This window comes from Melampsora larici-populina (assembly GCF_000204055.1).
Source record: "Melampsora larici-populina 98AG31 unplaced genomic scaffold MELLAscaffold_73, whole genome shotgun sequence".
Taxonomy (NCBI): domain Eukaryota; kingdom Fungi; phylum Basidiomycota; class Pucciniomycetes; order Pucciniales; family Melampsoraceae; genus Melampsora; species Melampsora laricis-populina.
The window spans coordinates 1,874-143,228 of record NW_006768837.1 but is presented as its reverse complement, the minus strand read 5'-3'; the positions used below and the strand labels follow the sequence as shown (position 1 = coordinate 143,228).

The window sequence follows — 141,355 nt, the reverse complement described above, 5'->3', positions numbered from 1 at the left end:
AGATCCAAACAGTCGCGCCATAGTTTTTTTTTGCATGACTTGTTACATAAATTTTTTACCCCCATTTTGATTTGATTCTCAGCTTCACTCAGCAACAATCACTTCAGCTCATCAACTTTCATTGACTTCAAGAAGTTGATTCATTTTTGATTTCACTTCACTCTTATTGATCTTCAACTAGATTTCAACAGTTCAGTTTTATATCCTTCAAGTATAACCTTTCTTGTCTGTCTTCATTTCTCGAACCACGTATCCTCAAATCACATTTCTTCAAAATGCCACCACGCGGTCAGTCTTTCATTTTAACCTTCATCGAGAATTGCTTGGGAGTGATCTCATCTAACCTTTTTGATTGTTTTGTTTTGTTTTCTCACAGCTCGTGCCAATGCTGCGGCAAACTCATCAGCCGACCCTAAACCCAACTCAAAGTCTACCACTAAATCAACTGCTAAAACTACCACCACAGGCGGTGCCAAACGTGGTCGGAAACCTGCCAACGCGTCTACAAAGCAAGCTTCTCCACCTGAAGAACCTGTTCAAACAGCTACTAGTCCGATCATCAATGAAACAGAAAAGCCTAAAGGACGAGGGAAACGAGCAAGATCAGCTGATCCTTCTGGATCTACTAGAGCACCTAAACGAGCTCTTAGTGTGAAACCTAAAGAACCTCGTCCACTTTTTTCAGCTAAAGCTACTCGTGCTTCATTTAATCCATTACCTCAACCTGATCCACTTTTATCTGAAGATCATCGAAAGAGCGAACGATGTGGGAATCCGATCAATTCTTTTACATTTGATCCTCATCCGTGGCTCAACTCTTCACTTAGTACAACAGAATCTAAATGTATGTTAATGTTTGGATCAGGTGATATGGGACAGATGGGACTAGGTGCAGAGAAGTTGGATGATATCAAAAAACCCGTACTACATGCCTTAGTTGAAGAACTCAAAAATGAAACCAAGATGGGAAAGAATGGAGGACCAGAGACAGTAGCATGTGGTGGGATGCATAGTTTATTAATAGACGGATTAGGTCAGATTTGGAGTTGGGGTATTAATGATAATGCAGCTTTAGGACGAAAGACAGAAGGGATTGAAGGAGTTGATCAAGAAGAACTTGAATCTCGTCCGATGCTTGTCGAAGGTCTTGTACAGGGTAGTGAACATCAAGTCTTTAGAGCTGTTCGAGTTAGCGCTGGTGATTCGGTTAGTGTAGCAGTTAGTGAAAAAGGAGAGACTAGAGCCTGGGGAAGCTTTCGGGTGAGTTTTTTCTATAATAGGTTCCATTGATCAAACTTGGCATCATGAACTGACTTCTTCTTTTCATATTTTTGATTGTGTCTCTTTCCAAGTCTAATGATGGGCTATTGGGCTTCGATGGGAACATTGGAACAGAAGTTAAACAGCTAGTCCCAACCCGAGTACCGAATCTCTCGCAATATCCTGTCTCTCAAGTTGTCTGTGGATATGATCACGTACTTGCTCTCACTACCGATGGCCACGTTTACAGTTGGGGTAACGGTCAACAACATCAACTTGGTCGAAAGATCATCGAACGACGTAAACGGAATGGTCTTACACCTGAACGACTTAACCTAAAACACATTGTTCTCATCGGTACTGGTGGTAGTCATTCTTTTGCTGTGAATCAAACTGGACTTGTCTATGGCTGGGGTCTCAATACGAGAGGTCAATTAGGAATTGGTAGTACTGAAAACTCAGATGCAGATGAAATCATTCCTGTACCTACCTTGATCGAAAGTATGAGTCCAGATCAACACAATGGAGCAAGAGTCGTAGCCATCGAAGGAGGTGATTTTCATTCACTGTTTTTACTTAGTAATGGAGAAGTTTGGGGAGTAGGAAATTATGAAAATAGTGAGATTGGAATTCCAAAGAGTCATCAAGCGATTCTAGCCGTTGAAAAATTACGTCAAGAAGGTACAGAGAAGAAACAAGAGTTTGTTAGCAAAGGATTAGAACGTAGGAAGATTGAAGTAGAAGGTATGATTAAAGCATATGAATCCAAGGCTAAAGCTTCAGATGATCCAGATGATAAACCTAGATGGGATGATATGGCCGAATTGATCGAAATCGAACAAGTGGCTGCCAATCAACGATTCATACCTGGTCAATGTATTCATACACCACTCAAGTTAGATTTCCCATCACCTATTGTGGATATCTCATGTGGTACTCGTCATAATCTTGCAGTAGATGATCAAGGAAACGCTTATAGTTGGGGATTAGGTCAATCAAATGAACTGGGTCAAGGTAAAGATGAAGATGGAGATGATATTGAATTAGTTGAAACACCTAAGAAATTAACTAGTAAAGCACTTAGTGTGGATGGAGTGAATGGATTAGGTCAAATTAAAATTTTGAAATGTGAAGCAGGTGGAACTCATTCGATTTTAATCGGAGTAAATAGATCAGTACAAGAAAAATCGGAAAAGATCAGTAAAGTGAATGGAATCAAGTGATTGAAAATCAGTTTAGATTGAATTGAAACTTGAAGTTTGAAGTGGTTTAAGATAAAGTGACAGTAGGAAAAAAAAATCTTGATTTTATTTTGTTTTTTTCCGTTCTTCATATCTTGATTTATATATATAATTTACTTGACAGTTTAATTGTTTTCTATAAGTTGAAGTAATCGGTTTGCAGTATTTTTTTTCTATTTTTTTTGTTTGTAGTTTCTCTTTTGAGGGTACATATTACCTACTTAGCCATAAGTATATACATATTTGTTTGAGTTTATTTACATTTGGTTTCATTTGGGGGGGTTTTTTAGTTGAAAAAGGTTGGACAAAAAATGAGTTTTGAGAAAGAGGGGATGAATTTTTTTTAAAATAAAATAAAACAATAGTACTGACACCAAAATGATTTGATGTTTAATTTATTTTGAAAGGATCTCTGGTTGGAAGGATTTGATCTTATGGACATACTAAACAAAATGATTGCTTTGATCAGTTTGTTTTTCTTTAGATTTCAATCAACTTTACGTAAGTCCCTCTCACCGGCGTTCCTCGGAGCCTGCGGGAGACATGCGCGGTCGGTGGGGCTTTCGTTTATCTGAGTTGCATGATCTCGGGATGTGTTGGCTTTCGTTAAGCTAGGATTTAATCAGACTTGACTTGTGAAACGATTGGTTTGATAAGGAATAATCTTGGCCGGGTGAATCACACGGTCGCCTTGTTATTCTCGCTTGTTTACCATCATTAATGATCTTTAATACATCCTGTTTGGGGAGATTTTTGATAACAGTCTTCTGTTACATGCGAGCGACTCTCGACTTTTTTGCTGTTTCACAAACGAGCTTGGTGATTTCAGCCCAAACCTTCAACAGGCTTCAATCTGGTATGTATCTTTCACTGCCATGCAAATCAAAGCACCATCGCTAACAAGAACCGTTCAAATCTTTCTGTCAGTGTCAGTCTTGCTGATTACTTTGATATGTTTCAACAGGCCAGACAAGATAAATAGCCTCATGCTTTTAATAAGTAAACATTGATGAACACCTCTGTCTTCAAAACGATCAACGACTCAAGATTTTTGAGCGCCATCTGAAAGCAGACTCTTGCTAAGATTCACACATGCATCAATGATGTCGATTGGAGCTATCCAAATCCTTTGCTGTGGTTTGGCTGCTCAAAAAAACCATCAGTGCGAGGGCGCTTGACGATAAACTTGGTATGACACCGTAACACTTCCTCGATTCCGAAGCCAAGAGATATAATTGATGTCTGCGGATTGGAGAAAGCTACGTACGCTCACCTTTCTAGAGACATCGCCTCGGCGCATGTCCTGACGAGACAGGCTGAAGCGGCAGTCGAAATTCACATCATGGAACAAGATTTTCAGCGCAGACCCGTCTGAGCGAGATTCAAAATCGAGTTCTCGAAATACTCATACTTTATTTCAAGCTCAAACATGGTGAATTTTGCTGACGAATATTGGGAGACACGGAAATGCTCAGTCAATTGAAACCATAACTCGAGCATTCAGAATATGAAGCGCTGCAGTCGAGTATGGCACGCGTTCGATGAACAGACATTTGCAGTAGCGGTTCATGCCCTTTAAAAATTCCAGCTTTTATCTCAATCTCCCCGTCATCAGCAGAACAGCCCTTGTATCTTAAACCTGGGTAAACATCTTACTTGAAGCACATATTCATCGGTCTCTAAATTTCATCTATCATTGAAAAAGAAAAAGCTCATTCGGAATAATTCATCAAATCCATCTGATTTTTTCTACAGAAGATTAATAATAATTCAGATTCGATGAGTTCTTCACATAAATCCAAGACTAGAAATCATAATAACTTCAATAAGATTTTTGTAAGTGTCTTTCTGGCCGCTTGTTATGTCTCGGAAGTCTACCCTTCTCCGACAGTAAACTTCAAGAATCAATTATTGAAAAGACAACTTCCATGTAAGTTACATCTCACTTCTGTCTGAAAACAATCCATCCTTGATAAAAAAGCTTATCGAATTCTACAAATCCAATGTTCTTAATATGATGTGCTACGTTTGGATCAGCATCCGATGCGAGTGGTTCCAACAGCACTGCTCTGCCTATAGCTGGGAGTGCGCCTTCGACAGCTCCGGCAACCAACCCTCCCGTAAGCCCCACTGGGACACCGCCACCTGTGGTACCAGTAGGAGCTCCACCGGCTTCGCCTGCACCTGTGTTCACTCCACCGGCAAATCCAGTGGGCTCTACTGCATCGTCACCTCCGCCAGGACCCTCGCCGCCCCCACCTTCCCCTGCGGGTGTTGGATCTAACCCATCCAGCACCTCAAATACTCCAAGCCCTCCGCCAGAGAAACCACAAGGAGCTACCCAAGTTTTACCACCCCCGTCAGGTCCTCCTCCTGCAGCTGGGGTTCCCTCACCTGTTGTGGCAAATGCTGCACCACCTACACCACCTGCTGCCTCCAACTCTGCACCTGCACCACCACCAGAGCTTTCTCAGACTACACCTCCCGCAGTCATCCAAGCAACTCCTTCTGCTACACCCCCTGCAGTAGCACCACTCATTGAGTCAACACCGCCTCCAACAGGACAGAAACCTGAGCCTACAGTAGCAGCACCGGCTCCTTCTGTAGCAGCGCCTGCTCCGCCATCAGCACCAGCACCAGCACCAGCACCAGCACCAGCACCAGCACCAGCACCAGCCGCAAGCAGTCCTACTGCTCAAACTGATGATACTCAAGCCCCAGTAGTTTCTTCACCAGTCCCAGTCATCCCTCCACCAGCGAGCACTGATGCTGTACTATCACCACAGCCAAACACCAATGGAACAATTGTACCACTGACTGCTATCTCCACGAGTCCAACCAACAGTTCTTCAGACGTAGCTCCTAGCCAACAAGTGTCTACAGATTCAGGACTACCTACCAATGGTACTACTATTACAAGCCAAGATTCGGGGGCTTCAGTCCTGCCACCGGCTTCTGGCCAGAACTCATCGGATACAACTTTTGTACTCCCACCTGCTCCTGAACAAAAAGAAAATGATGATGGGTTCACACATTTACCACCAGCCCCGGGACAAAACGATCAAGATTCGACTAGTCAAAGCAATATATCTGGTGGTTTCAGTTTACCTCCTGCACCTGGACAAACCGAAGATTTGGCTACAAATAATAATCTTAACTCTTTCAATAGTAGTACACCACTTCCGATTTCAAAGCAAACTTGGGCACAACTCAATATTGATGATATTCTTATTGTAGAAAGCTCGACTATAGATGTAAGCTGATTGTTAATGATTTGATTCACAAATCAAAAAATCTCCATTGCTCATATATTTCATGTCATTTTTTCCATTACAGGAATATGCTAGAAAGAATAAAGGTGGAAATTTCATTTGCGGAATTGGTGAAACTTGTAATGCTGGACAAGTGAGCTGTTTCTCTCAAAGATTTATTTCAATAAATCTTTCTGATCAATCCAACCTTTTTTTGTTAGTTAAATCATCCGATTCAAAGTCCTGCATGGCAACTTTTGTATGCAGCTCAAGAGTACAATCGGTTCATGAACGCTATGGTTGATTCTGTGAAGTATACATTATCAATGCTTCAATGTAAGTCAATCCACACTCATGGAAGGAAAAGTAAAAAGAAACACTAATGTGATCATTTATATCTCCTAACATCGAATTTATCACTTTAGCCACATCTGCTGCAATGACCAACGATCTGTGAGTAATATCTAAATCAGATGTGCAATTCTCAATTTTCTAAAGTTTTGCCTTTACACAAAACAGATTCGAAAACATTACAGATTCTAGATTGGTACTAGATTTAAAATGGGTGTTTACCGATTTATATCGAGGGATCACATATGGTGCAGTAGCTGCACTTATCATGGCTTGGGTCGGAATCAGTGCTGCAATCCCATTTGTGATCTTTGGAACAGCTTTTGGAGCTGGTTTAGCAGCTTGGATTCAAGGAAAACCTAAAACGGTCACTTATCAATCAGTAAGACCTTTAACACTTTCTATATTTCATTAACAGTTTGTTTACTGATTTTTTTTTGGTGGGATCTAAAGTGGACTCAATTATCATTTTACATTGCTGAATCTGAAGATAGAATTATCTCTTCTATTACCAATAGTTTTGCTCAATCATTAGCTTCTCCTATTAACTCTGATCTCGGTTTAGGTCATGTTTTAAAAGGTGGAATGTTCTTTCAGCCTACTACTTTCAATGGGATTATGGAAACTATGGAAAAGAATACGATGAAAATGTTTCAAGCTAGATTACTTTCTAGGATGTTGAGACAGAATGTAAGTTTGTATTTATGAAAATCAAGGACATTTATCTAAGTATATGAGTAGTCTGAATAACGATTTTTTTTGCTTTATTCAGAATGCATTTGTGACCATTGGCGAGGTGAGTGTTTCATGTTCAAACAATTATTAATGTAATCCCAATATTTACCATCATATGATTTGCTACAGAATGATTGTAAAGGTCCTGGTCCAGCAGGTGCTTGGGGAGGAAACGATGTGATCTCCTACTGTGATCCTAAAGCTAAACTGTGAGTAACCAGCACATGATCTTAAAAGCGATAAGATATTGGAATAATTGACGTTTTATTTTGATTATAGTATGTATAATGTGATAAGAGCTCATAAAAAGAAGAGTAAAAATTCAATCTATGGAGCATCAGCTATCATTAACAAATACGGTTTCTCTGCTGAATATATCACTAAAACTTCTTGGGCTTGTCAACAAAAGTATGGTAGATTTGAACATGATGTTTATTCTCCGAATGACACAGAGTAAGTTTTCAAACCTTTTTAAAGCTTAAGATCTAGAAAAATAAATATCATTGAATGAAATTCTGATCGGTTGATTTGGTTTAGAAACTTTCCTACTGATCTGAATGAAGATTGTGCTATCAATCTTCCGGTTTGTGATACACGACTTCCTGGTAAGTTGAGATTTATTTATCAAAATCTATTAATATTATAACCTTTCTGATTCTTTTCAAATTTGTTCTTTATAGATGTAAGGGAATTATTAAAAGGAAAGCATAAGTCTACAGTCGTTGCTTGCCGCAAGGGTGCAGGTTTACCAATCTAAATATTCTTTTAGTTTATCTTGACAATTGGATTAAGAGTTTGAGCTTTTTTATCTTATTCCCGTTTTCATACCCACATAAAAAAGTAAATAGAATCAAAATTATTAAGCGTTTGATCAAAATCTCAATTACTTGTCAAAGTTTTATTTGTTATATATATTTGATTTCTTTGGGGAAAAATCTTCTTATAAACTGTCATTTATACCACGCATAAATTGAAAAAGATTGCTTTCCACTTCACACTTATGCAATCATGAAGCTCCTTACTACCATCTTCCTTGAATCTCAGCCTATGCGGTTCAAGCTCTTTTACTCCACACTGCTCTTCCAAACCCACAGGCACGTAAATCAACATAGCACGGATGCGGACGGCTTGATGAGCTTCATCCATTATCTTTTCAAAAAGGAATTGGATTGCAAGTGTTCGATTCTAACCTAATTACCCAGTCCATCTGGACGAGCGAGCTTCCAATCCCAGAGAGGTACTGCTCTGTTTTCTTTATGTTTCCTTATTTGGTATTTTTCCTTGTCTCGATGCGAGTGAGCAGGATTTACGAATTGTCTTCCGGAAATTCTTCCTTGGATCCTGTTCATGAAGTGTTTTATCAATTCAGATTTTACTTATGCGGTCTCGGTCTTCTCAATTGATGCAGATACAATCCAATATATGTCTCTGTGTAACTTATAAGACCAGAAATTTGGTCTGAATGAACTAAAAACCGATCACGAATTGGGTTGATTTCTTTGTTTTGAAACCGTGATGATCTTAGCTCATTTTCAATGATTTCTTCAGTTCCATGACTTTCTGTGAATAAGAGTTTTTTGCTATATTGATCATGAAATCGAACTTTAGAGGAGGTTGATCAACTTTTTCAAGTCTTTTGTTTCGGAATATTTTAATAAAATGAAAGTGTTTTTTAAAGCTTTCATTTCCAATTCTTACTCGAAAGAGAACTCAAAAAGGGACCTGTATATCTCATTGCTTCTCTCAGGTAGTCTCAGAGAAAGACTGATACCGCATCTCTCCCAGTTTGGGTGTCCAATCTTTTTGATCCCTAACATCTGATTTTTTGATCGGATGGTTTAACTTTCAGTGAAGCTGTCCGGGGCCTGAGCAAGAAGCATCTAAAAATGAGACAAAGCTGAATCTCTAGGTTGTCCAAAAATTAACTGGAATCACAGAGGAGAAAAGTAAACAAGGAAGTTGGTAAACCGATCAGATGACGTCACTTTTAAACCAAAAACGAAGAAAGGTTGTATTCGAACGATCACAAATCAAGAAGATCAACAAAAGAAGTCCCATCCCACAAAGATTATATCATCATTTCGATTTCGTTTCAAGTCGCAAGCTGATGAGTTTCGGTTAAATCCTCATCAGGTCTCAAGCTGTCTCTGCCATATCCAGTTGATGATGATTCAGGTTTGTTTAGAGTGTCGAATCATGAATCATCATCACGGTTCAATTTCGAATCTCGCATTCCTAAGTTATGAGCGTGATTTGATTGCTCGAATGATTGTTTGGCTTTTACGTATCTGAGATCAAATTGCACTTCAAGCTTCAAGTCCACAAACCAATATCGGTTCTCAAAAACGCATTCATCATCGAAGTTCATAGATTGACATGTAAGTTTTCATCTCTTACAAAGAATTGGTACAGTCAATTTCACAAAGCTTGGAAAGAATTCCACGCCAATTTGCCCAAGTTTGGCGGGCAAAAGTTTCCAAGCTTTCTGCAATCGACTGTACATCAAGGAGCATGTTACGATGATGAAATGATGACGTGCTGAATCTGTTTCACTGAAAACTGCCGGCAAGACCGGCAACACCGGCGAGTCGGCGAAGGCAAGATGATGTTGTGGTCACAAGTCATGTAATTTCTCAGAATTTCGATTGACCCACCTCCCAGTCCGATTTACCAGATTTACCCCACAACTTGTATCCACGGCACAGGTGACAGACGGCACATGACGGAGATACAGAGAAAGATGCAAAGGTCAGAAGACCATTGGAATTCCAAATTCTCAAATAGGATGGAATTTTCTAAATTAGGAATTTGAGATTTAAATCTCGGTGAGTCAAAGTGAAAGATCAGATCAGCTGTGAGGCGCTGTGAGGTGCATTTTAAACGCCGGTAGATTGGACCCTCGGCCTTTAAGCTTTCTTTGGGTTGAGGAGACTCCTGGTGAGCAGGTGACTCTGTGAGTGGGTGCCAGGAGGTGCCAGGTGGTGGTATTGGGATGGACTCGGGGATGAACAGATTAACCGACGAATAGAGTGATGATACAGTTTTGATGAAGATGAAAGTGATGAAGATGATCGCTTTGAATTGATTATTCTCTTTGTAACTTTCTTTTTTTGAAGTATTTTAGCAGTTCAGTTCGAAAACAAGCCATGAGAGACAACAAAAGTGTAAAACCAATCAACTCTCTACATATCTATCTCTTTTAAAACTGACCACTCATCACCATCCCCGCCTTCACACCACCAAATCTCTCAATACATAAAGCATTCTGTTCTGCTTAGTAAGTCTATCATCATCACTTGAATCAAATAAAATCACGCCTTGTTTCCTTGATTTTCTTTAATTTACTTCCCCAGCTCTTACTCGCATTGATTCTTGAACAGCAAACCCAATTTTATCTCATTACCAATATCAACAAATACATCTCACGCGCCGCCGAATTCATTCAACTTGATCATCTATCTAACTTATCATAAATCACATAAATACTTGCCTTCTCTCTCTGACTTACATCCCACAATCGAGTCACTCCAATAACTCTTAGACTTCAATCACCGCATTCATCAGCTATAAAACCATCACTCGAAGGATTAAATAAATATACACAAAAATGGTTGGAATGGATATGGGAAAGCCAGGTGGTTTACCTGCTTTACCACCAGCTTCTACAAAAGCTAAACTTGTTGGAATCTCAATGGCACTCTTTGCTGCTTTTGGAGGGTCAGTCTATATGTCAGATTTTATGGTTTTCTTCTTCATGATCTAACGTGCAATCTTGTGGCTCGATTTTGTTCATACAGCTACCTTTATGGATATGACACGGTGTGTTGAGAGCCTCGTCTTTTTCTTTCAATTTGATTCAAGTCTCTCTTGACTTACTGTTCCTAGTATTTTTGATGATGTAGGGTTATATTTCGGGTACCAAAGAAATGCCATTCTGGTAAGTCTTCAATGACCATATCATCCACACCCTTCAGAAGTGTAATATATAATCAATAAAGTCAAGCGGAACTGAACTTCTCTTTGATTTGGGAATTACTTCAAGGCTTCGAACTTTTGGAGAACAAGACGCGACTGGGACATATGTAGTCAGTATCTTTTTAATTCACTTTTATCAAATTATATGCGCTCGAGGATTTTAATCCCCATTCTATCCAAATTTTTACAAAATATAGCTTAGCACTGCCAATGATTCCCTAGTCACCTCAATTCTCTCGATAGGAACTTTCGTAGGGGCATTACTTGCCTATCCCTTTGGTGATATACGTAAGTATCCCTCCTGAGTCTAATTTTAAATCTTCATCCGAAACTAGATATCATGTTGATAGATTGTTTTCATACAGTCGGCAGACGATGGGGTGTGATTGCTTCATGTGGGATATTTTGTATAGGTGTTGCATTACAAACTGCTTCCACGACTATTCCAGTCTTTGCAGTTGGTCGAGTTTTCGCTGGATTGGGAGTCGGTTTAACTTCTTGTTTGGTACCTATGTATCAATCTGAATGCGCACCGTAAGCCTTTCTGTTTACCTTCTGGTTATCTTTTTTCCTTTGATTAACTTTATTTCGACTTTGATGATTTTAATGGGGGATTGATAGTAAATGGATTCGAGGAGCGGTAGTGGCTGCTTATGTGAGTCTTATATTCGTTCTTTATCTCATCATCGTCAAATCATACTGATTTCATTTTTCAATAGCAATGGGCGATTACCATCGGATTATTAATCGCAGCTGTAGTTGTTAAAGCAACTAAAAATCGTCCAGATGCAAGTTGTTATCGAATTCCCATTGCTCTACAAGTTGAGTCTAAATTACATCTCCCATTAATTCTATACATCAGTCTGACTTTTTCACCATCTGGATCCACCACTAGTTTGTTTGGGCCTTTATCCTTTCCCTTGGGCTCTATTGTCTACCAGAATCTCCCAAGTTTTTGATCCTCAAAGGCAGAGAAGTAGAAGCCAAAGCTTCTTTAAGCCGATTGCTCTCTTTGCCAGCAGATTCTGAACAAGTCACAAGAGAATATGATGAAGTCGTCGATTCATTGGAAATCGAACGTACACTTGGATCTGGATCTTATGCCGATTGTTTTAAATCTGGTCAAGGTAGGTATCTTCTTAGAACCTTGTCTGGGATGGGAATCCAAGCTCTTCAACAACTTACTGGGTTTGTTCATTCATTTGGAGATCGGATTAAAATATTCACTGATATCTTCTTGCGATGTTCTTCTTTCATTAATTTGATAGTATCAACTTTATCATTTATTACGGAACCTCGTTGAGTTCACTCCTTTTATTGATTGATTTTATGCGTGAAAAGAGTCAACAAACATTGACAGAAAGTGGATTTGAAAATTATTTTCATTATATAGATTCTTCAAGAACAGTGGAGTAGATGACCCATTTACCACCACAGTCATCATTGATGTTGTCAGTCTTTCGATTCTCCAAACGTGCCGAAAACAGACCCGTTCAATCAATTGAAACCCGTTTGATCTACTTCTAGGTAAATGTAGTCATGACTATTCCAGGAATATGGGCTGTTGATAAGTTTGGTAGAAGGTCCACCCTCATGTTCGGAGCTGTTGAGTTTCTTTCCTCGTTTCTCCACCTATCTTTGTTATCCTCATTTCATCCATTACTGACCCTCTTTTTCCATACGATTTTTAGGCTTTGATGGCTATATGTCAATTCATCATACCTATCCTTGGGCTCACTATACCTGCAAGTAACCTCGCTGGTCAACGTGCTTTGATTGCCCTTGTCTGCATTTATATTGGAGGTTTTGCATCCACTTGGGTTAGTTGGATATTTTCTTTAGCTAGTCTTGATTCGTGAACTCATCTTTCGCCCCCCGATCTTTTCATTCTGTTGAACTTTCAGGGCCCAATCGCTTGGTGAGTCCTTGGTACATTTTCAATACTGGATGAACGTGCTAATGACATTTTCGTGGTTTTGACAGGGTTGTAACCTCTGAGATCTATCCTTTAGCTATCAGGGCTAAAGCAATGTCTCTCTCAACAGCATCAAATTGGGCATTGTAGGTTCATCTTCACTTCTCTCGAAGAGACCATCGAGAACTAACTTCTCTCATACTATAGGAACTTTGCAATTGGATATATGACACCTTATCTTGTAGACGTTGGACCTGGAAAGGCAGGATTAGGATCTAATGTATTTTGGATTTGGGGAGGGTTTTGTGCGATCTGTTTTGTCTTCACATTCTTCTTGTAAGTTTTTTCTCAAACAAAAATCTTTAACCTGATTTCTCTAACAGATTTTATTTTATTTCATTTTATTTAGTATTCCTGAAACTAAAGGATTATCATTAGAACAAGTTGATGAACTTTATCAACACAGTTCAATAATCGGATCAAATAAATATAGACAGAAAATCTTAACTGATGAAGCTAATCGAACTGAAGGAGTAGTAGATGAGATTAGGAATGATAGTTTTAAAGATAAAGAAAATCATACAATTCATCATTAGTGTAATCTTATTTTTATCATCGAATCATATGAATTGTTTATGTTTTTTTTCTTTGTGGATGAGTTTCTTATTAGTCAGCATTGTTTTACTTTGATCTTTTTTTTGTTATTGTGTTTGTATTACATGCATTATTTTAAGGACCCTGGTATAGACAGCCTCCCATGTCGGTCCACGCAGGCCCTTACAGGCCTAAGTGGTTCTAAGACAGACTTCGGCCCAGTGTTTTTATAAAAGCGCCATGTGTGGGACACATCCATTTTAGTAATGCTCAGAAGATTCAAATTTTATTATTGTTCATCTTTTTTGTAAAAAATCTTGAACTTGAATCATCGGGATGTAAGCTGCATGTAGCAAGAAAATTTGTAATGAGAAAATTATGTTTTTGTAACTAGCCATTGTCTTTTCTGAGGAAGCAATGAATTGCATCCAAACCAACTCTAAGGCCTTATATGAAACTAGGATTTCTACTTACTTAGTCAAAGATCCAATCAAGTTTGAACTTTTAAATCTTTTTGAGTTGAATAAAAATAAATTATGAACATCTGACTGATCCTTTGTCAATCAGTTTTCTTGTTTTTGTGGGTCTGATGACCTTCAATATCAGAGGCTTGATGTGATTTCAAAGCTTGTATTTTACAAAAGTTCCTATATACCTTTTGATATTTCTTCATGTTGCTGTCCTCTATGTTGATTGTCTTTCCTGCTCAGGATTCTTCCTGAGTGTCTGATGGATGTTCACTGTGACTGTAGAAATGTATTGCACACATTGTGACAGTAAAAGGAAGCCAGATAAGTGTGTCAAAGGACCTCCTGGCTCCATACGGCTATGAGTAGCAAAGCCGAGCGCCTATATCATGCACACAGTTTGGATGGGATTGTCTATTTGTCGGAGCTAGACAATTGGTTGATTACAGCTGGTGCATATAGCAGCGGAGTTGTGTCGTTGTTCGGGGATAATTTTGCTGGTAGATCACCCCGAAGCCAGCGAGAAGAACGAAGGACTTCAGTGTCCCAGCTACTTGATGGATTACAGCTGGCAAACATGATTCCTGTCAAGAAGTGGATTGAAAACCTTGGTTATAGTGGGTCATTAGTAGCAGGGACCAATTGAACTGTCTGTCTAAAAGCTCTTAGACAACATGATGGTTCAGTTGTAGGTGCCCAAGGAGGTGATATCAAGTTTGTGAACACTTCTGATTTGGAGAAGGTAGTAAAGGGTATACTGGCACGTGGAATTCTGTGCAATAAAGTTTGTCTTATGTTTCTTCTTTAAGATATAATCCTACCTCAATCTGATTTTCTTGATTGATATTCATATCTAGATACACTGTTATACGGTTCAGGCGCCATTACCAAATAGGAATGTGTCTCTTGGTTTTAGATACTTGGTATCTGGGATGTACGCTTAGCGGCCACAGAGGCTTGTTTTATTAGGGACTGGGCAACATTTTGAGAGTACCAGAGCATCGCCGGAAATTGGATATGGATATCCACTGTCAAGCTGAGCTCCGACGAGTATCCGGCTGATTCTGGTCCGTTCAACCACCAAACCGCCGGTAAATTTCAACATCCGGAGCTCTCGGAGAGTATCCGGCCGGTTTTTTTTTTAAAAAATGATGGCACCGGTACTTGAACCGGCTAACCGCCAGATATCCGCTTGTATGGCGGAAAAAAAAAACTGCATAATAATTTTTTTCCCTCCCAATCCAATCTCATCGCCCTCATACCTCCTCATACCGTATACGAAGGCATTCAAATTTCAAACTTAAATATATCTTCCAATATCAACTTGATCAACAACCCGCATAATCACCCTTTAATCAAACTTTAAGCAACATGCCCAAAGCCTCATCTGTGGGTTTGAGGGCTTCAACTGATGCATCATCTACAGACCCAGCCTCTCAAACCAAATCTGATACGAACCTTTCAACTCCTACTCAACCAACAAGCTATGTCTGGGAATATTGCAAGAGAGGTGAAGAACACAATAAGTGTCAATTTGTGATGGCTGATGGAAATCAATGTGGCAAAAGCTTAGCACGTGATAAGATGGGCAGTACGACATCCATGAAGAATCACCTTGAACCAAAGCACGGTGTCCGTGATGCGAAGGGACCCAATCAATCCAACATACTTGCATCCTTCAAGAAAGTGAAAACTGGTCATGTGGTAAGTCTTTTCATTCCTCCTGAATTCTTACATGAAACTTTACTTACCTTACCTGTTTCTGATATTCAACAGAATAAGTTGAATATCACCAACCTCAAGACTTACTTGTGTTACTTCATAGCCGATTCCGATCTACCCTTTTCTATTGTCGATAAGCCTTTGTTTCGAGATCTATTGATGCTTTGCCAACCTCACGTTGACGGGATGATTGTCAAGCGACACGCAATCGCCAAGCATATGCAAAAGGTTTACTATCATTACAAAGAATACATCAAGAAGGTCTATCTTGGCCCTTGCAACTTCATCGCAATCACCCAAGACGCCTGGACTTCTCCGAACAATGCCCCGTACATGGCTCTTACCGGTCACTTTATCAACAACAATTGGGAACTAATGGATGTGGCTCTTGGTATGGCAGAGATCAAAGGTGAGTTTTTATATCAAATCCAAACAACTAGACTTCACTGATACAATGATTGATTTGACATCTTTCAGGTGCACATGACGCCGCCAACTTTGCGAGTATCATCATCTCTTATTCAGACAAGTACACATTAACAAAGAAACTAAACACAATGACTGTGGATAATATAAGTACCAATGCTGCCATTGGTCGAGTCATCAGAATGTCTGAAGGTATCAACTTTGATCACTCAACTCAGGTTCACGGATGTGTAGCCTACATGATTAATCTTGCTGCAAAAGTTGGGCTCAAGGTCTTTGGTGAATTACTTGAAGATGACGATGACAAGATGGAACAAACTTCGAACATCCACAACCTCATTGATCCTCCCGACGTCACTCAGGTCAATCTCAAGACAATATACAACCGCTGCCATGGTCTGGTCTCCTGTACCCAAGCTAGCCCTCAATGGGCTCAAGCACTTGCAGATATCCTCAAGATGCGACGTCAACTCAACAATATCTCTGACAATAATCAATCAACCAATGCCAACACGAGACATCAAGCTGAGGATGCCACTGTGGATTACATGTTGGAAGATCTGACTGTTGACCATGTTCAGCCACCTCAAAAAACACCTGAAGTGTCAGCCCCCGAGCTCTGACCAACCAGAAGCCAAAGAGGCTACAATCTAAAAATAAAATAAAAAACATAAAACATATTTTCTCTCTACCATAATAAAAAAACAACAACATCGTGTACCTAGTATCAAAGGTAACCCAATATAAACACATCGTACTCCCGATATCAAAGGAAGCCTAATCATCAGGAAGCATCCATAAGTATGAGGCCAGGAAGGATACACACTAATCCATCCTGGCAACAAGACTAGGCGTTACATTCTAAAAAAATCCGGTAGCAAGAACCCGAGTGTTAAGAAACTAGCAGGACGAACCACGAGGAGACCAACCTCTGATTCAATAACTTCCCAATCTGGCCAAACCACGAGTCAGCCTACTGAAGCGTCCAGATTGGGAACTACAGACAACAATGCGACTAGAACCACAAGTAAGCCGGAGTTCTAGATCAAGCATATAAAGAAAGGACTTGCCCTGAAATAGAAGAGGGCAGCACATTGTCTTCCGAGTAAACTTCAAGACCCATCTTTTCGCAGTCCAGCTACCATCAAATCACGATAAAGTAGTTCCTCTTGCCAAAAAACCCTTGTCCAAAGTTCCAGGAAGTGTTCATTAGATTAGCTCTTAACACTAGAGTAAGTCTTACCCACAATCTCCTTTTCCATCCTTTACTGCCCCTGTTTCGAGACAGTAAAACTCTACCTGGTCTAGTACCATTGTTCTTGCAACGCATAGTTGACAAGATCCCTGAGGTCCTAGTAACCCAGGCTACTCTTTGATAAACGTCCTTTATCTCGGAGAAAAACTTCGGTCTAGAACCTGACCAGTTCAACTCTGTGAACCGCAGTAGGCCGTTGCTCTTTTTCTAATCCCTTCACTTCAAATCGGATTACTATCAATTGTTCGAAACTTATTAGTACTTCTGTTATTCCTTTAGGAATTACGACAGATACTATCAACCCTACGTAACCAATAGAGTTGTTTGTCAGGATTGCTAGCTACGGTCCTTACCCTTAGCTGATTAAGTAAGTGCCACCCTGACAATTGGGGGCCTCATCGAGTGTTAGTAGACCCGAGAACTAACAAAACAAAACAAAAACAAAACGTTTAGTTTTCAAATAAAATTATTCCAATTTTTCTTCTTTCCCCTCGCTTAAAGGAAAAACTTCAAAATTGATCAATCAAAGGAACTGTTAACCTTGAAACACGACCTATTAGAACTTTCTCTACGAGTCGAGAAACTTATAGAAAAGGTTATACAACTAGAGATTGTCGAAAGAGAAAGAAAGTAAGCATACTTCCAACTATTCACTTACCCCGAAAGCGAATACAGTATTTTGTTAAAAGAAGAAATACACATTACCTTTTAAAAGTGAACCCACCGGAGCAGGCAAATCAAACTCCGGAAGCACAGACCAACCAGCTCCCGAACCACGTATTAGGAAAGGTTCGCGAGCCAATCCTACCTGTCTTACCAAGGATCCAACTAAAATCACCGCTTGATCAGTCTATACCTCATACGACCACCACCTCAATTACCGAGACAACGACTACTGGGTCGAAGAAGATTGGTACCACAGATCACCCTGGTACATTAGTTTTTTTTCCTTTTGTTAACTCTGTTCAAAGAAAAATTAACAAACACGCCTAAAAATGCCTCCTAGAAAATCTGACCGAGTCCGAGCTATTGAAGAGAAACTCGGCCGACCATCGTACTCAGACACCTCCAGGAGATGTAGCTTGGTCGGTCTTACCTCAGCTCGACCTAATGCAAGAAGATCAAGCATCCGATCAGCTACCACCGACCATCACCTCGGAGGAAGAGAGACTTCTGATGTCCCTACACGAGAAGAACTTCATCAACTGGAGAAAAGCCCAGGAAAAGAACCCCAACAATACCTGAGCCATCATGACCTATCTCAGCTTGTGGAAGAACAGTCACGACAGCTTGACGATGCTCTTGGGCGAGGAGGAAGTCCTGAAGAGGTCTTTGGGGTGGAACCCGTACTCAGAGGAACTCAAATTCAAAGCGAGGACCAACCACGGTTTCATCGGCAAGAACCCGAACCCTCAACCAGCGTCACAGCAAGTCCCAGAACCGACGCAGTCCACCTCGGCAGCCGGCCCAATCCGCAAGAACCACCAAAAGGCTCAGAAAGAGCCCTATCAGAAACCAGCTCACGTGGAGGAAGAATCAGCCAACATGCAATCGATGCTATCTTTCAGCCAAGCCTATTATCGGGCAATCAAGGGGATCAACAAGTCCCAGAAGAACAAAGGAAAGGCTCCGTTTGCTCCAACCCAAAATCAACCGGGACCGTCCAACTAGTGGAGAAAACGTTCACTTCAACTCCCAGTCCTTTTCTTGTTTCTCGCCGCACGGTACACGAGAATATTCATGATGTATTACGTTCCCTTCCTGTCATGATACCCACGCCTGCGAGCGAAACAAGTATTACAGTTCAAACAGTTGTACCCCAAACAGCCTCACATCTAGCTCAGAATCTTGTGACTTCCACTCTTTTAAGTAATAAAATATCTGCTAGTAAGAATCATGTTTTCAAGAGAGTGTTTAACCCCGCCCCCATGATTGAGAGCCACACGACTGATTTACCAGTTGAAAGCGAAAACTTGGAGAGCAATTCACAAAGCAATCCTAAAATCGAGAGAGAGACTGCACCAGCTCCCATGAATCAGAGCGATGAAACCGGTAGAACCCCGGAGCAACTAGCTCCCCGACAAAGTGTCAAGCCTCCACCTCCCACCCAGAGCAATAGAATCGAGAAACCTGCGAAGAACCAGGCTAACCATAATATCTTTAGCTCCACTACTGCAAAGAAGAAAGAGGAACCAAGACACCTTCAAATAAATGACAATCCTCCTGACAACGAGAACTCTGTTATGAAAACCAAAAGTATTGAAGAAATACTTCGTGAGACGGAGAACGAAGTCTCACCATTTCTTTTAGCTGGACCAGTAGAAACTATACCGCTAAAAATGAGACCTTTGTCCCCAGACAAAGAATTCAGTTTGAACCACAAATTTGCAGCGCTGAAAATACACAGCGAGACAACTTCACCAAAATCACACGTCTCAGTTCCAGATAAAGAACTTTGGTTACATGAGACGCTGCGAACCTTACAGAGTCACATAGAGACCAAATTAGAAGAAACAATGTTAAAACTGAATTCCAAATGGGACAATAGCGTGGAGCACATAAATGAAGAGATAAGTGACAACTTTGAAGACATCCGTCACAGTATCCTTCATACGAATAACAGTATAGACATTAGCGCAATAGCCATTGTACTAGATGATCACCAAACAAGCATGGAGAACAACCTGCAACTTCTGTTACACGCGCACAAAGAGCACAGCGAAGTATACTTCAAAAATCTGAGCGAACTGATGTGCGTCGTAGGTGAGAAACTAGACTCAGCAGTCCAGAGAACAGAACACGTGCACCGTAACGTAAACCGTTTAATATCCCTGACTGAACAAACGCTTAATCAGAAGTGTGAAAACGCTAGCGCACACAGAGGACATGTAGCATCAAACGAACCAGTAATACTGAGCAATAATCCTTTCGCGCAAGAGTTCTCCAACATACATCAGCAGCAACAGCAGACATTTATGGGACTCGGCACCGAAGCTTTAGCAAACCAGGCGTCGGAGAGATCAAAAACGTACGATAAGGGGACTGATGAGTCAGTTGGACAAGCTCTCGTCAAACAATTACAGAAAGACTACCCACCAGTAAGAGACTGGCCTAGATTCACCGGAGAAGGCGAGTATAATCACCTAGAGTGGATAGAGTGGATAGATAATACCCAACAGGATACTGGAATGCCAGACTCGACGATCACTTAGTTTACAAACTGGCCATAATCATGACTCATTCAGCAAGAGCATGGTATACGAGCAAAAGAACAACCGAAGGACCAAGCAGCTGGGCTAAGTGGAAACAGTTGATAAAAGAAACATACGGTACCACAGTATGGAAACGTAAGATGTCCACAGCCTTTGACAGGGATACCTTTAAGTGGGAACATCGTGAAAAACCACTAGCTTGGCTTTTACTGCAGCGACGACGAATGGTTGCAGCATGGCCTTCTCTGACAACCTCGGAGCAAATCGATAAGATATTGAGCCTTTGCCATGGAGACATTGAACATGCAGTCCAATCCAGGCTTACCAATCATAATAACTACGAAATGTTCATGGCAATCTTCGAGGAAGTGGTGACCCACACCTCCATCGGTAAGCAGAAGACCATTTACTCTAAACGATTGACAAACGAATCAACGTCAACTTCTGAATATAAACAGAGGGATGATCGCAGGGAGCATAGTTCCAAAGAGAAGGCACAAGGCCCAAGTTATAAAACTAAGGACAAACCCTTCTTTAGGCGAGATAACGACCGAAAAGCCAGGTTCAAGAAGAAAACAGTAAACGCTGTGGAACTAGACAAACAAGAGACAGATACCGGATCCAGGAGAGAATTGGAGGAACAGTCCGTCTCTGAATCGGAAACCACAGAAGACGACCAAGACATCTGTATAGGTAACATCAAAATGTCCCACCAATCGCAGGGTGGTAATCAAGCTGAGTATGATTACAATACAGACTCTACAGTGAGTGTAGTAGAGGGGGAAAACCTGTCACTAGAAGAACTCGCACATAACCTACATATAGCAGAGAGAGCTCACGTAGAAAACAACTACCCACCCTTCATCGAAAAATTCGATATAGGAACAACAGACCCAAGCTTAATCCTCCCAATATCTATAAACGGGATCATGGACTCTTTGGTCTTAGATACGAATTCCATCCCATCGATGATACCAATATCACATTTGCGCATATACTGCCCGCGATGGGAAACAGATATGACATCAGCAAACAACACAGAAACGCTCGAAGGAATCTTGGGAAAGATAGTTCTACCAATCAAGCTAGAGCACAATACAAAGCCATGCTTTTTGACGATAGAATTCCTCATCATGAAGAACGAGGAATTGAGATACCCCGTTCTGGGATGTCAAGACATGAACGCTTTTAAATTTATGATATACCTGGGGACAGAAAGGTTCTGCGAACTCAGAACACAGCTCAGAACTTTCAAATTCCCATTTGAGAATCGACGAATTAGGGCGGAAGACACCACCCCGCACGAACATGATATTTCCACTATAACAATGGAAACAAACGAACAATTCGATATTGCCGAACTACAGTCGAGAGCATCAGTTCCCCAAGTCTGGGAAGAGAATAACGATGCGTCGAATCAAGTATGTGATGCTAGGCTGATGATGAGCCAACCGGAGAAAGGGAGAGCGCATACGATTGGGCAACATTGCATCACGTCAGCGCTCATCAGAAATAAAGACAAGGTGGATATTCTTCTGGACAGCGGAGCAGCATGTTCAGTAGTAGGAACCAAATACCTTGATAAATGTTACCCCAATTGGAGAGAAGAGATGCTTCCCCCAAGTAGGATGACCTTCCGCGGATGCAGCAGCGCCTTGAAGGCTATAGGTGTTGTAGAAATACCAATAGTTTTGCCGCACAGGCTGGGATCTATAAGGATCAAGCCAGAGTTTGTCATCATGGATAATGCAACGTCGAACTACTTCATATTAGGAGGAGAGTACCTACGACTGTACGGAATAGATATTGTACATAGCAAGGAAAAGTATTTCACTATAGGCAATGAAAACAAGAAAAAGAAGTTTTTGTTAGAAACAAACCTACCTCAAGCGGTGGAAAATATAGCCAAAACAGAGGAGAACTCCTTTGATAAAGCATTTGGGGAATGTAATATCTCTCCCAGGCTAAGATCCTCAGAGGCTCATTCGCTCAAGGCTGTGATTTCCAAATATTGCAATGCATTTGCCTTTGGAGACAGACCAATAGGCACAGCTATCGGTCATCAGCTAAAAATAAAACTGACGGTAGACAAACCGTATCCACCAATTCTTAAGAAACAGGCGTACCCAGCCAGTCCACGTAGCAGAGATGAGATAGAAAAACATATCGAGGAACTAACCAGGTACGGGATCCTACGCAAAGTAGGACCGGACGAGGAGGTAGATGTCACAACACCCGTCATTATTGCCTGGCACAACGGAAAGTCTCGCATGTGCGGAGATTTTAGGGCGCTCAATACGTTCACCACTCCGGATAGATATCCTATGCCAAGAATAACTCACTGTCTCACTAATTTGGGCGCGGCGCTGTACATTATGACCATGGACATGATGAAAGGTTTCCACCAAAACGAAGTGGAAGAATTTAGTAGAAGATTTCTACGTATCATTACACACAAAGGCATACACGAGTATCTCAAGATGCCCTTTGGGATTAAAGGCGCACCAGCTCATTTCCAACGAATGATGGACTCAGTCTTTGCGAAAGAACTAAGTGAAGGTTGGATGATAATATACATCGACAATATAATAGTCTTCTCAAAGACATGGGAGGAGCACGTTCAGAGGCTCACTATAGTATTTGAAAAAATTATTAAGTTAGGTATGACCATTTCACTTCAAAAGTCAAACTTCGCCTTCCAAGAACTAAAAGCTCTGGGGCATGTAGTGTCAGGACTATGGATAGCCATAGACCAGAACAAAGTAGCGGCAGTCTTGCAAAAACCGATCCCACAATCAGTAAAAGAGGTTCAATCCTTCCTAGGATTCGCTAATTACTACAGATCTCACTTAGAAGGGTTCGCCAAAGTAAGTGGACCACTATATAAACTGCTACAAAAGGGAGTAACCTTTGAAATGACGAAAGATAGAGTAGATTCATGGAATGCCTTGAAAAAGAAACTCACCGAAGCTCCGTTCCTGATACATCCAGATTTTAAGCTACCTTTCAAAGTTTACGTTGATGCCAGCTTCGACAGACTGGGAGCCACCCTGCAACAAGTACAAATCGTCGACGGCAAGCCTTCAGAAGGATTGATCAGTTGCATATCTAGGCAATTGAAGCAATCAGAGATGAACTACGGAGCAACGCAGCTAGAAAACCTATGCCTAGTATGGGCCTTAGAAAAGTTCCATTACTACCTGGACGGGTCCTTCTTTGAATTAATCACCGACTGCACAGCTCTGAAATCCCTTCTTAACATGAAGACGCCAAATCGACACATGTTACAATGGCAAATCGCCATTCAAGAATACCGATCCTGTATGACGATCACTCATCGCGAAGGTAGGAAACACAAAAATGCGGACGCACTAAGCCGAATGGCATTGGCTAATAATAGCAACAACCCAGCATGGGACCCAGAAGACTGCAGCAGGGATTTACCAATCATGGGTATCAGCATTTCGGACATGTCAGAAGAGTTCTTTGAACAGATCAAAGAGGACTACGCCGCGGACCCCAACACAGTGAAACTGTTGGAAATACTTAAACAGGACAGTAAAACACTAAACCTGTCGTCCACTCTAGAAGGTAAGTGGAAAAAATCTTCCGATGAAGGACGCTTCACTCTTCTTAGTGGAATCCTGTACCACAGGGAAAAACACTCGTGCGTGATGGTTATCACATCACCCAAAATGAAGACTAACATCCTGAAAATTTGCCACGACGATCCAATGTCAGGACACTTATCATTGGACAGAACAATCGATCGAGTCAAGCAGACAGCCTGGTGGCCACAATGGCGTACAACGACAGAGGATTACACCAGCACGTGCGACAGGTGCCAGAAGGCAAATAAAGCAACGGGCAAGAGGTTCGGCCTCATGCAAAGAATAGAGGAACCCGAGGTGCCGTGGGATACTATAAACATGGACTTTGTTACAGGTTTGCCACCAGGTGGACATGACAATGTGGATTGCGTCCTCGTTATCGTAGACAGATTCTCTAAAAGGTGTAGATTTCTACCATGCCATAAGGATGCCACGGCCATGGACATTGCGCTCCTCTTCTGGGAAAGAATAGTGACGGACTCGGGTCTCCCTCGAGTGATTATTAGCGACAGGGACCCCAAGTTCACATCAGACTTCTGGCGAAGCCTACATAAGCTCTGTGGAACTTCTTTGGCCATGTCCACAGCGTACCATCCGCAAACGGACGGCTTAGCAGAAAGAGCGATTGGAAACTTATCGGAACTCATCAGAAGGTACTGCGCGTACGGTCTCGAGTTCAAGGATAAGGACGGCTATACCCACAATTGGAAGAGCCTGCTACCGGCACTAGAAATTGCGTATAACTCAAGCACCCATAGTACCACGGGTAAAACACCCTTCGAAGTCGAGAGAGGGTACAACGTTAGAACTCCGAGAAACCTGATCCAGAGAGGAGATTCAACATTTCACCCAACAGCTGTGAGCTTCAACAACATGCTTAACAAAGCAAGAAAACATGCCATGGAATGCATTAAAGCCGCCGCGGAATATAATAAGCAGAGATGGGATAAAACCCACTGAGAACCCGAATTTCAAATAGGAGACTTGGTTCTTATATCAACCATTAACTTCACAAACTTGAAAGGTCCCAGGAAAATGGTTGATGCCTTTGTAGGTCCGTACGTAGTTAAAGCCCTCCACGGTAACAATGCAGTGGAAGTCATCCTAACGGGAAGCATAGCGAGGAAACACCCGGTTTTCCCTGTATCGTTACTAAAGAAGTACGAGAAATCTGACGCCAAGGAATTTCCAAATAGACCAGCACCGCCAGAAGAGGATCTTCCAGTGCAAGACGAACCCATTGGCGCTATTAAGAAGATTATCAACGAAAAAATGGTGCGAATTCAAGGAAAAGAGACGCGTCTATACCTAGCAAGAATCAAAGGAGGAAGCGCAGACGAGGACAAATGGTTGGAAGTCAAAGACATCCCAAATTCAACAGCACTTCTACGAAAATTCAGAGTAGAAAAAAGATCCCTAGGAAACGCATGATCACGTTTCGGAGGGAACATTTTCCTGTGGTTGGGGAATGTCAGCCCCCGAGCTCTGACCAACCAGAAGCCAAAGAGGCTACAATCTAAAAATAAAATAAAAAACATAAAACATATTTTCTCTCTACCATAATAAAAAAACAACAACATCGTGTACCTAGTATCAAAGGTAACCCAATATAAACACATTGTACTCCCGATATCAAAGGAAGCCTAATCATCAGGAAGCATCCATAAGTATGAGGCCAGGAAGGATACACACTAATCCATCCTGGCAACAAGACTAGGCGTTACATTCTAAAAAAATCCGGTAGCAAGAACCCGAGTGTTAAGAAACTAGCAGGACGAACCACGAGGAGACCAACCTCTGATTCAATAACTTCCCAATCTGGCCAAACCACGAGTCAGCCTACTGAAGCGTCCAGATTGGGAACTACAGACAACAATGCGGCTAGAACCACAAGTAAGCCGGAGTTCTAGATCAAGCATATAAAGAAAGGACTTGCCCTGAAATAGAAGAGGGCAGCACATTGTCTTCCAAGTAAACTTCGAGACCCATCTTTTCGCAGTCCAGCTACCATCAAATCACGATAAAGTAGTTCCTCTTGCCAAAAAACCCTTGTCCAAAGTTCCAGGAAGTGTTCATTAGATTAGCTCTTAACACTAGAGTAAGTCTTACCCACAATCTCCTTTTCCATCCTTTACTGCCCCTGTTTCGAGACAGTAAAACTCTACCTGGTCTAGTACCATTGTTCTTGCAACGCATAGTTGACAAGATCCCTGAGGTCCTAGTAACCCAGGCTACTCTTTGATAAACGTCCTTTATCTCGGAGAAAAACTTTGGTCTAGAACCTGACCAGTTCAACTCTGCGAACCGCAGTAGGCCATTGCTCTTTTTCTGATCCCTTCACTTCGAATCGGATTACTATCAATTGTTCAAAACTTATTAGTACTTCTGTTATTCCTTTAGGAATTACGACAGATACTATCAACCCTACGTAACCAATAGAGTTGTTTGTCAGGATTGCTAGCTACGGTCCTTACCCTTAGCTGATTAAGTAAGTGCCACCCTGACATGAAGGCACCACGGCCACGACTAAGCTCATTGTTGATGTTCCCATGAGGTGGAATTCTTCTTACCTCATGTTCCGGAGACTGCTACTTCTACAAGAGTCATGTGACAAATTCTGCAAGGGTCGCGACTTCCAGAAGTTCGCTCTGACAAACCTTGAATGGAAGTATGTCAAGCAGATGGGTGACTTTTTGGATCCACTCAGCGAAGCGACTGAAATCCTTTGTAAACTGAAGTTCCCAACTTTTCATCAAGTAGTTCCAATTTATATAGTTGTGTTGAAAGGATTAAAATCTGTAAGTAACAATCCTGCTGAATCTTATTTTTCATGGCTGATTTCTTTGACATGGTCTATGTATAGACTGTTCAACAATACAATCACAATCAACTAGCCCCTGCTTCCAAAAAGATGATTGATAAACTCGAAAATTACTTCAAGAAGGTGCTTGCCAAGCCCGCACCGATATGTGCTACCATCCTTGATCCGTGTCACAAGTTACATTACTTTCAAGTGAGTCTGTTTAAATCAATGTCTTCTAAATATTTATTGATCAATGTTTGTGGGCACAAAAAGGAACGAGCTGAGACCTTCCCCGAGTACAATATCTACATATCCGACATCAGGTCAATGTTTGAACAAGAGGCCCAAAAATACAAAACCGATGAACCCATCATAATTTCAGAATCCATTAAAAGAAAGACGCCTGGGACAGCAACTTCTGCATATTTCAAAGAAGCAATATTCGGCGCTAGAGACCTCCCACAGACACACTCCATTGCCAACGAAATTGCTCAATATCTTGGCAATAAGCCAGAGCCCCGCAACAAGGATGTTTTAGACTTTTGGAAACAGCGAGTTAACATTTATCCCGGTTTATCCAACATGGCAAAGGTGTTTTTGGCGATCCCAGCAACTAGCTGTCCGTCAGAGGGTCAATTTAACAAAACTAAAAGGATATTGAGTCCTCAGCGGACTAGCCTCTTGAGTCTCCATGTGGAGACTCTTTTATGTGTGAAGGATTGGTGCCAGTTGTTTGGGCCTTTAAAAATTACTACTATCACTGACAGTGATGAAGATTAGTCTTCTCATCACTTGTCTTGTATTTCTCTTTTTCTTTCTCTTGGTTTTTTCTTCTACAAATTTTCAAATACACGGTTTTGTAGTTTTTTTCTTCTACAAATTTTTGAATACACGGTTTTGTAATGTTTTTTTCTTCTATTTTAATTTTCAATACACGGCAATACACGCTTGCAAATATGTCAAATATCCGCCGGATATCCGGCGGATATCGACTTTTTTGACCTCAACGTTCGACTACCGAACCGGCCGGAGTATCCGGCGCCGGATGGCTCCAAGGCCTCATCCGAAAACAGGACTCGACGGATGCTCCGTCGGATACTCGACGGAGCTCCGGGGCCGGAGCTCAGCCTGAGTAAGGTTCTGCAAAACTTCGCAGGCTTATACAATGTATAGTTGGCGAGCTGGTGCGTCCATCAACGAAGTGTCATCGTCAAGGGAATCTAGAGGGGGCAGCTCCTGAAGGCTGTCGCACATCGGGATCTTGTGGCTCCGCATCCAAGTTCAGAATCTTCGTTCAACCCGTTGTCCTTCCCTTCATCGGACTCCTGCCACTGGTAAGGCATAGAGGATGAAAACTTAAAAGTATGTTCCACGGTGGATTCTTGGAGCCATCGGTCATGACGCGGCGACCCCTTGAGTTTGGGCGATGCCGCGCCCGCCCTACATAGATCCTACTCACGGCCCTACTGGGATTTATTTATGAGGATTTATGCTCGTGACCAAGGGTGGACTTGTACATATGTACAAACCTGGTCATGGAACGTATGTGAACCCAATGATGGGATTCCACTGTACATACAAGCCGCCACATTCCCAGCGTTCGCCTCTCTCGTTTCACCTCGCTGCCATGGAAAACGGCGGGGACGGTCAGCTGATGATTCGTCTTCTCGAATATATGAGTGGGCGACCGGGAGAGAACAATTTGAGAGTGTGTGTATGTATGTAGAACAAGCCCAGGGAGGGAAGGAGAAGATTGTCATCGGTTCCGGTCGATGCGCCTTACGATTATTACTATATTGGGAACGAAGACCATTCATATCTTTTTCTCTATCACGGAAGTGGTACATCCCACCACTCACGCGCTCATTCTACAACTTTTCATTTCTAAAAGTTGTTGATCCATCTAACTTATCGCACACAGCCAATAGATAAATACTGCCTTGTCCTCCAGCAATATCACCTCCTCTCATCCCACATCCACATCACTTGTTGATCAAGTCCTTAATTCAACCCTCACATATCATCACTACATAGAAACTCGGACAAATCCTCTTTCACAACATAACAAGCACAACATGGTAGGAATGGACATTGGAAAAAGTCCAGGTGGTTTACCTGTTCTACCACCAGCTTCTACGAAAGCTAAACTTGTTGGGATCTCAATGGCACTTTTCGCAGCCTTCGGAGGGTTCGTCTATATATATATATTGAAAATCTGTTTTCTTGCTCTGAGTTTTTATCTATTCTTATTCGATTTCATTCTATACATAGTTATCTCTACGGATATGATACGGTGCGTTAAAGCCTTTTCGTCATCGGACCAATGATTATCAAGTTCCAACTAAACTCATTTTGGGGATGCGTGTCTACTGTGGAACGATGTAGGGTTATATCTCAGGCACCAAAGAAATGCCATACTGGTAAGTCTCCAATACTGAAAGCGCTCTATTCATTTGTACACACCGGCACCCAATCGCATGGAAGGGACTAAAGCTTCCTTTTCGACCTGCCAATCACCACAAGGCTTGAAACGTTCGGAGAAAAGAATGCAAAAGGAGAATATATAGTCAGTCTTTCATCATGACCCGACTGCCACATTCTGTCAAAATATGCTCACTAGTACAATCTATCCTATGAATATTCTAGCTTAGTACCGCGAACGATTCCCTAGTCACCTCTATCCTCTCGGCAGGTACTTTTGTGGGAGCATTACTTGCCTATCCCTTTGGTGATATACGTTGAGTACCTCTCTTGATCTATGTTCTCTCAAGGCAACATCAAAATATTAACCTGGCTAATCACCTTTGTTGAATAGTTGGTAGACGTTGGGGCGTAATCGCTTCATGCGCTATATTCTGTATAGGTGTTGCGCTCCAAACTGCTTCTACTACCATTCCGATTTTTGCGGTTGGTAGAGTTTTCGCTGGATTGGGAGTTGGTTTAACTTCTTGCTTAGTGCCCATGTATCAATCTGAATGTGCCCCGTAAGTCTCCTCCCTTTAGCTTTGTTCCTATCTTGAGCCTCGTGATACTGACTGATTGGAACGGTTTCGATGGATTCTTTACAGTAAATGGATTCGGGGGGCGGTGGTAGCTGCTTACGTGAGTGTGCCCTTCATCGCTCTACTGTGCAAATTATTCTGAGTGTTACTTTTGTGTTTCAACAGCAATGGGCCATCACCATAGGATTATTAATCGCGGCTATAGTGGTCAACGTAACTAAAGATCGACCAAATGCAAGCTGTTATCAAATTCCAATTGCTCTTCAAGTTGAGTGATGCTTTGATTCCCCGACCCACCTCATGAATACATGGCATGCTGACCCCTTGAATACCTTCCTTCTGAACAGTTCATCTGGGCATTTATCCTTGCCCTTGGACTCTATTGTCTACCAGAGTCTCCAAAGTTCTTGATTCTGAAAGGCAGAGAAGTAGAAGCCAAGGCTTCCTTGAGTCGATTACTCTCCTTACCAGCCGACTCTCAACAAGTTATAAGAGAATATGACGAAGTAGTAGATTCATTAGAAATCGAACGTACACGAGGATCTGGCTCTTATGCCGATTGTTTCAGATCTGGTAAGGGTAGATATCGTCTTAGAACGCTATCTGGGATGGCAGTTCAAGCTCTTCAACAGCTTACTGGGTCCGTCTTCTTTATCTTTGCGGATCTCATGAAGATTCTCTCCATATTGATACAATCGTTTTATTTATTGTAACCAACTTCACAGTATCAACTTCATTATTTATTACGGAACCTCGTTGAGTGGACTTTCTCTCTGCCTCCTGTCTTTTCCACAGCTATATATATATATATATATATGTATAGATGAGTTGGAAAAATGACGAGCGGAAACTCACAGAAAATTATTTGGAATCGATTCATCATATAGATTCTTCAAGAACAGCAACATCAAGAACCCGTTCACAATTACGGTCATTATCAACGTCGTCAGTGCTTTTGCTCACCTCAAAGTGTATAAATAACCCCTTCTGATCAGATTTCCTGCCGTTTTTAGGTCAATGTAGTTATGACTGTTCCCGGGATTTGGGCTGTTGATAGGGTTGGCAGGAGGTCTTGCCTCTTATTCGGAGCCGTTTGAGTTCTTTCATCACTCATTGCCTCATTAACCCCCAGCGCGTACTCATAGGCTCTATGTTTATCTTTCAGGCTTTGATGGCTATTTGCCAGTTCATTGTACCCATCCTTGGGATCACCTTACCTACAAGTAATCTTGATGCCCAACGTGCTTTGATTGCTCTTGTGTGTATATATATCGGAGGCTTCGCATCTACTTGGGTTAGTGCCTATCTCTCATCCTCCATCAATCTGTTTTTGAACTCCGATCTGATGGCTTCTACCTCTTATATTCGGCATTTTTCAGGGCCCAATCGCATGGTAATCCCTTTATACCTCTTTACTCCGAGAAAAGTATATCAATAACTCTGGTCCGATCTTTTTGACAGGGTTGTCACATCTGAGATCTATCCTTTGGCTATCAGGGCCAAAGCCATGTCTCTCTCCACAGCGTCTAATTGGGCATTGTGAGCTCAGTCCTGACTCCATTCTCTACAATCGAACGGAAACTGATGTTCGCTCGCACCACAGGAACTTTGCGATTGGTTATATGACACCCTATCTTGTAGACGTCGGACCCGGCAAGGCAGGACTAAAGTCAAATGTCTTTTGGATATGGGGAGCTTTCTGTGGCATCTGTTTTGTCTTCACCTTTTTCTTGTACGTCTCAGAATCTCTCGAGAAGAATCTTTTCTAAATACTGATATCAGTCCTGTGTTTAACCCAACCTTGCCCCTGATAGCATTCCGGAAACGAAAGGATTGTCACTTGAACAAGTTGATGATCTTTACCAAAACTCTTCGATCCTCGGATCCAATCGCTACCGTCAACAACTCCTATCGGGAGAAGGACAGAGATCAGAAGGAACTGACGCCGATGAAGTTAGGAATGATAATTTCAAAGATGTTGATCCGGTCAATCAAGTCATATGATGACCGCAGAATACTCGAGCATACTTTTAATAATTGGGCAAAGTTTTGTTTCGTCAATACCTTTAATTTGTATCATCAGCATAATTTTCGTTGTTATTGAAATCCAGTATCAAAGTTGATCGTTCACTGAGAGCGTAAATCTCAAGGATAGGTTCTTGGGATTGTGATGGTTTTCACATCATGAGAGTTTTAATAGGAAAACCTTCTGAGCTTGGAATTTCTTGAGTTTTTTGGTCAGTGATCATTCATGTATATGGATACGCGGAAGGATGGATCTTGATTTGAATCCTGGAAAGCTCTGTCCCTGGAGTCTCCGATGGGGGAACTTTCTTTCGGCACTGACAAATATGCAGCAGTTTTTATATGACCCTACAAGAAAGCACAGGGCACGATATAATTATTTCGTAGCATTGCCTACAACTATCGGCAGCCCCGTTTGTGCCCCGTTTGTGTGTACAATGTTAGTCTTGTGATCCCCTGAATCCTCTGAGTCTGCCCAGCGTGATTAGATTTGATTCTTTCCACAGCCCGGGTACCTCTGTCTTAAGTCACTTTATTGGTCAACTTCTTCTGCTTTTCTTGAGAGGTTCGTTCTGAATGCGATCTATGATCGGAAATGCCGATCACATTTGAGAAATGTACAAGACTCACAGCATCAGGACTCATCTCTACAAGTCTCGTAATATTGGATGAATTTGTTGAGTTTAATGACTTACTCTTTTCAAAAAGTGATGTCATCACCGCTATTATTTTCGCATCTTATTGCACTCCAAGAATTTTCGATGTATCATCCATGATAGATACATCATACAAAGTGCACATCATCCTACACACAAGGAAATAATTAGACGTGATTATATTTTATTCGAGACCATACATTGGCGCAATTTCCTTGTTGTTTGGATAAAAATATTCTTTAACAAAATTCACAGTGAAAAGAAAAGTAAAAAATATCGTCAAGATATCTGGTTAAATTAAATGCAAGAAAAAGTGGAACATTTTTTTGAAAAGAAAGATTCACATGAGCTCTTATGACATTTTTAACTTGACAATTACCCGGTACAGAGTAGCAAAAAAGCCGTACTAAAAAGAATAATTACAATCCTGTAGCCTCAGAATGATAAGACATGAAAATCATGAACAATTTTTTTCGATCAAAGCTTGTTGAAAGTTCAAGTGGATTGAAGGAGAAGAGAATAGACGTGGTAAGGTTACTTTTACTTTGGCAAATTGCTTTTGTCCGATTGTTTCATGTTAGAATCAGGCGCTACCACTGTGTCCTGACTGTTCATGACTGCACTTCCAGCAGCCAATAACCGTCGACGGTAGCGATCAGAACCAATGATGGAACTGTTTTGATAAACATCATCAACCTGCTCGAGTGACAAGCCTTTCGTTTCCGGAATACTTTTGTCAGAAAAGAAGGAGCGAGCATCTTCATCAGTTTGACAGAATTGATGGTTGAATTGAAAAGTTTCGTTACTCACCAGAAAAAGGTGAAGACCACACCAAGAAGGCAGCAGCTTGACCAGATAAAGAATACTCGGGAACCTAAGCCTGCCTTCCCTGGCCCATCGTCGACCATGAATGGTGTTGCATATCCAATGGCAAAGTTTCTGAAGAAGTCAACACAAAGTCGCAATAAAAACGTCAGTTTATGTAGCGCACGGAAGAAACACTATAGCAAAAACTGGCTAACATTGCCCAACTGGCTGCTGTCGAAAGAGACATAGCTTTTGCTCTGATTGCCAATGGGAATATCTCACTAGTCACAACCCTAAAAGACAAACAGAGTTATGAGAAATCACCCATCAGTCATCAAAATCATCATCAAATGACTTAAGTAGCAGAAGAGCTTACCACACAAGAGGGCCCTATATCGAGAGTTCACGTAACAAAAGAACTGTATTAAGAACTAGAGTTACAGTGATCTAGGCAAATAATCTTGGGACTGACCCAAGTAGCTGCAAATCCTCCAATGAAGATACACACAAGTGCGATGAGGGCATATTGTCCAGATAAGTCTGTTGATGGTAGGATTATTCCTAGGATGGCGATCAACAATTCACACACAAACATCACCACCTATTCAATTCTGTCAGTATGTATCGCATTCTATCGAAGATGAACTCGTGACTCAACTGCACCCAACAAGAGTAGACCTCTACGACCGATCCGATCTACGGCCCAAATTCCTGGAAATGTCATGGCCACATTCACCTAAATGGCGCAAGGAACCTTCAGAGAGTTTAGTAAAAATTTCGATTTCTTCATCAATTCCAACGTGAGAAAATTAAAAATGAACATACGCTAGTGATGATGATGGTGATAATGAATGGATTCTTGAGGTTACTGTTCTTGAAGAACCTATAAGTTGACAATGTTTGTGATTAGTTAAAGGCTAAAAGAATGATCACATTGGAATCGGACTTAACGAAGTTCCATAATAGATGATAAAGTTGATCCTAATCAGAAAAAATACAGAATGAGTCTTTCAATTCCGTTTTCCTGACAAGATACCAACAGGTGAGGAGATGTACATACCCGGAGGCTTGCTGAAGCATTTGAATGGCCATTCCTGACAATGTTCTCAGTCGATACCTTCCTTTTCCCGATTTGAAACAATCTGCATAAGTTCCAGTTGCCATTGTTCGTTCAATCACCAATGAATCTGCCACTTCGTTATACTCTCTCGAAACTTGTGGTGAGTCTATAGGGAGGGATAACAATCGAGCTAGAGATGCTCTAGCTTGCTCTTCTTTTCCTTTCAGAATCAAGAATTTGGGGGATTCTGGAAGACAGAAGAGTCCAACAGCGAGAATGGTAGTCCAACCAGACTGTTGTTAAATTGAGATGATTAATTAGGTATCTCCTCATACACAACCACAACTTTATTTGATTCGGTCGCAGGCAAAGTCACTTGGAGAGAAAATGGTGACTCAACTTGAAGAACAATTGGGATCCGGAACGAGCTCATGTCCGGTCGGTCTTTTGTAGCATTGACCATCAAGGCACCAATCAACAATCCGATTGTGATGGCCAATTGCTGTACAACGTAATCAGACCAAGCAGATATGAGTGGGGTATGACAGTAAGTCTCGAGATGGTGAAGTCTATGGTTGTCTTGGGATAACATACATAGCAAGCCACGATGGCACCTCGGATCCATTTTCTGGAATCATAATGACCAATAACCACGTCAGAATAGCGATTGAAGATCAGATATAAGAGAGGATGGATGACGACATACGGGGCACATTCGGATTGGTACATCGGTACTAAACAAGATGTCAATCCGACGCCCATCCCAGAAAAGACCCTTCCAACAGCAAAAATGGTGATAGTGCTAGCAGTAGCTTGTAGCGTGACACCCACACCGATAATTGCGCATGATAAGATGACTCCCCATCGTCGACCAACTGAAAAATGAAGAAGGGGAAACTTGTCAGAATTCCAAGATGATGATCAGATTCAGAAGAGTAGGTCGTACGGATGTCTCCCAAGGGAGAAGCTAATAATGCTCCGGCAAAGGTTCCAACCGACAGGATGGAGGTAACAAGTGAATTACTCGCCGTTGAGAGCTGTTTCAAAACGATCCAAGGGGTCAATCTTCAACGTTCATTGATCAGGGGGGCAAAACCTTGTAGATCCACTGACCACATAGGTTCCAGATTCATCTTGTTCTCCAAATGTCCGGAGCCTAGAAGGAGCACAAGGCATCAGTTGATGTTTTACTCGTGTGCGGCAATTTCTCTTTCGTGCTCGGTGACATAAATGATATTTTTTGAATATAACTCGATCAACACATACCAATATTCCATTTCTTTTATTCCTGAGATATAACCCTAGAATAAACCGCGCCATAAGCTGAAAATGAGTACCTAGACAGCTGTCATTGGATTATTTGAGGACATACGGTATCATATCCATATAAGATACTGTGAAGATGCACAAAGAATGCGTTGTCAGCAAGTTGTCTTGATTAATAACCATGAATCAAAACTTACCCTCCAAACGCTGCAAAGACTGCCATGCAAATACCGACGAGCTTTGCTCGAGTCGAAGCTGGGGCAAACGCTGGGTCCGTCTGGGCCATGTTTGTTTTCCCTTGAATCAAGTTGTCAAAGTTGAAATCTGTTTGTATGATGTTTGAGAGTCCTATGAGTGATGAGAAAAAGTTATATGGGTGTGATTACAAACCTTCATCATACGAAGGCGCCGTCTTTATACATCCGAAAAATTTGGAGCTGCTTGCGATCCATGCCAACAGTCGTATGATTGCGTGAAGGATGCGGACCTAACGAACCCAAGTATAGAGTTGAAATTGGAGGATCGGGATCCCAGAATCGAAGAGAGCGGCTATCGGAGTTTTTCTATACATTACGAACGATCCAGTTGCTCCTTATGTTGAGAGCACCGCTAATAACTTGCCCAATTCTGATCTACATCCTCGATTCATTCATGACCATGTGTGGCTAAAAGGATCAGCAAGCTAAAAGACCAAGTTGAAGATCAGCTCCGCGGTTGTTAACTCAGGCCGGTTTGGTTAGCTTAACACCGGTTTGGTGAGCCGGATGGATCACAAGATGCGATGTGCCAGGATGTGCCCCAAATTTGACGTTTAAGCTCTATTATGTACAGAAAAAGAGAAATCAGTGTGAGGACAATTATGTATCATCTGACACCATAAAAGTCATGACTCTAGCTTGACGTCACGCGAAGTTCTCATGTAGGGATGATCCCCCCATGAACCAACTACTGGCTATCACTGGACCGTATGCGTTATGACCTCCGATCCAGCCGCTCAGGGTATGCCGGGTGATTACCGGACCCTATCAGCTCGGTGCCACTGTAGCTATCGCGAGAAGAGCCTGATGACCGTATGTTGGTTTTATCTAATGGCAACCTGTCGGACCGGCTTGGCTCTGAAGCTCCACCTGCCGACAAGAGTGAACCCAATGGCTCATGGGGGTACAAGGGTGGGCATTTACTTCAGATTTCTGGGATTAGCATTGGCTTGGTGCGCAATATGTATTGCACCTCAGATATACTGAATAAATATCCCATTATCTCGTGAATTATATGGGCATCGTCGTCATCTCATGTGTTTGCAGTATCCATTTCTGCAACGCCACCTGGGAATTTGCAAACCGCTGGGTCTGGGCTAAAGCCACAGACCATCCTTTCCCACCCAACAGACGTGAACCAATTGAATGACCCTTCTACCCCATACTTCACCGCCCTTAATTCAGAATAAAATTTTAGAAACATGTAATGAGTATCCATATTTATTCTAGTATATGAACAACTCACTGTTTATGAGTTTTATCCTTGCTACTCCCTCGACAGACCTAAAATATGCCCAGGAGCCTACTGCTCCAAATCGGTTGGGCATGTTGCATGTGAAGACATGATCTACCATTTGGACAATGTGGTGAGTAGGATCTCTACTTAAGCAAGAAAATTAAAAATTATTTAGAAATTTGTATTTTTGGTCAAAGTCAAAGTTATTATTGAGCTTGTTAGTCATCAAGGGTCTCATATTTGATTTATAATCATCAACTCATTATCTTTTTAATTATATATTTATTACATCATTTGATAAGAACATTTAAGAGAAAAGAAAAATTTGAAAAGATCTATAAAAATAGTATAAGAGTGAAAATTAAATCAAGAGAATTAGTAAGGAAGGATTGGATGAAGAAGAAAATTTAGTTTGGGTCTTAAAGAATGGAAACTTTTTTGAAAAGGATGAAAACTGTTATGAAAAGAATGAAAGAAGAAGGACAACATCAGCAAAGTTGAAGGAAAACTTGAAAATATGGGTATGAGGAATTGGAAAATGGTTTTCAAGTTATTATTATGAAGGTTATTGGTTCAGGAAGGTTTTATTATGAAAGAGAAGTATAACATTAGTCATCAGCAACTTTGATCACAGAGATTGATAAGGGAGGCGTGAAATTATTCAAGAAAGAGGGTATTTCAAAAAAGGGTACTATGGTATTAATTCCTGTGTAGTGATGTCATTGAAGGATTGATTGCGCCAAGAGTTTTTCAGAATGATTTTAGAGTTATATGGATGATTGGAATGATGTAGGGTGATCTTTTGATAGAAGAGAAATCATTATTAGACGTGAAAATGGTCAAATTTCATCAAAATTGGAGGTTTTCAGTTGATTACATATGTCAAAACTTATCAGAATTGGGTGTGTGATAGGTCATTCGACGCAGAATCATCTGTTTCAAAATGTGCACCCTTAAACCACTAGTAAAGGAGGAGTAGTGAAGAAGTTATAAGGAAACAAAGAAAATGGAGTGAATTTCGAATTTGGCGTATACATACACCTGTAATGCAACATTTACATGACAAAAGCTTATTTTCTCAATCTCTACAACTAAATAACTTATTCATCACACATCAGAAATAGGTCATATGGGGTTGATAAATGGTCAGTATCACGAGGGCTATAAAATGAGCCATAGTAATCCAGAATTGAACAACTTGACAAAAAATTTGTAATTCCAAAAATGGATTTCAGCTATGAATATTGAGAAAAAATCACCTGTATTCATCATAAGAAGATCTGTTCATCATTTTTTAACACCAATTGATCAAATTCACACCTCAGATCATTACAAACAATAATAATAATGACATCATATGGTTACATTGAGGATTTTTGTTGGTTTTTTGGCCGTTTTGGAGGGTTTTGGAGGCTGTTGACCATTGTTGGGAATTGTTGGAGTGTTATATACTATTGTGAGGGATTTTATGTGTCTTTGTTCCCCTTTTTACTCATCTTATACTTTTGTTAAAGTGTCTTTAATCATTATTAAATTACTTTAGCAGTACTAAGTTCACTAAATAGCCCCTTTATATCAATGGAGAAATTTCTTTACACGTGATAAGACTACAAGTCTTCTTTGGAATAACAATCTAATTGATTGTTGCTTGCTAGTAATCAAAAAGTTTGTTTTGTTGTGCTCAGATTGGAATAACACTATAGCAGTGTTGAGATTTCTTTTATTCTAAAAATACACGGGAATAATACTTGAACTAAGTATTGATAAACAATCTCTCTGGTGCCTTATCCTAAATAATTCAACAAATCCCCATGTTGGTTCTTTCAAAGAGGCAGTCTTAGAGCGCGTTCACTTAAGCTCTTTTTTGTGTGAAATCGCTTTCTTGAATGTCAAGAAATGTGATTTCTCAGAATGTGTTTGATTTTTTAAATACAAGCATTTTAAAATTCAGAAAATGCTCATAAAAAGCGATTTTCTGGAACATTCCAAGAATTCGCTATTAGCGCATTTTTCCCCTTGAAAATCGCATTTATGTGATTTCCTCTTTAACTTACCATTTGTCCAAATTTGGACAAGTCCCCGTCTAACGTACGGATTGTCAATTCTACCCTTCTCTAATCTTCGCTTGGCTTCCCTATTCTTCCCTATTCTTCCCTATTCTTCCCAAATCTTCGCTCACTCGACTCAACCACTTGACTCAACCACTCAATATGCCACAATCAGATGGCAGCGGCGACAAAGTCGAAGTAGTCCCATTGAACTTGAACTCGAAATCAAAGCCAAAATCAATGAGTTTGAGAATGAGATGTAGAATCAGAGAAAGTTGAGAACAATCGAGATGACCCAAGTCGAAAATCGATTTTCGATGGCCAACAAGTCGAAAATCGATTTTCGATGGTCAACAAACCAAACGCTTTTCAATCTCTCTTTTCTCTCGTTTCCCTCTTTTTTCACAAAACATGATTTTCAACGCTTTTTTAAAAAAGGACTTTTCTACATGTAGAAAAGCCCTGTCCCTGAAAGCAATTTCAAGAAATCACGCTTAAGTGAACGGGCTCTTAGGCAACTTCTATTGGTTAGTTATACTAGTAGATTATCCCTCTTTAAGCTCTTTAAGCTCTTGTTGAGCTTTAAGTTCTACAACAAGCACATCCCCTCAGGATGGGGCATCATTTGGCATTCTGGAGATCATAGGACTCACCTCAATTTCCTCACCATTCCAGGTTGGTCAAGCCCCTGCCGGAACGCACAAAATCATACCATTGTCCAGGATTTGTCTGGCGTTGGGAAACCTGCACTGTACTGTGTACTACCGGCGCAAGCTGCTGGGGTGATCCCAGAGAAGAAGATACCAGGCGTCGTAGACAGTTTCCTTTTGGAGATGATCCATTGGGAAAAGTGAGTGAAGATCTGCCTGGTTCTCTCTCACTGTTTTGAAAATGCTCAAATATTTTGAATTCCAGGCTGGGACTGAGGATGATAAAGCCATCTTATATGATAACGGATATCCACATGACAATCCAAACTTAATGGATGGTGGACCAGCTTTTGATGTGTGAGATTGACCGTGGGGTTTACAGTGGTGGCCTCTTATCCAATGTGACTTACAATTTTTTGGCCAATGGGTATCTCATGACGACTTCAATGTACCACTCAATGTTGCATAGATGGAAATCCATGGGCTATCCAAAGAGCATTACTTTTCCCACTCCAAGACTTTGATGAAGCAAATCAAAAAGGCTCAACTTCTACCAGCGGAACACAACACACTTGTTAGGCAACTTGTAGATTTTTCTGCTGCCCAGAAAAACAGATTCATCAGAGCGTATATGAAAGTTTTTGATTGTACCAATTGTAAGGAAGTTCTGGGGAAGTTAACAGGCTGCCAGGAGCACTTCTGCCAGCAGGTAACCAGGCTGCAAAAGAATCATAAGATTGTTCCACTGCACCAGCAAGTAAGTGATTCATATCTTGCCATTGTGATTGCCATTGCTGATTGCGCTGGCCAATTAACATCTGCAGGATGATTGGGTCCGGCTCACCAAATTCTTGTTGCATAAAGACATTCCAGGCAAGGATACCTACAGGCAGAATTTACAAACTTTAAGGTGGATGTTACCAGTGGCAAGAAGACAACAGCTTATGTGAATATCTCCCTGACACTACAAACGCCCAAGAATCCATGCACCAGGTTTATTACATGATTGTGTGGGTCTGATCTTTCTTTACCCATTATGTTTTTAAATGACAATGCTAATCCAATCGTTTTTCAGGGAAAGCAACTGTACCATCCAGATAGGATTGGTACAGCTGTATGCTTTTGTCAAGAGCCTCAAAAGGAATCATGAAGACCTGCTTTGTGGGGTAAGTATTGAGTATGGCTCAACCCGGAATGATGAGAAGGTTGCAACCACCCTTGGATGGACAAAGAAGAACCGCAATTGTAAGGACAAGCACAATGATGGCCGTCCTCCCAATACAACACAAGCCCTTCTGGGTTGCAAAAAAAATTGAGAAAAACAGTAGGATCTGTCAACATTGACCACAACCCAATCACCACTTTTCAAGGGTTCTATGCCTCATCGGAAGCCAGTCACAGGAAACAATGTTGGCTTGACTCAATTGCTGAGTGCCTACATGCCATCCAGTTGCCACTGTGGTTTCAAGGGACCAACAGTAAAGCAACTCATATCTATACAAAGGTAATGAAGGTTTTGTTGTTGCGCGCAACTTGCAATATGGCAGAGAAAGGAAGCATACACCACGGGGTGACTTTGTACTGGCCCCACCTGAAACAAGGTATATTGGCATTGTGTGGTGGGGCTGTGAAATTATGAGATGTTTTTAGGTGACAGGCGCGTGAGGGACACCACGTGGCCCTCACCCAGGCCGTCACCCAGCCACAACATGAAAAAAGTGAGCATATTGGCGTAGTGTGGTTTACCAGCTGATCAGTAGGCAGATCAGGTTTGTCTGAGACCAACCTGTCATCCAGGTCCTCAGCATCCAAAAGATCTTGGATGACCGGCATCCAAGTTAATCAGTTCTCTCTTTTACACACTCAAAACCCCTTCAGTCTACACAATCAATTAAGTTCCACTGTTCTACCAGGAAGTCGATTGAAAGATTATTTTTCAAGACTTGAGTTTCTACCACCCATCAACCACCACCACCATTAAACCTAAGACATCATTAAAATCAATCAATTGAACCACCTCTGTTGATTACCACTTTCTCTTTTTCTTTACCCAACAACCCTCAAGCAATTAAACATACTTCAAGAATTTTCTTTTTCAATTGATTCACCAACTCATTAACACCATTCTTTATCCATCATTCAACTTATCAAGTTCAAAACAATCAACTGTTTCTTTCATTCTTCCAGCTACCTCTCTTCTTTCACTGCCAAATACTCCTTTCAACAGTTGATCACATCCTTATCATCACATCCACTAAATGCTTACCAAACTCCCTTGCTTTTTGAGTGAGTAGATCCAAACTTTCTAAATCACTTTCAACTTTCCTCTTAATCATGGTTGGATTGAAGTAAAGCTTGGATTCATCAAGGACAAAATCAAAAAAGAGCAAACTCAGATCAATCATTTATCTCAAGGGATTGATTGTTCATTTGTAAGTTTGTTTTTGTCTCCTTTCTTTTGAGCCATCCATTTCAACACTATCACTAATATAACATATGTGTTTGTGTTAGTATCTGCTTATCTCAAAATTTGATAGGCTCATTGTTACTCTCGGAACAGGATCAATTGTTCATATCAGAATCAAACCGGGTACAATGTTCATCTTGAAATATGATCAATTGTTTATCTCAAAGGACGGATTGTGTATCTCAGTTGAATCACTTGTTCATTTATAAGTTTTTTAATGTCTCCATTCTGTCAAATCACCTCCAATTTGATTTTTTTTTGCTCAATCTGCACATTGTCTCAATCAAGCCTTTTGTTTCTCTTGACTCTTTGGTCTTTCTCAATTCTTTTGTTTCTCTTGTTTCTTTTGTTTCTCTCGTTTTTATGTTTTTCTCAATTCTTTTGTTTCTCTCGATTCTTTTGTTTTTCTCAATTCCCTTGTTTTGCTCAGGTTTTTTTAGTGTGATCAATTGTTTTCAATTCTCCTGTTGTTACAATATATGTATCAAACACCAATCCAAATGTAATGTGATATGCCTGAGCCACATCAAGAAATTGAGTGCAATTAGTATCAACGGAACCCTCATGGGGCTGAGAGAGGGCCCAAATAGGGTGAAACTGATCAGATCTATACCTCTTGCCTACCCTATGAGTGTGTGTAATGCCTCACCTATTCATCAGGAAAGCCTTCTTACTGATATGATCTAGATGGTCTATACGTACAGAGACTAGCTCTATTGGGCGTAAGGGATTGGGGTTGTCTCTTGGGGGTTGTGTCGATGATGATGATGAGGTCTAATGAATAGATTGTACCATGAAGAGAAAGGTACAACAGTAGTGACGTAGAACAACGTATATAAGAACAGGCTTTACAGGTATAAGCATAGCCTTATAGAATGATCCAAAATGAGATCATAACATTACTCCCCCTTTAATGCCCAAGCTCCTCTTGAGGCTCTGCATTCTCTCCACGGATCAGCAATAAAAAACCCTCACTTTCAGGGAAAAAGCACGATCCTCTCAACTCTTTCTCCTCGTCCTTTTATAACCCTTTTCAGCATTAGGATAATTTAATTTAAATTCCTTCAACATTTCTTGCGCATTGATGAGTGATTCTTCTTTTTCCCATGAATCTTCTTCTGGTCCATAACCTTTCCAACTCAACAAAAACTCCAATTGGCCTCTTCTTCTTCTGCAATCTAAAATTCCTTCAACTTCGAATTCCTCAACTCCTTCTAAAACAATTTGTTCTGGTGTTGCTTCTTTTCTTTCTTCAATCGTATCTGTTTCATACCTCCTCAACAAAGAAACGTGAAAAACAGGATGTAAGTTTTTCATCGACAAAGGCAACGACAATTTGTAAGCAACACTCGAGATCCTTTCTTTGATAACAAAAGGTCCAAGCCACCGGTGCGAAAATTTTGCCGTTGGTCTTGTCGTTGAAATATTCTTGCTGTTGAGCCACACTTTAGTTCCTGGCTCCCAAACTTCTTCTTCCCGAACATTTTGATCATAATTTCGCTTCATAATTTCCTGACTTCTTTTCATATAAGCTTTCACCTCGTCTTGCACTTCTTCCAATTGTTTCAATCTTTCTTCCACCACAGGCACACACCTCTCACTGCCAATCGTCCTTGACAAATTCAAATTGTAACCATAGTTACTCTTGAATGGAGACATGCCTATTGAAGTATGATCCAAATTGTTGTAAGCAAACTCAAACGTAGAAAGATTCTTTACCCAGTTATCTTGCGCGTAGTTCGCAAAATGCCTGATGTAACCTTCCGCACTGCGATTTGACACCTCTGATTGACCATCTGTTTGCAGATGGTACGCCGTCGACGGTTTAGTTGCAATGCCTAATTGGGAATTCAATTCTCTCGTAATCCTTCCTACGAAAATGGATCCTCTGTCAGACACTATACTCTTTGGTGTTCCATGCAACTTCCAAACATTATCAATCAATAGTCTTGCTAATTCACTCGAGTCCATGTCTTTCCTGCATGCAATGAAATGACCCATTTTAGTTAGTCTATCCACGACCGTTAAAATAGAATCTTTGCCTTCTGATATTGGCAAGTCTGTGATCAAATCCATACAAATATCCGTCCACGGTCCCGCAGGAACTGGCAAAGGTTGTAAAGCACCGAAGAGTTTTGAGTTTCTTGACTTTACCCTTTGGCACGATGCACATCCATCGACATATCTATTGATGTACTTTTTCATTGACGGCCAATAGAATTCTCGTTCAACCAGTGATAGTGTCCTTGCTTGACCTGGGTGACCAGCTAATTTGCTGTCGTGACGAGAACGCACTATTTCGAACTTCAATTTGTCATCCTGTGGAACAACCACTCGTTTCCGGAAGTACAAAAGACCGTCATTAGTGTCATAATCATGTGGTGATTCAGTTTCCTTTACACTTCTCAATTCAATTGATTTCATCATATCTTGAAGTTTTCCATCGTCCTTAAGGCACTTCCTTAACGCATCCAAAATTGACTCGTCACTCCAAACCGCATTCTTTTCCGTGTTTGATTCCAAAGCATTTATTTCCATGATGTTTTCGTCCTCGAAGTAGTCCTCAAAATCTCTGCCTCCTACTTCGTCTTCAAAAAGCAATTCAAATGAATCAATCTCGATTTCATCAACAAAAGTATCTTCCCTCAAATTTGAAGGTTTCAACAATTGTCCAAACGTCAATTTCTCCTCCACTGTGGGTTTCAAATCCGGCCGTCGGGATAATGCGTCTGGTTTTTCTGACTGTTTTCCGGGTCTGAACCTAATTTCAAAGTCGAAACATCCTAATGTTTCAGCCCATCGAGCTTGACGTCGTGTCAGTTGCTTTGTAGTCATGAAAGACTCAAGATTCTTGTGATCAGAATACACAATGACGTCCAATCGATTAGGATTACCCTCCAAATAATGGCGCCATTCCTTAAAAGATGCCAAAATTGCTAGCATTTCCTTATCAAATATCTCATAATTTCGTTCCGCCGGAATAAGAGTTCTTGATAGGAAGGCGACCGGATGAAGCTCCCCATCAACATCTGAAACCTGCGACAGAACTGCTCCCAAAGCAAAATCTGAGCAGTCACACTCCAGAACAAATGCTTTATAAGGGTCAGCGATCTTTAAAATTGGTGCAGTCGTGAATTTCATCTTGAGCGTATCAAATGCTTCCTGGCGTTCCTTCGTCCAGGCAAACTTAACGTCACGCTTTGTTACCTCGTGCAAAGGCCTCGCAACCTTGGAAAAATTATCAATAAACCTTTGATAAAAATTTGCAAATCCAATGAAACTGAGGACTTCTTGTACATTCTTTGGCGCTGGCCAATCCGTCACCGCCGCTACCTTCTTTGGGTCCATTTTCACTTGATTTTTTGAAATAACCAAACCCAGGTACTCGATTTCTGATTGAGAAAATTTACACTTCTCTGGTTTCAAGCAGACTGATTGTTCACGGCAGACTCCTAGAACATGCCTAACTGCATCTTTACACTGCAGACATTATTCGGGTTCCCCAAGTGGGCAGGGAAAAATGATTGGGAGTATGATTTGTCATAAAATGGTCTATCACTCCACACCTGAGCCATAACACCCACACTACATATGTGTAGCAGGCTCAGTGAATATGTGGTTATCATGTACATACAGTTCTGCTCAGTTATCTGCTCATCAGGACAAGTTATTCATATGTAATACATGCTGTAACTTCTTTCAGATTGAAAAAAGCTTCCAAAAGATTGACTACATACACTGACTCAATGTTTTGGTGTGATCTCATCAACTCAACTGCATGTAACACACTTTCTGTTACTAAGACATAGCTTCAACAATATTGCCTGAGCAGCTACAGAATTATATGTAGTGAATTTTTGGGAAAAAAATTTCAAAGTCGAAAAAGTTACATGTGGTATAACATGTGATTTATTTATTCTGATGGGCAAAAAACTGAGCAGACCTGTATGTACATGATAGACAACTATTGACTTAGCTTGCTGCACATATGTAGTGTGGGTGAAATGGCCCAGGTGTGCAGTATTAGATTCTTTTATGAAAAACTGTACTATTAATCATTTTCCTCTGCCAAATTGGGGAAGTTGAATGATGTTTACAGTGTTTATGCGCCATACCTTTCTTAGTATACACCATCATGTCATCCAGGAATGCAGCCACGTCTTTACCAATTCGATCCTTGAGAATATCTTGAATAAAAAATTGAAAATATCCTGGCGCTCCCGTTGGTCCGAATGGCATAACCAATGGTTCAAATTGTCCAGCACGACAGATGAAAGCTAACTTAGCTTCATCTTCCTCCCGTATACGCAAGTTGCTATAACCGTTTCGCATATCCAAAGATGTAAACTCTTCAGCATCGAGCAAACTATCCACTAACTCCATAGTCAAAGGTAATGGATACTTTACTTTAACCGTCATCACATTCAATTTTCAATAATCAAAGCATGGTCACAACTTCCCATCCTTTTTTCCGGTGAAGAGCACTGGCGCTCCCCAAGGAGACGTTGAGCGACGAATTGTGCCAGCAGCTAGACCTTCCTCAACCATCTTGTCAAGTGCCTCGTTTTCAGCTGGCGATAAAGGAATGATCCTTCCTGCGAAGGGCGAAGCTCCATCAATTAAATCCACGCAGAAATCATATTTTCGGCGTGGGGGAAGTCGTTGAGAGTAAGAATTCATGATATTCTTCAGGCACGAGATCGGCAGCGGAAACCTCTTCCTGTAGCTTTGGGTCTGCAGCTGCTAATTGTGCCGACTTGCTCCATGATGATTTCAAAGCGTCAATACACACTGGTGACGCGTTGTCAACCTTAACCGGCTGTTCGTCGTTGGTGCTGATACGTGCTGCAGAGAGAAAGTGTCTGCTAGCTAGGACATCCTCGAAATCATCTAGTATATATAAGAATTCTGACTCACTCGGCGGGGGCTCTAAATCAGATGGGCATAAAGCCGCTACCCCCGGGTCACAATTGCTAGTTTGGCCTCCATTCTCCTTGAATTGGCCGGCCGTGGGCGCATAGGGTGACACTGAATCTTGAACTTTTGATTGATCCGAGGCTTTGTCCTGTTCAAAACTGGAATACTTGCCAGTGATAGTTCGTATTATAGCAGGAACAGTGCAGTCAGACTCACATCGCGGGGGCGTAACAACCATAAAATGATTAGCCCCCGGGTCACAATTACTAGCTTGGCCTCCATTCTCCGCGAATTGGCTGGCCATAGGCGTATAGGGTGACACTTGATTATCTTGAACTTCCGATTGATCCGAGACTTCGTCCTGTTCAAAACTGGAATACTTGCCAGTGATAGTTCTTATGATAGCAGGAACAGTGCAGTCAGACTCACATCGCGGGGGCGTAACAACCATAAAATGATTAGCCCCCGGGTCACAGTTACTAGCTTGGCCTCCATTCTCCACGAAGTGGCCGGCCATATGCGTATTAGGTGACACTTTTGTTGTTTCTTCTTCATTGTCCATATCTTCTTTGACTTCAAGTTCTTCGACATCGTTGATCTGTTCCAACTGGGGATACTTGCCAGTTAAAGTTCTTTGAATAGTGGGTTTAATGCAGTCAGACTCACATCGCAGGGACGTAACAACCCTTATAGGATTAGTCCCCTCCTCAATTTTCCTAGTTTTGTCCACGATACCTTCCTGGGCAGGGACAATGGGCGGATTAGAGGTGATGGATGCTACAGCATTACTGTTCCATTGAATTGACTCCCCATGACGCTTAAACCACGGCATTCCCAAAATGATATCGTAATGACCTTTCAATTCGGCAACTTGAAATTCTTCTTCTTGATGTTCATTCTCCATAATAAGTTCCACCTTGAATTTGATAAAACTTTTCCTTCCATCAAATGCTGTCACTTCTCTCCATTGAGGCAGCTTTCTCAACTCAATTCCTTCCTTCTCTACGTACCTATGACTTATGACGTTGTGGGTCGAGCCACAGTCAAGGAGGCACAAAGCTTTATGGGTTACGACGTTAGTGGGTTCTCGAACAAAGATGCACTTAAAAATTCTCGGATCTGAATTGCTTAACACATAATTTGCACCAATGTTCAAAATACAACCACTATTGTCGCTCAAGTGTGGCGTAACCTTCACTCTTGAGCAGAGCCATTTTTCGACTCTCCATCCCCTCCTTTAGTACTTCCAGCACTACTTCCAACCATTGAGTCCGAGATTTGGCTCTTCCATCCAGCTTTCTTGTCCTTATCAGCTTTCATTTGAGTGCAACGAGAAGCAGAGTGACCAGGTTTTCCGCAATAGTAACATAAGTTGGCAAGTTTGCGACGTTGAAACTCCTTGCCAGAAATGTTAAATCGAACAGTTGACAAATCCATGGCATCTTCAGCTCTCAACATCTGTTGACTCCCACTACCACCACCAACTTGAACCACAGCCTTCTTATCATCTCCACCGTCATGAAATAAAGCAACACCTTCACGATCGGGATGCAATAAGTGATCGATCTCAATCGCAGCACAAATAAGTTGTTCGAGAGTAGTTGAAGTATCCCTGATCAAATGAACAGTGATCTCCGGTTTGAGATGACCTTTGAAGTTGTTCATCAATGTAGCATCCTCCCAACTGATAATGCTAGCAAGTTGGTTGAATCGGGTAGCATAGTCCAATACTGACTTGGTCTGCCACAAAGCTCGGATAGCATTCTCCGCTTTGCTGACTCGGTGAGGATCAAAGTAAGTCGCTTTGAACGTGTCAACGAAGGCTTTAAACGTGAGTCCGTCATTATTGTCTCCTAGAATGCGTCCAACAAATGGCGTCGCCCATACACTAGCATCTCCCGTCAAGTAAGACACCGCAAAAGCTACCTTGTTGGCTTCAGCGGGAAAGGATCGTTCGTTGGTCAAGACATAAAGCGAAACTTGTTGAATAAACATCTCCGCTTTGGCTCCACGTTGACCACTAAATTTGTCGGGAGTGGCCATCTTGGCCATGTGAGCAACTGGTGCAGAAGGGGTTACTGCCACAGGATGCACCCTAGGATTAGCGATAGCTTCCTCTAATCGTCTTTCAGCTGCTTCACGTCGAGCAGTCTCCTCTAAACGCAATGCCGTTTCAGAAGTTAAACGCGCATTGAGATCGGCGATCTGCGCCGTGATCAATTCCAAATCAGCCATCTTATTCACCGTTTGAGCTGTTTGCCAAGATGAGGTAGAATCTTCGGCTTTGGACGAGACTAGATTGTCGTCAATAGGAATCCCGTACTTCGTCGTGATCGAAGAAGCTTGTCTCTTGAATGAGAAGCGAATACAGCGAAGACGTGAGAAGTTAGATTAGGTGATTTGTTAGGACCCTGGAATACACCCATGGAGGGTACTTACGAAAAAACCGACCTTTTGTTGACGTAGTTTTTCGATACTAAACTGCACTTTATCAATACCTACAGGAGCACAAAAGATGCACCAGAATGAAGGCTTTCAAATGCACTAGCTCGCAGCCTGGTAGCACCAATATTACCTAAGATATATCAATGTAACGCCCCAAAAAGGGCCAAAAATCGAGGGTCGGTTTTTGGCCTTGGAGGTCGAAAAAAAAATTGCGCCATCGCGATTTACGCCGCCGTGAGACACGATGCCGGGCTCTGTCTGGTCTCATCTGATAGCCCTACTCCATGCGCATCTTTTGAAGTGCTCCGCAGCTTCATAGAGGCACTGATGCGTAGTGTAGAGGCAAAAAACTGAAAATCATGCTCCGTCAGTACCCTCCATGGGTGTATTCCAGGGTCCTGATTTGTTGTATCGATTGTTTCAGAAGGTTGTCTCTGTATTGTGCCGAAGTTTGTTTCAAATATATAAGGTTTGTGTCGGAGGTTTGTATCGATAAGGTTTGTATCAGATGATTAGAATTTCAGAATAACGTTAATTCTCAATCACGATTTCTAGCGTCTGTACTTGCGGATGGTACAATGTGATATGATCTAGATGGTCTATACGTACAGAGACTAGCTCTATTGGGCGTAAGGGATTGGGGTTGTCTCTTGGGGGTTGTGTCGATGATGATGATGAGGTCTAATGAATAGATTGTACCATGAAGAGAAAGGTACAACAGTAGTGACGTAGAACAACGTATATAAGAACAGGCTTTACAGGTATAAGCATAGCCTTATAGAATGATCCAAAATGAGATCATAACACTTACCTGGTTATAGGAGTCACATCACCTGTTTATCAAGTGAGCAGGCACCTAATGAACTGGTGAGCCATCACCTTGTGGCCACAAGGTCATGTCAGGTGATGGTCACGCTGGCTTCCATGTGTAGCCAGTAGATGTGGCATCGTGTGAACAGCCCGGGATTCGTTGGCAGAGTCAGATTTCACCTGATCATCATGTGCCAGCTGCCTGTGGTGTATACTCATACCAGTATAGTATAGTGGCACCCTTGTCAAACCCCTGAATTTCTGGCCACTTGGATGTTGGAAACTGGAATTTGAGGACAGTCTAACCAACACTGCCAGCGCTGCACAAAGGACAATACTGGCCTACCACCATTCTTTGAAAGGAACCATCTTGCATGGGAACAGCTGCCACCTCCTCAGTTATACATCCATTTGTACATTTTGACTTTCTTGGTTTCTGAAGCCAAGAAGCTGGACATGGATGCTATGATGGCTGAGTGTGATCTACCTTACCAGTTTGAGGTTTATGGGGTTAGGTACTGGATGCGCATGCGTGGGTATTGGGACAGTGCTCATTTCTGGTGTAAGGTCATACACACAGTCCAAGGCCTGACTGCTGAGCCTGTGTGGTATCATAACCAGATGTTGAATGGTGGTAACACAAGCTTGATAAGTACTGATTTACAAGATATTGGTGGTCCTTTGCCAAAGACAAGCTTGGCAATGTATTCACGGGAATCTACAGATGAAGAAAGTGTCATTATTGAGGAGGCCAATTATAAAATCACAAGATCTCATCCAGAGATCCAAGGCAACATGCCTTTTTCTCAGACACTGACAAGGGATAAGGACACCATCAAACAGATGGCTAAAGCTCTGGTCTTGGATGAAAACCGCAAAGGTGAGTGATACTTCTAATTGACTTTCTTTAGAATTCTAATCATATTGTTAATCACATTGTTTATGACAGTGTCAAGTCACTTCTGACCTCACTCACACCAAAGAAATTGAGAATATGTTTGCCTCCAATGGAAACACCAAAGAAGAAAATACTTCCAAAGCGGAAAAAAAGGAGGCAAATCCCAGGAAGAAAGGTTTGATCCCATGTCTTCTTTCTTTGCAAATGTGATCTGACGGTGGTGCCATTCTTTGTTTGGGTTGTAGTTTACAAGAAGAAAAGTAGAGCCTTTCAGGTCTTGACAGCTGAGGAGCTTGCGCGGGACGCTGTCTCAGATGAAATCTAACATTTTGGTGTGTATTTGTTTCATCACCAAAGAAGATTGGCCTCTAATGATGTTGGTTATCCGTACCAAATTTGTGGTTGCCCCTGATTCAGAACAAGGACAGCAAGAAGATGAGACGGAACATGAAATTGAAGTATTGTCATCCAAACCCAAAGGAAGGATGGAATGTGACTAGGGTCGTACTATTGACCTTGTGATATTTTTATCCTCAATAAATATACACTTCCCCTGCACAACAGCCATGACCAAGAGACAAGCCCACCCACGTCCAGTGGCCGTGACACAGACAAAGGATCCAGTTTCAAAGTCAAAAACAAACGGACCAAAATGTGAGATAAATATTTCTATTCATTGTGACGCCTAACCATTGCGGCTAATCTGTTATACTTTACGTTATGTGTGTGCTACAGCAGTAAAAAGGAGACTCAAGGGCTGGAAGGGCTATGCAATGGTCGCAGAGGGGGCCGTAGAAATTAATTCCGATGCATCGGGATGCATCTCTACAAGGTTCGTAATATTGGATGAATTCGTTGATTTCAAAAAATAATGTCATCACCGCTATTTTTCCCATTTTATTGAACACGAATAACTTTCGATGTATCTTCCATGATAGATACAAATTGCACTTATCCTCACACAGAAGGATACAATTACACGTGATTATCTTTTATTCGAGGCGATCTATTGGTGCAATTTCCTATATTGCTTTGATCAAAATATTTTTCGACAAAATCCGCAGTGAGAAGGAAAATAAAAAACATCTTCAAATGTAAGAGAAACTGAGACATTTTTTGGAAAGAAAGATTCACATGAGCTCTTATAGCATTTGCTAACTGGACAATCAACCGGTACAGAGTAACACAAAAACTCTACTACAAAGAATAATTACAAGCTTGTAGCCTCAGAAAGATAGAACATGGGACCATGAATTTTTTTTTCGATCAAAGCGTGTTGACAGACCAAGGGTATCAAGGGAGAAAAGAAGAGACCTGGTAAGATTCCTTTTACTTTGGCGAATAGCTTTTGTGAGATTGTTTCATGTCACAATCAGGCGCTACCACTGTGTCCTGACTGTTCATGACTGCACTTCCAGCAGCCAATAACCGTCGACGGTAGCGATCAGAACCAACGATGGAACTGTTTTGATAGACATCATCAACCTGCTCGAGTGACAAGCCTTTTGTTTCCGGAATACTTTTGTCAGAAATGAAGTAGCGAGCGAGTATCTTATCAGTGTGACGGCATCGATGGTTGAATTGAAAAGTTTCGTTACTCACCAGAAAAAGGTGAAGACCACACCGAGAAGGCAGCAGCTTGACCAGATAAAAAATACTCGGGAACCTAAGCCTGCCTTCCCTGGCCCGTCGTCAACCATGAATGGTGTTGCAAATCCAATGGCAAAGTTGCTGCAGAAGTCATCACAAAGTCACGAAAATCAACATCAGCTTATGTAGCGCAAGCCAGAAACACTACAGTAAAAGTTCGCTAACGTTCCCCAACTGGCTGCCGTCGACAGAGACATAGCTTTTGCTCTTATTGCCAACGGGAATATCTCACTAGTTACAACCCTGAAAGGGAGACAGAGTGTTCAGAAATCGCCAATCAGTTATTAGACTCCTCATGGATCCAGTGACTGAAGTAACACAAGAGCTTACCACACAAGAGGGCCCTATATCGAGAGTTCACGTAACAAAAGAAGTGTATTGAGAACTAGAGCTATGATGATGTAGGCAATCGATCTTGGGACTGACCCAAGTAGCTGCAAATCCTCCAACGAAGATACACACAAGTGCAATGAGGGCATATTGCCCAGATAAGTCTGTTGATGGTGGGATTACTCCTAGGATCGCGATCAGCAATGCACACACAAACATCACCACCTGTTCAATTCTGTCAGTATGTATCGCATTCTATCGAAGATGAACTCGTGACTCAACTGCACCCAACAAGAGTAGACCTCTACGACCGATCCGATCTACGGCCCAAATTCCTGGAAATGTCATGGCCACATTCACCTAAATGGCCCAAGGAACTTATCAGACAGTTGAGTAAAAATTCCGACTTCTTCATCAATTCCAAGCTAAGAAAATCAAGAATCAACATACGCTAGTGATGATGATGGTGATAATGAATGGATTCTTGAGGTTACTGTTCTTGAAGAATCTGTAAGTTGGCAATGTTTGTGATGAGTCAAAATCTAAAAGAATTGTTACATTGGAATTGAAATTGGACTTAACGAAGTTCCATAATAGGTGATAAAGTTGATCCTAATCAGAAATAGATACAGAATCAGTATTTCGATTCCGTTTTCCTGACAAGATACCAACAGATGAGGATATGTACATACCCAGAGGCTTGCTGAAGCATTTGGATGGCCATTCCTGATAATGTTCTCAGTCGATACCTTCCTTTTCCCGATTTGAAACAATCTGCATAAGTTCCAGTTGCCGTTGTTCGTTCAATCCCCAATGAATCTGCCACTTCGTTACATTCTCTTAAAACTTGTAGTGAGTCTATAGGCAGAGATGACAATCGAGCCAGAGATGCTCTAGCTTGTTGTTTTTTTCCTTTCAGAATCAAGAATTTGGGGGATTCTGGAAGACAGAAGAGTCCAATAGCGAGAATAGCGGCCCAGCCAGACTGTTGTTAAGATGAGATGATTAATTAGGTATTTCCTCATACAGAACACAACTTTATTTGATTCGGTCGCAGGCAAAGTCACTTGTGGAGAAAATGGTGACTCAACTTGAAGAACAATTGGGATTCGGAACGAGCCCATGTCCGGTCGGTCTTTTGTAGCGTTAATCATCAAGGCACCGATTAACAAACCGATTGTGATGGCCAATTGCTGTACAAAGTAATCAGACCAAGCAGATATGAGTGAGGTATCCCAATAAGTCTCAAGATGTTGAAGTCTATGGTTATCTTGGGATAACATACATAACAAGCCACGATGGCACCTCGGATCCACTTTCTGGAATCAGAATGACCAATAACCACGTCAGAATAGCAATTGAAAATCAGATATAAGAGAGGATGGATGACGACATACGGGGCACATTCGGATTGGTACATCGGTACTAAACAAGATGCCAATCCAATGCCCATCCCAGAAAAGATCCTTCCAACAGCAAAAATGGTGATAGTGCTAGAAGTAGCTTGTAGCGTGACACCAACAATGATAATTGCGCATGATAAGATGACTCCCCATCGTCGACCAACTGAAAAATGAAAAAGAGGGGAAACTTGTCAAAATTCCAAGATGTTGATCAGATTCAGAAGAGTAGGTCGCACGGATGTCTCCCAAGGGAGAAGCTAGTATCGCTCCGACAAAGGCTCCAACCGACATGACGGAGGTAACAAGCGAATTGCTCGCCGTTGAGAGCTGTTTGGAAACGATCCAAGGGGTTAATTTCAAACATTTATTGATTACGAAGGCAAAATTTTGTAGATCCACTGACCACATAGGTTCCAGATTCATCTTGTTCTCCAAATGTCTGGAGCCTACAAAGATCAAGATAAGTCATCAGTTAATGTTTTACTCGTGCGTGCCATTTTATATTTCGTGCTCGGTGACATGAATGATATTTTTTGAAAGTAGCTCGAGCAACACATACCAATATTCCATTTCTTTTATTCCTGAGATATAACCCTAGAATAAACCGCGCCAAGGGCTGAAAATGAGTACCTAGACAAATGTCATCTATTTACTTGAGGACATACGGTGTCATATCCAGATAAGATACTGTGAAGATGCACAAAGAATGCGTTCTCAGTAAGCTGTCCTGATTGATAAGCATGAATCAAAACCCACCCTCCAAATGCGGCAAAGCCTGCCATGAAAATACCCACAAGCTTCGCTCGAGTCGAAGCTGGAGCGAACGCTAGGTCCATCTGGGCCATACTTGTTTTTCCTTGAATCAAGTTGTCGAAGTTGAAATCCTTTTGTACGATTGTTGAGTATTATGAGTAATGAGAAACAGTTAGATGGGGGTGAGTACAAACCTTTATCATGCAATGGCGCCGTATTTATACATTTGAAAATTTAGAGCTGCTTGCGATCGATGCCAACAGCCACGGGTTTGATTGCGTGAAGGATCTGGACCCAACGAACCCAAGTATGAAGTTGAAATTGGAGGATCTGGATCCCAGAATAGAAGAGAGCGGCTATCTGAGTTTTCCTGTACATTACGAACGATCCAGTTGCTCCTTGTGTTGAGAGCACCGCTAAAACTTGATCTAACGCCTCGAGTCAATTGTCAACATGCATGGCCAAAAGGATCAGCAAGCTAAAAGACCAAGTTCAAGAGCAGCTCCGCGGTTGCTAACTCAGACCGGTTTGATGAGCCGGATGGATCACAAGGTGCGATGTGCGGCGTGCCAGGGTGTGCACTCAATTTTAAGCTCTATTTATAGAAAAGGAGAAATCAGTGGATGAGGAAAATTATCATCTGACACCATGAAAGTCTTGAAGCAGATACTCTACCTTGAAGTCATGGATTCATTAAGCAATTACTGGACTACTACCTACATGCGTTATGACCTCCGATCCATCATCCAGCTGCTCAGGGTATGCCGGGTGATTGCCGGACCCTATCAGCTCGGTGCCACTGTAGCTATCGCGAGAAGAGCCTGATGACCGTATGTTGGTTTTATCTAATGGCAACCTGTCGGACCGACCTGGCTCTCACGCTCACACCCGGCACCTTTTTCGTGGCCAGGGCTGTGGCCAGGGCCGTGGCCCAGCCCTGCCCAGCCCTGTGTGGCCTGCCCTTGAAACAACTTTTGATCATAGCCCAACTCATCTTCAGGTGCTACTCCCTGCTTAAGGCACTCTTTGAAGGGGAATTAAGCTGAACTTCATGCACTATGAAGGTCATGAAGGGCTTGTGGTGAGGGCCACGCGTGGCCTAAGCCCTGGCCACGGCCATGTGCCCCTCCGGGGCGCCTCGTGGCTTCGGGGCCCCGGGTGTGAGCGTGACCTGGCTCATGAGCTGTACCTGCCGATAATAGTGAACCCAGTAGCTCATGGGGGTACAAGGGTGGTCGATAACCTCAGATTTCTGGGATTACTTAGCATTTGCTTGGTGCGGAATATGTATTGCACCTCAGACATACTCCGTATGTCGTGAATTATAAAGGCATCGTCATCATCTCATGTGTTCGCAGTATGTTTCTGATCAGATGCACGGGGGGAAGCAATGACACCCCATTTACATCCTATGTAGCTTAACAACTGGTGAGTGTGCCTAAATGATTTCGCTTGGCATTAACCGAGTAGCAATGCACTTCTGTCTGAGGACTATTTCAGCCATTTGATGTTCATCTCATTTTTCTCCATCCCGTTTCCCTTTCTCTTGCCGGCCTGTGAATCTCACAACACAGCTGCAATGTGGAATTCAGAGCCGTACATAGCAGCTGTGCCGCCGTGTCCGCCCGATCAATTTTCCTTGTGACATTCAGTGAGCCTTCTCTTCATTAGGAAGATAAGATTTGAGGACACAAGTTTCTATTAGATACAATGGTGATCACTTGATAGTGCACCGGGAAGGCAAGTGTCCTCAACAATGTGATAGTGCGCGAGAAGAAAGGGCCCTCAAACCATGGCAAAACCAAGCTCTAGTCTCTTTGACCATTACCTCGGCTCCTCCATAGGATCCCAGCCTCCTGTCTGTTGCCCTGCCTGATCATCGGCCGCTGTGCGCCAAATACGCCAAACTTGAGGATATAGGATCTTCGACGGATTTGCATTATCTTGATTGGGATTCGCCAGAGTGGGGTTGATGGGTTGGAATAGGTCAAGATATGATGCAAGAAATGTCTAGAGAAAGAGAACAGACCAAAAGAAAGTAATCGTCAGGATGAAGCTTTTTGGTGACGCCCTTCCCTTCTTTCTCGGGTTCAAATTACGAGGTAAAAGAAAGATACACATCTGACTACGTACACAGACCAAATACACATTATCCGATCCTCGTTTTGGGTGCTCGTCGATGGTTGTGTTCAAACATCGGCTGATCGACTGAAATATTCCATAATCCGATTGCTCATAGACGTGTTTCTACATGCCATGATCGTGACAGTAGCGCATTAGTATACACACATTCTCTGCTACGAGAAGGGAGACTGACTCTAGGTTCATGAACGCCAAAGCAGACACCTCTCTCGATGCGAGTGATTGACCGTGAGCCATTGTTCGGGTCAGGATATTCTCGCACTGTAACCAAAGCTCGTAAGACGCCTCTAACTTTGACCTCTACCCAACTTGTCCGTCCAGGTCGCGTGATATGCTCTTGCCATGAGATCGCTTGCAAGCCGTATGACTCATTTATCAACTTTATTGCGGCCTCGAACCCGGGTTGAAGGGTTTGAAGTGCAAAAGGGACGCTTATGCGTCCAGATGAGCCATCTGAATGTTTTTGGAAAAGAGATCGAGGCGCCAATTTCTTCATGTGCGCCACAGCTGCTGCAGTCTCATCAGGCATCTGATCATCGATTTTGAAGTCGGTTTCATCCAGCCGAGAGCTAGATCTAACGAAAAGAAAGGCATCTAACGACGACGGAGGCAGGGGATTAAGTTCAAAAACAGTCTCTTACTCCGGAAAGCACCAAGTCTGCACATTTGGGCAGGAAAGTATGTGCAATGAACCTTAGGATGAGATTACGTAAGTCAGGCGCACCCTGCGAGTTCATGATCGCCTCCTTGAGGTCCTGTACATTTTTCAGATTTTCTTGTTTCAAGCAGTTCCAACTTTCGATAGCTCCAGATTTTGGTAGATTGTTAGCTTCCTGTACCAGTGCTGGAAGCGCATGACGAGTCCGGCGTACGAGGCGGAGGAGATCTTCAAGATGGCTGAAATGAGATAATAGGCGACCAGCGTTGTGGACGGGATCAAAGACCAAGGAAGGGCTAGCCATTGGAAGCTCAGAAGTAGAAGGCATTGAGTTTGATAAGTTTGAATTTGATGCGGGTTCATTCATTCTTGGATTGGTGGTTCGGTTGAACTTTCGGAACATCAGTGACATGCATAAAACACCTCGAATTGGGTGGACCCCGGCATCCTACCCGATGTCTTTGCATTATCCGTCTCTAGAGGCCTCATCACCCAGATCCGGGCACAGACTTAACTAAGTCCCTTGCCAATTGCCCTTACTTATGGGAGAAATCCCCTTTTTGGGGTGATAGGGGTCCATCGCTTTCCTGCGGGTGGGCTAAAAGCCTAAACATGGATTTTTTTAAAAAAAAGAGGAAATCTAATAAACGTCAATATGATAAAGCTATAAGCTTGGATCCAAAGATGTCATTCACTCTTATTGTCAATTATTTTTCTGAATTTCAATTAGATGGCCGCTCTTATAAGGTGTACTAATCCTGTCTTAATATAGTTGCGGTACTCAAAGCTACATATGTACGCGTACATAGTTTGCGTACATAGTTTTTTTTGGCGGGGAAAAAAACAAAAGAAGTATATTCGAAGTATTTCGCCCGCCAAAAAAAAACTATGTACGGCAACTATGTACGCGTACATAGTTGCTTTGAGTACCGTAAGTTTAGATAGTGTTATATGCAATAAAGCCAAAAAGCACTTTAAAAAAAGGGGGAGAAAAGCTCTGGAAATAGCAAGGGTGCCACTATACTATACTGGTAGTAGTACAGTAGCTAAAGGCTGCTCTGTACTACAATCTCACATGCCAAACCATATTTTGTTTTTGAGCTCAAGAATAGAAACTTCAATACCAATGTTTCAAGGAGATAACTACATGAGTAGAATCAGATGAGTGAACTTAATCTTTCTATATCTTCTCAAGGTCATCTGAGGCATTTTTTGATTTTTTTTCTCTCTTGATGGTCAACATTTGGGACCAGGCATAGGCTAGGTACCTAAAATCCCTGCTTAGGCACCTTAGTAGCTTCCATTTTGAGTGACCATGACCCTACACCACCAGAGGGTCTGGACCGCCTTTGGTCCGGCAGGAGCAGCCATTGTAAGGCCGCCCATCCCTGCAGAGGGATGTGCAGCCTCTGGGTAGACCTAGGCAATTCTGTATGCCGACCGCCTGTTGCAACAGCCGTTGGACAGCCACAAAGCGGCAATGAGGTTGTATAAAGGCCACTGACAGGCGGCCCATCAGTGAATTTGCAGGCGCGCAAAAAAGCCGCCGCTGGTAGTGTTGGAATACTCACATAGATTCCATGATATCATCGTTGTATTCCATAGATATTGTTAGTGTGCTTACCATCCTAGCTCACACCTATCATTTGGTTGTTGTTCTTGGTTTCTCATTGGATTATCAGATCCTTGATCTCCTAGTTGTTTATCCTTTTTCTCATGATCATCTATTACATAAACGTTACATAACGAACCTTGTATATAACTTGCCTAGAGCTGCACCAGGAAAGGGAATTTTCCTTACCCTTTCCATATTATCATTTGTGCGCTCTAGGTAGGTCTCTCTTTCTTGCTTTCTCTGTTCTTACGTCTCTCTTATGTTTGCAATGATTGTATCATGAAATACTAAATGTCACCCTTTATGTATTATCATTTGTGCGCTCTAGTTGATTGCAACAGGTAGCCGCACACAATTCAATGTGCGGCTACCAGGGGCAAGGCTGGCTTGCAGCGCTACCCAGCGCTGAAACCGCTGAAATGGGCAGCGTAGTGGACAAAAGTCACGGTTGGCTGTGGTAGCGTTAACAGTAGCTCAGATTATTTGGGGCACAAAAATAGTAGCTGAAAGCGTACTCTATTTCCGCAGCGCCTCGCAGCGTTGCCAGCAAAAAAAGCTTTTTTTTCAAAGTAAATAAAAAAAATTGTAATTGAACGAGTGTGAATGAGTTAAAAACTTGAATGTGAAATGAGAACTAGCGGACTGAATGTCAACGCAGAGAGCGTAGGTACCTGGACAGAACAGGTAGATTATGAGCTCTAAGGGAACTCTTGGTAGATGAAAGATGGCGGAGAAGTCAACGCCTTACCTGGACAGAACAGGTAGATTATGAGCTCTAAGGGAACTCTTGGTAGATGAAAGATGGCGGAGAAGTCGACGCCTTACCTGCAACAAGCAGGGAACAGTAGTGGTAGGAAGTTATAAACTTCAGTTTCCACTCGGTGATAATTTCAAGTAATCTAAAGCATAAAATCTTAGAAAGATAAAGAGAAAAAGATAAGAAAGAAAGGACTATTCACCTGGACAGAACAGGTAGATTATGAGCTCTAAGGGAACTCTTGGTAGATGAAAGATGGCGGAGAAGTCGACGCCTTACCTGCAACAAGCAGGGAACAGTAGTGGTAGGAAGTCTACCGTAAAGTGTAAGTGAGGTCCAGGATGAAAGACACATAGAGTGAAAGTATGAGAAAACAAAGAAAAAAAATGTGCTCACTATAAACTTCAGTTTCCACTCGGTGAGGGAGGGAACTGAAGTTTGAGAGAGAGGCAGGTATAAGAGACAAATCACGCTGCAGAGATTTTTAACAACTTGTCCCAAAGCAGAATACAAAACGCACACACAAGTATTGTTAGGGAAACATGAAAGAAATCAATAGAATGGAAGTACGGATTCGGTTAGTTCAAAAGACCTGATTCTATGAAGAGCACACTCCAATTGGGATTCTGCTACACTACTCCTTCTCCTTCTTCTAAACACCCAAAACCCTTCTAACATTTCTCCCAATTTGTCTTCACCAGTGAATCCCTTGAATTAATACTCCTAAATCCAACTTAGCTACCTGTACCTACCCGGTTTGTAAAACTACGTGATGTACTTGACCTAAATGTACCTTTTTACCACAACAGAATGAGTGTATAGAAAACATAAATAAGTTGATTTGAAAGAGGGTAAAGAGCATTAAAATCAACTTGTTTAATATTCCTCCCACCCAAAAGATCATTACAGTTTTTTTTCTGACAAGTCTGTTGGGCTGTAAGTAGTCCAACTACTTCATCATCATTAGGTTTCCTATTCTTTTTAGGTGTTTGAAATGGATCGATTATAGCTTCTGTTGAATTGGTTTCAGATTTAATTTATGATGGAATATCATCATTTGGAACAAGTAGTTTAGGGGTCGAGAGTGTAAAAGGTGAATCCCCAGTATTATGTAAATCTTCTCCTGGATGATATTGAATTTTCTTACCACGACTAAAGAATCAAAAAAATAAAGAGAATCAAGAAACGTCACTAAAGAATAGTTTTTATAAGATTTAAGAAAGGTTTATTAATGAATTTACAAAACGTAAGCTAATTTACGAGATTTCTCATTATGAAATGGACTAGCTTGACAAACTGATTCATCTTCTTTCACTGAAAAAGGATTATTAGGACCATCTCTAGATTTAGGTGATAATGATTTTGATTCTTTGTTTTGAGTCGATTTCGATTTTGTGAGGTTTTCAAGTTTACTATGTTTATGTTGATGAAGAACAAGCAGGTCTGATTGAAAGATCATTGTTATTATTATCTTGACGGATTCTCTTATGACCAAGTTTTGAAATCCAAGATATAAATTTGATTTAACATGTCTTTAGTTGATGATTGATGTGAGCTTGTTTTAGTAATTTCTAAATTATTTTAGGATAAGACCAAGGTCAGTCAAAAAATGACAAGATAGATAACTGATAGGGATAAAAAACACAGGAAAGGTGCAAACCTGTGTACCCCGGAGTCGACCCTCTGTCCACCACAACCACAGGTCAGGAATGATTGTATATATTCAGCACCATAGAACTGGATGGTTGGTGGTGGAAAGGTGTCTGATTGTTGATCAATGGTTTGGTGGCTTGAGGGCTTGTGGTCAGATTGGAGGCTGCTCAAATCCAAAGTTTGAAAGTAGCGTGACCATACCGCCGGGTGCTACAGTAGCAAAAAGCGCGGCGGGAAAAATCCTGACTCAAAAATGGCAGCGCAGGGCGTAGCTACCCGGATCCGGTGAGTCCCAGGTAAGGAGGCAATAGCTCAGGACGCTGCACCCCGCCGCGCTGCGCGTTTTTTTCTGCACTGCGAGCCAGACTTGCCAGGGGCGGCGTGTGATATGAGAGACCAGTGGGCCCTCATATTGGCAGTATGGGTTAGGGGTTTAGGGGTTATGCACAGAATGGGATTTTGTTTCATTTTCATGGCGGGCTTAGCACACGGTTGGTTTGACTTGATCTAGGGACAAACATAATTGGAGCTAGGAAACATGAGATAAAAATATTGGAGCGGGCCGTTCCAAAGAAAGTGCTTGGATGTTTTGAAATGACTTTGTTGAATATTGCATGTTGTAGTCTACAGATATGTATAGTTGTAGTCACATCATGATACAGTCACTGCCAGCATTAAATAGGTTCCCTGGTCGGAACGTGACCTAGGCTGGGAATATCATTGAGAGAAGAATGGAGAATCAAATCATCTTGCACTGCACATCTGAGCCATAAAGCATACACTACATGTGTGCAAACATCTGAGTAAATCCTTAGCTATCAGCTACATACAGGTCGGCTCAGTTATCTGCTCATCTAGATAAGAAAATCATGTGTAATACATGCTGTAACTTTGTTCAGATTGAGACACACATTTCAAAATATTGACTACATATATCACAACGGCTACTCAGGAAATATTCATGGAACTGTGTAACAGTAGCAGAATGGGAATCTGATCACTAGGACCCGTATTCCCATCTGGGAACCTCTTTAATGCTGGCAGTGAGTCAACTCCCTCTAATTACATACAGCTTGGCGGGTGGTTTTTTCATGCACTTGAAGGAATATGCACTTATACAGTCCACTCCCTCTAAGTTGATATCCCTGTAAGTGCATAATTCTCTATGTGCATAGGATTCTTTGCCGCCAAAAAGGGGTTCTCCAGCCAAAATGAGGTCTATAAGTGCATATTCCTTCAAGTGCATGAAAAAACCACCCGCCAAGTTGTATGTAATTAGAGGGAGTTGACTGTAGACCCCATTTTGGGTGGAGAACACCTTTTTGGCGGCAAAAAATCCTATGCACATAGAGAATTATGCACATACAGGGATATCAACTTAGAGGGAGTGGACTGTATTCCAATATGATAACTAAGAGAATAAAGCAATATATCTTTGATATTATTCCCAATAAGTCTTTTTGACTATAGCACTAAAGTAAATTTCTCTTTATAGCTATGATAAAGGGCGTATTTAAGTGACCAGGTACTGCAAAAATAAGCTTATAATGATAAACAGAATGATAACTGCGTAGATGATCAAGAAAAAAGGGGAACAAAAATCCCAAAATCATTCTAGATTATATATACATATGTGTTACAACTCTTACAATGGTCAACGGCCTCAAAAAACCCAAAAAGCCATATAATGATGCAATGTAATGAGTCTTTTAGGGCGCGTTCACTTAAAGAATTTCTGACCAGAAATCACATTCTGTAAATTTTTTAATGCAAAAATGAAACATGCACCACCAAATAGACACTTTAAATTTTGCAGAATGTGATTTCTCACCAGAAATTGCTTAAGTGAACATGCCCTTACTAATAGATGATGTAATTTACACAGCCAAAAGTGATCAATGATGTAATTGAATGATTTACAGCACTTCCTATGATGAATACAGGTGAGTTTTTCCTTGTAAACTTGCTGAAAACCTATTTTTGAAGTTATGGATTTTTCCAAATGATGTCAATTTTTTGAATATTAAAGTGCATCTTTTAGAGCTCGTGATACTGATCAATAATTGGCGCCATATTGGGTACTGCTGATGAGTAATGTATGAGTTATTGAGTTGTGAAGTTGAGGTCTTTGTATGTAAATGTTGTCACATGTATGCATGTAAGTGTAAAATTTGAAGTTCACACCAATTTCTTATTTCTCTTGTAACTTTCTTCACACACATCTGTTACTGTTAATTTAAAGGTTGTGTATTATGTAATCACCTCTTCTGTGTTGTACGAGCCATCTACCATCCAATTCTGACATTGTCTGACATATGTAATAAGCTGAAAACCTCCATCTTTGACAAAATCCACTCACTTTTACCACTTTACACAGCTGTTGCTCCTCCTCTCTTGCTTCTGTAATGTTACATCATCAATTGTAAGCTTAAAATTCCCGTAAAATCTTCTTGGCAACCTTAAAAGCTACTAATACCACCATTACATATGTAAACTACCCACAAAACCCTTGTTTACCAACTTCAAAAAAGTACTATGTGCTTAATAATTTCTGTTTCTCCTTATCAACCATCAAGATTAAAGTTTTTATTGAATAATATAATGCTTTTGTTTCATATTCTAACCTCACAAAACCCATCAACCTAATATGACTACTCTAAAAACCATTTCTAAGCCTGTACACCTATATTTTTGAGTTTTTCTTATGTTTTTCACTCTTTTCTTTTTGTAATTCATTTGACAAGACTTTATACTGATATTAATAAGTTGTTTGAAATAAGATGACCTAATAATGACATATTGAGCAATACATAAGCCTAAAAGAGCTTCTATTGATCAGATTCCTTCAATTTTGAGTTTTCTTCCCTGCTGAACTTTCCTGATAACCTTGGTAAACTACTATGACTGATTTTTTTGATTGATCCCATCAATTGATCACCACATCACTTACATACACATGTAAAGCAACATTTACATGACAAAGGCTTATTTTCTCAATCTCTACAACTCAAGAACTTTTTCATCACAGGATTTGGGTGTGGTTGTTCCCCTTTTTTCTTTATCATTTACAGCATTATCATTTTGTTTATCATCATAAACTTCTTTTAATAGTACCTGGTCACTTAAATATGCCCTTTATTATAGTTATAAAGAGAAATTTCCTTTAGCCTTGTAGTGTTTTGACTTATAAAGTCTATTGGGAATAATATCAAAAGGATATTGCACTATTTTTCTTTAGTTATCAGTCTGGAATACCACTATAAGTGTTGAGAGTTAATTGAATGGGGCTTTTCATCCAAAAAACTGGCCTTTAGTCTTTTGAGAATTAAAGTAGTTACTTTTCCCTTTTAATAATTATTAGGACTCAATACAACAGAGTTCTCTTATCTGATTGTCTTGTTTTAGGAGAGCAGTCCATAGACATCTTCTACTATTCTTTTTTTGGTAGATTATCCTCTCCACGCTCTGTATAACCTTTGTTGGGAGATAAGTTCTACAACGGTCACTATAATTTTAATTGGAGTTGATAACAAAAACTTTGATATTTTAATGTTAATATTGAAGGTAAATGATAGATAATGAAAAGAATAGTTACAATCAGTAAGTGTGTATTGGATGAATGATACAAAATCACAGTTCTTACTTCTTTTGTTGAGGATGTATTGGAGCCAATCATCATGCTCACCAGCTGGTGTATTGACATAAGTTTCAGCAATGAGAGGCTTTTCAGCAAATAAATCTAAAGCAATGTAGTGTTGAGTGTTTTAAAGCAATGAATTGTAAATTAAAGGAACGGATGAAGCACGGGTTGAAGGTTTTTTGTCTTGAATCTTTTGAGCTGCAGTGTCAATCAATTCTGAAGTTGAATCAAGGCAAAGGAAGATTGAATGTCAGAGCCAAATTCCTTCATATTGGTGGAAATTCCAGCAGGTATTTGAATCAGTGTTTCTTCAATTGAACCAGAGCACAAGCAGTTAAAGCCACCTTAGGTTTGTGGTGTTGCTTTGCCGCTGGAGCTTCATCTGAATCTGAGTTGTCCTTGGGCTTGAAAGCAACATCCATGGATTCAGATGTGTCAGAAGAAGGTGATTTGGGGGAAGGATGAGATTCAGGTGGTGGAGAAGAAAATCCATGATATAAAGGTCCTTGGCTTGGCTGATAAAATGTGAAGCTTCTTTGGTATTATTGATGATTGGGCTGATAAAAGGTGAAGTTAATTTAGTTTTCCTGACAATTGGGCTCCTCAAAGTCAAAGGTAGGTTGGTTTTATTGACAATCACACCTTAAAGATACTTTTCTGTAGCTTTGTGACCCTCCAGTAGGATACCAATGATGTCAAACAATGGAAATGGGTGTCCTTGGCATCAGAGAAAGTCCTTCACAACATTTTTAGTCTGGAAGAAAGAAAAAAGATCAGTAAATAGAAGGAAACCCAGTCCTCAGTGAGTTAGGCTGAATCACACCCTGAGGAGAATGTGTAAGTAGACTCAAGGAGTCTACGTGAACCCTCAAGTGTTTCCCTCCCAGTTTGAACTGCCCTTACCTCGAAGTCAAGGCAGTTCGTTTGGGGCAGTGGCGCAGCCAGGCCTACAAGTTTGGTTCCCTTGAACCAAACTCTACATCCTCCCGGCTGCCAATTCTTCAGCTAAGTTCTTTCTCACTTCGTCTTCAGCGCTTTTCACTGACTCATGGTTATCGGGGCAGAAGTACCTCTTGTGTTGTATAGGTCTCTCCGGGATCCCTTGGTTGAACCCGTTCGTGAATCCGTCTAGGATAAAGCTGTGCGACTCAAGTATGCCCGCGTTTCTCATCTCGCGCCTCCATACGTCCAGATGCATCTCACACGTCACGCCTGTGGGCCACCTCTTTGGTTTGAGTTTTATTTCTAGGGACTTGACCCGCTGCTCTCTGTGTCCCAATGGTATGTAGAAACCATGGGTTGGTGCGGCAGGATTGGGGCATTGGCTAAGAAGGGTTCAGGAAACAGCAGTCAGGATTCAGGATCTCATTGGTAAGGCGGAAAATGTTTGATTGTTGCACAGGATCTGATTGAACAATGATCACTAATTTGTTTTTCAATCTTGTCATTTTTGTGACAACTATTGCTCAAACACCATCTTTATACTCACTAGTATTTCGAACGTCCGCCTTTCCCGGTAGATCTCCTGTTCTCATAACGGTTCGGACTCCGGCTACGACTACGACGCCACTTGGTGTCACGCCTATCTTCTCCTCTACTTCTGTCATTATACTCTCGTTTCCCACCTCTTTGCTCCTTCTTATCGACCCACTTCCCTTCAGCCTTTAACTTGGCCTCCCATTGGTCCGGAGGTAGCCAAGATCTCCTCTTACTCGTAGAAGACCCTTCCTCCACCTTGACCGTCGCCGAGTAGGCCTTCTTAGTCGTTCCGCTGGCTGATGTTGCCTTCCGTAGGCCTGTCTCTGGGTCCATGTGATCCTTCACCCCTCCAGGCGCATACGGGTTTGACTTGAATGCCCTATCTCCGAACGTGTCACATACGAGCTTTACTTCTTCCAAGATTGTTCTCTGCACCTCGGAGACATTCACAATCTCGCTTCCGACCGTCGTCCTCATTACACCTTCCCTGACTCTCTTGCAGTACCGCAGTGCCACCATCCAGCCCATCGAGTCCCTTAGCTCCACCACAATCTCTTTGTGAACCTTGAGATTCTCAGACAACGTGACCCAACCCGCCTCGTGTATGTATTTCGAGAACAGCGTGAAGCAATCCAGCCACTGCTCATATTGCATTGTGAGCTCCTCCATCGGTGGGTCTCCTCCATACATACGTAGGTTCGATCCACCCTTATTCAGCTTGGACTCCGAAGGCGGTTCTGCCCCTCCTTGAGCTTGTTGGTCCCGGATGAGCCAGAGTTTGTCAAACACGGGTAGTGGAACGTAAGCTTTGAAGGTGCGGAGGTAGTGAGCGAGTACTGGGCTCAAGGATGGCAGTGACTTTTCGAGCTGCTTTGAGGAATCTTTCAACATGAGGCGTCCATTCTCGATCACATCTCCGTTCTCCAATACCATTCGACCTTTGCCGGACTCTAACATGACTCTCGCTCTCGAAGCTTCGTCGTTGTCCGTGGGTGGTACAGCTGCCGGCTCTCTCAATCGGGTGGCGTCGGCAACAGATGATGGTGAGCGAGTGCGACGTTCTTGGTTGTACCTCCAGCCGATTGGCGGTTCAGACCTAGAGGGCTCGGCCTGATTATGTCTTGAGGCCACTCTCTCAGCCGCCCTAGGCTCAACCGGTCGTGTAAGCTCTCTTTCTCGAATTCCGGCACCCAGTGAAAACTCAGAGAGGTTCTCCTGTATCAACCGGTGTGGACTAACTCTAGGTCGTTGTTGACGAGCAGGTGCTGGGTCTTGGACGCTGGGGGCGTAGTTACTGGTTGGCTCGGTAGCGCTCAATTCTGCCAATTCTGCTAATAGAGATGCACCCAGTATGTAGTTCTGTGATACATAAGCATGGTCGATCCGCGCTTGTAGCATCAAAATCCAGTCACCGTGAGCTGTTACAGTTGATGAAGTCAACACCACGTTATCAGCATCGGCACTTCCTCAAACTGTCAAATCTTGGGGGAAATAACGCTCTTGGCAGCACACGCCTCCGGCAAAAACCACTCTCGGCAGCACACGCCTCCAGCAAAAAACACGCTCCTGGCTACACACGCCTCGGAGCAACACCTGTTAGCAGCCGGGACAGCTCGCCCTTGTCACTCGACAGGGTCTTACGTGGACTTAATGGTACTGCCACTCGTATCAGGCTGATATCCTGCCTTCCTGTTTTGCTGATGCGTTTTGACAATTTGTCAATACGTGGACCTTTGCGTTTGAAGCTAGTTCCTTGCACATGTCGGACAAGAAACAGAAGAGGAGCAGTGCAGCCAAGACAAAGAGTGTAGGGAAAGGAAAAAAGGCAGGAAGGTAACGTAAAAAAGGTTCACTTACTCATGTTCTCCTCTTCTCTATCCGTACTCTCACCCTCGTCCCGTCTCCCCTTCCCTTTGTTGATGTGGTCCTGAGGTTGCCATGTGCTATCTTCGGTTTCAGATCTGAGGTCTAGCTCCAGAATGGCTACCCCGTCCAGGTCTTCCTCTTCACCTTCAACCTCGAGAGCAGGCTGCTTGGCTGGTGGTGCAATCGCCGGAACACCCGCTTGTGACACTTGTGCACCTGGCTCCTGTGTGCCCGTCTGCGCTCCTGCAGGGATGATGGAGACCTGATTGTTCGTTGATGGAGGGACGTCAGTCTGGTCGGTCGTCCCACTGGGTCCACCTGTCGCCGTTGTTGTACCCGCCGCCGTCTTCATTGCTCGAGTCACCCTCTCCAAGCTTGCTTCCGCTCTTGCTAGCCTCTCGCCCATCGATTTGTCCATCTCTTCTTGCTTGAACTTGTAACTCTAGTTTTGAATCCAATCTATCTTTCTCTTCTAACTTGGATTGTTCTTGAGTTGAGACTTTTAAAATTCTTTTTAACAATGGAAATTGTAACGAGAGACTTAGTTGACTAAATTGATGAACGATCAATTTGAGCTTGCGGGTTACGAGTGAGTTTGATGGCGGTGGAAAAATTTTTGCAGGAAATTTTCCTCCAATCCTCAAGGCGCGGCCCGCCTACTCAAACCACTCAGGGCTTACCCTCAGCTACACTAAGTCCCCCTGGGCTTTCGAACCATGTCGTGCCTCCAGGGTTCTCTCAAAGAAAGTTGTGGAAGGGAGAAAGAAATGATTATAAGATTTCAGTATTTAAAGCTCAACAAGTGCTTTACAACACCTAAGAAGGGATAATCTACTCATGTAAGAATGGTAGAAGTTGCCTAAAGAATGCCTTCATCAAATAAACCAGCACAAGGCCACTTGCTGACCACTTTGTGATAACAGAGAATAAGATAAAGGCACCCAAGAAATGTTCTTGATACTTTCAACAAGTATTATTCCAGTTTGTTAAGTGCAACAGTTCACAAAATAGTATCAATTACTAGCAATACTGTTGTAAGGATTATTCCCAAAGAGACTTATGTTGAGAGATACTTTACATCTCTATTATCTTGGTTTCAGATGTTGTGATCAGTATAAGTATCAACCTGGTATCAGAAATCATGATTAGTACATATAAAATAAAGCTTTCACACCCAAACTCACACCTTGAATCTTAGGCCAAGATTTAAATCATATTACATAATTATTGAATGCACATTATGACTTGTAGATAACTTAAATGTTCATTGTAGTGTAGTCTTCTCACAATGATGAAATGTTCCTTTTTATGTTGGAAACTGTGTAACCTTAATGATCATCTTGTCTTGCTCAAAGACCTTCAATGGTGATTGTTTTTTTATAACTTACTACAACAAAGTATATTAAAACCAAAGTGATCAGATAAAGGAACATGATCAAAGGTTTTTTGTTAAATATGAAGATGATTTTATTAGGTAATGAGAAACAGAAATCTTGTGGTGGCACTGATACATAGTATGGTTCTGTATATAATTGAATAAAAAGCAAAAGAAGATTTGTATGTATTCATCCAAAATCAAAACCAATAATTTGGTTTACATACAAAAGAAACATAAAGTTAAGTAAGAAGATAGTTAGATTCTTGAGAATCAATTCATTCAAAGTTTAGTAATGAAATCTTCAGTAAATTATCATGAGTTATAAGAGTCTTCAAAAAAACTCAGTAAATAAAGTGTGACACCACAGGAATTTGTCCAGTGTGAAACCCAATTGAGCAGACTTGCATTGACCAGCTCCTCAACTTTCTTCAAATTCAATTACAAATCTTGTTTACCATAAGGTTTGCTAGCTCGCCTCGAGCTGCCCTATAGCAACAAACTCACAGTGAGATTTTTGATCTTGCTTTTTGTCTGGATTCTCAAGGTGATGCTGTCACTGATCAATTGGGTATAACCTTCACTTTGATGCAAGACTTTTTAGAATGTGACTTGCAATTCACCTTTGTGGTGTAAAGTCAATTTTGACTTGGACTCTTTTTTCTTTTGGAGCTTATTGGATTCAAGACCTAATTTGTTGTTTGATGAGGAACTTGTTGATTGACCCCTTTGAAGGTGACTAGTCTATGATTTCTTGGGCATACTGTTATGAGATGGACTGAGGTACATACATAAAGTTAACATACTCAGCTCAGCCCAAGTGGACAACACAAGGGCAGCTTGATGCAAGCTAGCAAACCTATGGCAAACAAGATCCGTGATTGGCAAAAGTCACAGACAGACCCAGTCACTGCAACTTTGCTCAATCAGGTTTCACACTTAATGATTCCCATGGTGTGAGGGACCTTATAAAACTTTCAGTAAGAAGATTCTGTAATAGAATCATCAAAATTAAGCAGGTTCTTAGTTAGAATCTTCAAACTTATTTATAATGATCCATTCCAATGACCAACTTTCAAAAATACCAGAACCACAGAGCAAACCAGAGATTTAAGGAAGCAGGGCAAAGGAAGTGGTACATATTTCATGATCAGTAATGAGAGTTTCTTTCCGAGATTCTTTGAGATTTTTTTCAACAAACCAATGTGAATTAAATCTTTTGTTTAAATCACTTGTCTGCTTAATATTAGGGGATACAAAGTTAAAACTGGGAGTTTTTTTTCCCAGTTTCCCAGTTTCCCAAATACCACCAAAAACACAAACTGAGAAACTGGGAGAACATGGGAAAGTTCCAAACATAGCCAAAAACAAAAACTGGGAAACTGGGAAAAAAATCCCAGTTTTAACTTTGTATCCCACAAATGTTCTCAGAATTCAACTAGTATCAAAAAAAACAGCAGATTCCTTGAGCTGCGCCATGGTAAAGGTACATGGATCAATCAAAGCTAATAAGTTCCAAAAAAAGGTTTCAAGGATAGGATTACAAAAAAAAGCTCCTACCCATCGATAATCTGGTGTCAGAGAACCAAGTACAAAAAGGCTTGGTAAGGAAACAAGTAAAGGAAAACCAATCAAAAAAAGCTGACTGGTTAATGAGACATTTTGTCAACTCTCAATCAACAAAAAAAGTCCATTAAATCAAATTTCAATATCTATACTAATTTACACACATAAAATACTAAACAAATCAAACCCCCAAAAAAAGACCAAACCCATTTCTTTCCAATAGGTATATACCAAACAAAACCGTCCAATCAAAGTTCAAAAAAACATTTCATCAAGTTTTCTCAACTTCCCTTCCGATTCCCATTCCCAAAGGATCATGACCATCTCTAATCATTTTCCAAAGCTGATAATTCAACTCGAACCCCACCTCGACCTCTACCTCTTGATTCATCTTCTTCAGATCCTCAAACCCATCCCAAACCCTTCTTTCCAATCCCAAAAACTCTTTTTCCGATTTCCAAAAAAACATTCCAAACCGATCATGATCCTTCAAAACCGGTTTGATCTCTACATTCCTTTCAATCAATGATTTAAACAAATTCAATAATGGAATCACTTCAGATTCAGTGACAAGTAATTTGGTTTCCAAACAAATCTTTAAAATCTCTTGAACTTTTTTTCGGATTTGATTAGACGAATGTGATAGGAATGGTAAAGTTTGGGAAACGATTAAGATGCTAACTCTTTCGTATAATCCAATTGGTTTGTCTTTAACTTCTTCTTCTTTAACTTCTTTAACTTCTTCTTCTTGAACTTCTCTATGAAAAGCTGTCCTAGGATTTCGTTTCATCTTTTCTTCTTCAACTTCTTCTCTTTCATTAAACTTCGCCACTTTTTCTCGTAACTCATACCAAGCCTTAAACCTATCCAACTCATCTTTTTCATGCTTTTCTTCTTCAACTTCATCCTCATCATTCCTAAACACAATCAATTCTAAAAACCTTCTCCTCTGCTTCTCCAACTGCACAAACAATCCTAACCCATGATCCCCATCCTCTTCCTCCTCTTTTTCCTTTTCCTGTTCTTTTTGCAACCTTCGATTCTCCCGATCTTCATCCAAAACAACCCTCCCAACCATTCCCAATACTCTCAAATACCCATCCAAAACACCCTCCAAGAACCCCTCAACCCAATGAAAATCTCTCAACGCCTCTCCAATCTCCTGCACCAAGCCTTCTCCAAGAATCCCAAAAGATTCCTTCACTCCTACCCATTCAATCAAACTACCCATCACCGTTACAGCCTTTAGATCAGGTAAGATTCGATTGGTCGAAAGTCTTGAAGAAATCGAATCCACAAGATAATCTAGATGATCCGCAATCATATTCTGAAGATTCCCATAACTCGTTTCATATGAGATCTGATCTAAGACGATCTTCAGTTGGCTTGAAAGAATCGGATGATCAATGTACCTTAGAATCGGATAAAGTAGAATCGAAAGAACCGGTTGAAAGGATGTGTTGAGTTTAGTCGAGATGGTACTAAACAAATTAAGTAATAATGAAATCCTCAAGACTTTTTGGGTTTCTTGCATCTCATTTTCATTAGATAAGATCATCGGACGTAGTTTCTCAAGTGAAGGTAATGAATTCATCCCTTTTTGATAACTTACTATCCTTTCTACTTCTACTTCTTTTTTTACAATGTCTTCTTGAGTTTGGTGACGATTGATTGATGTTGGTTTAGATTCATCAGGTTGTTCAAATTCATCTATCAATCGAAACACCACACTTTTCAAAAACCTTTCCATTCGTATTTGATGTTTCTTTCTTGCTTGATGATTTTCTTTCATACAACTCGTCGTACCCATCATCAATTGATTTAAAATCCAAATCGAATTTAAACTTTCAATGGATTGATTTGGTTCATTCATCAAGATCACTTCAAAAAAGTATTCATAAACATAAAGTTCTAATCTACCATTCTCAATCCAACATAAACCTCTTCCAAAGCTTTGAATCATCTTTTGGATCGCTTCCATGACTTTCGAATTAGTAGTAAGATGTTTAAACCGAATCAAGTTTAGGTTTCTAGAATCCAAAGAGATCATTGAAGACATCACCAGTTCAATGGATTGAAGTGATTGTTTAAAAAGTTTGATCAACTCAAAATCTTCTAAAATCTCATCTAAAACACTTTGATGATGAATCAAATGATTTTCTTGTAGCATGATCCATAAAGTTTCGGTTGCATTGAAGATCGATTGACAATAATAAATCAAAACTTCATCTTCATCTTTAACTCTATAAACCAAAAACTTCAAAACCGATTTGAAATCTTTTCGAATAAGTTCTATAGCTCCTTTTCCAAATTCGATCGGATAAGATTCCAAGAGATTCTGATCTAATGGTAATTCTTCATTTTGATTCAAGATTAAACTGACAGAAAGGTTTTGAAGAATAGTAGACGATCCAGGGGTTAATAGATTAGGAATTTTTTGGAGAAGAGTTGTACAGAGTTTAGTCCATGATTGACGAATTTGAGGGTTTGGATGATAGGTTAAGGAACTTGAAAGAAGTTGAAGTAAGCTGATTAGATTTGAGATGGTAGTTTGAAGCCATTGAAGATCCCGAGTGATCAAGACTTGTGAAGGTTGAGGATCGATTTGAGTGGGTTTCGAAATTGTCAGAAGGTCTTGATCTGTTTGACTTGATGATTTAAGTGAGTTGATCAGTAAGCCAATATCATTCAAGTGTTCATCTAAACAAAACAAAATCAGCCATTCAAGTAAATCGATGGATTGGATGACCAATTTAGAAGAAGCAGATTGTGAAGAGAAAGAGATGACGAGTTTGACGAGATGAGAAGCTGATTTAGGTAAGAGAGTGGTGATTAATCTGATCGGATCAACTTGAGAAATCGAAAGTTTAAGTAAAACGAATCGAATGAATTCAATCAATCGAACCGAACTGAAAGAATGAGTTGGATTAGATAAGATTGGGAAGAGATCAATGATCGATTTGAAGATTGGTTTGATGAATCGGATTGGTAACTGATCATACTGGCTTAAGATGAATTCACTACTTTCGATGATCAACAAAGATGAATCTTCAATTGAATCTAAACTGAGAATGGTCAAAAGAGATTCCAAGATGAGAGATTCTTGTTCGATTAGAGCAAATGATTTAGTAGATTGATGAGAAGTGTTTGATAAGAGATGTTGAATGATATTTAATGATAATGATAATGATGAAGATGGTAATGGTTGGCTAGTAGTAGTAGTGATCTTTAATAAATGTTGAATTGGATAGATTGTATAATGAGTCAGAGTTGGATTGAAAGATGATGGATGATTGATGATGATTTGATTCAAGTTGACTAAGGATTGATGAAGTGATGATGAAGTTGAATGTGATTGATTTTGGATTACTAAGATTTCTTTAAAGATTGAGATCGTATTGGGTTTGATCTATTGATGATTAATTCAGATCAGATCAGTCTGATGATGATGATGATGATGATAATGCTGTGTTGATTAGAAAGTCAAGCTTACCTTTTGAAATAAATTTACATTTTCAATTTCTTCAACTGATCTTCCTGATGGTGATGGTGTTGGTAAACTGATTTGATTAGATTCGATCATCTTACAATTCTTGACTTGATCAATGCCAGCAGAACCAAAAAACTTCAAAGAACTCTCTCTCATGTAAACCCATCTGAGATCTGTAAACATGGCTTTATACAGACTTCAACCATCACTCAGCCTAATTTAAACTTTTCAATTCATCAATCTTGAACAACTTCATCATTCTCAATCTTACAAAACTACTAAACACTCTCAATCCAAAATGAACCACTCAAACACAGATCAAAACAATCTCAACACCACCACCACTCTCTTCATCTCAAAATTACCATCTAATCTAACATCTGAAGATCTAACAAAACTAGCTTCTTCAATCGGACCAGTTCGAAAAGCTTTCATAGTCAAATCAAAATCACCTTCTAATCTTCAATCTAATCAATCAAAAGATCATCAAATAGGTTATATTAGATATGTACTTAGATCTGACGCCGAAAATGCTATCAAACTTGGTTTCGATTCATCTTCTTTTAAACCTTCAATCACTTGGGCAAAACCAAGACCATCGATGAAAGAACGTCGTCAGAATTTAATCATCAATGAAGATTCTAATCCTGATCAACTCGAATCAAATGAAACCCCAATTCAAGACACTTTAACAGAAACATTCAAGAAACCTCAAGAAAATCAAATTCAACAGACTTCAACAGAACCATTCAAGAAACCTAAAGAAAATCAAATTCAACAAACAGAAACCCGACATGATCCTAGTCATTCCTCAAATCCAATCGATCTTAATCTACCATCTAATCCTAAACCAAATCACCAACCCCAAACAAGTTACAAAAGAGATCCTACAGCAAACCGAACAGTAGTTCTCCAAGGTCTTCCTTTACCGCCCACAAACTCACCCAAAGAAACCCAAGCCTATGAACAATCCATGATCAAAGCGCTCTACAAACGAGCACGAAAACTAGGTCAACCTGAATCCGTCATCTATCCTGCTCCCTTACCCTTCACGAAAACCTCACAAATTCCTAGTACGGCTTATGCACATCTAACCTTTTATGATCCAACGATGGCTTCTAGAGTTTGTCAAAGATTACATTTACATCTCTTTAAAGGATCTTTGATCACCACTTGTTTAAAGTCTAGATTCATGTCGAATTCAAGATTAGGACCTAAACATTCAGGTGGTAGATTGATCATTAGAAACTTGAGTTTTGAAATCACTGAAGATGATCTAAGATATACGTTTGGAAAGTTTGGTCAAATTCAATCGATCGAATTACCTAAAGATCCAATTCATCAAAAAACCAAAGGATTCGGATTTGTTTGGATGGTAAATTATATAGATGCGGAAAATGCTATGAAAGCTTTGAATGGTCAAACCCTTTCGTCTGGGATCGTTCAAGAATTGATTCGTAATGAAACAGAGGGTGAAAAGAAATCTTTGAAGAGGAAAAGGGAAAAAGAAGAAGGTAAGCCTAAGCCGGTTGGTAGGGTGATTGCTGTGGATTGGGCTTTAGGGAAAAAAGAGTTTGTCGAAGCTGAGGAAAAAGAAGCTAAAGATGTAGAAGAAGATGAAGCTGATGATGGAACAGAGGACGAAGATGACGAAGAGGATGACGAAGAGGATGAAGATGATGAAGATGAAGATGATGAGGACGAAGATGAAGACGAAAACTCAGAATCCGAAGCAGACGATTCCTCAGAAAAAGATTCCAACAAAGACCCACCCAAACCTTCCACCAGCCAAGAAGGCATCACTTTATTTATAAGAAACTTATCATTCGAAGCTACCGAAGATGAATTGTATAACATCTTTCGATCGTTCGGACCCTTGAATTATGCTAGAATCGTCATGGATTCTAAAACTCAAAGATCTCGTGGAACAGGATTTGTTTGTATGAAGAATCAAGTTGATGGATTTAAAGTTTTAGAAATCTCAAAAGGATTAGAACATCAAGGATTAGGTCAAGGAGTGAGTTATTTTTTGCTTGATCTTTCAAACCCCCTAAATTCTTGTATTGATGAACTGATGGATTTTCTGAAATTATGTTTGTTTTTAAAGCCATTGGCAGCTAATGGATTACCTTCTTTACTTCAACCTGATCCTTCTTCTGGTTTAGCCACTCAATTAAGTTTACATGGTAGAGTTTTAGGTGTTTCTGAAGCGGTTACCAAAAATGAAGCTGAGAGATTGAGAATCGAACGTGATCAAAAAGGAGTGGGAAAAGATAAACGAAATTTATATTTAATGAAAGAAGGATGTCAGTTTTGATTCATCTCTCTCTTTTTTTTTAAAAAAAAAGGGATTTTGAATCGATTAACTGAATTTTTTGAAAATCTTGGAATTCACTTTTTTCTTGTTTTTGCCATAACTTTTTTTGCTTTTTAGTGGTTTTACCTAGTACTACTTCTCAGTCTGATCAATTTGATCCGATGGATTTGAAAGCAAGACAAGCTTCATTTGATGAACGAAAATCACTCTTACGAACGAACTTATCATTATACATCTCCAAAACCCGACTTTCGATTCGACAAATCCCCACTTATGTTTCGAATCGAAGTTTAAAGCGATTAGCGAGATATGCATTGAACGAATGGAGAACAGAAGTGAAGATGAAAAGACGAGAAGAATTAAGTGGTGAAGAACTAGAACCGAAGAGTTTAGAAAAGAAAGATGAAAAGGCTAGTAAGATTAAACAAGTTAAAGTGATTATTGATCCGGATAACAAAGGTAAAAGTAAAGGATATGGATTCATTGAAGTCTTTTCACATTCAGATGCATTAAGGATTGTGAGATATGTGAATGAGAATTTGATTAAGATTGATGGATTGTTGAAGGTTTGGAGACTTGAAGAATTAGAAGGTGAAGCCGATCGAAAGAAGTCGGGTTTAGATGAAGATGTGAAGGAGAAAGAGAACAGAGTGAAAAAGGTGGAAGAGATTAAGAAGGTTTTGGAGAATGGGAAACGATCGACTAAGTTATTGATGGTCGAATTTGGTGAGTTTGCAAAAGAAAATTGATGGGTTTTTTTCGTTGGGTTTGATGGTTTTGATTCTTTTGTTGGTGGAATTTTTTATCTATAGCTATTGAAAATGCTCAAACTGTTAAGAAAAGAATCGAACGTAGTGAAAAACTTATCGAAAGACAAAAAAACAAATTATTGATCACTACTGGTTCAGGAGAAGTAAGTGGATTGATTCTCACTTCATTAAAACCGTTATTCTAAACTTTTTGAATTCTAATTGTTCTTTTTTTTTGGGTGAATGTATTAGGAAAAAAATCAGGAAAGATTAGGATCCAATAAGAAACAAAAGAAATCAGATGGAAAAGATCAAAAAGGTAAGAAAGGAAAAGTAGATAAAGTCAAGGGGTTGGAAAAGATGAAGATGTTGGAGAAAGATGGATTGAAGGATGAGAGGATTAAATCGATTATTGGAAAGAAACGAAAGATTAGAAGAGAAAAGAAATCGTCCAGATGAATCAATAAATGAATCAATGAATGTTTGTTTGTTTCGATCGCGAATCTTTTTTTTCTTCCTATTTTCTTTTTTTCTTTGAAATTTTGTGTTTTTTTGTTGGTTTTCTAAAGAGGTTTCAACTTATGATTATTTTGTGATTCTTCTTTTGCTTTCTTTTTTGCAAAACTCATTGAAGTGTTCTCGGTTGAAGATCATACCAAAACAACATTATTGTTTACTGAAGTTATTGTTTCTTTTGGGATTCACAATTGCGTGATTGACTATTTACAAAAACAAACAGTCTTATAAGATTAATTCAGTATCATAGCATGAGTTGGAAGTTTCAAATAGAAAAAACTCGACAGTTGACCTGAAGTTCAACTGAGTGGGTAAATGTATGAAAAGGTGAAGGAAACCGTCTTGACCCGCTCACCAATGCAGTATGTAACTTCAATGATCACTGCTCTCTGTTGTTCCTCTTGTGCGGCCAGAACCGTTGATGAATGTTATGCCAAGGCCTTGTTATTGATGGATTGAGATTGTTTGTAAGATAAGATCAACAATTTGTGAAGTGAAGAAGAGTTGAATGTGATGATCAATTTGGTTGAAGTTCAAGGATGAATCCTCAAACAGATCCGTGTGATGTGTAATTGGTGTTAGTGTAATGTTACATGTTGTAAATTGTCATGCATGTAAACTGAACTTCACTTGTTGATCGAAATGAGTGTGTCTCTGGAGTCTGATACAAAATGATATAAAACCTTCAGCTTTCTCCCTTTCAACTCTCAACTTCTCTTCTCCTCTCACACATATCTCGAACTCCAATCAAATCAAATCAAATCGAACCAAAAGCTTGGTCGTTTCAAAAACACCATGTTTCCAAACGCGCCTGGAACTCAATCTCTAAGGTTTAGAGGTCCGACTACAGCTTCTTCTGATGCTGCAAATGCAAGTGAAAAATTAAAGACTGGGGCTGGAAAGAAAGTTATAAAAGATACTTTGATACGTGAACAACTTAATCGGTGAGTCATCAATTCTTCTTCAACTTGAATCCTTGTCACATCACTAATTGATCGGCGGAGGCGGGTTGGATTGAATCAATAGTACAAGATTACCATGGGTTCCGGGTCTTTCCGTTGCTTTTAGATTATTGATTTTGATTAGATTTTGTGGTGCAATGTATACTGCAATCTCAGATTGTGATGAAAGTAAGTTTTGAAAACCATTTAATCAATCTTGATCACTGACTTTTTGATTTTCAAAATCCATCTAAAATACTTACGATCCTTTTATTTGAACATCTTTTAGCTTATAATTATTGGGAACCACTTCATTATTTGATTCATGGTCATGGTTTTCAAACTTGGGAATATTCTCCTCAATTCTCGATCAGGTCTTGGGCTTATATTTTGATTCATACTTTTCCTGCTTGGATTGCAAGTAAAGTTTTCACTTTGGATAAAGTATGTTCTTCTTCTTCTTCTTGAACTGTAGATCATCAAGGAATCATGACTTATTTGAATATATGATTCTTCTTAGCGACCTGGATTCTTTGCTATCAGAGCTGCTTTTGCTTTGATCTCGTCTTATTGTGAAGCTAAATTATATCGAGCTATTGCTGATCATATCAATCTTAGAGCTGCTCGTTATTTCTTGGCAATCTCACTCTTTAGTGCTGGAATGTGGAATGCTTCGACTGGTTTGGGTTTTCTTACTTTCGTTTTTGTTTTCTTCAACAAAGCTAATTAAAAATCACTTTTTTCTTCCTTTCTGATAGCTTTCTTACCTTCGACTTTTGCTTTACATGCAATCACTTTAGCATACTCTTATATTCTTGAACCAGTCAGTTCGAAACCCGAAGCTTCAAAACGTACATTCAATGCAGTCTTCTGTTTGGCTACAGCTGTGATCCTTGGTTGGCCATTTGTAGGAGTCTTGGCTTTACCTTTTGTATTTGAAGAACTCAGTATGTCAGGTGAAGATGAAATCATGCCGGCTTCTCGTCCAGTATGGGCGATGCGTAGATTTCAGAGACTTTTTAACTCTGGAATCATGGCACTTGTTCTGATTGCTCTACCGGTCTTTCTCATCGATTCTCTCGCTTATGGTCAACTCGTCTTCGTACCTCTCAAGATTATCCTTTATAATGTCTTTCCGACTCAAGGTAGTGGTCCTGAACTCTATGGTGTCGAGCCTTGGTATTATTACTTCCTCAGTCTTGGTCTCAACTTCAACATCGTCTCAATCCTTGCTCTTGTATCTCTACCTTGTCTTTGGCTCACGAAAACGTTTTCACCTACCGTTGGACTTAGACTTGGAACACGTCTTAGACATGCACATCAATCCACGGCTTCTGATTTATTACTGATCCGTCTTGCACCTGTTTACATTTGGATTGCAATCCTGAGTCAACAACCTCATAAAGAAGAAAGATTTATGTATCCGATTTATACTTTGATTTCATTTAATGCTGCTGTTACTCTTTCACTTGTCAGAGGTTGGTTTGAAGACGCTTTTGTCAAAGCTACTGCATCTCCCTACCGCGTAAGTTTCCCCTACTTATAAAAACTTTAGTAAAATATGAAAAATTGATAACATTACTTATACTTAATCTTATAGGCTGGTCGAACAAGTCTCTTTGGTCTATTCACACGTTCGATCCTAGCTATTACCATCTTCATCTCAGCCGCACGAATCTTTGCGATTCAAAGATACTATCATACACCATTAGATATAGTCTTTCATTTCCAATACAATGAATTACCTGTTCGAGCCATTCAAAGTTACCCATCATTTTATCAAAATTTAAAATTAAATACATCCTTACCGATCTTAGAAGCATTAGAATTTGCAGAAGAGACTGTAGATCTAAGTGTCTTGAAAAACGAAAGATTGAATGTTTGTTTAGGTTCTGAATGGTATAGGTTTCCTAATCGGTTCTTGATACCTAATGAGATTGATGTGAAGTTTATTGATGGTGGGTTTAAAGGACAATTACCTGGTAGATTTTTGAATGATGAAGATGAACAGCTTAAGAAGATTAAACTGTCACAGGATGAGATGGCTTTGGATCGGTTTTGGCCTTGGCTTGGAACTAGGATGAATGGTAGTTCATTTAATTCGTTGAACTTACCTGAATCTGATCGATTAGTAAGTGCTTTGATCTTATGATCTTATCAACTTTTTTTTCTTGTTTACTGAATGAGTGTTGGGTTTTTGTGAAAAAAATAGGTTGATGTAGAAAAATGTGATTATGTGATTACATTATTGAATGATGAGATTTTAAAACAAGAATCAAAAGAATGGGGAGAAATTTGTAAATGTGAAAAGATTTTAGATAATCCAAGATCGAATTGGTTGAGTAGATTGATTTGGATTCCATTTGTGAAAGTGTTTGATGATCTTCAAGATGGTGGATTGAATAAGTTTTCAAAACTTTGTTTGATTAAAAAGAAAAGCCTTGTTGGATCATCAGATTAAAGATTTCTAAATTCATTAATATAGATATATATTTATGTAATTTTCTTTTTGTTTTGGGTGAGATGAGGGGGTATAGGTATGAACTTCTTTTTGGGGATTTTTTGGTTGGTTTGGTTTTGTGAATATTATATATGGTTTTTTTTTGGGTTGATTTTTTTGTTTGTTTGTTTGTTTGTTTGTTGGAATGAGTTAAATATTTCGTATATCTATAGAAAATCTTATGAATTGTTTTATTCGTATATTAAAATTCCAAGTTTTGAATTAAAAAGAAGTTTTATAAATTCCTTTTTTTCATTTCATAGGTCTTGAGGAATCTTCTTTGATGATCGATTTTTGTTTTCTTTTTAAGGAAAAAGAAAAATCTTCAAAAAAATATGTGCATTTAAATTTGCACGTATGGATTGAGATTGATTTTTTTGTGAGTTTTTGGCTTTGTTATAATTGGATTGAGTGGGAATCGATATTTTTTGGGGGGAGAGGGGGGAATTACATATTTTTCCATAGTAAGGGTTAAAAAATGGTTATTATGAATTCAAAAGATCTTGGTATCTTATCACAAAGATTGTGATGCTTGACTTTGAAAGCCATTTATTTACATACCAGAATCCTAAAAATGGCCAGTTGATCCAAGGATATACAAGAAATAGAAAAGTTACTTAGGAAAATGTGTTTTGGTCCTCTTCTCTCATGATTTGATTATTGCTCACATTTCTCTCAACCTTGGCTGAGTGGAAATTGAATGAGTCTGAATTCAGGAATAAATCCCAACCGCTCTGCTTCACGTAATATAATCCATCTTGCTCAGCCAAGTGGTAAGAGACTTTGGAGAAAGTGTATTGTGACACGTTTTAGTGAAAATTTGTCTTCACAGAAACGTGGACGGTGTAAGTATTCATTTTGAATATCCTTCTTTGATCAAACCCAAAATTAAGATTGTCATGTGGAGAGTCGAGACGGATACGAACATGAATTACAACAAAAGAAGTAAAAACATCATATTTTTAAATTCTCAAGAATACACATTCTAGTGAGCAGTTTTATGAAGAGCAGGAGCTCGCAGTCAATCCAACGCATTTTCAAATATCAAAGGTTTCAAAGAATTTTAAGCTTGTCATATAGATACGTGCAAAAAAGCATACGATCTGTCCCGATTGACGTAAATCACCATGTCACTCCGAAGAAATAAATCAATATCTCAATATTATGTTTTGCAAATCCTCATTCACTTACTGCTCAACTACCACTATCAACTGTGTTCGCTGATCGAGCTTTGCGAACTGAGGAGACCGAGGACAAGTAGCTTATCAATATCTGAAGGAGGTGAGTCGTGATATCTTTCGATGATCAAGACTTTAAGACTGAGCAAATTGAATTGTCGTCACAATTGGAAAAAGTCTCGGAGATTCAACCTGCGGATGAAGCTTCGGTCATACTGCAAGTTGTGCCAGAAAATCCACAAAGCGGAGAAGTCCAGGGAGGTCGGCAAAGTCGGCAAAGCTCAGAAGATGATTGGGGTATGAGAGAAAGTGAATGGGATGAATTCACGAAATTTTCCAAAAACAGTGAGTTAAAAGATATCAATACTCTTATAGGGCATTTTTCAGCCAGTCCACCAACATTGATTCAAAATCTACAGTACCTGGAATTCGTAGTTTCGATCCCAAGTATCCAAAACTGATACGAGAAATCGCATACACAATCATTTCACCTCAAGACTTATGGTCTAGACGGCTCAAACGCATGTGCGAGAGATTTTACACTCAAGGTATCCAAACAGATCCCAATGAGCAAGTATCCCTACTCAAAGCTCTACATCGGTTTACAGAGTTATACAAAATGCCATTCGAAGCAGTGCAGATAGTTTTGGGTGCGCTGGCCAGAATGGAACTTTTTGTGAATGAAGGCTACGAAAAAAATTGGCTCGTTGAGCATCAGAAAACTGAAAGTAAATATGTAGAGCTAATGTTAGAGTTTATCGATTCACTTGATTCATCTGGGTGAGTTTATGTCTGTCTCAACTTCACTTAAATTTGGCTTGAAGTCTTCAGTTGAACTTAACCTATTGTTATGTTGGATTTCCGACTTTCATGATAGTGAATATGCTGAATTCAGAAGAATCCAAGCTAATTTAGGAGACTATGGGGTAAAACTGAAAAAGTTGTCGTTTCAACAGTACGAAAAATATCTATTTAAATTTTGGATATCACGTGAGTCTCAAAAGATTGTATGTAGAATATGATGAGCATTGGACGCTGACAAGGGAAAAATAAGATATGAAAATCTATTCAATATATTCAAAATCCAAGGATGTAATGCAGGAGATCGTGGAACTCCAATTGATCTTGATCAAGAGAATAAATCCTTCGAATAGTAAGAAGAGGTTACAATCAAATATAGCAGAAACATTGCGCAATGACCCAAGCTTGGGCTACCTCACAGAAAGATTTATAGACAATCTCAATTCTTTACAACAAAAAAAGTAAGATATGTCTGATGACCTTCTTTTTTGATTTGATGTGTTGAGTGAGTTTTGCTGATGAAAATGACATTGAACTTTAAGTAAAATAAAAGAATTCCTATCAATTCAAAATCTTTTTGAGCCTTATGGACTCAAGATAATCGGAGAGTCATACCATTCACTTGATGAACAAAAGATTTTGGAGTTTTGGGGAAGACGTTAGTATTTTGTATGTCTGACAAAATCACTAACCAGGCTGACTGCTTTTTCATCACACCCCAAGATATGATTATATATTTGACGATCAAGAATTTTAAATATCAACGAACTTTGATTCTTGGTGTTGAAGGCTTGGTACTCAGGAACTTGGATCAGACAAGCAGAATGATGAAGGAATACTGTCGTCACATGTGGATCCATGGTTTTGAATCAAACATACTTCGTGGTTTCCTAGAGTTTTGTTCCAAAAGTTCCAAGGATAGATATCTCAGGTCATACGCGGATGATGCTGTGAAAGAGTTTGACAACGGCAGCTCCTGTTATGGAATGATTCCCAGTCCAGGTTCATGCACAATAATATGATGATTGATCTTCTGTTTTAATCATCTGATTCAATGGTGGTCAACATGTTTTGATCATGTGTACCGTCTTGTATAGATTCTGCTTGACTGTTTATCTTGGGTTTTGAGTTGAGTTAGAAACTCTCATAATTTGTGGTGTCCACTAGGGCATTTTCACCGCATCACCATTTAGCATTGAAAAATCCTTGAACATAATTTTCACTTCTTCATCCAAGGATCATCAAATTGTTCAACTTCAGGAATCCTTTTTGATAATGTTGAATGATCACTTATTTTTTGCACCTCAAGTTGTATCCTATGGTGTTTGTTTCTTCATGAAGCCTCAAAACTTGTGGTTGTTGTGTGACTAGGAAATTATACATGATGTTCAAAGACATGCCTTCAATCCCATAGCCTAAATAGTCATGGTAGTAAAAAACCAATTTTCTTGGAGTTGGAATTGAAATTTCATCAAAAACCTACGTGTCAGTGCATCCCATACTTTTCCAGATTTTGAATTGGATGGCTCAAAACCTGGCAAAAGATTTTGTGTCAAAGTTTGGTTTATCACTGACTGGCCAGCCATAAGAAATTGTACTCCAACATCATCTGAAATAGGTAAGCGCGGCCTATAGATCTGGTTCAAAAGGCATGTAACCTCGACATCTGCAATGCATCAAAGGGTATAATTTATGATCAGCACCAAACGTGACGACTTTCAAATCAGAAGATCTACCTAGATGAGCCACATAGACATTTCGTCAGTGCCCTGTGACCTACTTCTCTAGTGTCCGAGTTTTCCACAGCCCATAGCGTACCGCTGGCATCAGCATAATCGAAGCTCAGCTCTTCACCTCTCACAATATCGCGACCTGCAAATAATGCGGGCTGAGGTTTCATATGGCCGGCAGGCCTCACAGGCAGAATAATCAGCGAGGTGAGCGGTGGGCAAGCATGATCTAAGGAGGAAGAGTGTTTGATTCTTTGGGTCTCAGATTCCGTCTTCTCTAGGTTGCGATCGAGAGCCAACGAGTGAGTGAAGGCGACCTACTGATGAATCGTCTATCCAATCATGTCAAAGTCAACGTTAGATCCAGCTGCCACAGGTGTTATCCTTACCCGACATTTCCTCGATAAGTGGGATCCACGATAGTCTTCCAAACAGTGCTGCCAGACGCTTCCCGAATAACGAGAGTATAGTTTCCCTCTGATCTTTTAGCTCGTTGCTCCCACCTGCGACGTGCTTCATCCTGATCGATGACCTCACCGGCATAGATGCAAACGAAACATCCTTTTGGGATGTCTTGTCGGGTATACAACCCTAAGCCTTGGCCTCCTTGTGATTCCCGAACCTCTAGATCGAGTCTGATGACAGAGATTTCCGGCGTGAAACGATCAGTTGAAAACGTGAACCTCCAGGCTCGAGTTGCTTGGTTCTGTTTACAACTCAACTTGATTCCTGATTGTGTGATCCGATTTTTACAGGCTTGTGATGAACAGTTACACAGTGAAGAACACTCATACATTGCATGAAGTCGCGGTAAGGCATCGATGAGGAGGCGTGAGTCCTCGTCATAAAAATAACCTGTTAGGTTTTTTTGACTGTTGTCAGTCTTCAAGAAGGGCCTCAGAGCACCATCCTGCACAAACCATGGGAATCGACGCATTCGCAATCCATTCCACAATTCGATGTCAAATCACAGCTACAGCCATGAAGCCCCTCTGACTCTGATCCTGGGTAAAGTTTTTCGTCGCAAATCAGAGTTGGCGTGTACTGTGCGTTGAGACAAAGAAAACGTTTCCATATCAAAACCATCATCTCTATGCATACGCATGGACTTAGATGGAATCTCGAACTTGTATGAAAACCTCTTTGAGGTCTCTTATCATGTTCTCATCTGAAGCTAACAAAGGTACGGCCTTGGGTTCTGTACCCTGGGTAATTTCGTGTCGGATGTCCATTTTAAATAAGGCGATTGATAAACCACGCCGACCTGAAATCACATATGACACCGGTTTTCCTTAGGTCGGATTCCTCTGGAAGCTGTACAGGTAATATACAGGTGTACATTGCCTTCAAACACCTTAAAGGGCTGTACGCTGCCTGTAAAGGCATCCGTAAGAGTCTGACACCGGTTTTTCTGATGGGAAGTAGGCGTCATCCCATTGGGATCGTTTTGAAGCTCTGATCAGAGAGCTGACATTGTGAACTACAAGTGCTTGTTCCCCTTGAGACCCCTTGCTATGAAACTATGCCTGTAAACAATCGAGTGAAGAAATTTGCAAGTCTGCTCGGCTTGTGATCCATCCCCTACAAACCACAATTCCTCAATATTTCACTTCAACCATCAAGACCAAGTAGCTATTCAGGTTTGAGTGTTTATCACGATCAGAAAATCAAAGTTGTGATCTAATGTCCTCAAATATATATCCAAATCATGATTCTTACAATAATCATCACCTTCTTGATCAATTTATCCCAGACATTGCTTCATCACAGCTAACTCACTCTTATCCGTCTGATTACTACTTCTGTAATCAAATGAATGCGCCAATTGCACAATTTGGACATGATAATTCAGCACCTTATAATTCAAGTACTGCGGCACTATCTCACCACCCTATTTCCAGTGTACAGATTCACACCTCAAACAACAACAATGACCTGAATTTAGGACTTGAAGACCTGATGGAAATGGATGGTGAAGAGGATGCAGATGGTGAAACAGATGATGATGAGAACAACAAAGACGATCCAGAAGGAGAGGTGTCAGATGATGAGTCGGAGAAAGATGATAATGAATGGGGGGATTGTAAGTGTACCTGCTCTTGAATGTATAATGAGTTTGAGTTGATCCTGTGTTTATCGTTGTCAGATACAACTGATGATGAAGAAAGTGGTCAAATTGATGGAGACTGGCCTCCTCAAGGTATGTTCAACCTCCGAGAAGTTTGGTTTTAAAACTACACCCGCCTGATATACAGCCCTTGTGAAAAATAATGGTTTTTTTTTTTTTTTTTTTACTCCCAGATTTTACTCACTTTCTGCCTTGTCGAAAAAACCGGATTTCTTTTTTTTCCGAGTGGGAAACTGTCGAATGATATTGACAGTTTCCCACGGAATATCTGCAAGGTAGCACCATACGTGCTTGGCAACCGTCAGTCTATCTGCAATGGAGATAGACTGACTGGAGGTAATCCGGTGGTTGATCTTCCGATAGGTTTTGCCGGGTTAGAAATCAACTGGCAGACCACCTCTGCGAGTTGATTTCTAACCCGGCAAAAGAAATCTCAACCTCAACCTCACTTCCTCCCAATCGGCCACATTCCCTAATTATCCGCACCATGCCGCCGGTTATTTCTATTCTTTTTTCAAGACTCTCCTCTCTTGCCTCGCTCATATGTTTTGTTTCCAGGTCCGAAACGCCCATCATAGCCCCGAGATCAAGCTTGCTGTGGTCCGATTGGCACTCACCGGCGTTCGCGTTCAGGACATATCAAGGACCCTTGGAATGGACTTGGCCCTTACGTCTGTACGTCACTGGACAAATCTCTACCACCAAACCCGCGCGGTCGTTACGAATCCCATGGATCACATGGATCGTGGGGCTCCGTTGGTCTTAGGAGGACCCGAGAGACTGTTTGTCCTGGACAGTCTTCGACTTGATCCGACCTTGTACTTAGACAAGCTTCAAAGTAAGATAATGGAAAGGTTCCATAAGCAGGTATCCATCAAGACGCTTTCTACCGAGCTACGTGACCGGTTGTGTTGGACACGTAAGAAAGCCCGCACGGTTCATCCCAACCAAAGTTTGGCCGCGCGGGGTGCCTACATGGCTTCTGTCCTTGAGATTGACCCTCACTGCCTTGTTTTTGCAGGTAAGCCTTTTCTTTTGGGTCTTTTGGTGTCACGACTTCTTTTTTAATGTATTTTTCTTCTTTTCGACCCTTTAGATGAAACCGCGATTTCGAAAAGACGTTTATATCGCGAGTATGCTCGCTCTCCCATTGGAGAACGGACCCCGCGACTGCCACGGCCCACTCGAGCTGGCCGTTGGTCGGCCTTACCTGCGATTTCCCTGGACGGATTACTGGCGATAACTATAAAGCGCGGTGGTTATTCAAGATTAAACTTTGAAGCGTTCTTGCAAGAAGAGTTGGTGAGCTATGTATCCACAACCCATCCTCGCATTGTCTAGCATGAGTTTGCTAATTTGATTGGCTCGGTTTCCTCATAGTTGCCGGCCATGAATCCTTGGCCGGCTAGGAATTCAGTCCTGGTTTTAGATAATGCCCCCATCCATCACGGGGGCTCGATAGCTGAGTTGTGTGAAGAGCGCGGGGTACGGTTGATTTACTTGCCGGCATATAGCCCGGACTTCAATCCAATTGAGAAGGGCTTCTCACCGGTGAAGGCTAATCTCAGGAGAAGTCAGGATCTTCAAGGTGCTATCAATGCCGATGGTGAGAGGGCGGTGGTCTGGATGTCCATGATGGATGTCTTTACCGATGAATTGTGCGACAAACTTTTCAAGGGTAGTGGCTACATGTAGTTATTTTGTACCATACGTTATCTTCCATTTCTATCTTTTCTCAATCATGTACGGTTTTGATTGAAATGAATCCATAATAGTTGTCTTTCTTGACTTTGACAAGCAAGACATGTTTTTCGGTTCCATAATTGGGACAAGATTTTGAGCCATTACCTTAACGAGTATACCGTAAAGCGAGCCAGCCGGTAAAGTTCGGAGTTTTCCGGTGAGATGCTCAAAATGAAAACTCCGATGGAAGTCTGTCATTTCGGACTCGGTGGCCAGTTTGCACGTCAGATTGTCTGACGTGCTTCTGCGATCAAGAGGAAGAGGCGCTCTCGCAGAGGTTCTTCTCGGCTCATGCTCAAAGTCTCGCTCGCTTTCATCATGTAAGGGGCACTAGAGTTTTCATTTTGACATGGCCATTTCAGACTGTTTACAAATGATCATACTCAAAGTAGACAAGATACCGGAAACAAGGCTATAACAGGGTTAAAGAAACATAACCAATTGAGAGAGAAATGGGAGGAACTAAGAAGTGTAAGACTGCATTGCACTTTTAAAGTTGTTCTTTGGGGAGGGGAGTTACGTCTCTTCGCTGCCCATCTACTGGGCTTTTGGATAACTATTATACTTTCATTTGGAGGTAGTGGCCTTCTTCATTTCCGCGTCGGCCTCTTGGGCAGCATCTAAGAGGCGCCTAGCGATGTCGAAGGACAATCCATGTCCAGTCAACACATTAACCGTCATTTGGAGACTCGGGACTAAATCGGTCCAAGAGGAAACGTTGGCGTTGCGGAGGATGGTGCAAGTAGAGACGTCATTGCGAGGAATCTCACATTCGTCCAAAAAGTCGTCCAAAAGTGTTGAATGGGTGACCTCAGTCTCCACGTCCGAGTCTGAAACGTGACCCATGGAGGATTCGGGTGGATCCTCAGAGGTGAGAAGGGAAATGACGTTATCGGGGGTATTTGCCGTGGCTGCGATGGATGCCAAGAGCGGTAGTTCGAGTGTGGACCAAAATCAAAGTTCCACTGGACTCCTATGGGTAACTTACGAGATTCCTGTTTGATTTTCTTCTTGACAGTCCCGCTGGTCAGAAGGGAAGGGGTGCGTTTGAGTTTGCGTTTAGAGTCAGAAGGACTCAAAGGTTCTACCTTGACCTTGACATCCTCGGCAGGTCGATTCGCAAAGAAGGTGCGGCGGTTTTCATTTTTCGAAGTAGAACTGCGAAGGTTGGGGCTAGCCACCGGGTAACGGTTTTTTACACGGTTGTCCACGTTTGTGTCGGGGTGTTTGACAGCGTTTTTAGCCATCTCCCGCTTGTATTCCCTCGTGTTCGGAGGTATGGCTCGAGTGGTGTAGCCATCGCGCTGAAATACACACAAAGGTCAGCTCGATGCCTACAACATAGGGAAAGAAACAAAGCACATATGAAAGAAATATAAACTTACGATACATTTAGCCCATATGAAAGCACATCTCTGGGAAAAACAATAAAGGTAGTTAGGGTCCCAAGGCGCCGACAACACTGCCCCATCGCCACCCAGAGCGCGCTCGAGGTGTTTGTTGTAGATGGTAGCAGCCTCAAGTTCCAACTCTTTGGCCGCTGTGACCTTCTAGTAGGGTCACAAAGGGATGAAACATAGGATTAGCCCGCCAATCTGAACCAAGGTCACAGCAGTGAAACAAACTTACTAAACTTTCCTCTTTCGCGAGGGCGGTTTCCTCCTTGAACGCGGCTAGTTCGGCTTCGATCGAGTTCGGGCCAGTGGTTCCTTTTATATAAGCAACTGCTCCACTAGCCTAAATCGTGACATAAGGGCAAACAGAGCCAAGAAGAACGTCAGATAAAATAATTTGAAGTACTCAACCGCTGGTAAAAGTATGAAATATCAAAAGAAGGGCACACCTGTGCATTTCTTTTTTCCTTCACTTGAGCTTTCTGAAGTACGATGTTGATCGTACCTTTTGAGGAACGACTTTTGTCCAAGTTGTTCACAAACTCTTGATAATTCTTGTAATCGATTAGTTTATTCTTCTTCGAACCAACACTAGCGTTCCAGGTCAACATCGGTGCTAAAGCACTCTCAAGAACGACCTTCTTGATCCCGGGGAAATAATCGTCACAAACGTCGCCAATCAAGTCCTTAAATTCTTTCAATGATTTCCCATACAAGAATACTTTGAAGTCCAACATCTGTCCATCCTTGAAATCGGATGAATCAATAACGGCGGTGGTAGGAGGTGGTGGTGCTTTCTTTTTGCTGGCGGTTACCTTCGAAGAAGAGGGTGCTTTCACCATACCGGGCATCACATCGACTGAATCATTCGTGTGAATCTTGAAAGCCACCGCGATGGTGAAAGATTGACTTTCTTCCATCAAGCGGCGGCTTTCAGTGCCTTGGCGCCAAAGGCGCTCCAGAGTGGGATGACGCGCTGGGGCGTCGTCACCATCCTCGATCAAATAAGGTGGATCAAAAACTACCAGAAACAGATATCAACATTCTGAACAAGTGAAAGATATAGAATGAAACAACTCACCTTCATCGGGATCCTCGTTTTCATGAATCAAATTCATAATTGGATCACGTGGCATTGCTGACCAAAAGAATAGAAAGATCAGTAAGCAATTGTCCCATCAAAAGTTTGGATCATGGGAACACTGACCAAATGGAGCTTTGAATCGAAATGATATTTCGAAAGGGTAGTTGACAATGGAAGCACCAAGACGACGAACCACACTAAACAAACGGTAAATGTCAATAGTGAGTTGATAGCCTTGGAAAGAGAAGTGATAATATTGAAAAAAAGAAACAAAATACCCAGACGAAGCAGTGATTATCGAGTGGATTGAAAGAAGACAAGGTGAACGGGGAAGAAATGATTTCTTGGGAGAATCCGTTGGGATCGAAGGGATCCAAATCGAAGAGGAAACATGACAGTTCCGGCTGGTGTGACTCCATCCGGAAGGTAAGTTCATCACGTGTGCAGTGGGTGGTGAGGTCGTGACTGTCGAACGAGGGATTTACGATTGGATATAGTGGTCGAAAGATGGATGTGCAAGAGGAATTTGATGATCATAACCCACTGCTGAGTCTAAAATTCTCAAGAATCAAGAGGGCAGAAACTAAGTAAAATCCGGGAGAGAAAAAAAAAAAAAACCATTATTTTTCACAAGGGCTGTATGTCTATGTCTAATACCTATAACCTATTAGGAGTTCAACCAGAACGTGAACTGCATCCCCCGCGTGAAGGCAAGATCTTCAATTCCAAAGAGCTCGGTCAACAATACCTGGAGGCTGTCGCAAGGCATCAAGGTTATGCCATTGTTATCAAGTCTGACAAAGGTCCCCATCGCCAGAGCCAATACTTCTATTGTACTCGTGGTCATCAGACAACAAAACGTGCTGCAAAGGCATCTGCATCTGTTCAACTTCATAAAGCATCGGGCACATCAAAGTCGGAAAAGGACACGAAAAAACCACGAAAGAGTAGCACAGCCAAATCTGGCTGTGAGTTTGGAGTATCTCTCAACTACTGGAAAAAGCCAGGTCATTGGAGAGTCAAAGTTCAACATGCTCGTCACAATCACAAGCCGTTCAAGAGACCAAGCGACCTACCTCGCCTGCGCTGTTTCACACTTACAGAGGAAGGATTAATGGATGATTTATCAGAGGCTAATGTCCGTCCTCGAACCATTCGGCTCATGCTTCCGGGAGACAGCGCACATCGACCAATGCGAGACATATACAATCAGAGAGCCCGCTCTTGTTATGGACAGACTTGGGGGTTTTCGGCGACGAGGGTCAAGGGAGTTCTGGTGAGGATTTGTATCTATTACCAGTCTTCCTATGTGGATTGTCGGATGAGGGAAAATCTGTACAGGCAATGTATCTACAACTATAAGATGGTTCTCGAGCTTGTGACATGTAATGTGAATATGTCACTCAAGTGAAATAGAACCAGTTCATAACATTATCCCCCCTTTAATGCCCAAGCTTCCTCTTGCAAGCTCTGCATTCTTTCCACGGGCTGCGTTAAAAAACCCAGTGGGAAAAAGCATAGCCCTCTCACTTCTTCCGCCTTCTCCTTTTGTACTTATTTGTTGCGTCGGTATATTTTAAATTAAACTCATTAACTAAATCTTGACTATTCTTGAGGTTGATTTCGGGTTCCCATGAATTGTTTTCCTTGCCAAATCCTTTCCAACTCACAAAGTATTCCTTCTTGTTGTACCTTCTTCTACAATCTAGTATCTCGTTGACTTCCCATTCTTCTTCATCCTGTATTATGATTGGTTCGACTGGGGGTTGTTTTCGTTGATGTATTGTATCCGGGTTATGTTTCCTGAGTACAGAGACATGAAATACAGGATGGACGCTTTTCATGGAAAGAGGGAGATTCAATTTATAAGTAGAATTTGATATCTTTTGGATAATGAAGAAAGGACCTAGCCATCTATTTTCTAATTTTGGGCTTGGCCTAGTTGTCGAAATGTTTCGTCCGGTCAACCAGACTTGGTCTCCTACTTCCCATCTTGGTGTTTGTTGTACTCTTTTGTCAAGATTGTTCTTTCATCTTCTCTTGAGTTAATTCTAAACATTGATTTAATTCAGATTGCACTTCGGCGAGTGTTTGCATCCTCTTCTCTACTGCTGGCACACACTGTTCAGCTGATGGTACTTTGTTGAATGATGGGTTAAATCCATAGTTAGCTTTAAACGGTGAAATGCCCGTGGATTCATGGTCTTTGTTGTTATACGAGAACTCAGCTGTGGGCAGTAGACTTTCCCAATCGTCTTGTCGATATTTAACGAAATGTCGTAAATATTGTTCGATTACTTTATTGACGATCTCGCTTTGACCGTCTGTACGTGGGTGGAAAGCGGTTGACGGGTGAAGGCGTATACCTAGGCGTTTGTCAATTTCTTCCGTGATCTGTGAAATGAAAATACTACCCCTATCTGAGATTATCGTCTTGGGAGTTCCATGAAGCTTCCATACGTTCTTCATCATGAGATCTGCTAGGTCTTCAGCCGACATTGATTCAGTACAAGCAATGAACTGACTCATTTTCGTTAATCTATCCACCACGGTTAATATGCTGTCGTAGCCGTTTGATGCAGGGAGGCCGGTGATAAGGTCATATGAGATATCCGTCCACGGGCCAGCCGGTATCGGTAGTGGCTCCAGAGTCCCAAAGGGTTTCTGTGTGGTTGATTTAACCCTTAGACAAGAGTCACAACCGTCCACGTACCTGTTGACGTACGCTTTCTGAGATGGCCAGATGAAGCTTCTCCTGACCAATCCGAGAGTCTTTGCTCGACCTGGGTGGCCCGCAAGCAATGAGTCGTGTCTGCTTCTTAGTATTGAGTATTTGATGTCGTCGACGTCAGGTACCTCTATTCTACCTTGGTTGTAGAGGATACCATCTTGTACTTTGTAATGCTTCAAAGCTGCTTTCGTCTTGGCTGATATCGGGTTCAAGGTTGCGTTCATCAGTTCCCCTATCCTGTCACACTCTTTGCTTGCGTCTCTGATTCGTTGTATAATTTGATCATCCGTAGGAATGTCCGGTGCCTTAGTGTCAGTTTCAGCGATGCCCAATACATCCACCTCAAACCAGTGCTCAGAATTGTCGAGTGCAACCACTTCATCTTCGAAGAACCCCTCTACGCTAGCAAGCTCGACCGGGAACGTGTCTGGGCCGATGTTTTCGGGTCTTAACAACTGGCCAAAGGTCAATTTTTCCTCGTTAGTAGGCGCCAGGTCCGGTCTTCTAGATAAGGCATCTGGTTTGGTAGCTTTACTGCCGGGTCGGAATTTAATCACGAAATCGAAACAGCCCAGTGTCTCCGCCCATCGAGCCTGTCTGCGGGTAAGCTGCTTGGTTGTCATGAAAGACTCCAGGTTACGATGGTCCGTGTAGACTATCACATCTAGGCGGTTGGGGTTTCCCTCCAGGTAGTGGCGCCACTCTTTGAAAGACGCGACAATCACCAGTAGTTCCTTATCAAAGATCTCGTAGTTCCTTTCAGCTTGGACTAGTGATCTGGACAGGTAAGCTACTGGGTGGAGTTCTCCATCGTCCTCGCTGCGTTGTGATAGCACTGCTCCTAATGCAAAATCGGAGCAGTCACATTCCAGAGTAAACGGCTTGTATGGATCGGCTATCTTCAGTACGGGTGCGGTGGTGAAGGAGGTCTTCAGGCTCTCAAAGGCTTTTTCGCATTTTTCATCCCAGACATAGTGCGCGTTGAGCTTGGTCAGATTATGAAGTGGTCTTGTGGTTCTTGAAAATTGGTCGATGAAACGTCGGTAAAAATTGGCGAATCCAATGAAGCGTTGGAGTTCAGATACTGATTGGGGTGCTGGCCATTCTTTGACGGCTTTCACTTTCGTCGGGTCCATTCTGATTTTATTCTTAGAGATAATAAGGCCAAGGTATTCAATTTCCTTCTTCGAGAACTCGCATTTTTCGGGTTTCAGCCAGAGTGTATGCTTGGATAGGACGTCAAGTACGCCATCAACAGCGCCTTCGTGATCTACTTTAGGCTTTGTATAAATCATAATGTCATCCAAGAAGGCCGCGGTGTCTTTACCTATACGTCCCAATAAGATATCTTGAATAAAGTATTGGAAATAACCAGGGGCGCCTGTTGGCCCAAAAGGCATAGTCAGAGGTGCAAACTGGCCTTGTTTGCATATAAAGGCCAGTTTATCCTCATCACCCTCTGCTACTCGAAGATTACCGTACGCATTGCGCATATCAAGCTTGGTAAAGTCTTCGGCATCCAGCAAACTGTCGACTAAGTCCATAGTCAACGGTAGTGGGTATTTGTTCTTGACGGTTAGGGCGTTGAGCTTACGGTAATCAAAACAAGGGCGCAGATTGCCGTCCTTCTTCCCTGTGAATAACACAGGGGCAGCCCATGGCGAAGTGGTTCGACTGATAGTCCCGTTGGATAAGCCGAATTCACCAATTCCTCCAAAGCAGCGTCCTCGGCTGGTGATAATGGAATTATCCTGCTAGCCTGCGGTTGAGCTCCTGGTATCAGTTCGACACGAAAGTCGTAGCGGCGTCTCGGGGGTAGGCGTTGGGCATTGGACTTCATAAACATGTGTAAGAGCCTATGATACCTAGACGGGACAATTTCCTATAGAGCTTTGACGGGTTCGAGTTTCTTTTTGTCGACGGCGAGTCGTGCTGAGGTTGACCAGGACGTCTTGGCTGTTGTGACCTGGATTGATGTGTTATTCAAGGGAGAAACAGGCTTGCCAGCTGTTCGGGTTGAACATGGGTTGGAATCAGTAATAAACTCACATTGCGGGGGCGTTGATATATCTAAAAAGACATTAGCCCCCTCGTCACTGTTCCTTGCGTGCCCCTGAGGCTCCTCCTTGGGATCGTCGGGGTTCTGTGGCGGGACGGACGAGGCCGTATTCACTACGGCCGCAATGCTCGTATCCGGGTCTTGTGTCGTGATGTGTTCGTGGTTTTCGTTGTTCGTGGTGGGTGTAATCGTGATAAGGGGGGAACTATCGGGAGATAGAGGGTTGTCATCTGTTTCAAGGTGATTAGGATTAACTGGACTCTCGAACTCACATTGCGGGGATGCTAACGTGTCAGAATTGACACACATCCCCTCGTAATTGTGCCTAGCGTCCCTCATGGGGTCCAAAGAGTGGCCAGATAAGGGTGTTTTTGGCCAATATGAAACCAATGAAGTGGTTGCAACGTGAGTCTCGGCTGGGTGTACCATACTTTTACTCCAGTCAATCAGGTGAAAGTTTTTCTTGATCCATGGCATGCCAAGTATGCCGTCGTACGAGTCTTTGAGTCTTGTAATGATGAATGGGGTCGGTAATGGGTCGGATTTGATAAAAAGGTGGGTCTTGAAGGAAGATCGGCTCTCAGAGCCGTCGAATCCAGTGATCAATTGGTCATGTCGATCAGCACCGGCTATCAAGCCAGCGTGGTAGGCAAATGATTCACTGAGCACATCGAGCTTGTATTGGCTGAGCCGTTGGTGTAAGGGAAACCTGGGTAATCAGGTTCAGTCGTAAGCAAAACGGCACAAGCGTGGTGTGTAAAAAAATGCGCGGGTCGTTTGTATTGCACAAGTTCATTCTACTAGATCCTGTAAAGCCACACAAGCTAACAAAGCTAAAAGACTTCGAGACAAACCTGTGCTCAAGCAACAGGGTTCGAGTAAGGTAAAAGGCGAAAAGTGAGTAAAAGGATAAAGCAAAAGATTCTTTTCGTTCATTATAAGTATGCATACCTGGGTAATCAGGTTCAGTCGTAAGCAAAACGGCACAAGCCACACAAGCTAACAAAGCTAAAAGACTTCGAGACAAACCTGTGCTCAAGCAACAGGGTTCGAGTAAGGTAAAAGGCGAAAAGTGAGTAAAAGGATAAAGCAAACTAATAGAAAGTAAAGCGAGTTAGAATGATATAGTAAGGTTGATGTTATTAGAGAGAAACTTACAGATTCTTTTCGTTAAGGAAAAAGAATCTGAAGGAGAAAACAACGAGTATATATATTTATGAATAGACCGGAAAAGCGTGACACAAAAATAAAAAGAGAAAACAGTAACTCAAGTCACATGCGACTTATTCCCAAAGTAACCACAATAAAACCCACTTCCATCACTTCATAACCAACATTTATCCCAACTCATCCTAACTTGTTCTAGACTACATAAATCATCATTAAAAAAAAAGCGTTAAGTATCTAGATCTTGAGGACCGTTCACGACGCTACCGGAAGTCCTTGACACTAATTACCACGACACGCCCCCTCAAGGACTTCAGGTCTGAATATGTTTTAAACCGAGACGTTGTCGTAAATACAAAAATTGTTGTCGACCAAGAGCCTTAGTAAGCAGGTCGGCCACCATCTCTTCAGTAGGACAATGAGTAACAGCCAAAGCTCCTTGTTTTACAACCTCCCGGATCCAATGATATTGAATCTCAATGTGTTTAGTACGAGCGTGAAAGATTGATTTCGTTGTGAGGTGTATGGCCCCCATGTTATCGCTGCGTAGCACTGTCGGGTTAGGGTCAGCAAAACCAAAGACAATCAACATGTTCCTTAACCAAAGTAGCTCCTGACCAGCCTCAGTTATAGCTCGGTATTCAGCCTCGGTCGACGAAAGTGCGACAGTTGGTTGGAGACGAGACTTCCAAGAGATCGCGCCACCCGCAAGTTGAAAAATGTAGCCGGTAGTCGAACGTCGAGTCTCTCGGTCGCCAGCCCAGTCCGCATCACAATGAGAAAGAGGAAAACTGAAACTCTTGAGGCCGTCCAAAGTGCTGGAATGTTGATGTTCACCGTTGTACGATATGCCTAAGTTGATAGTACCAGATAAATACCTGAAGACGTGAACAACGGCGTCCCAATGCTTTCGAGCAGGTGAGTCGAGATGTTGAGAGAGGACCCCCACCGCGTAGGACAGATCAGGACGGGTACATTGAGCGAGATACATGAGAGAACCAACAGCAGCACGATAATTGAGACCTTCCAACAAGAACGCAGCAGACTCGTCATCGCTGGAACGGTATAGTTTCAGCCCAGCAGGAAAAGGAGTAGAGGCAGATTTTAAGTTGCTCATGTTGAAACGCTCCAGGACCGCTCGAGATAGAGCCGATTGAGTGATAGTGTAACAGAACTTAGAGACCCGATTGATTTGAATACCCACCACCGTTGTAGCAATACCAAGGTCCTCCATCTCCCACTTGGAGCTGATTTCGGACTTGAATGTTTCGATATCGTTACCCGTGATAGCCAAGTCGTCGACATGGACGTAAATTGCGGTGAAAGATTTAGTGGATTCGACAGATCGCGTATAGATGCATGGGTCCAAGATACACTGATTAAAACCGATGTTGAGCAAAAAGGCCACTACCTCGTCGTACCAGATCTTGGGGGACTGTCTAAGGCCGTACAATGACTTCTTCAAGTGGCAGACCTTCCGTTCTTGACCCTTGACAACATAACCCTCCGGCTGATACATGAATACATCCTCCTCCAAAGTTCCATTAAGGAAAGCTGTTACCGCGTCCATTTGGTGAATGTCCCAGCCCTGAATGGCGGCCAGAGCAATGAGTAGGCGCAAGGATGAAGGTTTACCTGTAGGCGAAAAAGTCTCATGGAAGTCAACACCTTCCTTCTGCATGTTACCCATCACCACAAATCGAGCCTTGTGTTTAGACACAGTACCATCCAAATTGAACTTCTTGCGAAATAACCAGAACCCGCGAAGAATGTTGGTGTTAGGAGGAGGGTCAACAAGACGCCATACACCCTTCGAAAGGAGAGAATTATACTCCTTATCACAAGCCATAGACCAAGACTCCCTTTCCGGACCCCGCATAGCCGACTTGATAGACTTAGGCACAGGGACATCGATAACGGCGGCAGCAAATAAGTCAGAGAGGACACTGAAGGCGGAGGTGAAAGTGTAATCGTCAAAAATGGCGTAACCACCCATGCCTACATAGCTCGGAGGGTCCTTGACTCTAGTCGACTTGCGAGTAGTCACCACAGGTTCGGTGGCAGGGGCAGTAGAAGGCGTGGAATCGATGGGAGAGATGACAGAAGGAACAGGGACAACACTGGCAGGTACATCAGTCACCAAATCTTCATCATCATCCTCGTCGATCGCAATAGGTTGAAAAGGATTGTCAGATTCGATAGGTAACTTCCTTCGAGGGCTGACAGGAATGAACTCGAATGGTGAAAGGATCGGAGCAGGATTCAAAACTTTGAAAGGAAAGACTGATTCGTCAAACGTGACATTGTGAGATAAGACGATTTTTCTAGTTTCAAGATCATAAACGAGGTAGTTAAAGTTATCATCCTGAAAACCAACCAAGACTCCCTCAGTAGTGACAGGCGAATACTTTCCAAGTCGAAGCTCCTTTCTGATAAGTCTGAACGCTTGACAACCAAATACCCGAAGATGCTTGATGCTGGGTTTACGATAGTACCATACTTCATACGGTGTTTTACCTTCAGGTAGAGCAGAGGTGATGGTCCGATTTGTGATGAAGACAGCGGTGGAGCACGCCTCATACCAAAAAGATTGCGGAACACCAGACTGGATCATCATAGATCTAGCCCGGCCAGTGATTGTTTGCATACTTCGCTCGGAAACCCCATTTTGTTCAGGAGTATATGCAGCCGTTAGATGAAGAATAATACCCTTCTCATCACAATACGGCAGCAGACATGAATTGATGAATTCACTACCTTGATCCATGGTGAACTGGATCAGATTACAGCCTGTTTGTCGCTCGACTAGTGAAATGTACTTGATAAATACGTTGAAAATTGATTCCTTGGTCTTATTGCAAAGAGGAAAAATGTGACGAAAAGATGAGAAATCATCGGTGAATAGAATAAAATAAACTTCATTGTGAATACCAAGAACACGATTAATACCACTAAGGTCTACATGAACGTTCTGAAGAAACGTAGTAGCACGAGGTCGAGAGCCAGAAAAGGGAAGCTTTCTAGCGTTGGACTGAACACACACAGGACAAGGATTAACAGAGGTAGATTGATTACATAGGCCTTCCAAACTACCCATCTTCACCATACTCTCCAAATACTTGTTGCTTACATGACCTAAACGTTGATGTTGCAGGTCACATGAATGAGTGTTGGTGATAAGATTTTGACGAGAGATGTTGTAACTCACAGGTTCGAGAGAAACAAGCATGAGATTACCGGAGAACGCGCCATTAAAGATAGCACATTGCCCCATGACCAAACTAAAACAGTCAGGTTCAGAAGGGTTGATAACAGTGACAACGCCCTTCTTAATCAAGGCGCCTCCAGCGATAAGATTACGACTGAGCTCCGGTACGTATAAACAATCAGCCAGGGTGAACTCCGTTCCATCTCCAGCCTTGAGTTTGACCGAACCAGTAGAATGAACGGCCAAAGAAGCGTCCCCGCCGGCAAGCTTAAGGCGCTTGTTAGAGTCCTCTAGTGGTTTGACAGTAGAAGCGATAAAGAAACTCAAATCATTAAACATATGATGAGAGGCGCCGGTATCGTTCAACGCCCAGATGCCCTCAGTAGGTGCGACAGAGGAGGCAGATACATCGAAATCGACAAGTTCAGATCCCTGAGCCGAAGGAGAAGACACAACTTCAGATTTGAGCAGAGTTGCGGCAAGGCCGGGATGTAGAAGAGGACAGGTCATTAGGTGATCGTATTTATGAAATACAGACATGTCGATAGGAGCGACAGGTTGGTAGTCTGGTTCGGACTCGACATTGGCATGAAGGAAGGCAGACGAAATGTCAAGAACCGGATGAATATCGGTAACCGGAGGAGTTGATTGAGATGCTGTTTGAAGTTCAACAGAGAAAGTCATGGCGTTGTGAGCGGAAATGGGAGGTCGAACTATTTTCACACCTCTGACAGAGCTAGCGGATGCCACTTGATGAGCTTGATGTAAGGCAGGTCGACGTTTGAACCGTTTCTTGTTCTCATCCTGCTTCATCATCCATTCATCCCGTTTACTGAAATTGACAGGTTGTTTGAAACATTGCTCCGGACTGTGAGGATTTTGAAATGTGTTGCCGACACAGCGATCGATAGTACACTTCGTCAGTTGACTCGGATTAGCATGATAATTCGATACATGATGAGATGATGATCTAATTATAGCCGGTGAGACATTAGACTGTTCTTCCTCGGACATCAACAACTCATGCTTGACTTTCTCCAGGGTTAAAGGCTTTATGATACGATAAATAATCATAATGGTCATTTCATAACCAGGTTTGAGACTTTTAATCAAGGTTCGAGCTTCTTGATCAGTATCCATGCGGCCACCAAATCTCTTGAAATTACGAAGTACAGTTGAAAATTTGTCGATATGAACCTTCAGAGAATCGGAAAGGGATTGAGTCATAGAGTGAAGAGTGTTCTCGGCATGTTTGAGCTTGGCTTCAGAAACACTAGCATGATACGTGTTGAGGAAAGTCCAGAGTAAGAAAGGATCATACTTGATAGACATGATCTTGGTTTCCGGATCCCTGACAGTTAAAGCATCCCGCGCTCTCTCGCCGTTGATACCGTCGCACTTGCCTAAAATCCAAGTAGTGATAATGAATTTTATTTTCTTGTGCTTCTCATCAGTTAAAGAACTATCTCTAAAATCCTTCTCATCCAAATATGATTCATAACCAAGTTGTTCAATTGATTCGTGAATTAATAAATACCAATGATTAAAGTTGTCATCGGTAAGCTCGTTCTTGATATTGAACTTGCTAAGGGCATTGGTGGTACGCTGAATAAAGAGTTGAAGAGGAGAAATAGCATCGACAGAAGAGTTGTCGGTCGACATAGCAGTTGGTGGTAATTTAGAAGAAGATGTAGTGTTTGGAGACAAGAGAAGTGGCTTTAGACCTATAGATTTTCTAACGGTGTCGGTGGATTTAAAAGATTCGTTAGAACCGGAAGAATTTGATTCAGTATCGGTAGGATTCGATTCAGTCGATTCAATATCTTCTTCGTTGGATTGCATAGGACGTCGGATGTAGAGTAGTGTTGAATAAATTCAAGACTCTCGCTACCATGTAAAGTAACGAAGTAAAGAGCTTCAGAGCTTGTATTGGCTGAGCCGTTGGTGTAAGGGAAACCTGGGTAATCAGGTTCAGTCGTAAGCAAAACGGCACAAGCCACACAAGCTAACAAAGCTAAAAGACTTCGAGACAAACCTGGGTAATCAGGTTCAGTCGTAAGCAAAACGGCACAAGCCACACAAGCTAACAAAGCTAAAAGACTTCGAGACAAACCTGTGCTCAAGCAACAGGGTTCGAGTAAGGTAAAAGGCGAAAAGTGAGTAAAAGGATAAAGCAAAAGATTCTTTTCGTTCATTATAAGTATGCATACCTGGGTAATCAGGTTCAGTCGTAAGCAAAACGGCACAAGCCACACAAGCTAACAAAGCTAAAAGACTTCGAGACAAACCTGTGCTCAAGCAACAGGGTTCGAGTAAGGTAAAAGGCGAAAAGTGAGTAAAAGGATAAAGCAAACTAATAGAAAGTAAAGCGAGTTAGAATGATATAGTAAGGTTGATGTTATTAGAGAGAAACTTACAGATTCTTTTCGTTAAGGAAAAAGAATCTGAAGGAGAAAACAACGAGTATATATATTTATGAATAGACCGGAAAAGCGTGACACAAAAATAAAAAGAGAAAACAGTAACTCAAGTCACATGCGACTTATTCCCAAAGTAACCACAATAAAACCCACTTCCATCACTTCATAACCAACATTTATCCCAACTCATCCTAACTTGTTCTAGACTACATAAATCATCATTAAAAAAAAAGCGTTAAGTATCTAGATCTTGAGGACCGTTCACGACGCTACCGGAAGTCCTTGACACTAATTACCACGACAACACTCACATTAATTGATGACAAATTCTCCAGGTGGCTCAGGATGGGCACAACCTTCAATCCTGAGCTTCTCCATTTTTTGAAGTTTCAGCTCGTCCTACTCCTTCTAAACTACTGGTATGATTCACCCTCTGATTACTCAACTCTGCAACTTTAATTTCCAATCCAGCTATTTTTGATTGATAACCACCTCGACCCTTCCCTTTCCTACTAGCTCTACGATCGGGACATGCGCTGGAGATGTGACCCTGGCCATTGCAGCGGAAGCATAAACCCGCTCGCATACGTCGTGCTCGTTCCTCTTCGGACAATCTAACGTAGGCGGCTGATAAGTCCATGGCATTGGGGTCTGAGATTCCTGCACTCGTGCTTAGCGTATGGAAGGTTGGGTTGGTCGCGCCGTGTAATTTACTGCCTATCTTGATAGCTAAATTAGTGATTTGTTCAATTGACGTGAAATCCTCTTGCGTCATAACCATTGCCACTCTAATCTCCTTTTTCAAACCTTGCTCGTATTGACTAATGAGCGTCGGAGTTTCCCAGCCAGTAGAAGTTGCGTGAATGTTAAATTCATGGGTATACGCGGCCACGGTGGTCTTCTGCAATAAGTTTCGCAGCGCGCGTTCCGCCTTCGATTTCTTCTCAGTATCGAAATACATAGCTTTAAAATTTGTAACGAAGCGTTCAAAGGTTACAAGGTGGGCGGTAGCGGGGTCGAATAACTCCTTTGTCAAGGGTTGCGCCCAACTGCTGGCTGCTCCCGTGAGGTAAGACAGCGAGAAAACCACCTTACTTCGGTCGTCGGGGAAGAGGTAGGGGTGTGCCAGCATATAGAGCTGGACTTGACTCGCAAAGATCTCTGCGGGTTCGCCTCGAGCGCCGTTGAATTTATCGGGCGTCAAGACTTTGGGGCCCTTCAGGACCGGTTCAGCTGGTGGTGGCTGTGGCGCAGTGGGTGGTTGAGTGGCTGCAGCAGGTGCAGATGGGCCTCGGGATTCCAACGCCGCTAAACGAGCTTCGGACTGCTGGTATCTGGCTTCAGCTTGTCCTCGCATCAGGCGTTCTTCAGCCAATGAGGTGGAAAGCTCCGCAAGCTTGCGTTGTATGTCTTCGAGAGAGGTCATGTTGGTGTCAGACATATCGATCTCGCTACCGGTAAGGCTAGAATCGGCGTCGAGAAAAGGGATCGGAGTTTCACTATCAGAGTCCTCCTCCTCTAAAGGAGCACGGTAAGATGGAGACGTGGTTGCGTTTGCTAGTCCAGGGATCACAGTCGGGATCGACAGAGTTTTTAGTAAGTAAGATAAGGTTCTGGTGGATTCGGTTTCAGCGTATGCAGATTAGTTAATAAGGTTTTCGATTTCGAATAGTTTCTTGGGTCTTTTCAACTTTGAATTTCTGAGATCTAGATAAGGTTTTCTAATGAGGTCGAGATTCGCTAGTATTCTGAATCTTGAGGTTCGGTTTTCTTTCGATTTAAGTCAATTCTACTTGTTTCTTCTTGGTGATCTATCTATAGTCCTTGAGTCTCGTCTATAGATCCGACAATATGTTATGGACAGACTTGGGGGTTTTTGGCGACGAGGGTCAAGGGAGTTCTGGTGAGGATTTGTATCTATTACCAGTCTTCCTATGTGGATTGTCGGATGAGGGAAAATCTGTACAGGCAATGTATCTACAACTATAAGATGGTTCTCGAGCTTGTGACATGTAATGTGAATATGTCACTCAAGTGAAATAGAACCAGTTCATAACAGCTCTCGAAAGACTGAAATCAAAGGCACAACACCCATAGTGACTCTGATCAAACGACTTCAGGAAGAAAACTGGTTTTACTCAATGAAGCTTGGACCAGATGGCACCGTGGAATCCCTGTTTTGTGCTCATCCGACAGCAATCGAAATGGGTCGTCGCTTTCCGTATTGTTTTGGCTTAGATTGCACATACAAGACCAATAAACACCACTTGCCTCTCTTACACATTGTTGGCTCGACTTGCTTCAATTCGTCCTTCTCGCTTGCTTTCTGTTTCATGAACAAAGAAGATCGCCAGGAGTACACATGGGCACTTGAACAGCTTCACCAACTCCTCCAGCCCCACGCCAATCAACCAAAGACCTTTGTGACCGACAAAGAACAAGCACTCATTGGAGCGATATCCGATGTTTTTCCGGGAAGCAATCATATCTTGTGTATGTGGCATATCAACAAAGCCATCTTAACCAAATGTCAATCTATCATTACAAACAAAAAAGAGTGGGACGAATTTTATGATTGCTGGCATTCCTTTGTAGATTCTCGCACCAAAGATGAATTTCATGCTAATAAGACCCAACTGGTCAAGATTGCTCAGCGTCATTCACACACAATTGTTCAGTATCTCGAGTCAAATTGGTTTCCAATTGTAGAAAGGTATGTGAAGATGTTTGCAAACAATTTCCTCCATTTTGGAAACCAGACAACTTCGCGTGTTGAGGGCTCTCATCACTTTGTCAAAAGCTTCCTTGAAACTTCGGTTCAGGACCTACTAGCTTGCTTCAAAGCTTTCAAACTAGCAGTCAAACATCAAAACACCGAGTTTGAATGTCAGCTATCCAATGAAATTCAACGGACACTCAACAACATCGATGAATGCTTTAGTTTATTACACACCGAATTATCTCAATACGCAATTGGATTGGCCCATGAGCAGCTTATACTCATTGGAAAGCCAAATCGAAAACCATGCACCAAATCATTCTCAACCTCATATGGTATTCCTTGCTCACATCAAATAGAAGCCTACATTGTCCTCGGCCAGCAAGTTCCAATTGAAGCCTTTCACAACCAGTGGCGACTTACTGCTGATCCAATTCCAGAATCCTTGGAGGCCTTGAAAAACGAGTTACAAAGCAAAGCTGAAAGTCTATGTAATCTTCCTGAAAATGCACTACGACGAGCATATGATGAACTCACCAAAGTTCAGAGTGGTCAATACGAGCTTGTACCAGTCAGAGCACCTGAAACCAAGATCAACACACGAGGTCGCCCAACTGGTTCCAAGAAGAACTGGTCCAAGTCTAAATCAACACAGCGAGATCCTTCAGGTTTTGAGTACCTCAAAGCTCCTGAGCCAAAAGCTACCAAACCAAAGGCTCCTAGACCAAGAGCTCCCCCTAAGTGTAGTAAGTGCAAAAGCTCTGGGCACAACAAAAAGAAGTGCCCACTTGTACCTCAACTGCACGAACCGACTTTGGCAGAACTTCAGCTGGATCCAGATGCAGATACACCAATCAATATTACCAATGTTGATCAATCAGCCACTACATTACGTCCTGAACTTGACGATGGCAATTCAAACTTAAATTCTGATAACCGACACAGATTCGATTGGGAAGAAGACAAAGACAATTCAAACTCAAATTCTGATGCCCAAAACAGATCCGATTGGGAAGAAGACAATGACAATATACCAAAATGTCCTTTCTGCGATGACCCACTCCCATCACAGCCCTCACCAAAACTTCACAGTCTGATGCAAATGCTTCTCGATCGACCAAAGGCAAAGAAGACCCCTCGACCCGGGAATCCTGATGCAGTCTCTCTTCCGGTAAGTCTTATTTCGGTCAACCAACACTCTCACATCTCTTTGTTCTTAATGTAACACCAATCATTCTAATCAACACATGTTTAAATTTCATCAGATGTCTGAGACCATCGCATTCTGTGTGATGCATGGTGCTGAGGAAAAATACATCCCCATAGGGAAACAGAATGGTTGGCCTTCATCGATCAATTTTGACGAACTCTCTAGGTATGTAAATAACTCGATTTGTGAGTATCACTGTCATATGGCTTCCATATGGAATTTCTAACATCCATTACCTATTTGTGATACCAGTCGTGTAGAGAAATTTGTCCCTGATCTGCAACATATCATCAATCACCAAATTGACAGCACCTTTTTGAATGGTGCACTGCAAATCTTGCAGAGTCACGGAGCACGTCGAATGGATAGTGTATGGCACGGAGATCTCACATTTGAACTTGAACAACCAGGGTAGTGAGTATTGTTCTTCAAGTCAGTTTCTCATTTGATTCCAAGCTGATGTTGGACTGTAGCTATGGGGGCAGAGGCTTAGAAATCATTTATCAAACACTTCATTCGCAATTCCTGCGCCCCCAAGCTCCGAATCGACTCCTACACGCAAAAGCAAAGCCTCTCAGTCCTGAAACCTGGGTCCGGACAGTTTTGATTCCCGAAGTTTCTTTGAGACTGATCGCGGACGATCTAAAGATATCGATCTCGGATCCTAAAGTTAAAGATACACTTGAAAGCTCTCGAGCATATGGGATGGCTATATTTCCAGCCGAGGATGATCACTTTTGAAATTACAAACATCGAAGGACATCAAAGGACTTATGATGAACTTTTGTACTCAACAAGTCCTTGCACTCGCTGAAAGGAACCTATTGAGGTCTTATACAATCTGATCCTAACATATACATATTGTACATAGAATGAATCGAAATACATAAGGGCCGTTCTCCGCTTTTGCTGGTCAACTTGAACTTCAAAGATAACACCAATACCTATTGATACCCATTGATTATCATATGTGTCATACTCTATGTTGACTGTGCTTGACTGTGTCTACAGTGGGTAAACCCGAGTACGTGTTCCAAGCCAGTCCGCATAGAGGTTTGGGTCCGAAATTTTTGAGAAATTTTTGCCATTTTTTCTGCTTTTTTTGGCGGGAGAGTAACACTACACAAAATGTCATCTTTACCGGGCGGTAAAGAAAACTACTGACATAGAAAAGTCCTGAGGCAACAGGAAGAGAGCTAAAAATCTGAAAAAATATGCGCCTTGTTCCTAGATGTTGGGGCGTCATGACGAGTATTTTTTTGTATTTTACACACAAATATTGGTTAATGTACTAACAATAAAGGCTGAGAATCATCAAAAACCCACCTGTAACAATACCTGAAATTTGGCCCTTGACTTTGAAGACAGGATTTTGGAATCTTCAAACATCAATAACTTTTGCAGGTCTGAATCAAATCACTCGATTTGAAGTGCATTAAAAAGGTGAGCCTTTCCTCTACATTTTTCATTGAGACATCACATCTGTAGCTGGTCTAAAAAAGATCCTACAGAGCAATTCACGCAGAACTGTTTGAACATATGTAGAGTGTTTAAATGACTAGATAGCACCTTACTAACATTATGAAGTGTGAAGGAGAATAGTTCAGCTTTTGAATGAACCAAAAATCGAGTTATTTGGATCAGAATTGCAAAAGTTATTGAGGTTTTTAGACCACAAAATATTGTCTTCATACTCATGACCCAAATTTCAGGTATTGTTACATGTGAGTTTTTGATGATTTTCAGCTGTTTATTGTTAGTACATAAATCAATATCTGCAGGTAAAGTACAAAAAAATACTCATCATGACGCCCCAACATCTAGGAACAAGGTGCATATTTTTTCAGATTTTTAGCTCTCTTCCTGTTGCCTCAGGACTTTTCTATGTCAGTAGTTTTCCTTACCGCCCGGTAAAGATGACATTTGGTGTAGTGTAAGGTTGAGGGGTGGTGTTAGGCTGCAAAACTTTTGGTTTTTTTTGAAAAAAAAGCAAATTTGGTTGTTATTTGCCACTTGAGCAGCCATATTCATTAAATTATAGGCCTAGTGCGCCGCTAAGTAGCTAGATAGGTACCTAATTGAGGCCTAGGTCCGAAAATCCAAACCTCTAAAAGAGTAAAATCATATTTTTGGTCTCCAAAACCATATTCCTAGATTCATCAAAGCAATGCCTTTTCAATGGTCTGGGTGCCAGTCTCAAACATTCAAATTGAGTGCCCCGACATTGACCTGAAAGGTGAAATTTGATTTTGCAGGGCAGGTCGGAACACGTACTCGGGTTTACCCACTGTACCAACTGTGAGTCGATGTAACAAAGCTTGACAAGGGTCTGACAGCAAATTGCTTGATTTTTGGGGCAAACCTCGGTCAAGCTGTTGGAGATCGTAAATCAACGATTAAAGTGTTTGAAAACGAGCCAAAGACCGTACGATCTATTACACTGAGATCTAGACTCGGCGTCACACACTGTAGGCAAGTCGGCGTCAGCGATCATAATCATGACACCCACTTTTACACACTTCATGATGGCAGAAGCCGGCTTCAGAAAGCATCAGAAAGCTCCTGAAGCCTTTACAGGAAGTTCTGGACTGTATAACTTCCAGAGGAATCCGACCTAAGGAAAACCGGTGTCATATGTGATTTCAGGTCGGCGTGGTTTATCAATCGCCTTAAATAATTAAGGATCTGGCTGAGATTTTTCAGCGGAGGAACAAGAAGCGAGCTCTGAGCACTGCTGGTCCGTCAACGGGGCTTTCCGAGCGCCCGATGACCCGAATGAGAGCTTGCTTGTTTAGTAGCATACATGTAGACTCTACAGGCAAACGATGCATATATCGAATGGGTCCGCATGTATCAAGCTTTATTGCCTCGCTCGCGATTTTGTTTTTTTCCTCGAGACCTGAACTTCTACGATCAGAAATCATCAACTTCCTGAACCAATACCAATATCAGAACCAATGGCAAAGGGCGGAGGTAAAGGTGCTTCGGCAAAGGTCTGTCTAGATCCAGTTTTGTAGGTTCGGTTTCTAGTCCCCAAAGTTGTTTAAAGTTTTTGGTATAGGCAGCTAAATCTGCTCACGAAGCCGAAGTGAACACGAAGAAAAAAGAAGCAGCAGAAGCAGCAGAAGCGGAGAAATGGAGTGATGGCGCTAAAGGAAAGGTATCTCGATGCCATTGACATTTTTTATTTTCCGAACCTGATCTCATGCTGACAAATTTCTGCTGATGATGTGAGGTCGAACAAAGGCCGGTAAAGAGGAGAAGGCCGCGAAGGCTGCTGCAGCCAAGGCTGCCAAAGCTGAAAGAGACCGTATTGCGTAAGTAGATGCAAGGTTTTATTGCTGGTTCGAGATGTTGATCAATGACTTCACTCTTGTACACAGTGAGGAAGAAGCAGCAAGCATCGCTCGAAGCGCTCCAAAGCCAAAGGCTGCTCCATCCAAGTCTTCTAAACCAAAAGCTACTTCACCTAAATCAACTGCGTCGATCCCAAGCGAGGTTCCAGAGTACGAAGCGCGCGGTATTGTAAGCCTATCATTGTGCTTACTCATCTGAGATTATTGCGTCGTGATTCGAAGGAGAGTGCTAATGCATTTCAAATTCCAGGACAATGTGAGTCTGCACTGATTTCAAGTGAGAACGGCGGTCCATCATGTCAACTGTAATATGGCTGTACTCTAGATCTTGGCCTTGTCAGAAGTAGTCCTCGAAAGAAACGACAAGGCAAGTTTAGGCGCAAAAGCTGCTATAAGTGTCGATGCGCATCCCGAAAGAAGATTCAAAGCGGCTTTTGAGGCTTACAAAGAGACAGAATTGCCCATCGCTAGAAAGGAGGTTTGCATTGTCAAGTTTGTACACACTTATTCGTGTTCCTCACTGATCCATACTTCTTTGCTTCTAGCATCCGGGATTGAGACTTCAGCAATACCATGATTTGCTCTACAAGCAATTTCAAAAGCACCCTGATAATCCTTTCAATCAGACTGTGGTTTCTTACGATGCCACCAAGGAGGACAAAGTTGCGGCTTTGAAGTCTAAACGTAAAGAGGTCGAAGAAGGCTTTGCGAAGAATTGAGGTCAAGGACAGGTTTGCAAGATTCCCGTTCTTCAATTTTCTAAACCTGGTAGAAAGTGTTGAGTATAGCTTGCGATTGCCCTTTTGTCTCCAGGTTATACATAGCTGTTCTCTCAATTCCAAATCCGATACCTGAAGGTAACTCACAGATCAGTAGAGTGGTGATCCATTATTCTGATCACATTGCTCCTTCGTGATATTCGATCACTATTCCTCACTGAACTCTTTGATAGCTATAGTCTTCGAATACAATCCAGAATAAGTGGCTTGAGATAACAGTGCTGGTTTTACCCTTTATCATTGCACAATAATAAGTTCTCTACAGGAACATTGTGAGGAAGGGATCGCAATTGCATTCCTTCTCAGCATTTCGAAGCACGCTCATCAGCGCTGAAGCCCAACAGACCTGAAAGCGCCATGGTGAAACTTGGCTCATGAAATTTCCTCTTGGAAGTTTATACGAGATTGAGAGACAGTCGAAAGCTAGCTTGGTGGCTGACGTCCTGTGGCCAAACTTGAGCTCTCAGTCTTCCCATGTGACTCGATCTGACAATCCAACCGCTGGTGTACATAGTATCTGCGATCCCTGATGATGAACAAGCCTCCCCTGTTCGCCTTTCGTGCACCTTCGAGAACTATGAAGGCGTTATCCCGTTCAAATCACCACTCCAGCCCTTCATGGACAAAGGTTCTGGGTCTAAATTACATACCCCGACCTCAAGTTGCGCTCACACCAGATAGAACATAGAAGTTAGCTCAGCAGCCTTAGAATCGGATCAATCGTTTTGCATATAATCACCAGGCTTGTCGCTTCTGACCTCAAAGAGAGTGTACCACATTCTTGCAACCGAGGTGCTCAGCGATTGGGTAGCCGTACCGTGCGAAAAATCTTGTCAAACTCCACCCCACCGCTTTGAGTGTCGACACATTTTACTTATAAATCTTGTAGAGGCCGGTTGTGATCATGGGAAATAAACTCATAACTCTGTTTATATATTTACAAATGTACATCACACTTCCATATCAATTCCAAAGGTTTGTCATCAAGGATACACGTTTTAAACTTCAGCTCATCCGGATTTAAAAATTACAATCGAAAGTTTGAAAAGCGAAACATAAAATATGTATCGAGGTTGAAAGAGACTACAATCGAAGTCTATATTAGACGAGTGAGACAAAGAGATCAACTAACGGATCTCGTAAAGAAACACACCAAAAGAAGACTTTCATCTTGATGTGGGTATAACAAGACAAAGGCGAATAAAACATCATGTCAACAAACGATCCAGTACCGGAATGTCCTGCACCCTTTGTTCATGATTGGGCTTCAGTCAATCCAAACACATACCCATACGAAGTACCCGATTTCTGTAAACGTGCTCCAATTCCTCCTTCAGTCCCTACTACTTCAATACCATCAACTATGAAAAAACCTAAAACTCCTAACCTCTTCTTGCCTAAACCCAAGATTCTCAAATCCAAACCTACTATGATCGATAAGACTACGACTTCAACAACTCCTACCAATGCCAGAACAGAGGACAAAGACTCTGAAAACGTTTTGACAGTAGAAACTGAAATCAGAAATGGTGATAATGGTAATGGTAATGGTGATGGTGATGGTGATGGCGATGAAGATGATGATGAGTGAGTGATCAACTCTATAGAAAGTGTTTCACTTTGGAATTGCTGATCCTCAATATTGTATTTATTCGTCAGTCCGTGGGGCTTAGGGGCGCCATCGAAAAAGACCAAAAAGGTTTCCACTACTGCATCTACGACAAACAACAACGAGCTACTTGGAGAGGACTCAGGAGCATTCGCGCCCCTCCCACCACCTCTTGCCGATCCGTCTCGATCAACTGCAACCGAACCTGAAAAAGTGGAATTCGAAAGTAATTTAAAATTCGATCACAATTTACTCGAGACAATTGTTAGATCTGTCTTACTTTCTAAAATTTTACTCGATTCGCGTCGTGAACATCAAAAACGTGTTTCAATTTTAAATTCTTATAAGTCTGATACAGCTGGATCACATCCAGATCATTCTCAACTTTATGAAACTTATTTATCTCGAGCTGTTGGAATTGTAGAAAAAATTCAACTTCAACTTAATAGTTCATTAACCTTTATTGATGAAGATATTAAAACACAAATTCAAGAATTTACTATCAAGCATGATCAAATGCTTATTTCACCTGGTTCAACTAACTGGGATCCTAAACCGATTCAAAAATGTCAAAATTCATCGAACACTAGAGTTGCTCCTGTAGGTCAAGACTCGGATTGGGGATCAAGCGTTAAACCGATTGATAATAATCCGATCAATCAAAACTCAGAATGGGGATCGATCAATAAGCCAGAAAGTAATCGACCCGCACCAAACACCGATTGGGGAACAGATATCAATGTTGCAGGAGGTAAATCGATGACTAAGAACTCAGATTGGGGAGCTGATACTGGTGCAGGAGGAAATTCGTCTTCAGGTTGGGGTTCGACTTCGAATAACAAAACAGAAATACCTCCAAACAATCAGTCTTCAGATTGGGGCGCAAACACGGGTGCAGGAAGTAATCCGGTGAATGGAAATTCGGATTGGGGTTCTTCAAACAAGACGGAAGTTAATGGCTTCAATAAAAAATCAGACTGGGGGGCAAGTGGTGATACCGGTGGTCAAAATGCAGGTAGAGGATCAATCAATGGGACGGGTACTAACGCGGGTGCGCAAGATTCGGGTTGGGGTTCAAGAAGCGGAAGAGGTGGGAGAGGTGGTCATCAGAACTCGAGTTGGGGATCAAATGGTGGATTGGGCGGCGGTGATGGTGGCGGTGGAGGCGGTGGTTGGTGCTCTGGAGGCGGTGGCGGGAGCGCAAGCTGGAGTACTGGAGGCGGTGAAGGAGGAGGAGGAGGCTTCGGGTCTTCTGGTCAGCGAGGAGGGAGGGGATTTGGAGGTAGAGGTAGAGGCAGAGGCAGAGATGGGTTTGAGAATGATTTTAGTCAGGGCAATAACAGAGGTAGATTTGGGGACTCTGGAGGGGATCGTGGTTCTTTTAGTGATCGTGGGTCTGATCGGGGGCGAGGTCGTGGTCGTGGAGGTGGTACTGGGGGTGGATCAAGTTGGTCAAATTCAAATAATAATGATGTTAGTGAAAGTACGAGTTTTGGATGGGGTGGAGATGATAAAAGTGCGAGTCAAAAGCCAGCCAATAACACAGTGACTTCTGGATGGGGTGGGGATGATAAGATTGCAAGTCAACCAGTCAACGATACTGATCCTGATGCTGCGAAAGCCGCTCCTGCTCCTGTTGCCGAAGCGTTTGATTGGGGTGATTGGGCTTAAAGGGATTAAATTTAAGATGATATTTCTCGATGTCAAGTAACTTTTTGGAATGTTCCACTTTGGTCTTGTTTAATGAAAATATTCTGTTTTGACCTGTCCACGTGTCCATGTTTGAACCAGTCCCTCATGATAACTCTCAAGACTGAGGGTAGGGGATGCCCACTGAAAAAGATCATCGATTTTTGAAACAAAAAGTTGTGGTGGGCATTGAGAGGAACAAGCATCTTGCAAGAGCCAAAGTGTTTCAAATCAACCGCGATTGTGAAGTTACACACCATCGCGGTACATGGTCCATAACACACTTTCAATTCGATGAATGCCACTGCCGAAACACGTGATATGTACTTGCTTCTTGTCAACAACTCTCAACTACTTGCCTGCGTCCCCGTAGTTGCCGTTCAATGCCTCAATTTTCCACTTTTACGGCTCACTTAAATATCCCATTCAATGATTCTGTATTGCTTCTTAGAAAAAACCATGTACGGAAGGAACAGGAGAACTTAAAATTAAAACCACATGATCTTCTTCCGTTTAGGTGACACGAATATTGCCTGAAACTCTCCCCTTTTCAAGGTAAACTTTCTTTACATCACAAAGGCGGTGACATCGAGAACACAAAACCAGTCGTGTTAAGAAATATAGGAATAAATATCCTCATTCTTGCAGAGTTGTGTTAGATTAAGATATCGGAACAATTCCACCAGAAAGTGTGTAAATTGAATAAGCACCACTTCTGCCGAAATCGCTTGGAAGCTTGATCACGTCGGAAGGCACCCTATCAACGTCACATATAATCCGGATCGCTATCTGAAGTGGAAATTTCAAGGCGGCTTGATTCACTACTGGCAATTCGACCCTCAAAAACGACAATTTAACATCACTGATCAAATTCAACCGTATCACGCCACTCACTTGCTTGCCAGCCAAAGATGAGATTTTCTCCAATCCTCTCGATGATTTTCTATGTCAGCACCATTCACATTCGGTGCAATCCCACTGTTACGGGTGACATAGAGCGCTTGAGGGTTATGGTGATCCCGTACAGACACACAGATCAAGGGACGCAAGTCCTACTCTCGTTCCCAAAGAAGTCGGGTAAAGAAAGGGGGTATTGTTTCCCACGCGGGAAGCTGGATCTGGAGGATGTCAATGATCTAGCTACTGCTGCCCGTGAATTGAAAGAAGAGAGTGAGTTGAGATGATTGTTTTTGCCCCCTGTCGTTCTTGATGTATTCATTCTGTTGATCACGTGACTCATCTATGTTGCTGGTTAGCTGGTTATGAAAATGCTCACTTCTCGAATGAAATGTACAATTGGGAGGAGGAAAAGCACGCAGAAGAATATTACAGGGTCAAAACTTTCGTTTATCTCGCCGAAATCGAGGAAAATGCCAAACCCGGAGATGGTAAGGATGTGGGCTCCCGCACCAACGTGTGGTTTCATATAGATAAGGTCCGAGACAATTTAACAAACAGACTCGATTCGGTGAAAGCCTGGGAGGTATGTGGGGATAAGATTCCAAAACCCCCAGAAAGCTCCAACTCAGGTATGTGACCCAAACTTAACCATCTTTCCTTCTGAACCGAGAAACGCCTGTTATAATTGTTTTGCCAAAACCTGATCACTTTTGTCACGTAGATCAGAGAAGCTTGGCATGAATTCCCGGCCAATTTGTTTGACTTTTGTGGGCAAGATTGTCTAATAGTTTGAGATCTTTGAGTCTTCATTGCAGCACTTAATTCCCACAATAGATTGCAAAACAACCAAATCAAGAAGTTGGTACAATAAATACAGAAATAATAAAAGGTACATTGTAGACAATAATCAGTACATACCAAAAAAATCAGCACTGGTTTGTACTTGGCAATTATGAGTAACTTAAGGATTAATGGATGATCCCTACTATGTCTACAATGATAAAAGTCAATACATATATTTGGTATGCTTTATAGCAACCATCAAAGGCTTCTAATTTACCTAATAACAATAGCTAGGTAGCAAGTTCCTCCTGCAGTTAGTTACAATCAACAATACTGGTTGTTGTGCTGATCTTGTAGTTGTTTGTAGGTTTAGATATCTTCCATGGGCAAGTTGAATAGTGGAGAGATTGATAACAGAGCAGTTTAGAGAGATTAGATGAGTTTGAACAGAAACTGGGAACAATAGATTTAACAAGAGACTAAAACATTTAATAATGAAGAGAGCACAGGAGCTTTTGGAACTAAATGCCTTTGAGAACACAGTGGCACTTTGAGCTAGCTGCAACAACCCAACCACTTCTGATTCTATAATTCATGATTTGATATGCTTAGACTTCCTGCAGCATTATTTCCATGACAACTTGCCAGGGATGATTTCCACAGATGAACCCAGCTTTTCTGAATTGGCTGTACCTCTCATAGAATACAAAGGTGAGACAGAGGAATTGGGCAGTAAGCTTGGGCGGGGGAAATAAGTCAAGAAGTCAAGAGAGATCCATGAAGGAAGTACCTTGAAAGTAGATAGCAAGTGACATCAATCTGATAAACACATGAAGTCAAATTTTTCAACTGGAATCATATAAGACCAAAATTGGAAAAATTGCACTTGTTAGTGTTATGTGAATGTCCAGTGTTACTGAAGAATGAACTCCTTTATTTTAGGTCTTGATAAGTCCTATAGTAGGAAAGAGTTTTTACAGTCATCAATTACAACACCGGGCAGTCTTTGAGCAAAAACAAGCTGCCAGAGTGCAATCACAGGCTACATGAATGTCACCAAGCAATCAACTTCCTGGCCCTCTACGTCCCTTCCTGATCACCTGCAATGTTTGAGCCACTCAATCTGATTCAACCTTGGTATGTCATCCTTTTAAAACCTTCTGATTTCTCCAATCTTTTCGGGCTGGCCCGGAATTTATTTTTTGCATCTGTAGATCACTCTACTTGGCCTTAGGGTTTTTATTACATCAAAATTCTATTACTCTCATTTGTAGCTTGAGCTAGTGCTTAGTGGTTTTGAATCAGCTGTTTTTCATTTTAACTTTGATGTGATGTTGTGATCTGGTATTTGTATCACATTTTGTGTTATTTTCACTACCCTCACTCAGAGCGCACTTGGTCCTATCAAAATTGATATTGATCTATCTATTCATAAATAAATGACTTGATACCTTGCCTTGCGTTTTTCTGAGATGGATAACTAGGAGTAGATCATTTCAAGATCCTCTCATCAATGAGCCTTCTGTTTGAATGATGTCAGAAAGATATACAACCATTGACCTTTTCAGAGCGCTCCCCATAGATTGAGTTCATTCCTATTGTCAAAGACAAATATCTCCAATGTGTTTTCTTGGGATAAATCAACAGAAAAGAGACAGTGTTGAACATACTTTCAACAGTTAGCCTTTTATACAAGATGGTCATTGTTGCTGGCTCCGGAGTCATCCAATCCAGCTCAATAAAAATGAATGCTTGAATTTGGAAGGATCATCTTACCCATCATGGCCGGCAAACAGCACCCAAATCTTGTTAGTCAAGCCTGTCTTTACAGCTGGGTTTTTTGAACCTGTTCCTATCAAAAATACCTATAACACAACATTGAGAGCTCCATTGGTGGTTCTCCATTCCACGGCCAAGAAAATATCCAAGAATCATCACTGTATTGCTTACAAACCTTAGGGCCAGTTTGGCTGTTTTTCCCAAGAGTTGTTACACAAAAACAACTTTTCATTTTGCCCCATTGTCCAGGGGCAAAATGAAAAGCTGAATTTTGGCTTTTGCGTTTACCAAACAGTTGACCAAAGAAGGTCGACAAAAGATCATTTTGATCATTGTTGACCTTTTGATCACTGTTCAACTGTTCAGTAAAGATGGTTTGAAAAGACTTTTCAAGTCAAAACTTGAAAATCCATCAAATCATCTTTAAAACCATGGATCACGGTCATCAATGACCACAATCGTTTTTAAAGAAGCTGTAAAGTGTTTAGTCAATTGTTTTCTTAACTATTTTGCCAACCAGATTTGTTCCTCTCAATTCATTATCAAGTCATTCTTTCACATTTCAATCACCAAAAAAAGAGACAGTCACTATTACATTTGTATCAGCATTGGTAGAAAGGAACAGTTGAGTGGGGAAGGGTGTTGTGTGGTTGATGGGTGTTGAGTGGGCAGTTCAAAAGTTGAACAAGGAGATGGGGCAAAAGTCACTTTTTGTCTCAAGAACAGCTTCAAGGCTGCTTTTGAACATGGACAAACTTTTGACCAAAAGTGCTTTTTGATTTTGATCTAACGAACTTACCAAACGCCGGTGTTTTTGACCAAAATTGAAAAGTACTTGTGGTTTTGGTGTAGCTTTTGGCCAAAAGCTACTTTTGGGTTTCAGCCAAACGGGCCCTTATCTGTTGGGCAAGGACCCCGGAAAGCTCCAGGTGAACTATCCGACGTAAAATGAATGGATTGAGGGTCAAAAAAAGGCTAACGTACCAACAAAAAAGGTATTTTTTGGGGGTTTTTCAAGCCAAAATCAGATTTTTGGAATTTAGACCTACCGATGTGACAGGTATGGATTTCTCCTGAGTTGAAAAAAACACCCAAAAACACTGTCTTTTGGACGTACGTACCGACCAAAAACAAATGGATTGGTCTCCTGGGAGATTTTTAGCGATTTTTGCTCTTTAAACCTACCGACGTAACCGGAATTGTTTAAGCTTGATTTTTGGGTTTTTCCCGCGTCACGGGGTATTGAAAAGGTCAATTGGTGTGGTTTTAGGTTGGATACTTTCCGTGGAGCTTTCCGGGGTCCTGTTGGGCACCCAACTAAGAGACATCATCTTTGAAATACTGTAACATCACAGAGGCAAGCGTGGTATTACCAATTGGAATGATGTATTACATACATCATCACAAATGGATACCCACGGCACTTAACTAGATTTAGACATAGAATTAGTAGACTCATATATTCCTCAGAACGCCACATTGATGGACTGGCTCCTTAGGGAACTCAAGCCTGATCTCGTATTACATTCCTTTGGAGCCAGGTTAGCGCTTTCTCTTCTTTCTCTTCTTTTATATTATTGTTATCTTTATTCTTGATTATATTTGTTAGCCCTATAGAGGGAACTTGAGACTGATCTCATATTACATTCCTTTGGGGCCAGATTCTGGTAACAATATCATCACACATACATTGGCTCTAGAATCTCCAAAGTCCCTAGTGGCATCATTCCCTCCTGTTCCTTCCGTGAGAAATACTTCAAAGTGAGGACATTACAAGTCCTTTACACCAATCACAAACAATGAATACTTACAATACATTTCAAGCATGATGAATTACACATAAATTCTGATGGCCTGGACGTGCATCTCTCAGACATGTCATGTGAGGATCAGCTTTAGATGGGAATTTTTGAGATACAAAAATCTCACATCTCTCAGAACTCTTCCTTCCTCCTTCCTACTCTCTACCACCATTTCTTCACTCAGCCCACAAAAACCTATTCAACTTTTTGTGAAGCCTTGACACTTTTCAGAATTTTCAACCTATCCATCATCATGAATCTTATGAACATCTTTGGTTCATGTTTTTGAAAAACCTCCTTAGTTTACTTCCCTTTCAATTTATCTTTTGTCAGCATTTTACTCTGTTTCACTGGCAAAATCTTTTCCCCCAATGTTGCAGAAAAGTTTGTTCTAAAACTCATTGCTCAAGACTTACCAATCATTATATCCTGGGCTATTTTCTTCACACACACTTTATTCATACTTTGACATCCCTCCAAAGAAACCTGCTCCCAAAACTAAAAAAAATATTGAACTTACTCCTCAAGCTCCAAACCCCCCTGTCCCTGTGTCAACGCCGCCACCTTTACTTTACCATTCTCAGTAAAGTATTGGTATCGTGAGTTTCAGTACAGTATCCAACCACCGATACTTAGTATTGGTATTGGCGATACTGTACTCGCCAGGTACAGGTCAGGTATCCTGTGACCCGATACCGTACCTGGTAAAGTGCCGCGGATGCCAATACTTTACCGGTCAGGCACTCGGGCAGTACCCCAGTATCTGACGGTATCTTTCAGTATCGACATGTATTGACTTATAAGTTACCTCCGACACCGGATTTCACTTTGACTTATACCCTATTTCAATTTACACCTATTCACACCTCCACACCCCTTGCTTCGTCCTTCCGTTTCAGTATCATCTAGTTCATTCGACTTCCATTTTGGTCGACGTTCCATCATGGGACGTCTAACCTCATGGGCTTGACCGTTTTTAGCGCCTTACGTAGTGATGGAGGACGCTATGGTGCCTTTATTTGACAGTTTCAAGGTCCTAGTAAGTGACTATTTCATATATCTCTTTCCAAAGTTGACTCTATCTGACCATCTTCTCAATTCGATTACATTTTTATCATCATCTTCACTTGCTTTTCCTTTTTCCAATACCCCATCTCAGTATCAGAATCCTCCAGTTTCAACTGCGGGTTCCAATATGGCCCTAGGCGTTGCTTCTAATCAACAAACTACCCCTGTCTTGACTTCTGATGAACCATCCTCTACCGTACAGGCTCAGGATCAACCAGACCATGATGAGCCTTCCAACAATCCACCCCGTCAACACAGCACCCGAATTACACCACTTCGCTGCCCTTCGTCAATGACTATTCCTCCTGCCGACTCTCGAAGATCCATTGTACCATCCGACTCCGAGGCCTCAGTGGATTTAGTAGTGACCAAGGGAAAGCAATGTCGAACCACGGATTCTGCTCAAAAGTCAATCATACAATCTAACTCTGATGTCTCCGTTGATATTGTCGAGAAGAATAAGGGTAAGCGCCGTCAAACCCAAGAATCTGAAGCAGAGGCATCTCAGTCAGATACCCCAGCCGCACGACGCGATTCCAACAAAAAAAAAACCAAACAACATCGTACTACTACTAATAGTAAAAGTCTTACCTCAAAGCGCCCTAAGAAGACTACAATGGTGACGCTGAAGGATGCTCAAGTTCAGGACATGGTATGTACTTGCCTTTTTTCTCTTCAAATTCAATTTCAATGTTTAAACCTAATAACTGACAAATTAAACTCGATGATCATTGTTTAGGGAAAAACCTCGTCAAAGTCTCCAAAGCGAAAACGAATTGAGGTCAACTTAACTCAGGACTCCGAGGATGAGCACGCCAAATTCAAATCAGGCAAGAAATCTAAACAGGATGATCAGGCCAAATCAATCTACAACCGTATCAAAGATTATTTCGGAGAAGCTTACCAGGGCGGAAATGATGTAAGTCATTTGATTTCTCTTACTTCAACTATTCATCTGGTAGCTAACCCATGTGGAACTTGCTTCTGTAGTGTGAGGGTTGGGTACTCTTTGAGAGTGCTCAATGCTCACTACAGGTGTGTCAACATGGTTTGAAACCTTAAATAATTATATGTATATTTCAATATAATGTAATTACAATAAGATTATAAGAAAAGAAAGGGGAGGAAGAATAGAACTGGCCTGTTTGGGTAAATCCAGACAGGCTACAGTTAATTGACTCCTTAAAAGGAGGTTTGAAATATAAATATGAGAAGGCTGGATCCAAAGCCCTCCTTTAATCTTTTAAGGTAATAGATTAAAGAGTGGTGTGTAGGTCACTAGCCTGGTTGTTTATAGTCACCAACTGGTAGTTATTCAGAAGGTCACTAACCTGTGAGTTGATGTAGGTCACTAACCTGCAGTTGTTCAAAAGGTCACTAACCTGAGAGTTAATAAAGGTTACTAACCTGCAGTTAATTATTATTATTATTAATATAACATAATTACATATACGTGTTATGTAATTTATGTAGTATAAGCATTTTAACTCTTGACACTGAGTTATGAGGTGTAATTGGTATTTTATTACATGTTACATATGTTTTTAAGTGTATATACATATGTAATTGATGTTTGTATATGTTTTATTATATGTTACATGTGTTTTATAAGATGTATGTACATGTAATTTGGCTTATAAGTAAAAGTCTAATATTATAAGTTAGTTTTGGGTACATGTATATGTACCCAGGGCTGACATTCCCCACCCTTAAAGGAGGTCATTACTTCTTTTCAGAAGGTTTATGAGCTCTTTTTTGTGCTCTGAAGTCTCTCAACGTTGTTTTGCCATTGGTTACTTTATCAGCTGGTAGCTATTCATCTTCATCTGCACTTCTGTTCTTGTATCTTACAAGATAAAGTGTTGAAGACTTACCGTTGACTTGTATTTCCCTTTGCTTTATGATATGTGAGAAAATCTTTTCTCCATCAGTTTCAAATCTGATAGGAGTTTTCTTGGGTATTTCCCTGTCAGGGAATTTGCTCTTATCTGAAGCATGAAATTTTTTTATTAGTGAAATTGGGAATACTGGGTGTTTTCTCCCAAATTCTTCTGTCAGTGCTACTTCCACTGCATTGCTTCCATGGAATTTCAGTATTACAAAAGGTCCAACAAATTGGTCTTGAAGTTTCTTAGGTCCTTGTAGATTAGTAAAATTGGTGGTTGAGAGTAAAACTTGTTCACCTACTACAAACTTAGGTTCTTTATGGGTTTTATTCCATCTTTCTTGATTGTAAGTTACAGAATATTCAATACATTGCGCTGCTATAGCTCTTGCTTTACCAAGCATATCAAAGAAACTTAAAGAAGTTCGATGAAATTCAACATTTTTATTTTTATCTGGTCTTTTGGTAATCTAGGACAATAGCCTCTTTCTACTTCAAAAGGCTTTTTTCCTGTTGTGCTATGTATGCTGCTATTATATGATAATTCTAGAGCTGGTAGTAATGTGTGCCAGTCATGTGTGTGTCCATGTCTGTCTGTGTAACAGAGTCCTTCCGTGCAGTATCTCCTGATGATTTCAGTTAAGGTACTAATATTTCTTTCACTGAGACCATCAGTCTGTGGATGGTACGCAGTGGAAAGAGCTAATGTTGTTCCAATAAGTGTATGCAGACTTTTCCAAAATTCAGAAGTAAATTTTGGATCTCTGTCACTGATGATTATTCGTGGTAATCCCACATCACTAATTATTCTTTCCCAGAATAGTAATGCAATATCCATTGCTGTCGCCTCTTTGTAGCATGGTAAGAACCTGGTTCTTTTTGAAAATCTGTCTACAATGACCAGTACACAGTTGTAATTGTTAATTAATGATGGTGGAAGACCAGTAACAAAATCCATGTTAATAACTTCCCATGCGTACGTTGGTTCTTCTATTCTTTGAAGTAAACCAAACCTTTTTCCCGTGGCTTTATTTGCTTTTTGGCATCTTTCACAAGTCTTCACATATTCTTCTACGTCTTGTCTCCAATTTGGCCACCAAGCTGTGCTTTTGATTCTGTCTATTGTCCGGTCTTCTGAGAGGTGCCCTGACATAAACTCATCATGGCACACGTGCAATGTTTGTTGAATGTGTTCAGCATTTATTATTACGAGATTTGCAGTATGCTTTTCTCTAAAATATAGTAGGTCAGATTCAAGTGAGATTTTTCCTTAAGCTAGTCCATCTTTCCAAGGTTGCTCGAGTGTGCTTGACAGGCTCAGATCAGTATTCTGCGCAGACAATAATCTGGTGAGTTTAGCTGTGTTACTATTCTTTTGATAGCTAGTCTTTACTTCATCAAAAAATTCTTCAGACAATTCACATAAGCTGATTCCCATTACAGGAATGTCTCTCTCCATCTCTTCAGGTTCCCATGCTGGATTACTGGAATCATTTGGTAATGCCATTCTACTTAGTCCATCAGCGTTATTGTGGAATTTTCCTGGTCTATGAGTAATTGTCATGAATGGTTTATACTCTTGTATTGCCATCATCCATCTCAACATGTGTCTGCTTGGAGATTTGAGATTTGTCAGAGATCTTACTCCTGTACAATCTGTTATTACTTCAAAGTAGCTGCTGTCAAGGTAGTAGTGTAATTTTTCTAATGCCCAAACTAGTGCTAAAGCTTCGAGCTGGGGTGAAGAATATCTACTTTCAGTGTCTGTCAATTTTCTGGATATAAAAACAATAGGGCCTTCTTTTGGTTTCCCATCAATTATTTGTGTTTGATGGAGTGCTGCTCCTAAACCCTCAATTGATGCATCAACATAGAGTTTAAAAGGTTTCTCAAAGTCAGGGTGAAACAAAATTGGCGCTGTTGTAAGTATTTGTTCTATTTTATTTACTGCATCAATTCTTTCTTTAGTCATTTCAAATACTACGCCTTTAGCATATAGTTTGTAGAGACTACGAGTAATGATCCCAAAGTTTGGAATGTGGGCTCTGTAGTAGCTTGTAAATCCTAAGAATGAGCTTAATTCTTGCTTGTCTTTAGGGCAAGGTTTTTGTAGTACTGCTGCTACAGAGTTCTGGTCCACTGCTACCCATAGTCCTGACACACGGTGGCCTAGAGCTTTGCATTCCTCAAAACCAAAGTGACATTTCTTTAACGATATTGTCATACCCATGGCTTTGGATCTTAGCAATACTTTCTCCATTGCTTCTAGATGCTCTTCCCATGTGGTATGAAAAATTATGATGTCATCAATGTAGACTTTGAGCCATCCTTCTCTTAATTCTTTTGAAAACTCTGTATCCATCATTCTTTGAAAGAAAGCTGGAGCATTTTTTATTCCAAAAGGCATCCTTATATATTCAAAGATTCCTAAATGACAAATAATTCTGAGGTATTTCCTGCTACATATTTCTACGATGTTCTGATGGAATCCTTTCATTATATCCATGAGAGTAATATATTTTGCATTAAAAAGGTTAGTCAAGGATTGGTCTATTCTTGGTAAGGGATATCTATCAGGCTTGGTGTATTGATTAAGAGCACGAAAGTCTCCACAAAGTCTAGATTTATCATTATGCCATGCTATCAGAACAGGCGAAGTTATATCAACTTCTTCATCACTACCTACTTTTCGTATTACGCCCATCTTAAGTAGTTCTTCAATGTGTTTTTCTATTTCTTTTCTACTCCTTGGGCTAGCAGGGTATGCACCTTTTCTCAAAATAGGCGGGTAAGGTTTATCTATTGTGAGTTATATTTTTGCTGGATGGTTCTTAATAACTCCTAGAGGTTGCTCTCCCAATCCAAACTGATCCTTGTATTTAATTACCATCTGGATTATATCTTCTTTCTGACTATAGGTAAGATTGGGTCCAAACTCAGCTTCCAATATTTTTTCTCGAAGTTGATGTATGTCTTCATTTGTTGGAGACTCCATAGTATTGTCAGGTTTAATTGATAAAATTTCTTTGTGTTGCATTAAAGCAAATTTAATACTCTTGTTATTATTGCCAATAGTAAAATATCTTTCTTTACTATGAAATATATCAAATCCATATTGGCTCAAGTTTTCTGCGCCCAATATGAAGTACTTGTTGTTTGCATTTTCCATTACTACGAATTCAGCATTTATTCTAATTGACTGTTTGACATGTGGAAATATTACTGGTAAGCTTATGACGCCTAGAGCATGAAGTTTACTACCAACTCCGGAGAACTTCACATGACTACTGGGCATGATTCTTTCTTGCCAGTCTGGTATAATTTCAGATAAGAAATGTTTTCCCACAATTGAGCATGATGCTCCGCTGTCCAGAAGTATTGGTACTTTACAATTATTTACTAATGCTCGAGCCATTGCATGATGTCCTAGTGTATGTGCCATTCCATCTGCTGGTTTGGATTTCAGTAATCTTGCATCAATTGTATTCTCCATCTGCATGTCATCTTGCCATGAGTGAGGTACATCTGCTTCCGCTTGCAATATATTGATGCTTTTCTCATTATTTTCATGAGTATCAATCATGCAGACATTTTGTTGATGTTGATTTGGAGGATTTTCTCCTTCACTGTCTGAACTTGAATCCCCTGAAAGTTGTCCTCCTTGAAAGTCAAACTCGTCATTCATATTATCACTCTCTTCCGTGTCTTCTTCGATCACATTTATTTTTTTATCTTTACATCCTCTCCATTGATGTTTTGGATCTTTACTTCCACAGTTTGGGCATGCTCTGGAAGGTTTCCTTTCTGATGTGCTTGGTTGGACTCTTGTACTAGAGGGACCTTGTAATTTATCATCTTTGAAGGTGGCTCTGTTTTCAATAAAAGGTCTCCTTGGTCTATTCAAATATCTTTTCTTTGTAATGATGGTTGTATTTTCGAAAATATCTTTGAACACCATTAGAAACATGTCCCACTCATATGGTGTAGAGAGTTGACTCTTGATTGCATTTCTAGCATCACCATCAACTTTATTTAGAATTTTATTGACTATTCTGTCTTCAGAAGAATCTGGATCAAAAGCGGAGATTCTCTTCTTTTGCTTCAAAGACCAAGCTGTGGGATCTGTGTGTGTATTGGCATCAAATTTGTCTTTCATAAATAACTCTTCCATGTTATTCTTCCAAACATTATTGCCAAACCTTTTATGAATCTCTTCTTTCCACTCATTCCACGTCATTGACCCTCTAGTTTTACGTTTATCCATGTACCATTGCGCTGCTGTGCCCGTAAAGGCTGTTGCTAAATGGCTTACAACAACAAGAGGGTCCATTTTCAGGGTGATAATTAAAACATCACACCAGTCAATGTAATCATTATGATTATATTCACCGTCTCCGCTGAATTTTTTCCAATCTTTGCCTGTTGGCCAGAGTTTAGTCAAAGCTTTAGTCACATTATCTTCCCTAGCGGATTCTGTTATACCTGTTTGAACAGTATCTTCTCTCATAAATGACCTTTCACAAGGTGGGATTGTTTCTTCTCTCATAATTGTTCTTTCACGAATTGCTGGGCTGTGAAAGTCTCTGTGAGTTGGTACAGGTTCTACATAACTCACTGATGTGAATGTCTATAGGTTATACTTGGATTTATCTGGTTTATTGGTGTAGGACCATTATTGTTGTTATTCTGTATGCCGGGTTTAAGTTCTTGAATGATTGACAATCTTGCTGTATTAGCATTGTCATCCATCTGTAACAGTTGTTGTTGTATTTCAACATTCTTTTCCAGTATCTTTTGATTTAAAATTACTTGTTGTTTCAACATTTGTTCTGTAAAAGACTTCATTTGTATGTCTTGTTGTTTCAATAATTCTTTTGTTAATTGTTCGTGATTGTTTTTTATATTCTCTTGTAATGAGTGGTAAGATTTCATCATACTGCTCTCAAATTGTTGCTGTTGTTCATTTAAATTCTCACGAATTTTTGTTATATTTTTATCTTCTTTAATTTCACCAATTGTAGAACTGACTTGATTTTCATGTTTCTCAAATTTGTTAAGTAATTCCTCAATTTTGTTATAAGGATCTTTGATTGGTAGCTTGAGTTGTTTATCCAATTTCACTTCTATTTGCTTAATTGCATTTTTCATTTCTCCAAGATCACCTATTACTATGTCACTAGTCTCTTGAATGTTTTGTTTCTCTCGAGATATTTTATTGATTGTCTCATGCACACTCTTATCAAGACTGCTGATTTTGGAAGTCATCCTTTTCTCAGTCTCAGATATCCTTGAGGCAATTTGATTAGCTAAGTTTGTAATCTGTTTAACCATATTTTTCTGAGATGCTGATAGATTTGCCTCTTCCAACGTGGTATTGAGTTTCTCTTGAATCTGTAATACTAAGGCTTGAGTTTTGTTCAGGCTATACATTGGCGTGATTTCTACATTGTGTATCTCAGTTTCTCCTGGTTTGGCATGTTGGCTTGTATTAGAAGTGGATGCACTTGCTTCTTTCATTTCAGAACTAGGTATGTGTTCTTTCTCTTTTCCTTTACCTTTATCTTTTATCTCAGCTTGAGGGTCTTTTTTATTTTCAAGAATCATTTTCTTAATTTCTTGAATTTCAGAAAATTTTTCTTTTAATTCTGTGGATTTTACTTTAACATCTTCATAAGCAGTTTGATGTTGTTCTTGGTTCTTGAATTCATAACTTAGTGATTTAATTTCACTAAGTTCTTCTTTCAATTCTAAGAAATTTTTCATAACATCATCATAGAATGTTTTTTGTACTTGGCAATTCATTTTAAATTCTTTAACTCTCACTTGCTCACTTTGCTCACATTGATTCTTTAGGAGAATCAGATTTGGATTCAAGTGCTCAACTTTTTCATAGATTGCATGTGTTTTTCTTCGTATAAGGTCATCTAAATCCATATAAGTGTTTGAGAGTGAAACAGAGGAAGAAATAGATTTTTTTTGATTTGGTTGTGAGCCTAAATACGACTGGTTGAATAGTCCTTGATTGACTACTTGGTCTAGCTGATCCTCTTCTGACTTGAGAGACTTAAGAGAAGGGGATAGCAGATTTGGAGAATCATCTAGAGGTGGGCCAGTAAAGGGAGTTTCAGCATAGAGAACTGAAGGATGATGATGGAATGAAGATGTGGGAGGAGGAAGAATACTTACTGTTCTTTCTCCTTCCCCTTGTCTTTCTTGTCTGACTCTCTCTTCTCGTCTTGCTTCATACGCTTCACCATCAGCATCATATCCAAGAGGTTGGATGAGGTCTCTGCTAACTCCTCGATTTCTTCTTGGCGAGCTCTCTTGCGACATTGACTCGAGGGACCCGCTTCTGGTCTTGGCTGCTCGTACTCCATCATGGTCTGAGGGTTGATGCAATAGGGGTTGTAGCCCGCTATCTCTTCTACCTTCTGACAATAGCGCCTGCCGCCCAGAAAGTCCTCCAACTCCTTGTGAGTTTCTTTCGCTACACCTAAAACTTGCCTGAAGTTCGGGTTGTTCCCCGCGACTCTCGCTTCGTCTAGGTTTCGTCTGAGGTTGGCGATTGCTTGGCGAAGCCTCGCCTCCTCTGCGTCCCTTGTCTGCTGGTAAGACAGTACAGGAGGAGGAGGTGGAGGCATGTTGGGGTTGCTGGTACTGGGAGTAGGTTGGCGTGGTTGATGAGCAGGGGACTGATGAGGAGGGTAATTTGGCTGGGGTTGATGGTGTTGGGAAGGGGCAGGAGGATGCTGGGCCACTGGAGCTGGGAAGTGGGCCGGGTAAGTCGGTTGGTAATAGTAACCGGCCTGTTGTTGCTGAGTCTTCAGTCGATAATGAGAGGATTTTTTTATTAATATCCTTTTCTTTTGCAAAATTCTCGACTAGTTTAGGATTTGGCTTACCTGATGCGGGTAGTGGCTCGAATAGCTCCCCCACTGGTGTCCGCCGTGTTGTCCGTGGTACGGGTTCAATTGATTGTCTCGGTTTTGTTGACCCGCGTGTACTGGTGGAGCTTGTCCTGCTTGCTGGTTGCGAGTTTCTAGCAGACATGATGGGTAATTATACAGGAATTTGTGAAAAGGGAGATTTAAATTAAAGTCAATTGATAATTCGATTTGTAGAAATTTCTAATCAAAGGAAGTTGATAACTTACGATCCGCGTGCGGTTCTAGATCTTGGTGATTTTCTTGGGCAGCGTGGCCTTGACTGTTTGCGTGATCTAGAACGGTTGTTGATGAAGAGAAAGAAAAAAAAAACTTAAATTTGAGACTAAATGAACAAAACGTATAATTGACAGTAACCTGAAACTTACGTTGTTGATGATGATACCCTTGAGCTGGAACGTTTCCTGGTTCTGGTACCACAATTGTTTGATACAATTTGAGGAATTATTTATCGTAAAAATAAATTTATTAGTACTTGTTTAATTGTAATATTTGAAGAATCACAATGTTCGATAATTGGAGTAGCTTACGCTGGTATTGCGGTCCTTGCCCTTGGTTCGGTACACCAGTATTCACGTTTTGGTTGCCTAGATGAGAAAAAAAAATCGATTCGATGAATGTGATGTTTTTTTTTGTATATATATATATATTAGTAAGACAGCTCTCAATCCCGAATAATGACAGTAAGAATATCAATCGATATGTATAACAAGCACTTCCTTTGTTGATTAGTGATTAGGTTTTCTGGTGGAGGTCCTTCTGCTCGAATTGGTTCTCTTGCAGTACCGTCCGATCCGGGAGAATCAACTTCAAGAACTAATGGATTGGCGGCAGGGGTGGTTACGGTCGACTCAATGACGATTGGTTCGTGCGAGGTGTTTCCGTAGGCGTCTTCAAACTCCAAGACAGAACCGTCGTAGTTCGGTTGATCAGGTAAGGCTGGAGTGGATTGGTTTGTGCGACTAACTTCAGCTGGTTGTTGTTGTTGAGGAGTGCCGTGATTGGCGAGGTCGAGCGAATTGAATAGGTGTGGGAAAGACACTAAATGGAATCAATACAAAACGAAATAAAGATAGGGTGGTTGGAAAAGACAAAACAAGGCAAGAATATGTATTAGTATTCAATTTGACTTGATCTTGGATTAGGATAAGGGGACAGTGTAGTTTGATTACTTTTGATTTTATAGACTACTTTAATAAGGTAGAAGAGTTTGTTGAAGTTGTTTGATTTGTTAGAGTAAGAATAACAGGTCGCTTGATTTTGAAAGAGACTTCCTGAGGAACGAAGCAAATCGCGATCGACGTTCTTCTTATACGAAAGAAGTCGTTGATCGGTTCCGGTTCTAATGACGTTTTCGAGAAGGATCACTATGTAGTGATGTCAGTAAGTATACTCTCAAAAGATAAATTAAAGAGTATGTATTAGTTTTTCTCTGGCTTACTTGTGTCTCTTGTTTGTCTAATGTGATTATCACCACGAAAGAACTTCGCTCGGTGATTCGTTCGCGGTGATAAATCGGAGTAGAACTGTCCTTTCTTGGGATGGAATTTTGGTCAGTGTGGTTGTTCTTGAAATCAATTGATTTGAATCGACGTAGATGAAATATTATTGTGGCTTTCCTAAATTCGAAAGCAGTACTAACCTCTTCTCTCTTGAAGCTCTGTTCGTTGTTTGGTCCGATTGGCGAAATTTCGGAATTTTGACTTTTGATTCAAGTTCCCTGCTGTTTCTGGTGAGTTTTTGAGTTTCTAATCGTTCGTCCACTGCGTTCTCCTAGATCTGAATGATAGTCTTGTTGGTGTCGATTTTGTTTAATGAGTAGTTGTGGAAGGTGCTTCTCCTTTGAAACTTGCGTAAGGGTCTTTGGATTTTCGAAATTCAGCTTCTGTAATGTAATAATACCCGACTCGTCGGACTCTTCTTGCTGTAATCCGGGCTTTTTACTGTCCTCAAATTTAAGAAGAATACTCGAAATAGCTATTTTCAGTGTACTACTCAAATTGGGGAATACACCACAAACAAAACAAAAAATTGTAAATAAAAAGTTTTGTTTGAGTGTGTTATGAATTAAGGAAAAGTGGTTGTGGTCAATCACATGCACTCCTACAGTTGTATATTTCTTATTTCTTGTCTAGGGGTGTGAAATCTCACACTTTTGGTTGAAGGTTGAGGTTGAGTTTCAACACGATGAGGCCCCCAAATGTGTGGGTTGGGTACTCTTTGAGAGTGCTCAATGCTCACTAAAGGTGTGTCAAGATGGTTTGAAACCTTAAATAATTATATGTATATTTCAATATAATGTAATTACAATAAGATTATAAGAAAAGAAAGGGGAGGAAGAATAGAACTGGCCTGTTTGGGTAAATCCAGACAGGCTACAGTTAATTGACTCCTTAAAAGGAGGTTTGAAATATAAATATGAGAAGGCTGGATCCAAAGCCCTCCTTTAATCTTTTAAGGTAATAGATTAAAGAGTGGTGTGTAGGTCACTAGCCTGGTTGTTTATAGTCACCAACTGGTAGTTATTCAGAAGGTCACTAACCTGCAGTTGTTCAAAAGGTCACTAACCTGAGAGTTAATAAAGGTTACTAACCTGCAGTTGTTCAAAAGGTGACCAACCTGGAGTTCTTTGGGAGGTCACTAACCTGAAGTATTCTACTTAGGGAAAGTAGAGGATCCAAGGGATGAAGAGAAGAATTACTTTATCTTTTAGGCAGGAAGCTGCTTTAAAGAGTTGAAGTGAATCACTAGTCTTATTATTATAAGACTTTTGATTATGTACTTCAATTGAACTTTAAAGGGTTCTTTAAAAGATGTGTGTAATAAATTGCTTGAGGGAAAATCCTTGAAGGCTGAGAGAGGAGGGGTTTACACCAGGGGGTAAGTGGCACGTTCCAAAACATGGGAATGTAGCGTTACAGAGACGGTACGACATTTGAATTGTTTTGGAACGTGCCAGGAAAGTGTCCAGGTTTCAGGTTTCAGTCCTCGTTTCCCAGACGGAAAAGTCACAGGACATGAAACAGTCTCGAACCTGTTCCAAAGAGCGTTGCAGCAACGCTATGAACGGTCCCCGGAACAGTCCATTGGAAGCTGTGTCAGTTCCGTTCTTTTGAAGACCGTAACTGTACCCGGTGCTCTCGCGTTGCTGGAACGTATCGATGCCAGCACCCGCAGAACGGATGGGATCCATTTACCGCTTTCGCGCATTGGGCGAGAGCGATGAATTTGAGAATTTGGCGATTGTGTGTTCAGATAGTTAGACACACAATCAAAACAAATTGCACGTTCTGCGTGAAATGGAGTGCGAGAATGATTACAACGGTCAATTGGACTTGACTTTGTTTGCACAAGAAAGGTAGTTTCCGATTGGTAATGGGACCTTCAGAAGTTAAAAACGTTATCGAAACAAATGACGTGTAGAATGAACTGCGATATGTATTACAACGGGGACTTTATCTCAGGTTCGCCTTCACTGATCCATATCTTTAACGCCTCTGGGGTGATGATATGTATATCATTGGAGGTGGCAGTTTTGATTTGTTCAAAGCTCTGCGCTCCAGTAAAAAGGACGGTGTCGTACTGTATAACCCATCTGTAGAAGCTACAGAGAGATGGTCATGAGTTGCGATCATCAGTCATCATTTGGAAATCATAAACTTACGACTTTTGTTGGTCCCTGGGTAGACCTCGGACCCAAGAAAGTCGTTCATCGACTGGATCCCACATTGATCGGTCACCTTTGTCCTTTGTACCGCTACATGGCTGGGTAGAGTCCTTTTTCTCCATATGAAAAATTGTGCCTTCAAGACGCTAGATCGGGTACGTAGAGTGAAAGGATATGTATGTACATTCACTATCAGCTGCTCATGCCAGTATCCGGTTTGGGTGAGTGTTTGAAAGCTTACCAGAAGTGCGATCCGGCATTTGTCTCCGAGAGAAGTGGCGTCCCAGATTGTATCATTGGATTTGGTCAATTCCTTTGGAGCTCGTGTGCGACGAAGTTGAAAGTAGAGGTTTTCCAACTTGGGAACTTTGGAATCGAGTTCGGGATCTTTAATATGGACAAGGAGCTGTTTACAAACCATCATATGGTAAGCAAGTTTCTCGATATCATATTAGTACTGACTCACTCCTTGTTGAAATTTGCTTTTCTCGGTTTTGGCGATATCCTTAACAACCTTTCAGACTGCAGTTTCCGCTATCAGGTCGCTTGAACGAAACCCAGCGGGCAACTCTTCGGCTTTGATACTATCAGTGTGCATGAGGGCCTCCTACATGGATGGTTTTGGTTTGACATCAGCTGCATATGTAGCTCAAATTCGAATGAAAACTCACAATCACCAAATTCTCAAGGGATTCTAGAACCGGAACTGTGCGCATTGAGTTCGCGGCTGAGTAAGACTGGATTGAAGATCTCATAAGGAGGTCTTTAGTCGAATGCCGAATGAAATTCTATATGGATCATGTTAGTATAAAATACTAAACTAACATGATTGACTGTTGAATGACTTACTCGAACGTCCTCGAGAGCTTTCCATTCGGTCACTTTGGTTGGATCTGATTGAGGTACAGTCGGTAACTCTGGTGTAGAGAGGTTCTGTTGATGGGATTGAAATTTTGAGGCCAAGAAGCAAACCAGAGCTATCTGACGTCTCTGTTGGTCAGGTTGCTACATGAACAGATATTGATCAATTTCATAATCTGGTAACCCAAGTCGGAAGATACATACCTGAAAAACTTTGTCCACATCAGATATTACACTCGAAGAGAGTCCAAACTGAGCACCGATTGTGCTAACAATATTTGATAAAGCAAGTGGGTTAATCAAGTCTTGCCCAGAACTGAGTCCTGAAGAGTGAGGTCTTGCTTCAAGACGCATTAAGCTGGGTGTGAATGGTTCGTCTGCCAACATAGTCCGATAATCGGGCTCTTCTTCATGGAAGAGCCCATCCTGGGGGGGTTGTTGCCGGAGGTTAGGCGTTGCTTGCGACCGGCTGTCCATCCCAAAGGCATCGGTTGCTGAGCGGGTCCTGGGAATGATGGATGTGGTTAGCCAATCATAATTGGATCCAATGGGGCTCCTTTGATAACGTTGAGATGCGGAAAACATGGGGGCGCTGTGAGTGAGTCAGGGTGAGTCGCAGGTGGAAACAGGTGGAAAGACACCAGAGAACTTGTCTTTCTGGTGAGAAAGACAAGTTCTCTGACCTCTTTCAACGTCAGACATCTCGAAAGCGCCAATTCAAAGGCTGAGACAGGCTGTCATTGGAATCATTTTTGTCCCCAATTGAAATTTGACTTATAAAATTTTCTTCGTCGTCGCCCAGCTCACCCTCAAAAGTCCGTCTCTTGGAATTGCTTCTTCTTGTTGTTATTGTTTTTTTTAAACAATAACAACAAGCATGGCATGTTTTATTATATGTTTATTTTGGAAATATGAAACAAAATTCATAGCCATTTAAATACAGTGACTATGGATTCTTGATTTCATTAAGTCTACTTTTAAACACTCTTTTAAAATTGTTTGAAAGTAGACCTGATCTGTATCTTAAACTTCAACACCAGTGTCATTTTGTAAAAGCAGTTATGTTATCAATTGCATTGAGAGTTTCTTTCGGTTTAATGAAAACAAAGATATAAACATTTGAAAATGAGCATTGGACATTTGGAAATTTCAGGCGTTTGGAAAGAAAGGATTGTTTGGTTTTGTAACATTGAAAAAAAATAAAGCTTTGAAAATGATCATTGGACATTTGAAAATTTCAGGCATTTGGAAAGAAAGGATTGATTGGTTTTGTAACATTGAAAAAAAGTATTGAGTTCCTTGGTGAGGTTTTCAAACATATTTGATCTGGTATGATTCATCTGAATTTTTTTGAAGAACTTTAGATCCTGAATGGAAATATTATCAGCAAGGGCCTATTCAGGGGTTTTCTTCATAATATCATATCATTTGGGGTTATCTTCCCATTGCTGCAATCCCACATGTATTGCGTGAGTCCACATTTCAGGGGTCACGGGTTGACAATGTATATGGGCCCATTCTCTATGGGCCTGTCCATTGTAGAGTGCACCACTATTGATAATGTAAAGATCTGTGTCCTTGTGCGTATGAGTTTCCAAAGGAGTGCCAGTTTTATGTATTGGAAAAAAAGAGGGGTTCCTTGGTTTTTCGGTCTGGCAGTGAGAGTCATAACAATTATGCTGGACATTCATGGAACACCTCACTTCCTGTTGGTTTGAGAAGGTGAGACATCATATGTGTCAGAGAGTCCTGGTGGGTTTGTGCATTGATAATGATTGAATGTCATGACTTACATCAAAATATACATATACACTATGTGGATGTATTTTAAGTGCACACATGCCATAGAACACATGGCAGTCAGTTGATATGGACCTAAAATCAAGTGAAAGAATCGGACTGGACTGTTGTTGAGTGCCAATTTTTGGTGACCATATTGCTCTTATCCGCCCAATCCATTGAGATGGGTTCATATAAGGAGTCATGACCTGTTCATGATTAAAAAGTTTATGTCATTACAATGACACATTCAAACAGCACAAAGTGTGACTTACACCAACAAAGTCACCAGCTCGAACTTGTTGCCCATTTTTTAGGCCACATGAATGGATGACCTCCAACTGACGCTCATTCAAAGATAAGAACTCTTGAGCTGTTGTGAATTTCTGGTTTGGTTGCAAACCTGGTTGGTAGTGTGTTGGGTTTGAATTCAAAATCTTGCCCCACTGGTTATGCTTGAATCGCAAAGTATTATCAACCACACCCTCATTCTGGAGGACAGCCTCCAAACATGGACCTCCTTGCACCCACTTGCAACTAAGTTCATCCCACATGAAGCCGCCATTAAAACAGTGTCTTAAAACCTCATTATTTTGAAAACTTTCCGCTAGATGTTGGCCAGGGTTGTGACGGTTTGAGTGAATAGATGCTGCGCGGGTTAGAGCGTTTGCACTCTCAAAAGTTTCAGTCATGTAGAGTGCAGGTGGTCCAAACCTCCTAATTGAAGCAGTGAGGTGTGTTAACATATGAAATTTGGGTTTATTGACCCATCGTGCATTTAGTTTGACTATGTTGCAAAGAAAGATGTTGATATGCTTGTCCAGTTCAAAGCAATATGTATCCAGATTTCGGATCTCTGGTTGGTAAATCATGGAAGACATATGAGCCAGGTTGGTCCACACTGTCCTCTCTTCAACGCTGAGCCAATCAAATAGGACAAATGGAGCTCCCTGACACTACAAGAAAGATAATATTTTCTGGGCAGAAAATTAAATTATTGATACACAAAAATATTGAGAGGCCAGGAGGAGAGCAAAAAATGAATAAAAATATGCATCTTGTTCCCTGCGTTGAGAACTTCACTCTGCATATTGTTCCGTATTTTTACAGTCCATATTGATAAGTGTACTAACAATAAACCTTCACAATCATCCAATTACAACCTGTAACAAGCACTGAAATTTGGCTCATTAGTGTTTAGAGAAACTTTTGATTTCTGAAAATACTCATAACTTTTTCAATTCCGTTCCAAAACGCTCGATTTTGGGTGCATTGGTAAGCTGGAATTGTCCTCCAAATAGTTCATAATAGGACCACACAGCATGCTGGTCTGCTAAAAAAGATATCATCTTGTTTATACATTTGTACATACAGATCCATAGAATGATTGTCATACTAGCTACATAGTTCTTGATCTTATGAAAGTTCGAGAGGAAGAGTTCAGCTTTCTATTGCAGTTAAAGTGGAGTGTTTTGAGGCAGATTTGACAAAGTTATAGGTGTTTTCTGAAATCAAAAGTTTCTCTAATCAGTAATGAGTCAAATTTCAGTGCTTGTTACAGGTTGTAATTGGATGATTATGAAGGTTTATTGTTAGTACACTTATCAATACGGACTGTAAAAATATGGAAAAATATGGATAGTGAAGCTCTCACCGCAGGGAACAAGATGCATATTTTTATTTATTTTTTGCCCTTCTCCTGGCCTCTCAATATTTTTGTGTATCAATAATTTAATTTTCTGCCCAGAAAATATTATATTTTGTGTAGTGTGAAGTACAATACGGAATTCTTTCCCAGTCAGAGAAAGGGCACCATGAACCAGTCTGGTGGGCTGCAGTTGCTGTATATTCAGACCTGTGGTATTGAAGACCTTCCACTTTGCCAACAAAGTGGGTAATTGTGTTTTCGGAATCTTTTGAAGCACATCCCGGTATAGATATTTTGTGACTCCAAGCAATATTACATGCAGCACCTCCACTGGTGTGTCTTTGTGCCCATCAAAACCTAAGGAATACATTATTAGACAAGAGTAGCATGGAAAAGTTCCAAGTGCAGCAGTACATACCATCTAATTTTAAAAATGGATTGAAAATTCTGTCACCCAAAGTCTTTTCGCACTCCATGGCAACTCTTTTGGTCTCATTTATATCACGCTGACGTTGAACCTTTCTCATATTCTCAATGAAAGGTTGCATCATTGTGTCTTTCAAACCATATGACTTTTGCAATGCATCCACCTTTGAAGCCATATTGGGTTTGGCTGAATCCTTCCATATCTGCTCAGTTAGCCTCTTTGTCTCACTCCAATTCCGTAAACGCCCGTTAACCTGAGCACACACAGAATATCAGTTATGCCATGTGTGTGGGACCTGAGGGGAATGTGGACTTACCATTTCACCCTGATTGTTTATTCCTACAAACGAACGAATGTACCCTTCTTTTTTTTTTGAGCCTTGGAATCTGCGCCCAGATGACATCCCCTACAGGGGTTTAAACTTGTTCCAGGATTGTTTGTGTTGGAAACCTCAGCATGCATGGGCGAATCCCCCAAATGTGCCAGCTGCACTGCTACAACTAATACGTCCTTTCCAATGCTTGTATCATAAGCAGGAGACCCCTCTCTTGACAGGAAGCTATAACATTTGGGTAAAAGAACTCAGTGTGGAATCAAACCTGTTATATTTGACAATGGGCTTACTTCAACTGTTCTATGATGTTATCACCCATTTCTAGAGCATTTGCTGTTGTTGAAGCAGACAGCCAACGAACATTGTATTCCAGATTAGCCAATTTTGATGGGAGACCCGCAAGTGTAAAATAGTAGCACATATGCCTATTAAATCTTTTCGAATGTGACCCTGAAGTGTCATCACTATAAATGGTTAACGGCATGTGGCGGACCACTTTTCCCTGTGATTTTGTACGCCATGGGTTGGGTAAATGAATGTGAACAAATGAACCATGATCAGACAGCTCTGTCAAACAAAAACAATCAGTGTGTTTCCCAAATACTACACTCAATTACTATGACTTACGGTATAGAACATTTCCATATAAATCCTTTAAGTGATGTCCACCTGGTAGAATAATGTTTTCAAAGCTATTCCTGAAATTTGAGATTTCAACAACCCCCACTTCACTTAAACCCACTTTTTCCTCCTGCTGTATCTCCATCCGCCCTGCTGTTTGCCACCTAGTGACATTATTATTAAGCTTAAGATCTAGGCATTTGGCTACCAATTTGTCTCCAAAGTAGAAGAAGTGAGTTGGTACCACTAATCTTCCGGAGATTAGTTGGACAGGCTCGTAGATATAAAAATGGCCAAATGTAGTGTACACCATTGGGGCCCGCAAATGCGCTGGGAACCCATTAAGCCATTTGTCGGAATGGCAAAATTCTTTGACAACCCCGTCTGTTGATACCTCAGGATAAAAGGTCAAGTTCTGGGCTACATGTGGTTTTGCCAAATCCTAAATTTTGAGACAAAAAATGTCAACCAACAGGTAACACTACTTCTTTTCCTTGTTACTTGGGCCAAACTGACCAGTCTTAAAAGATCCTTTAGGGGCAATGAATAGCAAGCATTGTTTAATGGACTCATGGTTGATACCAATTTCAGCCCCAATTTCTTTTTAATCCGGTTCAGAAGTGCCTTCAGAGTTTTGTAATTGGGAAGTTTGACACCAGCCAAACTTACTGCACTGCGTACTGTCTCGTATTGTGTTCGTGATAGCTGGTTGTGTGGGGTACCATAACACATTGTTCCTATGACATTCTAAGTAAGCAAAAAAATTAACAGCACTATTATAAGTTATTTTAAAGTGGATGAATAATTTGTAATATATGAGTGACATACCTGTAAGGGTACACATGTAGGCAGGAGGCTATGGGTTGGCTTTATGGGATTAGATGGGTTCTTGTTATACTTCTCTCCAACGCCCGGCTTTGGAAAGTCCTCACTCCTCTGAGAGCATCACCTCGGACTTTCTGGAGCTAGGTGAGATTTGTTGTGTTTTCTCTCTCTTTCTCTAGTTCTTTCTATCTTAGAGTGTTACTGACTCCTCTGAGGGCATTACCTCGGACTTTCTGGAGCTAGTTTGAAATCATAACGACGTTC

General features: G+C 41.2%; 24 protein-coding genes across 24 annotated transcripts; 12 read left to right on the top strand and 12 right to left on the bottom strand.

Annotated features, from left to right (window-relative positions):
• Positions 1–79: 79 nt before the first annotated feature.
• Positions 80–2,550, top strand: MELLADRAFT_45782 (uncharacterized protein; the record flags this gene model as incomplete). The annotated part of the gene is made up of 3 exons (XM_007417425.1): positions 80–288; positions 377–1,260; positions 1,353–2,550. The coding sequence occupies 3 exons, from the start codon at positions 276–278 to the stop codon at positions 2,481–2,483; spliced, it is 2,028 nt and encodes a 675-aa protein (XP_007417487.1).
• A 1,730-nt stretch (positions 2,551–4,280) lies between these two features.
• Positions 4,281–7,595, top strand: MELLADRAFT_94803 (uncharacterized protein; the record flags this gene model as incomplete). The annotated part of the gene is made up of 13 exons (XM_007417455.1): positions 4,281–4,337; positions 4,404–4,431; positions 4,539–5,755; positions 5,838–5,906; positions 5,974–6,088; positions 6,178–6,205; positions 6,296–6,485; positions 6,557–6,793; positions 6,876–6,899; positions 6,968–7,047; positions 7,118–7,291; positions 7,376–7,443; positions 7,519–7,595. The coding sequence occupies 13 exons, from the start codon at positions 4,281–4,283 to the stop codon at positions 7,593–7,595; spliced, it is 2,364 nt and encodes a 787-aa protein (XP_007417517.1).
• A 2,413-nt stretch (positions 7,596–10,008) lies between these two features.
• MELLADRAFT_45777 (uncharacterized protein) lies at positions 10,009–13,759 on the top strand (the record flags this gene model as incomplete). Its single annotated transcript, XM_007417424.1, has 18 exons — positions 10,009–10,115; positions 10,219–10,555; positions 10,636–10,657; positions 10,741–10,775; positions 10,881–10,923; positions 11,011–11,101; positions 11,179–11,347; positions 11,435–11,468; positions 11,533–11,634; positions 11,709–12,001; positions 12,082–12,111; positions 12,207–12,264; positions 12,341–12,418; positions 12,505–12,633; positions 12,718–12,731; positions 12,797–12,874; positions 12,936–13,064; positions 13,138–13,759. The coding sequence occupies 17 exons, from the start codon at positions 10,446–10,448 to the stop codon at positions 13,322–13,324; spliced, it is 1,602 nt and encodes a 533-aa protein (XP_007417486.1).
• Positions 13,760–28,902: 15,143 nt separating this feature from the next.
• On the top strand, positions 28,903–31,824 carry MELLADRAFT_40379 (uncharacterized protein; the record flags this gene model as incomplete). The annotated part of the gene is made up of 17 exons (XM_007417420.1): positions 28,903–29,006; positions 29,090–29,111; positions 29,204–29,238; positions 29,342–29,384; positions 29,465–29,555; positions 29,634–29,802; positions 29,887–29,920; positions 29,986–30,087; positions 30,168–30,460; positions 30,546–30,575; positions 30,708–30,765; positions 30,834–30,911; positions 30,986–31,114; positions 31,200–31,213; positions 31,282–31,359; positions 31,424–31,552; positions 31,635–31,824. The coding sequence occupies 17 exons, from the start codon at positions 28,903–28,905 to the stop codon at positions 31,822–31,824; spliced, it is 1,599 nt and encodes a 532-aa protein (XP_007417482.1).
• Positions 31,825–33,041: 1,217 nt separating this feature from the next.
• On the bottom strand, positions 33,042–35,920 carry MELLADRAFT_40382 (uncharacterized protein; the record flags this gene model as incomplete). Its single annotated transcript, XM_007417421.1, has 17 exons — positions 33,042–33,231; positions 33,312–33,440; positions 33,524–33,601; positions 33,685–33,698; positions 33,781–33,909; positions 33,967–34,044; positions 34,134–34,191; positions 34,260–34,289; positions 34,369–34,661; positions 34,769–34,870; positions 34,963–34,996; positions 35,075–35,243; positions 35,315–35,405; positions 35,482–35,524; positions 35,629–35,669; positions 35,741–35,762; positions 35,832–35,920. 17 exons carry the CDS (start codon positions 35,918–35,920, stop codon positions 33,042–33,044), a joined length of 1,590 nt encoding a protein of 529 aa, XP_007417483.1.
• Positions 35,921–52,692: 16,772 nt separating this feature from the next.
• Positions 52,693–55,582, bottom strand: MELLADRAFT_40410 (uncharacterized protein; the record flags this gene model as incomplete). The annotated part of the gene is made up of 17 exons (XM_007417423.1): positions 52,693–52,882; positions 52,966–53,094; positions 53,179–53,256; positions 53,344–53,357; positions 53,440–53,568; positions 53,626–53,703; positions 53,794–53,851; positions 53,926–53,955; positions 54,036–54,328; positions 54,435–54,536; positions 54,629–54,662; positions 54,741–54,909; positions 54,983–55,073; positions 55,150–55,192; positions 55,300–55,340; positions 55,412–55,433; positions 55,503–55,582. The coding sequence occupies 17 exons, from the start codon at positions 55,580–55,582 to the stop codon at positions 52,693–52,695; spliced, it is 1,581 nt and encodes a 526-aa protein (XP_007417485.1).
• A 1,741-nt stretch (positions 55,583–57,323) lies between these two features.
• On the bottom strand, positions 57,324–58,711 carry MELLADRAFT_68726 (uncharacterized protein; the record flags this gene model as incomplete). The annotated part of the gene is made up of 4 exons (XM_007417438.1): positions 57,324–57,509; positions 57,633–57,746; positions 57,817–58,235; positions 58,366–58,711. The coding sequence occupies 4 exons, from the start codon at positions 58,709–58,711 to the stop codon at positions 57,324–57,326; spliced, it is 1,065 nt and encodes a 354-aa protein (XP_007417500.1).
• A 2,997-nt stretch (positions 58,712–61,708) lies between these two features.
• On the bottom strand, positions 61,709–62,130 carry MELLADRAFT_112871 (uncharacterized protein; the record flags this gene model as incomplete). The annotated part of the gene is made up of 2 exons (XM_007417468.1): positions 61,709–61,823; positions 61,913–62,130. 2 exons carry the CDS (start codon positions 62,128–62,130, stop codon positions 61,709–61,711), a joined length of 333 nt encoding a protein of 110 aa, XP_007417530.1.
• A 5,379-nt stretch (positions 62,131–67,509) lies between these two features.
• Positions 67,510–68,337, bottom strand: MELLADRAFT_57891 (uncharacterized protein; the record flags this gene model as incomplete). Its single annotated transcript, XM_007417431.1, has 2 exons — positions 67,510–67,650; positions 67,754–68,337. 2 exons carry the CDS (start codon positions 68,332–68,334, stop codon positions 67,629–67,631), a joined length of 603 nt encoding a protein of 200 aa, XP_007417493.1.
• A 676-nt stretch (positions 68,338–69,013) lies between these two features.
• MELLADRAFT_94797 (uncharacterized protein) lies at positions 69,014–69,727 on the bottom strand (the record flags this gene model as incomplete). Its single annotated transcript, XM_007417454.1, has 2 exons — positions 69,014–69,195; positions 69,301–69,727. The coding sequence occupies 2 exons, from the start codon at positions 69,725–69,727 to the stop codon at positions 69,014–69,016; spliced, it is 609 nt and encodes a 202-aa protein (XP_007417516.1).
• Positions 69,728–72,401: 2,674 nt separating this feature from the next.
• On the bottom strand, positions 72,402–75,833 carry MELLADRAFT_112869 (uncharacterized protein; the record flags this gene model as incomplete). Its single annotated transcript, XM_007417467.1, has 3 exons — positions 72,402–72,422; positions 72,537–75,659; positions 75,744–75,833. 3 exons carry the CDS (start codon positions 75,831–75,833, stop codon positions 72,402–72,404), a joined length of 3,234 nt encoding a protein of 1,077 aa, XP_007417529.1.
• A 177-nt stretch (positions 75,834–76,010) lies between these two features.
• MELLADRAFT_79511 (uncharacterized protein) lies at positions 76,011–79,265 on the top strand (the record flags this gene model as incomplete). The annotated part of the gene is made up of 6 exons (XM_007417450.1): positions 76,011–77,254; positions 77,573–77,757; positions 77,848–78,046; positions 78,175–78,783; positions 78,870–78,970; positions 79,071–79,265. 6 exons carry the CDS (start codon positions 76,039–76,041, stop codon positions 79,263–79,265), a joined length of 2,505 nt encoding a protein of 834 aa, XP_007417512.1.
• An 852-nt stretch (positions 79,266–80,117) lies between these two features.
• On the top strand, positions 80,118–82,724 carry MELLADRAFT_79510 (family 22 glycosyltransferase; the record flags this gene model as incomplete). The annotated part of the gene is made up of 7 exons (XM_007417449.1): positions 80,118–80,266; positions 80,409–80,452; positions 80,553–80,707; positions 80,784–80,943; positions 81,022–81,788; positions 81,864–82,394; positions 82,476–82,724. The coding sequence occupies 7 exons, from the start codon at positions 80,118–80,120 to the stop codon at positions 82,722–82,724; spliced, it is 2,055 nt and encodes a 684-aa protein (XP_007417511.1).
• A 1,166-nt stretch (positions 82,725–83,890) lies between these two features.
• Positions 83,891–85,207, top strand: MELLADRAFT_68721 (uncharacterized protein; the record flags this gene model as incomplete). The annotated part of the gene is made up of 5 exons (XM_007417437.1): positions 83,891–84,044; positions 84,074–84,286; positions 84,361–84,721; positions 84,819–84,948; positions 85,031–85,207. 5 exons carry the CDS (start codon positions 83,891–83,893, stop codon positions 85,205–85,207), a joined length of 1,035 nt encoding a protein of 344 aa, XP_007417499.1.
• Positions 85,208–86,573: 1,366 nt separating this feature from the next.
• On the bottom strand, positions 86,574–87,073 carry MELLADRAFT_30512 (uncharacterized protein; the record flags this gene model as incomplete). The annotated part of the gene is made up of 2 exons (XM_007417416.1): positions 86,574–86,724; positions 86,862–87,073. Coding segments are annotated over 2 exons (363 nt in total), but the record flags the coding sequence as incomplete, so codon positions are not given.
• Positions 87,074–88,284: 1,211 nt separating this feature from the next.
• Positions 88,285–88,704, top strand: MELLADRAFT_112864 (uncharacterized protein; the record flags this gene model as incomplete). The annotated part of the gene is made up of 2 exons (XM_007417484.1): positions 88,285–88,555; positions 88,619–88,704. The coding sequence occupies 2 exons, from the start codon at positions 88,285–88,287 to the stop codon at positions 88,702–88,704; spliced, it is 357 nt and encodes a 118-aa protein (XP_007417546.1).
• A 2,206-nt stretch (positions 88,705–90,910) lies between these two features.
• On the bottom strand, positions 90,911–93,442 carry MELLADRAFT_94793 (uncharacterized protein; the record flags this gene model as incomplete). The annotated part of the gene is made up of 10 exons (XM_007417453.1): positions 90,911–91,254; positions 91,332–91,647; positions 91,729–91,893; positions 91,973–92,080; positions 92,187–92,758; positions 92,819–92,875; positions 92,945–93,018; positions 93,218–93,286; positions 93,366–93,373; positions 93,440–93,442. The coding sequence occupies 10 exons, from the start codon at positions 93,440–93,442 to the stop codon at positions 90,911–90,913; spliced, it is 1,716 nt and encodes a 571-aa protein (XP_007417515.1).
• Positions 93,443–107,457: 14,015 nt separating this feature from the next.
• Positions 107,458–109,076, top strand: MELLADRAFT_94792 (uncharacterized protein; the record flags this gene model as incomplete). The annotated part of the gene is made up of 5 exons (XM_007417452.1): positions 107,458–107,460; positions 107,538–108,296; positions 108,391–108,500; positions 108,588–108,749; positions 108,809–109,076. 5 exons carry the CDS (start codon positions 107,458–107,460, stop codon positions 109,074–109,076), a joined length of 1,302 nt encoding a protein of 433 aa, XP_007417514.1.
• A 2,216-nt stretch (positions 109,077–111,292) lies between these two features.
• MELLADRAFT_68718 (uncharacterized protein) lies at positions 111,293–112,410 on the top strand (the record flags this gene model as incomplete). Its single annotated transcript, XM_007417436.1, has 7 exons — positions 111,293–111,328; positions 111,397–111,495; positions 111,582–111,652; positions 111,719–111,860; positions 111,942–111,947; positions 112,017–112,169; positions 112,237–112,410. 7 exons carry the CDS (start codon positions 111,293–111,295, stop codon positions 112,408–112,410), a joined length of 681 nt encoding a protein of 226 aa, XP_007417498.1.
• Positions 112,411–113,680: 1,270 nt separating this feature from the next.
• Positions 113,681–115,750, top strand: MELLADRAFT_68717 (uncharacterized protein; the record flags this gene model as incomplete). The annotated part of the gene is made up of 2 exons (XM_007417435.1): positions 113,681–114,057; positions 114,130–115,750. 2 exons carry the CDS (start codon positions 113,681–113,683, stop codon positions 115,748–115,750), a joined length of 1,998 nt encoding a protein of 665 aa, XP_007417497.1.
• A 929-nt stretch (positions 115,751–116,679) lies between these two features.
• On the top strand, positions 116,680–117,305 carry MELLADRAFT_68716 (uncharacterized protein; the record flags this gene model as incomplete). The annotated part of the gene is made up of 2 exons (XM_007417434.1): positions 116,680–116,938; positions 117,025–117,305. The coding sequence occupies 2 exons, from the start codon at positions 116,680–116,682 to the stop codon at positions 117,303–117,305; spliced, it is 540 nt and encodes a 179-aa protein (XP_007417496.1).
• A 12,551-nt stretch (positions 117,306–129,856) lies between these two features.
• Positions 129,857–131,668, bottom strand: MELLADRAFT_57889 (uncharacterized protein; the record flags this gene model as incomplete). The annotated part of the gene is made up of 6 exons (XM_007417430.1): positions 129,857–130,083; positions 130,172–130,806; positions 130,888–131,024; positions 131,139–131,204; positions 131,298–131,339; positions 131,460–131,668. The coding sequence occupies 2 exons, from the start codon at positions 130,624–130,626 to the stop codon at positions 130,080–130,082; spliced, it is 459 nt and encodes a 152-aa protein (XP_007417492.1).
• Positions 131,669–134,370: 2,702 nt separating this feature from the next.
• Positions 134,371–136,042, bottom strand: MELLADRAFT_94788 (uncharacterized protein; the record flags this gene model as incomplete). The annotated part of the gene is made up of 7 exons (XM_007417451.1): positions 134,371–134,533; positions 134,594–134,742; positions 134,838–135,002; positions 135,063–135,110; positions 135,268–135,333; positions 135,446–135,601; positions 135,662–136,042. The coding sequence occupies 7 exons, from the start codon at positions 136,040–136,042 to the stop codon at positions 134,371–134,373; spliced, it is 1,128 nt and encodes a 375-aa protein (XP_007417513.1).
• An 839-nt stretch (positions 136,043–136,881) lies between these two features.
• MELLADRAFT_112859 (uncharacterized protein) lies at positions 136,882–140,998 on the bottom strand (the record flags this gene model as incomplete). Its single annotated transcript, XM_007417466.1, has 8 exons — positions 136,882–137,163; positions 137,251–137,445; positions 137,512–137,639; positions 139,303–139,564; positions 139,628–139,650; positions 140,273–140,430; positions 140,605–140,708; positions 140,783–140,998. The coding sequence occupies 8 exons, from the start codon at positions 140,996–140,998 to the stop codon at positions 136,882–136,884; spliced, it is 1,368 nt and encodes a 455-aa protein (XP_007417528.1).
• Positions 140,999–141,355: the final 357 nt, after the last annotated feature.